This window comes from Heterodontus francisci, chromosome 46 (genome assembly GCF_036365525.1).
Source record: "Heterodontus francisci isolate sHetFra1 chromosome 46, sHetFra1.hap1, whole genome shotgun sequence".
NCBI lineage: Eukaryota > Metazoa > Chordata > Chondrichthyes > Heterodontiformes > Heterodontidae > Heterodontus > Heterodontus francisci.
The window spans coordinates 14,195,107-14,316,072 of NC_090416.1; the positions used below are offsets into that span (position 1 = coordinate 14,195,107).

Below are 120,966 nucleotides of genomic sequence, written 5' to 3' on the forward strand. Positions count from 1 at the left end.
AGAACACTTCTGAACTGCCTCATTCCACTTGCTGAAGAGCTACTCCCCGAATCTCAATGTGGGTTTAGGCCATCAAGAGGCACTGCTGACATGATTTTCACAGCTACAAGAAAAATGTCGCGAACATCAATCTCTCCACATGGCACTTTTTTGACTTGACAAAGGCCTTCGACTCTAAATCATGAGGCACTTTGGATGATTCTGTTGAAATATGGCTGTCCTCCAAAATTCGGCACCATCCTTCACCTGCTTCATGATATGTGAGTGGTGATCCTTAGCAATAGATCCATTACAGATCCCTTTGAGGTTAAGACAGGAGTTAAACAAGGTTGTGTCATTGCCCAACTTTTTTTTTGATATTTCTAGCAGTCATGCTCTGTCTGACTAGAGATGAGCTCCCTGCTGGAGTGCAGCTTATTTATCGAATGGAAGGTAAACTGTTTAATCTCAGGTGACTTTAATCAAAAACTGAGACCACCTTGGCATCAGTCATTGAGCTCCAATACCCTTATGATGCTGCAGTAAGTACTGTGGCTTCAGAGAATCGTCAAAGTGTTTACTAAAGCATATGAGAAGATGGGACTTGCACGCAACATTCAGAAGACCAATGTCCTCCATCAGCAAGCTCCAAATGCACACACCCCAACCCCATTGATTAGGATTCAAGATGAGTGCCCGGAAAATGTGGAACACTTCCTGTATCTTGGAAGTTATCTTTCAAAGAAGGCTGACATTGAAGAAGAAATCCAGCATCGCCTGAAATCTGCTGGTGCAACCTGAAGAAGCGAGTGTTTCAAGATTGTGACATCAAAACTGAAACCAACTACCATGTAGTTGTGATCCCTACCTTGCAGTAAGGTACTGAAACATGGACAATGTATAGGAGAAACCTCAAAGCACTGGAGTCATTTCATCAATGCTGCCTTGCAGACGATTCTACATATCAAGTGGGAGGGCAGGCACACCAGCATCAGTGTCCTCTCAAGCATGTACTACAAGCATTGAGGCTATGTTTCATTGTTATCAGCTTCGTTGGGTTGGTCATATACTTTAGATGTCAGATATCAGGCTCCCAAAGCAGGTCGTCTTCTCCCAGCTCAGTCAGGGCAGATGCACCCGAGGAGGACAAAAGTGCTGCAAGGATGTGCTGAAAGCCAACATGAAGAATTGCGACATTGACATCAACTCCGAGGAGACCTGGACTGAATCAAATGGAGGCAGAGTCTGTGGGAGGAATCCCAGCATTTTGAGACCCAACGACGACAAAATGAGGAGGAAAAGCGAGTGTGGAGGAAAGAACAAGCCATGACCCAAATTAATCATACAGGACCAGACATCCCACATGACAACAAATGCCCCACGTGCCATAACATCTGTAGATCCTGAATGGGCCTCGTCCCCCATCTTCGGACTCATGGAAGACAATCATCCTTGCCTGCGTGGGCTAGCCAATAATATAGTAGTTCACTGTATTATGTAGAAAGCCATGTTTTTGTTTTTTTGTTAAGAGTTAGGTGGTTGTGTTAGTTCTTGAGTTCAGAAGATAGGCTGACCTTCCAGTGCAGCTGAAGGAGTGCTGCACTATTGGAATGCAATTCTGAGGTCTTAACGAGGGTCCTTCTTACCCCACTGGCCTTTGAGAAGCCCTTGCGTGGAGTTTTCCCAGTGTCCTAACATAAGTTTGCCAACCCTCCTGGATTGTCATGCAGTCTCCAGGAATTTAAGATCAATGTCCAGGGCAAGGCTGCTGGCGATGCAGGAGAAAAAGTATTACGGTATTAATTTTCTTTTCATTTTCTTTGCTTATTAGTAAACATATTGGAGATGATATGTGTGGGGAGGGGACCATTTAGGTGGGGCCAAAAACAACTGCAGCTTAAAGATATTGACAATTGCATTTATATTCTTAATAAATAATACTGAAATAAGATGCAATAGTCTGCAGCCACGCACCTTTGTGACTTACTGGCCTCTTTCTGTGCTGTGATGTCAGCGCAATGGTTTAACATAGATTAGAAACTACACCACCCAGCAGTCCTAGCGCTGCGCAGGCGCACCGTGCTGTTGCTAAGGTCGATGGGTATGGCAGTTACTTCTGAGGATGGACGTTTTCTCAGATGCTTCACTAAAACACAATTCCCAGTTCACTTCTGTGATTTTTTTCCACACGCAAAGAAAGAAAGATAAAGTTTTGTGGCAGATACACACCGTTACATATAATCGCTTTATGAAAAAGTGACTACAGCTCCCGGCATGCCCGATCGGCGAGGTGGGCGGGGCCTGCTGTAACGTCACCGTGCGCCCTCACCTCGCAGTAAACCGGGCGCTGATTGGACGGTTGCAGAGTAGCCAATGGGAGGCGGGTTTACAGGTGGCTGGGGGTAGTTGTGAAGGAAGGCCGTCAAGATGGTGCTCGAGAGTACCATGGTCTGGTGAGTGAGAGAGGCTGACGGAGAGGCCCGGGGAGGTGTCTGGGGAGATGGGGGGAAGACAGTGAGGGTGGGGAAAGGGGCTGACAGAGGCCGAATCTGGGGCGGGGGGAGGGAACAGGAGCAACGGCCGGATCTCCTGAGTCATCCCGGCTCGGGGCCGAGGACCGGGGTCGCGGCCTTCCCCAACCCCCCGCCATCCCGCATCCCTCCATTCTTTCTTTCTCCCTCCCTCCCCATCTCCCTCTGCCCCATCCCCTCCCCATCTCCCACCCTCTGCCCCATCCCCTCCCCATCTCCCACCCTCTGCCCCAACCCCACCCCATCTCCCACCCTTTGCCCCATCCCCTCATCTCCCACCCTCTGCCCCATCCCCTCCCCATCTCCCACCCTCTGCCCCATCCCCTCCTCATCTCCCACCCTCTGCCCCATCCCCTCCTCATCTCCCACCCTCTGCCCCATCCCCTCTTCATCTCCCACCCTCTGCCCCATCCCCTCCTCATCTCCCACCCTCTGCCCCATCCCCTCCTCATCTCCCACCCTCTGCCCCATCCCCTCCTCATCTCCCACCCTCTGCCCCATCCCCTCCTCATCTCCCTCTGCCCCATCCCCTCCTCATCTCCCTCTGCCCCATCCCCTCCTCATCTCCCTCTGCCCCATCTCCCATCCCCTCCCCATCTCCCACCCTCTGCCCCATCCCCCACCCTCTGCCCCATCCCCTCCCCATCTCCCACCCTCTGCCCCATCCCCTCCCCATCTCCCACCCTCTGCCCCATCCCCTCCTCATCTCCCTCTGCCCCATCCCCTCCCCATCTCCCTCTGCCCCATCCCCTCCCCATCTCCCACCCTCTGCCCCATCCCCTCCCCATCTCCCACCCTCTGCCCCATCCCCTCCCCATCTCCCACCCTCTGCCCCATCCCCTCCCCATCTCCCACCCTCTGCCCCATCTCCCACCCTCTGCCCCATCTCCCACCCTCTGCCTCATCTCCCACCCTCTGCCTCATCTGCTCCTCATCTCCCACCCTCTGCCCCATCCCCTCCTCATCTCCCTCTGCCCCATCCCCTCCCCATCTCCCACCCTCTGCCCCATCCCCTCCCCATCTCCCACCCTCTGCCCCATCCCCTCCCCATCTCCCACCCTCTGCCCCATCCCCTCCTCATCTCCCACCCTCTGCCCCATCCCCTCCTCATCTCCCACCCTCTGCCCCATCCCCTCCTCATCTCCCACCCTCTGCCCCATCCCCTCCTCATCTCCCACCCTCTGCCCCATCCCCTCCTCATCTCCCACCCTCTGCCCCATCCCCTCCTCATCTCCCTCTGCCCCATCCCCTCCCCATCTCCCACCCTCTGCCCCATCCCCTCCCCATCTCCCACCCTCTGCCCCATCCCCTCCCCATCTCCCACCCTCTGCCCCATCCCCTCCTCATCTCCCACCCTCTGCCCCATCCCCTCCTCATCTCCCACCCTCTGCCCCATCCCCTCCTCATCTCCCACCCTCTGCCCCATCCCCTCCTCATCTCCCACCCTCTGCCCCATCCCCTCCTCATCTCCCACCCTCTGCCCCATCCCCTCCTCATCTCCCACCCTCTGCCCCATCCCCTCCTCATCTCCCACCCTCTGCCCCATCCCCTCCTCATCTCCCACCCTCTGCCCCATCCCCTCCTCATCTCCCACCCTCTGCCCCATCCCCTCCTCATCTCCCACCCTCTGCCCCATCCCCTCCTCTACCCCATCCCTTCCTCATCTTTCCCCCCCTCTACCCCATCCCCTCCTCATCTTTCCCACTCTCTATCCCATCATATCCTCATCTCCCTTTCCCCCCCCCCTCACCCTGGACACTCTTCCCGCCCCCTACTCTTATCCCAAACTGTTGGATTCCCCACGACCGTCACCAGCCCCCATTTAAAGCTCTAACTCCTGTCTTAATTCGACACCTCTGGTCTCTCTGAAACTCTGGTGTTTTTTCATTAAATTAAGTTCCTGAAACTGAATCTTTTTTTTTGGCTGAAGCATCATCTCTCTCTTACTTTTGCTTTTGGAGTTCACTCAAACCGATCTTTCTCCTGGTCTCTGTTTATGAACGGCTGCAGTGGACTTGTTTTCAGATCATCTCTGTCTACATGTCTGTGTTTCTGTCCTGTGATGGATAGAAATATAAACAGGAGGTGCACAGTGGGTGAGTCAGTGTGTGATACAGAAGTGATAGTTTGTGTACTTCTGTACAAGAATGGTAAGTTAGGCTATTGTTTAAGATTGAAAGGTTCTTCTACACAATCCATTGGACGTCCTCACTCTGGGGAGCACAGTTGCCTGCTACGTATTCTGGGCTTTCCAACAGGTCTCCACAGACTCCCATACACAGCAGTGTGGAACAGTCTCCATCACCCTCGTCACCTCCTCCAGCCCTACAACCCTTTGAGATCTCTGAACTCCTCCAATTCTGGCCTCTTGAGTATCCCCTGATTCCTATCGCTCCAGCGTTGGTGGCTGTGCCTTCAGCTGCCTGGGGCCCTAAGCTCTGGAATTCCCTCCCTAAGCCTCTCCGCCTCTCTCTTTCCTCCTTTAAGGCACTCCTTAAAACCGACCTCTTTGACTGAGCTTTTGATCACGTGGACACAGCCACATAAGGAGATATTAGAGCAGATGGCGATGCCTTCAGTGTGTGGAGGATCGAAACAATTGTCTCCGATATATCAAGTACAGACCTAGCATTGAGGGCAGCAGCTGGTGTACTCCAGCCTATCCGCTCACTCCCAGAGCAGAGGCCAGGATCCACAGTTCTTCTCTTGGTTGGCAGGGAATGGTAGAGGGTGGTGCCTGGCTTGGGCACGGGCCAGAATACACAAGACAGAACAGAAAGGGGAAGGGGGCCAAACAGTTTGCCTTTGTGGCTGCTTGTAGCAGCCCCCTGTGATGAGATGGCATGTGTATTTTAAACAGTGAGCCTGTGTTTGAACGTCAGTGAGTCCTCAGCAGTGAAGGTTAAATGGTACAAGGGGTAACTCAGTCCACTCCTACATAAGAGCGGCTCACTTCCCCAGTGCCCCAACCCCCCCCCTCCCCCTTCTACTCCTCAAGGTACTGACTCTGACTGGGGGACAGTTCCACAGGCAGCTGCTGCACTTTGAAATTGAAATACTAACCGTGTTCCTTGAGCTGTTGCAGTCCTTGCATGGTTAGTCTCAGGCAAGGATTGCTGAGGAACGGAAACCTATTCCCGAAACGGGATGGTATGCAACTCTGGGAGGGAGGCGGCGCTCGGGAGGTGATGGTGTTCCCACCAACATTGGGCTGGCGTGTGATGCCCTACGTGATTCAAGAACTCACTGAGTCATCTTGTTTAGAGTTCCCATTTGAACAGAGGACAGCTGGCACCTACCTTCAGATCATGGAACGACACAACAAAGGAGGAGGCCATTCAGCCCATCATGCCTGTGCTGGCTCTTTGAAAGTAACCAATAAGATTCACTCCGTCCTGCTCTTTCCCCACAGGCCTATAAATTTTTCCTTTTGAACTATTTATCCAATTCCCTTTTGAAAGTTACTATTGAATCTCCTTCCACCGCCCTTTCAGGCAGCAGATTCCAGATCACAACAACTCGCTGCATAAAAAAATTCTTATCCCCCTCTCTGGTTCTTTTACCAATTATTTTAAATCTGTGTCCTCTGGTTCCCACCGCACCATTGGAAACAGTTTCTTTCTGTCTACTCTATCAAAACCCAAATCAATTCGGGGAGAAACTTGCTGCAGCAGGGCTTTCGTTTTTTTTTATTCATTCATGGGAGATGGGCTGTGGGTGTTGGTGGCTAGGCCAGCATTTATTACCCATCTCGAATTGCCCTTGAGAAGGTGGTGGTGAGCTGCCTTCTTGAACCACTGCAGTCCATGTGGGTGTACCTACCCCACAGTGCTGTTAGGAAGGGAGTTCCAGGATTTTGACCCAGCGATAGTGGCAATACAGTTCCAAATTCAGGATGGTGTGTGATTTGGAGTGGAATTTCCAGGTGGTGGTGTTCCCATGCATCTGCTGCCCTTGTCCTTTTAGGTAGTAGAGGTTGTGGGTTTGGAAGTTGCTGTCAAAGGAGTCTTGGTGAGTTGCTGCAGTGCATCTTGTAGATGGTACACACTGCTGCCACTGTGTGTCGGTGGTGGAAGGAGTGAATGTTGAAGGTTTGTGGATGGGGTGCCGATCAAGCAGACTGTTTTATCCTGGATGGTGTTGAGCTTCTTGAGTGTTGGAGTTGCACCCATCCAGGCAAGTGGAGAGTATTCCATCACACTCCTGACTTGTGCCTTGTAGATGGTGGACAGGCTTTGGGAGTCAGGAGGTGAGTTACTCGCCACAGAATTCCCAGCCTCTAACCTCTTGTAGTCACAGTATTTATGTAGCTGGTCCAGTTCAGTTTCTGGTCAATGGTAAAGCCCCAGGATGTTGATAGTGGGGGATTCAACAATGGTAATGCGATTGAACATCAAGAGGAGATGGTTAGATTCTCTCTTGTTTGCGATGGTCTTGAGTGGTGCGAATTTTACTTGCCACTTATCAGCCCAAGCCTGGATGTTGTATGGGTCTTGCTGCATCAGGCTGCTTCGGTATCTGAGGAGTGAACATCCCCACTTCTGATCTTATGACCTTCTGACCTTTCTGTTATGTAATCAAGAGTTGAATGTCTGGCAGAGTCAGCATGCGATGGTAACACTGGCCCGGCCAGAGAATCTGCAAATCAACTGTAAATTCCTAAACATATCTGGGGAATATATGAAAAGGATGAAATCAGGGTCTGACACTGGGGAAAGGGTTCTTGTAGTTAGAGCAACAGGAGGTGACGCTAAAAACTGGAAGGCTGCTCTCCCTGATAAATGATTAAATATATTAGATACAGTGAAACTGTTTCCTCTGGTGGGGGAGCCCAGGAGAAAAGGGCAGAACCTTAAAATTAGAGCCAGGCCGTTTGGGGTGATATTTCTTCACACAAAGGGGAGTGGAAATCTGGAGCGCACTCCCCATCCCCTCCAAAAGGCTGTGGATGCTGAGGTTCCCTTGGAAATTTCAAGGCTGGGATTGATAGATATTTGTTAAGTAAGGGATATAAAGCAAAGGCGGACAAATGCGGTTGAGGTACAGATCAGCCCTGAACAGACTCTGGGCTGAATGGTCTCCTCCTGTTCCTAAGTTATGGGTGGGAAAACCTGATTGCACTGTCTCAATGGGCGCAGTAAGCGTTGACTGAGCCGTGCAGTTTCTGTGGTGTGAACCTGTGCTCCTTTCTAACCATTGTCTCCCCGTTTGTCGTAGTGTCGACAACAGTGAATACATGAGGAATGGGGACTTCCTGCCGACCAGACTACAGGCACAGCAAGATGCCGTCAACATCGTCTGCCATTCCAAAACGCGTAGCAACCCCGAGAACAACGTAGGGCTCATCACACTTGCAAAGTAAGTGACGCTTCCGCGCAACCCCTTTAAGAAGGTTACCCCTCCCTCTTTCTGCGCCTAAAGCTGTCTGCCCTTCTCTCTCCACCTTTTAAGACGCTCCTTAAAACCTACTTCTTGATCACCTGTCTTAATGTCTCCTTACGTGGCTTGGTGTCAAATTTTGTCGTGCCTTGGGACAGTTTACTACGTTTAAAGTTGCTGTATAAATGCAAATTGTTATTGAGATCTGCACTTGCTGCAGGCTTTACTGAATAGTGGAGGAGTCCTGTCTGCCTTTCTCTTGCTATCCCAGAGCCCCGTTTGTAACACTCCTGTAGCATTCTCAGCTAAGATCTGCTATCCTCTCGCCAACTCCTGAGGGAACCTGGGATCTCCATGGTTTCCCCAGGGTCTTGTGGGGGGGGAGGGTGGGGGAAGCTTGGTAGTTTGGATGTTGTGTTTCCCCCTACTTCGTGTTTGGAGGGGTGGTAGGTGCTCCTTTATTCCATGTAAGCAGTAGGGGATAATAAGCAAGATAGAGAGACTTGCATTTCTATAGCACCTTTCGTGACTTCAGGACATTCCAAAGTGCTTCTCAGCCAATGAATTATTTTTTTGGCAGTGTAGCCACTGTTTTAGAAAATGCAGCAGCCAATTTGTAGCAAGCTGCCACAAACAGCAATGTGATAATGACTGGATAATCTGTATTTTCTAGTCATGTTGGCACAGAGATAATTATTGGCTTCAGGACACTGGGGAGAATTCCCCCTGCTCTTCCAGTCGTGGCCATGGGATCTTTCACGTCCACCTGAGAGGGGCAGTTGGGGGCCTCGGTTTAACATCTTATCTGAAATACAGCACCTCTGACAGTGTAGCACTCCCTCAGTACTGGCACTGGGAGTGTCGGCCTGGATTTTGTGCTCTAGGTTCTGGAATAATTCGTTTAATAGTTGCCTTCAAGCCGGGCCCAAGTATCAGGAGCCAGGCTGGGTGGTATGAAATGTAACACTGACTCTGCACACCCCCTGTCATCCCATCAGGGGCCATCTTTCAGGGACTACACCCTGCCTGAGTGTCTACCTCCTCCTGTCTTTTATCTTTTCAGCCTCTTTTCCTCAGCTCAGAGTCGGACGCGTATATAGGCGGAGTTCTGTTTTAATACAGATGGCTTCCTTTCTTCTTCTGGTTGCAGTAACTGCGAGGTACTCACAACTTTGACACCGGACACTGGTCGGATTCTGTCCAAGCTACACGCCGTCCAGCCCACAGGGAAAATCAGCTTCTGCACTGGCATCCGAGTTGCACACGTAAGTGAGACCTCCGCCAGAAACAAACCCGCAATCATATGGAGCCTTGGAAATTCCCAAAGGGCTTCACGGCCGATGGAGTACTTTCTGTTCTGGTGTTGTCACTGTTGCAATGTTGGAAACGCGGCAGCTGGTTTGCACACAGCAAGACCCCACAAACCAAATGGGTGAGAGAAACTATCAAACGCCTCAATATATGGGCTAAAGGCAGGCATGTTGAGTTGCAGATCAGCAATGATCTCCTGGAATGGTGGAACAGGCTCGAGGGGCTCCTCTTGTTCCTAATTAGATCACCCTGAATGTTGAGGACTGAGGGATTAATGTTGGCCGTGCTGTAATTAGACGCTGGTGCCCAAGGAGATTACTGTAGTTCTCTGGAAAGCCAAGGCTCCCCTTCCTGCAGCTTTGAGGAGCCAAGCTTGGTTTGCCCTGATTAAATTTGTCGCCTGTTCTATTGTTATTTTGGTGAACCTGTGAAATTCTCTACTGCAGAAGGCAGTGAAGGCCAAGTCATTGAATATATTCAGGAAGGAGATAGATATATTAATGCCAAAGAGATCAAGGGATATGGAGAGAAAGCAGGAACAGGGTACTGAATTAGACCATCAGCCATGATCTTTTTTGAATGGCGGAGCAGGCCCGAAGGGCCACATGGCCTCTCCTCCTATGTTCTATAAAAGGCACAAGTGAGTGCTGGGACTGAGTGTATGGGATCTGGCTGTGCAAAACTCAGCTGCACCCCAGTGACCCCATGAATTAACTTTGAGATTTTTGTTTTCAGATATTCCGTAGGCTTGCTCTGCAATTGGTCCGTTTCCCCCAAGTCCCTGCTTCTCTACCTGTGCATCCCTGCATGCTCTGAGTGTTCAGTGACTAGGCGCTCTCAATACTGTTGTACCCTCTTCCTTCCCCCCACCCAACTACAGAAGCTCTCCTCGTTGAATTAGCCTTCACTCCACCCCCGTCTAAGTCTCCCACCGTCTGGTGCCTCTGGGACACGGGTGGATTTTTATATCTCTGTTGCCATATCACTGCATTGAAGTGCAGAAGCTGCAAAAAAAAAAAGATTTACAAGAATAACACCAGAACTGAGAGGTTATAATTATCAGGAAAGACTGAACAGGCTGGGGCTCTTTTCTGTCGAAAAGGGAAGGCTGAGGGGTGACCTGACAGAGGTCTTTAAAATGATGAAAGGTTTGATGGGGTAGACGTAGAGAAGATGTTTCCACTTATGAGCGAGACCAGAACTAGGTTTGGGGGTGGGGTGGGGAGAGTGCCATCAATATAAGACAGTCACTATTAAATCAAATCGAGAATTCAGGAGAAACTTCTTTCCCCGGAGAGTGGTGAGAATGTGGAACTCGCTACCACAGGGAGTGGTTGAGGGAAATAGCAGAGATACATTTAAGGGGAAGCTGAATAAACACACGAGGCAGAAAGGAATAGAAGGATATGGGGATAGGGTGAGATGAAGAGGGGGTGGGAGGAGGCTCGTGTGGAGCAGAAACGCTAGCATGGGTCGAGTGGCCTTTTTCTGTGCTGTGGACTCTATGTAATTCTGTGTAAATGTTGCTGTTTTCCAGCTCGCTCTTAAACATCGTCAGGGGAAGAACCACAAAACAAGAATCATCGTGTTTGTTGGAAGCCCAGTGGAGGATAATGAGAAGGATGTGAGTAAGCCCAAGGTCATTCTTGCTTTCCAGCCCTCCCATCGTTGTTTATGCTGCTTTATTAAACCTGCACCTTCCCAAATTTTTCCCCTCTTAAAAACCACATAAACCTGAAGACAAAATATTCTAGAATTGGGCAGACACAATCTGTCACTGCCTCCTGCTGATCCTGGCGGATAGAAATTCTGGAGGCTTGTAATAAGCTGCTAGTTGTCAGCTGTGGCTCAGTGAATAACCCTCTCAACTCGATCAGAAGGTCGCAGACTCAAGTCCCCTCTCAAGCCCACGACCCAGGCCGACACTCCTAGTGTCAGTACTGAGGGAGTGCTGTTGGAGGTGCCATCGTTTGGATGAGACGTTAAGCTGAGGCCCCGTATGCCCGCTCAGGTGGATGTAAAAGGTCCCACGACCACTATTTATTTGTCCTGGGCCATTATTTATCACTCGACCAACATCACTAAAACAGATGATCTGGGTCACTATCACATTGCAGTCCTTGTGCACAAATTGGTTGTCACGTTTCCTACATTACAACAATAACTGCACTTGAAGAAAAAAAAGTGCTTAATTGGCTGTAATGTGCTTTGGGATGTTCTGAGGTCATGAAAGGTGCTTTGGGGTGTTTTTATTTTGCTGTTTTGTTTGTTACACACTCCCTTCTATTATTCTGTCAGAGTTTCTTTTGTGCCTCTTGACTCGCTTAGCGCCGGATCAGTGCTCATACGAACATACGAATTAGGAGCAGGGGTAGGCCATTCGACCCTTCGAGCCTGCTCCACCATTCAGCAAATTCACAGTTGAACTGATTACTCCACATTTCCACCTACCCCCGATAACCTTCCACCCCCTTGCTTATCAAGAATCTATCTACCTCTGCCTTAAAAATATTTAAAGACACTGCTTCCCACCACCTTTTGAGGAAGAGAATTCCAAAGACTCACGACCCTCAGAAAAAATTTCTCCTCTTCTCTGTCTTAAATGCGCAACCGCTTATTTTTAATCAGTGACCTGGTTCTAGATTCTCCCACAAGGTGAAACGTCCTTTCCATATCCACCCTGTCAAGACCCCTCAGGATCTTATATGTTTCAATCAAGTCACCTCTTACTCTTCTAAATTCCAGCAGATACAAGCCTAGCCTGTCGAATCTTTCCTTGTAATGCAGCCCGCCCACTCCAGGTATTAGTCTAGTAAACTTCTCTGTACTGCCTCTAACGCGTTCACATCCTTCCTCAAATAATGAGACCAGTACTGTACACAGTACTCCAGATGTGGTCTCACCAATGCTCTGAATAGCTGAAGCATAACCTCCCTAGTTTTGTATTCAATTCTCCTTGCGATAAACTATAACAGTCTATTAACTTTCCTAATTACGTGCTGGACCTGCATACCAACCTTTTGCGATTCATGCACTAGGACACCCAGATCCCTCTACATCCTCTCACCATTTAGATAATATGCTTTTTTATTCTTCCTGCTAAAGTGGACAATTTCCCACTTTCCCACATTATACTCTATTTGCCAGGTCTTTGCCCACTCACTTAACCTATCTATATCCCTTTGTAGCACCCTTACGTCCTCTTCACAAGTTACTTTCCTACCTATCTTTGTGTCATCAGCAAATTTAGCAACCATACCTTTGGTGCCTTCATCTAAGTCATTTATATAAATTGTAAAACGTTGAGGCCCCCAGCACAGATCCCTGTGGCACACCACTCGTTACATTTTGCCAACCAGAAAATGACCCATTTATGCCTACTGTCTGTTTCCTGTTAGCTAGCCAATCTTCTATTCATGCCAATATGTTACCCCCTACACCATGAGCTTTTATTTTCTGCAATAACCTTTGATGTGGCACCTTATCAAATGCTTTCTGGAAATCTAAGTACAGTACATCCACCGGTTCCCCTTTATCCACAGCACATGTAACTCCCTCAAAGAACTCCAAAAAATTGGTTAAACATGATTTCCCTTTCACAAAACCATGTTGACTCTGCCTGATTACCGTGAATTTTTCTAAATGCCCTCCTATAACGTCTTTAACAATAGCTTCAGTTCCTGACTTGGGGCTTGAATCCCACAACCACCTGACCCAGACACCAGAATTCTTTCAAAATGATACAAAGCCGTTTCGTAAAGATTTACTGGGGTAGCCACCCCCTCCCCCACACCCCTCCATGGTTTTAGTGATGTCCTACACAGTCACATAACCTGCCACATGACAAGTGAATGTCACTGTCGGACACCGGAAGGCAGCTAGTGCCCGTGGACTTGTTACTGCAGCAAAGGGTCACTGTGTACAGGTCGGGAGCGGGTGGGGGCAACATATTAAATGCTTTGGGGCAGCGGCTCTGTGAGCTGCGGGTGCTGAAAGTGTTGTCTGTTATGGCTGGGCATTCTCTGTCCCTTGCAGTTGGTCAAATTAGCCAAGAGACTGAAGAAAGAGAAGGTGAATGTGGATATCGTGAACTTTGGTGAGGAGGTGAGTCATGACGAGGTGACCGTTTGCGGAGAGTGGATGAGGGGAGCCCGTAACAGTGAGGGGCTGAGCCAGTAGTGTGACCCGGGTGGTGGTGGGGACAGGGGGAGGAAACCAGCTCAGGTTATATTTACCATGGAGCAGGCAGACTGCAAAGTCTGTTGAAATGTTATAACAGTTGATTCACACCCCAATCACCATTCAATAACCAAACTCCTGTCCCCACTTGCTGTAAAATGATGCCGCTCAAATGATAAAGGACCCCTCGGATTTGGCACCTGTACCTGAGTGACCGTCAGCATCTCTGGGACAGGAGGGGAGAACACAGACAAGGGAAGGACCTTGGCACCTGTGCTCTGGGGAAGAGAGGTGAATTGCTCACTTTGGCGTGCATATTGGCAACACCTTGATTTTTAAAACTGTCATCCCTGTTTCCAGATCCTTCCATGTCCCTCATACCCTCCCTATCTCTGTAACCTCCTCCAGCTCCACAGCCCTCCGAGATCTCTGCGATCCTCCAGTTCTGGCCTCTTGCGCATCCCCTAATTTCCTATCGCTCCATTGTTGGTGGCTGTGCCTTCAGCTGCCTGGGCCCTTAGCTCTGGAATTCCCTCCCTAAACCCCTGTGCCCCTCTCTCCCACTTTAAACCAACCTCTCTGCGCAAGCTTTTGATCGCCTATCCTAATATTTCCTTATGTGGCTCGGTGTAAATTTGTGCCTGTTTAAACTGTGAAACGCCTTTAGATGTTTTATCATATTGAAGCTACTATATAAATGTAAGTTGTTTGGCTAGTCAGATTTACTCTGCTTATTTATCCTCTGTTCTAACTCACTGCTCCCCTGCCACCTTCAGGAAGCAAACACAGAGAAGTTAACCGCTTTTATTAATGCACTTAACGGGAAGGATGGAACAGGCTCCCACCTGGTGACAGTGCCTCCAGGCCCTAGTCTCGCAGACGCTCTCATCAGCTCTCCCATCCTGGCTGGGGAAGGGGGCACCATGCTGGGGCTCGGGGCGAGCGACTTTGAGTTTGGAGTGGATCCCAGCGCAGACCCCGAATTGGCTCTGGTAAGAAGCAGTAGTGATTTTTCTATTTAAGAGGCAGCTTCCTGCCTCTCTCTCTCTCTCTCTCTCTCTCTCTCTGTCTAACCATGGAGACCAGGCAGCTCCAGTGCTGCAGAAGTGCAGTAGGGGGTATCCACTGCTCCACTGGGTCATATCGAGTGCCGCTACAGAGCACCGTACCACCTCTTCCTATTGAGATGTTAAACTGAGGCTCCTGTCTGCCTCTCCGATGCATGTAGAAGATCCCATGGCCACTACTGGAAGAAGAGCGAGGGTGGGGGGAATTCTCCCTGGTGTCCTGGGGCCAATATTTATCCCTCAACCAACATCACAAAAAAAAAACCAGATGATCTGGTCATTCTGACATTGCTGTTTGTAGGAGCTCACTGTGTGCAAATTAGCTGCCGTGTTTCCTACATTACAACAATGACCCACACTTCAAAAAGTACTTCATTGGGGTAAAGCGCTTTGACACATCCTGAGGTTGTGAAAGGCACTACAGAAATGCATCGGGCAGCAGGGTGATGTCATTGTAATTATTGCCCCCACCCCTGATGGGGAGGCCAGAGTCCTGAGATTTCTTTTTGTCATCAAGTCCCAATGCAGTACTGAGGGAGCGCTGCACTGTCGGAGGGTCAGTACTGTTGGAGCGCTGCACTGTCGGAGGTGCCGTCCTTTGGATAAGATGTTAAACTGTGATTCCGTCTGACCCCTCAGAAGGACATAAAAGATCCCATGGCCACTATTGGAGGAAAAGAGAATTCCCCCTCGGTGGCCTGTTTGTGGGATCTTGCTCTGCGCAGTTAGGCTGCAGAAATGGGATATTTTGGGATCGGATAGGCTGCAATTTATAAATGAAGGTTCCTCACTCTTGGATTCTCCTCAGGCTCTGCGTGTGTCGATGGAGGAACAGCGACAGCGGCAGGAAGAAGAGGCTAGACGAGCAGCAGCCGCATCGGCCGTGGAGGCGGGAATAGTGACTCCGACTAGCGACGGTGTGGCTTTGACCCGCTGCTGCATGGGGCCTCTGTATAATATTGTGGCTCAGAGAGTGGAGAGTCCCTGTTGTACCCTTCGTTTATTGCCAGTCCATTCCCAAAGACGCTCATTCCTATTTCACAAGTGTCAGCAGCAGTTCCTGCAGCTGGCTCCCAGTTGTCCAGAGTAAGCGACTGAGTGTGTTAGTGGGCTATTCAGCTCTGTAAAGCAGCACGGCTACTCCTGTTGTCCCCACAGGCATGGTTGCGATTACAGGATAGTGATCAAAGGCAAGAACCCTTCCCATTTCCCTCCTCTCTAGCCCCAGGATGTTGAGCTCTGCATCACTCTCTGTTACTGTCCTGACTGAATCCAGGGATTAAATTTAGGATTTTCCTAGCCTGAGCAGTATTTACCCAACAAGCCGTCTGGAGGTGCCCTTGCCCTTTTTTTTGTATTTCACAAAATCAAAGCAACCTACAACACAGAAGGTGGCCATTCAGCCCATTGTGCCTGTGATAGCTCCCTGAAAGAGCAGTCATGCATTTTCCCACACCCCTGCTTTTTGTCCTAACCCATTAAGACCCTCATCCTTAACCTGCCCAAATCCCTTTGAAAGTTACTCATGGAATCGGCTTGCAGCAGCTTTTCAGATCGAGTGCTCCAGTTCTCTGAATGCTGTATTTGTGAACAAACTGAGCAGTGGTGTGTTGACTTGCGTTGGTTCAGGTCCTGTCTTCCTGCTGTGCTGGGTGGGAGCTGGGCACCTCCACCAGAGGGGACAAGGATATTTGCACATGAGGGCCTCTGTCCTGATGATTATTTAAGAGTAGGTGTGTCCTGGGAGAGCTCAGCACCTGCGTCAAGCCCAAAGACACTGTAAATACTGAAGTAAAACCTGGCTACCCGACCAAACCCAACAACATGTGTCGGGTCTATAATCGATGTCCAGCATTCGGGCTAGGGTCGGGTTGGGTTCAGGTTGGCTGTGGTCTGGTTTTGTTTTTTATCTACGTTTTGACGCAATTATTTTCTGTGCTAATAACATATTTGATATTTTCGGGTCGGTGTTTGATATCGTCGGGTCGGGCTTGGAAAAAATTGGAAGGAGTTGGGCCTGGGTCAGGTTGGTTTTTAATTTTATATCTGAGCCAGGCTTTATACTGAAGATCGATCAGGTGCAGGTCCGTACTCGCTCTCTGTTTCCAGATGCGCTCTCACCGCTGCGCTGTCCCCCGCCCCATTCTCTGTTGTCCCCTTCCCCTTACTCCCCTGTCTGTTTTCTCTCTCTCTGTATTTTTGCTTCTTGCTGGAAGAATCTGAAGTTTAATGTTTTTTCTCAGATCCGGATGATGCCCTGCTAAAGATGTCAATAAATCAGCAGGAGTCTGCAGGAACTGGGCTGCCTGACTTCAGCAGTATGTCTGAGGAGGAGCAGATAGCCTATGCCATGCAGATGTCCCTCCAGGGAGCAGGTACTGCCCACAGTGCACTTTGTGGAGAGGTAACAGCGGGATGGAAGATGTTTGTGTCTGTTTTTAACTCACTCTCTGTTCTGTCCTCATGTAGAGTTTGGGAGCCCCAGGGATTTATCCAGCATGGAAACTGGCACTGCCATGGACACATCCGAGGCTTCGGGCAAGGTAAGACCGAGTCTTCCGTCTCCGCCACCCCCTTCCCCCATTCCTGTCACAGGACACAGAGACGCCACCGCCCCGCTCCCCTCACTGGATAGACTGAATTCTCTCCCCTGCCCCCACCCCCCCCCCCCCCCCCCACAACCCCCACTCAACGCACAGAGCCCTCTGACCTCAACACACCGTATGTCGGCAGATTGCTCCGTCCTCAGGAGGGCAGGGTCAGTCTCACTTGATAGTTTCTCTTTTTCCTTTTTCTTTTATTTTTGTCACTTGTATTTATTTTCTTCATTCTCCAACTTATTCCCCATAGTATGTTTTCATTCTGTCTTGTATTCATTCCCTCTCTTGCCCTCTTGTCCGCTCGCCCTCTCTCTTGTATTTGTTTTTCTGTTTCTGTTTATCTCTCCCCCCCCCCCCCCCCACAATGCTCACACTGTACAGTCGAGGTCTCTGACCACCCCAGCAGCTGAAGATCACCTTGCCGGAGGCAGCACCAGTAACCGCTGGTCTCGGTGAAATTGTACAGCCCTGGCAGGGAGCAGGAATGAAACTGGGATCTTCCAGCTCCAAACGCTACCACAGTCAGCGGTACATTTACCCACTGGGGCATCGGGTGTAAATTTATTGATTGAGTTTAAGTGTCGGACTCTTTTCTATCCCCTGACTCCCCTTGTTTCTCCCCGCACTGACAGGAGGAAGACAACTATGATGTAATGGAGGACCCCGAGTTCCTGCAAAGTGTGCTGGAGAACCTGCCTGGGGTCGACCCTAACAATGAGGCCATTCGCAACGCAATGGGCTCCCTGCAGTCACAGACCTCAAAGGAGAACAAGAAGGACAAGGAGGAGGAGAAAAAATAAGCAGCTGCTCTGACTGGTGTGGAGAAATTTGTTTACGTGATGATCTGCATGTTGCTGCTCCAGATAAGCTGGCAATACAGATTGGATAACATCGCATTCTTTGGCAGTAATAGCTCGCTGCAAACGATAAAGTTCAGTGTGGATATCTTTATATTTCTTGCCCCTCTTATAATAACGCAGTGTGAAAGTTTCAGCTTCCAAAATGGAATGTTAATAAAATACACAAGAATTCAGTAGAATTTCTAATTTATTTGAGTCTGTGTGTGGGGTGGGGAGGCGTTGGCCTGTGTGTCTATGTGGGGGCACAGGGGTGGGGTGGTGGGTGTGTGACTTTGCAGCGTGATCTGGGGTGTAATAACACGGGCATATTGGATCCAAACACTCCCTGAAGCTGCTGATCTCAGTTGAGCCACCGGGTGGAGGTATGGAGCTGAGGGCAGGGTTTCCCTCCACACACAATAGGTGCGGTGGGGTGGGGGGGACATTGCTGTCCTGGAGTCAGGTGCTGGTACCTCCATTGAGACAGGTTTTGGGAGATAGGAGAGCTTCCCCTGTGGTGTCAGTGAGTAACACTCTTGCTTTCAAGTCCCACTCCAAGCAGACTCTATCAGTACAGAATTGAGGGAGTGCTGAACTGTCATCTTTCAGATGTGATGAACTGAGGCCCTATCTGCCCCTCTCGAGTTGATGTAAAAGATCCCATGGCCACTATTTCAAAGAAGAGCAGTGGGGAGTTCTCCCCGGTGTTCTGGGGACAATATTTATCCCTCAACCAATGTAACTTTTTAAAAAAAACAGATCTCATTCTCATTACTGTTTGTGGGAGCTTGCTGTGTTCAAATTGGTTGCCACGTTTCCTACATTACAACAATGCCTACACTTCAGAAGTACTTCATTGGCTGTGAAGCGCTTTGGGACGTCTTGAGGTTGTGAAAGGCGCTATAGAAATGGAACTCTTTCTCTGGGTTCTAGGCAGGGGGTGAAATTGGTATCCCTGCTTCAGATCTCTCACCAGTGACTGGCTTGTTTGCGGGTATCAGGTGTGTGCAAGAAGTTTGGCGGGGTGGGGGGGTGATTCTATGGTGGGGTAGAGGGTGGGTGTTGGAAAGCTGTGACGCCTCCACAGTCAAATAGCCTGCCAATGCTGTCTAGGTTTGCACTTGAGCAATGGCCACCAGAGGTATCTGTGGAACACGCCTCAGGAGAGGAGGTCAGGGGGGAGATGAGCTGTAATGTGTCGATGGCACTGAGTCACGAATATGGCCCTTCACTGGCTCACGAGACAGGTTTGTTCTGACGCAGGCCACAGGCAGCACTGCAGAAACAGCTGGTGAATAACAGATGGAGCACATACTTAGAAACTTCACATTGGGTATAAAAGAAAGACTTTGCATTTATGTACTGCATTCGAAGGTTCATTGGATTGATTTCTGGGATGAAAGGAATGTCCTATGAAGAGTGCTTGAGTAGAATGGGCCGATATTGTCTGCAGTTTAAAAGAATGAGAGGTGATCTCATTGAAACATAAAATACAGGGCTTGACGGTCGATGCTGAATGGCTGTTTCCTACTGGCTGGTGGATCTAGAACTGGGGGACACCGTCTCAGGTTAAGGGGTTGGCCATTTATAGAATAGAATGGTTACAACATAGGAGGCCATTCAGCCCATCGTGTCTGTGTCAGCTCTCTGCAACAGCAACACAGCTAGTCCCACTCCTTGGCCTTTTCCCTGTAGCCCTGCAAATCTTTTCTCTTCAGATCCAATTCCCTTTTGAAGGCCTCGATTGAACCTGCCTCCACGACACACTCAGGCAGTGCATTCCAGATCCGAACCACTCGCTGTGTGAAAAAGTTTTTCCTTGTCACCATTGCTTGTTTTGCCAATTACCCTCAATGTGTGCCCTCTGGTTCTTGATCCTTTCACCAATGGGTAGTTTCTCCCTACCTACTCTGTCCAGACCCTTCATGATTTTGAACGCGTCTATCAAATCTCCCCTCAATCTTATTTATTTATTAAAGATACAGCACTGAAACAGGCCCTTCGGCCCACCGAGTCTGTGCCGACCATCAACCACCCATTTATACTAATCCTCATCCCATATTCCTACCATATCCCCACCTGTCTCTATATTCCCCTACCGCCTACCTATACTAGGGGCAATTTATAATGGCCAATTTACCTATCAACCTGCAAGTCTTTGGTGGTGGGAGAACAGCCCCAGCTTCTCCAATTTATCCACGTAACTGAAGTTCCTCGTCTTTCTCCAACGCCTTCACATCCTTCCTAAAGTGCGGTGCCCAGAATTGGACACAATAGTCCCCTTGAGGCCAAACCAGTGTTTCAAACAGGTTTATGATAACCTCCTTGCTTTTGTACTCTTTGCCTCTATTTATAAAGCCCAGGATCCTGTCTGCTTTGTTAACCGCTTTCTCAACCTGCCCTGTCACCTTCAATGATTTGTTCACATATACCCCCAGGTCGCTCTGCTCCTGCGCTCCCTTTAGAATTGTACGCTTTGAGCTTGCATTGTCTCTCCTTGTTCTTCCTACCAAAACGTATCGATTCACACTTCTATAGGACTGAAATGAGAAGAAATTTCTTCATTCAGGTGGGTTGTGAATCTTTGGAATTCTCTACCCCAGAGAGCTATGAATGCTCAGTTGTTGAGTATATTCAAGGCTGAGTTTGATAGATTTTTGGGTACCAAGTGAATTGAGAGATATGGAGATCAGGCGAGAGACAGTGGAGTTGAGGTAGAAGATAGAGGAGCAGGCTCAAGGAGCCAAATGGCATCCTCCTATTTCTTATGTTCTGTACGACCTCAGTGAAGTACTTGTTTTGAAGTATGATGTAGGGAAATGTGGCAGCCAGTTTGTGCACAGCAAGCTCCCACAAGTGGCATTGAGATTAATGACCAGATAGTGTGTTTTTAACAATGTTGGGTACCACAGTGGGAGAAGAGAAATGAAAATGTGAGGAATGGGCCAATGGAAAGCTGCTGTACACAAAGCAAGGAAAGCAGAAGGATAAAGGTGAAGGAGGTTTAGACCTGGTAGATGCCACGACCTGTTTCTTGCCCGTGACTGGCTGGGCAGAGATCTGCACCTCAAGCAGTGTGTTGCCGATCACGGTAGATCTGACTGATGATGTGCTTCTGCCGTACTGCCTCGGGAACCTCAAGATCCCTATTATTGAGGTATAGATTGCACACTAAATTAAGCTGTTGCAGAAGAGATTTACTGGAATGGGACCAGGGATGAAGGATTTCAGTTACATGAAGAGACTGGAGAAGCTCAGATGGTTAAGGGGAAGATTTAATAGAGTTGTTCAAAACGATTAAGGAGAAACTGTTTCCACTGGTCATAGGGTTGGTAACTGGGGCCACAGGGAAGATGTGGAGAATTTTTTTTAATGCAGTGAGTTGTCGTGATCTGGAATGTGCTGTCTGAAAAGGTGGTGGAAGCAGATTCAATAGCAAATTTCAAAAAGGAGTTGGATAAATACTTGAAAAGAAAACATTTGCCTGACCCTCTGCTGTGTCTTTGAAAGAGCTATCAAATTAGTCCCACTACCCTGGTCTTCTCCAATAACCCTGCAAACTTTTCCCCTTCAAGTATATTTAACAGTTGTTTGTGGGAGCTTTCTGTGAGCAAGTTGGCTGCCATGTCTTCTACATTACAACACTTCAAAAAGTACTTCATTGTCTGTAAAGCACTTTGGGATGTCCCGAGGTCACGAAAGGCCTGAGAGAAATGCAAGTCTTTCTTTCTTAGACGGGTCCCTTACTTCAGCAAGAAGTACACATCCCTCAGGATAGCGGGAGAAGGGGAAATACCCACAACCACCCAAACAGGAAAAGTAAATCTTCAGGGCTTACGGGAAAGTCAAAATAATTTTTGAGCCAGAATTATACCTCGATTAAATTCCTTCAGCGACCTTTGTGGTTATTGGCACAGCAGTAAAGGGTGGTCTCCAACAAATAAAGAGCCCTCTTGTGTGGAAGGGGAGTGCATTGTTAAGATCTTAGTACCACAGCTCAGTTGGTGTAATGTAAACCTGCAGAGTCACACTCCAGTAAGGAGACCACATAACTGGTTGGGTAAAAGTAACACAGGGCTCTGTTATGCTACCTCCAAAATTATTGCCAGCCTGCTGGTAAGGAGGATTTACACAGAATATACAGCACAAAAACAGGCCATTTGGCCTTGCCAGTGTTTATGCTCCACACGAGCCTTCTCCCACCCCCTCTTCATCTCGCCCTATCCCCATATCCTTCTATTTCTTTCTCCCTCATGTGTTAATCCAGCTTCTCCTTAAATGTATCTCTGCTATTCACCTCAACCACTCCCTGTGGTATCGAGTTCCACATTCTCACCACTCTCTGGGCAGAGAAGTTTCTCCTGAATTCCCCATTGGATTTATTAGTGACCGTCTTATATTGAAGGCCCCCTAGTTCTGGTCTCCCCCACAAGTGAAAACATCTCTACGTTTACCCTATTGAGCCCTTTCATCACTTTAAAGACATCTATCAGGTGACCACTCAGCCTTCTCTTTTCTAAAGAGAGGCAAGGCTTTGTCTTTCAGATACAACATTAAACAAAGGTTCTGTTCTAATAGCCACCTCAAAGATCATCTGGCATTATTCACAGAAGAGCAGGGGGAAGTTCTCCCACTGTCTTGGACAATAATTATTCCTCAACCACCATCACAGTGTTGAACAATGCAACTTGATGACCATTTGCCATGCGAGAACATCACTGCCTCACAAACCATGTCAATCCATCACTTGTGCTTGATGTCGTTCTGGTGTGCCAAAAGGCAACTTGTTTCTCTCCGGCTTGCACCCCCAAATTAAGACTGCACCCCTTTAATCTTTTCACTTTAATATATCCTGCCAGTTTTATACCCTCTTTGCTGAAATTTGCAGATAATTGCCCCTGTAGACAGTTTCCGTCCTCTGATACCCTTGCCCATGCAAGCCCTGACTAAGAGCAGTGGCAACCTATTCCACTGTGTGAGGCATCACAATGGAATCTGATCTTGAAATCAAAGCCTTTGTGCTTTCCAGCAGGAGAGTGATCAGGAACAGGAACCATGACCGATTTTTCCTTGTGAATCCAGGGTTTTGGAGCTTATCTAAAACCACTCAACTAACTGAGACCAGAATGGGACATCACCTGGGACAATCCTGGTTTGTTTGTGGCTCAGCAACACAACAGGTGTATTTAACCACTGACACGCCCACTACTCCAATTGGTCATTTACTTTAATCTGAGCATTTCTATCATTTTCCTTAAACCCAATTTCCTTTTACCTCCAAGAAAACCACTTATAATGTCAATAGGCATGTGTCCTGATTAAAAACAAGAAATGCTGGAACCACTCAGCAGGTCTGGCAGCATCTGTGAAAAGAGAAGCAGAGTTAACGTTTCGGGTCAACGACCCTTCTTCGGAACTGACAAATATTAGAAAAGTCACAGGTTATAAGCAAGTGAGGTGGGGGTGGGGCAAAAGATAACAAAAGGAGGTCTTGATTGGACCAGGCCACATAGCTGACCAAAAGGTCATGGAGCAAAGGCAAACAATATGTTAATGGTGTGTTGAGAGACAAAACATTAGTACAGATTAGGTGTCAATACACTGAATATTGAACAGAAGGGTCACTGACCCGAAACTCTGCTTCTCTTTTCACTGATGCTGCCAGACCTGCTGAGTGGTTGCAGCATTTTTTGTTTTCATTTCAGATTTCCAGCATCCACAGTATTTTGCTTTTATTTTTATGTGTCCTGATTAGTCGGTTTCCGTGTCAATCATGATTATCTCAATGCCCATTGACTAATTTTGCCATCAATCACGCCCTACCTTGGCTTTGCGCGTTCCGATTGGCCTGAGCCACTGTCAATCAGTTTGCCCGCCAATCAGTGGACGCCCCTGCGGTCGGAGAGCAGGACCGGCGTCATGACGCAGCACGTATAGGGGACACAGACGCAGTGCGGCCGGAATGTATCAATGTGTGCCAATGTATCAGTTGTGAGGGAGCAAGTCCTAGGCAGCAGGGAGCAGGGAGAGGGACATGGAGTCTTTCTTGAGGGGCTGCAGAGCCGCTTTAAAGGTGAGTTTGCGTAGGAGCTGGGGGTTTGGGTTGGCTGCAGTGTGTGACCCTGCCTGGGGGGGGAACTAGGCATCTTGGTTTTAACTGCCCAGCTCGGTTGCAGCAGGAGCACCCAGCTTGCCCCTTAACCCTGCTAGGCCACCCCCTTCAGATGTTGCATTGCCCCTTCTCGGCCTCCATAAACTTTAACTCATCCCAAAACTCTGCTGTCCCACCGTATCCTACGGAGTCCCATTCACCTCGCAACCCACACCCCCGCCTGTGCTCACTGACCTACATTGGCTGCTGGTCCGGCAACGCCTCCAATTTAAAATGCTGCAGATGCTGGAAATCTGAAACAAACCCCCCCCCCAAAACGGCTGGAAAAACTCAGCCGGTAGCTCCACAGTTGCTGCCAGACCTTCTGAGTTTTTCCAGCACTTGTTTTTGTTTAAAATTCTTATCCTTGTTATCAAATCCCGTTATGGCTTCTCTCCCCTCCCTATCTGTAACCTCCTCCAGCCTTGCAAGCCTCCAGGATCTCTGCGCTTCTCCAACTCTGGTCTTTTGTGCGTTTCCCCCCCCCCCCCCCCCCGATTCCCTTCCCATGATTGGCGGCCGTGCCTTCAGCTGCCTGGGCCCTAAGCTCTGGAATTCCCTTCCTAAACCGTTCCACCTCTCTCTGCTCCTTTAAAGCTTTTGATCACCTGCCCAAATATCTCGTTATGTGGCTCTCTGTCAAATTTTGTCTGCTTAACCACTCCCTCTTCATCACTGTGAAGTTCCTTGAGATGTTTTGCTATGTTAAAAGTGCTGTGGAAATGTAAGTAGTTGTTGTTAAACACTTCTCAAATGGTAGATGCACTATGTGATGTGGCACTGCTGAAGAATACAGTTCATGTTCTCCTGTGAATTGTACGGTAACTTGAGTGAAACCCCTTGTACTACTGTACAGGAGCTTCTAGTTTTCACTGAAAGATACAGAGTGTAATGAGGGTTCTGTTCTGTCACCTTTGCCTCCTGCTGTTTACAGAGAACCTGCTGATTGTAGTGCTCAATTATATGATCTGATTATGCTCCTGGAGGTGTTTTTACTGAGGTCAAAGCACTGTGTAAATACAAGATTTGTCTGTGACTTTAGGAGATGATAGGAAGGAGCCAGGATCTCCTTGGATAGTGCTAAAGTACAATGTTGATCTGGGATGTTATATGCACAGCAGAATAATGAGCATAGGAGGCTATTCAGCCCATTGTGCTTGTGCTGTCTCTTTGAAAGGGCTATCCAGTTAGTCCCCATACAGGCCCCCATCCCCCATTCTTTCCACATAGCCCTGCCAAATTTTAATTTTCAAGTATTTATTCAGTTCCCTTTTGAAAGTTACTATTGAATCTGCTTCCACCGCCCTTTCAGGCAGCGCGTTCCAGATCACAACAACTCCCCCCTCTAGTTCTTTTGCCAATTATCTTTAATCTGTGTCCTCTGGTTACCGACCCTCCTGCCAGTGGAAACAAAGTAGACAGGAAAAACCCACATAATTTTGAACATCTCTGCTCGAAGGAGAATAATCCCTGCTTCTCTACTATCTCCATGTGATTGAAGCTCCTTCTCCCTGGGGGATTAGCAGTGTGTTGCGCATTGTGTCAGAGGTTGCACAGGTTTATAACAACAGGAATGTTATCAATAGGATGAGGAAAGGGTGACACTTAGAGGAAGTTTTACATGCAAAATTGTTACTATATTGCTAGCTGGCCTCCTGTGGCGTTGCTCAATATGAGACAAAGATCACACATCCCTCCGCTGGCGTATTTCGTTGTCACCTGAAGGTTAAAGAACAGTAAAGGCTTGTACAAGGGTACTGAGGTGCAAACAGGCTGTCAGCTTGTTGAGGCTCTTTAAAAGAGTTAATATTTGAACTCTGCAAACTTGAGCTTTTTATCCATTCACAGGATGTGAGTGTCGCTGGCAAGGCTAGCATTTGTTTCCCATCCCTAATTGCCCTTGAGAAGGTGGTGGTGAGCTGCTTTCTTAAAGCACTGAAGTCCATGTGTGTAGGTACATCCATAGTACTGTTAGGAAGGGAGTTCCAGGATTTTGAAGGAACGGCGATATAGTTCCAAGTCAGGATGGTGTGTGTCTTGGAGGGGAACTTGCAGATATGGTGTTCCCATGCATCTGTTGCCCTTGTCCTTCTAGGTGGTAGAGGTTGTGGGTTTGGAAGGAGCCTTAGCAAGTTGCTGCAGTGCATCTTGTAGATGGTACACACTGCAGTGGTGCAGGGAGTGAATGCTGAAGGTGATGGATGGGGTGGTGATCAAGTGGGCTGCTTTGCAGCTCCAACAAAACACAAGAAGTAGGACAAGCATCCAGGCAAGTGGAGAGTATTCCATCACACTCCCGACATATGCCTTGTAAATGGTGGAAAGGCTTTGGGGAGTCAGGAGGTGAGTTACTTGCTGCAGAATTCCTAGCCTCTGATCTCTTGTAGCCACAGTATTTATGTGGCTGGTCCAGTTAAGTTTCTGGTCAATGGTAACTCCTAGGATGTTGATGATGGGGGAATTCAGCAATGGTAATTCCATTGAATGTCAAGGGGAGATGGTTAGATTCACTTGTTGGAGATGGTTATTGCCCGCCACTTGTGTGGCGTGAATGTTACTTGTCACTTAGCAGCCCGAGCCTGGATGTTATCCAGGTTTTGCTGGATGTGGATATGGAGTACCGTTAGTTTCTGAGGAATCAGTCATGGTACTGAACACTGTGCAAACAACCCCACTTCTGACCTTTTGATGGAGGGAAGTTCATTAATGAAGCAGCTGAACATGGTTGGGCCTAGGACACTATCCTGAGGAACTCTTGCAGTGATAGCCTGGGGCTGAGATGATTGGCCTCCAACAACAACCACAACTATCTTCCTTTGTGCTCAGTATGACTCCAGACAGTGGAGAGGTTTTCCCCTGATTCCCATAGACTTCTTATTTGCCACGCTTGGTCAAATGCTGCCTTGATGTCCAGGGCAGTCACCTTCAGCTCCCCTCTTGAGTTCATCTCTTTTGTCCATGTTTGGATCAAGGCTGTAATAAGGTCTGGAGCCGAGTGGTCCTGGTGGAACTCAAACTGAGCGTCACTGAGCAGGTTGTTGCTGTGTAAGTGCTGCTTGATAGCACTGTCTATGACACCTTCCATTGCTTTGCTGATGATTGAGAGTAGGCTGATGGGTAGCAATTGTCCGGATTGGATTTGTCCTGCATTTTGTGGACAAGACAAACCTGGGCATTTTTCACTTTGCCAGGTAGATGACAGTGTTGTAGCTGTACTAGAACAGCTTGGCGAGAGAGGTGACTAGTTCCACAGCACAGGTCTTCAGCACAGTAGCTGGGATGTGAAGTACTTTGGGACATCCTGAGATCATGAAAGGCGCAATATAATTGAAAGTTCTTTCTTTGACTGAGGGAATGTTGCACTGGCAGCGGATGAGATGTTAAACCAAGTCTCTGCTGCATCATTTGGATGGAACTATTACCAGAAGGCTGGGGGAGTTCTTCCCCTTTTCCTCAACAACAACAACAATAATTTGTATTTATACATTGCTTTTAACATAGTAAAACATCCCATGGTGCTTCACAGGAGCATTATAAAGCAAAATTTGACACTGAGCCGCATAAGGAGATATTAGGACAGGTGACCAAAAGCTTGGTCAAAGCGGTTGGCTTTAAGGAGTGTCTTAAAGGAGCAGAGAGAGGCGGCGATGTTTAGTGGGGAAATTCCAGAGCTTAGGGCCCAGGCAGCTGAAGGCACGGCAGCCAATGGTGGAGTGATGGGAATCGGGGGATGCTCGTGGGAGCAGAATTGAAGGAAGGCAGAGGGCTGGAGTAGGTTGCAGAGAACAACACCTCAACTGGCACACGTTTGTCGGGAAATTGCTGTCAGGTTCCTGATAACCTGTGTAAAAACCACTTCCAAATTAAGTCATTGCGTGAAGGGGTTTGATGTGATGAGGCCCCCACGTCAATTTGTGTATCTCACTAGAATGGGGTCACGTTGATACCCTGCTGACTGAACCTTTAACATGATGTTCCAGCTGGATGGGCTGCCAATCTGCCAGCCACATACCAGAGTGCGAGAGAGAGATCACAGATGTTAGACCCATCTGGAAAGTTCTGCTTGTTTATTTGGTCGTGTGAGGGAGTTCCTTCTTGGCTTGGAGGCCAGTTGAAGTACAAAGTGGTTTGGCAGCACTAAAAGAGCTTGCATTTAGGTAGCGCCTCTCAATCTTGGGATGTCCCAAAGTGCTTCACAGCCAATGAAGTAGTTTTATGAAGTGTTAGAACGTCGGAAATGCAGCAGCTCAATTTGCACACAGCAAGCTCCCACAATCAGCGATGGGATAATGACCAGATTATCTGTTTTAGCGATATTTAGTGATTGTGGGATAAATATTGACCCAGGACGTGAATTGTCACAAGGTACTTAGCCCCCTACTATCCCCTCCCAAGAGTCAGTGAGGTAATAGACTCAGTGCGTTAACAGGAAGAGCACTGATATCACAAAGGCTCGACCAACTAAATTAAACATTTAAATAATGAGTTTGAATCAAAGTAACAGCCACCAGGCCTCACTGGGGCGGGGATCTCCTCCTGTGGATTGTGTGGTGCCTTTGTCTACTGTGCCAGAGATCCTTTCGACTCCTGGTTTTTAAATCCTAGCTTCCCTCTTTTTTTTTTAATTGACTTTCTGCTTCCACATGTTTTGTGCGGTTTTCTTATTTTTAAAAAAAAGCTGCATATTTCCTTTGCCCTGAATGTTGCTGAGATCATTGAGGGCTTGGGCCAACCTCGTGATGCGAAGGAGTGGAATTTGCTCAATTGTGATGTCTAGATCACTCGAGCTCTTCCTTATAGTTAATGGTTTATTGACGATGACTCAGCTCCCTCATAACCTAACTTCTCCAAACTGGTTTCTCTGAAGTCAGCCAGTGGAACCCGAGCTGATTTCTACTTATCCTGTCTGTGTGAAATATTGACCCCCTTGGCAGCCTGTAGCATACCGAATTGCTGTAAAGAGGTGATTCAGACATTGGCAAGTGGGTTAGGAGAGTGAAAACGGGGTCGTGAAGGTAGATTTCAAGGACTTTCTTGAACGTGGGGAAAGAGAGGGAGCTCTGGTGTGAATGGGGGCAAGGCGGGCTGAGGATCAGTCCCCGTTGGAGCTCTCTTGTCTTTGAGTCAGAAAGTCACAGGCTCGAGCCCCATGCCAGAGACTTGAGCGCATAATCCAGGCCAACACCCTCAGTGCCGGTACTGAGGGAGTGCTGCACTGTTGGAGGCCAAGGCCCCATCTGCGCCCCCCCCCCACTCCTCAGGCGGATGTAAAGGATCCCGTGGGCACGATTTTGAAGACCAGGGAGTTCTCCCCTCAACCAACATCACTATAAAAAAAATTTTAAAAATGATCTGGGTCATTATTACATTACTGTTTGTGGGAGCTTGCTGTGCGCAAATTGGCTGCTGCATTTCCTACATTACAACAGTGACTACACTTCGCATGTTCTTGATTGGCTGTTAAGGGGTGTCCTGAGATCATGAAAGGTGCCATAGAAAAAAGGTCTTGGGAGAGAGGAATATTTGGAGCAATGGGATAGAGAAAGATTGGAATTAAGAGCACAGTTAGAGGTAAGAGACTGATGGAAGAGAGATTCTGTCTTTAGTCTGTTCAGATATTGAGGTGTCAAAAAAACTAGAAGCCTTTTTGTGTTGGGGCACAGCCTGAGTATACAGTCAACATGCATTAGAGGTGAGATGAGGTTACTTCAATTAGTTTTGACACCCTGCCTTCTATCACTCCCACCCCCGCAGACCCAGAGGAAGCTCCGTGACCTATATTTCTTTTTAAATAACATAATGGAATTGATCCTTTCTGTGGCAGGAGTGAAGTGGGATTGTTATCCTTTTGTTTTTAGAAAGAAAGACTTGTATTAATACATCAGGTTAAATGACCTTGGGATGTCTCAAAGCACATTACAGCTGATGGAATAATTTTGAAGAGTTGTCACTGTTGTAATGTAGGAAATGCGGCAGCCAATTTGCACACAGCAAGATCCCACGGACATCAATGCGATGATAACCAGATCATCTATTTTTAGTGATGTTGGTCGAGGGATAAATATTGGCACCAGGACACCGGGGAGAACTATTTCTTTTCCTCCACCCCCCCCCCCCCCCCCCCCCCACCCCGCTCCTTTTCCAATAGTGGCCGTGGGATCTTTTACATCCACCTGTGAGGGCAGACGGGGCCTCGGTTTTAATGTTTCATCCGAAAGATGGCACCTCCAACAGTGTAGCTCTCTCTCAGTACTGGCACTGGGTGTGTAGATTTTTGTGCTCAGGTCTCTGGAGTGAGACTTGAACTCTTGTGAAAGGTTCTTAACCTGCTGACGTACAGTTCCAACGGGTACTGGTGCTTCGCCTAAGTTGTGGGCATGTCTGAGGTGATGCGAAGCGCGATTAAAAATGCCAGTTCTTTCCTTCATTCTCCTTTAACTCTTCCCCAGTAGTTATTGGATGAGGTAGAAGTGTCGCTGGAAATGGTTGGCAGCGAGAGGCAGTCTCAGCTCCTGCTCTTCCGGTGGAATGGGAACAATTGGTGGCAAACATATGAACTAGGAGCAGGAGTAGGCTATTCGGCCCGTCGAGCCTACTCTGCCATTCTGTAAGATCATGGCTGATCTGTGTGTGGACCCAACTCCACTTCCCTGCCAACCCCTGATACCCTTTGACTCCCTTGTTTGTCAAGAATCTGTCTACTTCTGCCTTAAAACATTCAACGACCCTGCCTCCACTGCTCTCTGGGGAAGAGAGTTCCACAGACTCGCAACCCTCTGAGAGAAAAAACGTTTCTCCTCGTCTCTGTCTTAAATGTGCTGGAGTGGAAATAATGGGAGCTGGTGGGTGCAGCATTCCTGGTGCGGGCAGTTTAAAGGCCAGCTCCTTGGCAGGGCTGGCATTCCGTGAGCAGAACAAAGATCCCATTTGTCATTAACGTCCAAGGAAGCTGAGCTCAACTCTTGTCCCCGACTCTCGAGCTTAGCGCTTGGTGACAGACTGTCAGATGCAAAGTAAACATAATCCCCTCTGCTGATTTCAGTTGCTTAATACAATGCCCAGTCCAGTATTGAGCCGAGCAGATTGGGAAAGCCCCAGATTTTTATTTCTAGTGTGTACTGGATTAGCTCATCTCCTCTGGTGTGCCTCATTTTAGCTTTAGTTTCCCCTGGGCTTGAGGGAGTTGGGGGTGGGGGGGGGGTGGAAATAATCAGGCGGGGTTCCCACTCCCGATTGTTATCCTGTGACCACTGCTGGAAAGCCTCTGTCGTGTCAGGCGAGGTTTGGGCTCAGTTGTGATACCACGCTCGGTTGAATGGCCTCCAGACACTTGCAGGACCTTTACCTGGGGATGTGGGTGGTTCTGGGGGGAAGGGGGGGGGGGGGGGTACAAAACAAACTCCCAGAAGGTGCCCAGCATCCATGGATCTGCAGGTGCTGACGAGGGCAGGGGAGGGAGACAGACCTGCGTTTTATATGGCGCCTTATTTTCTCTCTGTCTCTCTCAAAACATCCTGAAATGCAGTGACTTTTATTAAGGATAGGAAAGTCCCACAAAGAGATGAATGACCAGACTTGACTATTCCAATGCATTCCCGGCTGGTCTCCCACATTCTACCCTCTGTAAACGTGAGATCATCCAAAACTCTGCTGCCCGTGTCTTAACCCGCACCGAGTCCTGTTCATCCATCACCCACCCCCTGTGACCTACATTGGCTCCCAGTTGAACTATGCCTCGATTTTAAAAATTCCCATGCTTGTTTTCAAATACCTCCATCACCTCGCCCCTCCCTATCTCTGTAATTTCCTTCGAGATCTCTGCGCTCCTCTAATTCTGGCTTCTTGCACATCCCCCAATTTTCATCGCTCCACCATTGGCGGCCGTGCCTTCAGCTACTTGCACCCTAAGCTCCGGAATTCCCTCCCTAAACCCCTCCACCTCTCTCTCTCCTCCTTTAGTGCTCCTTAAAACTGACATCATTGACTGAGCGTTTGGCCATCTGCCTTAATGTCTCCTTATGTGGCTCAGTGTCACATTTTGCTTTATAATGCTCCTATGAAAGGTACTATATAAATAGCTGCTGTTGTAATAAGAGTCAGGGCAGTATAGGGGCAGTGATAATGAGATTGAGTGGCAGTCATGCTTATATTTTTCCATCTTTGGTTTTCCTTGTTAAGACATAGCCTTTCAGAGTGAGATTTTGCCCATGCAAATGTCTGAAAAACACTCACAGCCTCAGGAAATCATGACCAGTACAAATGACTTTTTTTTTTCCATTCTGTCCATTCCTGTTCAAACATCATGTGCTGATGTCTTGAAGGGGACTGGGAACCCAGTCCAGAGAGCATAGGATCAGAATGAGTGGAAATAGTTAACCCAGGATGATTCAATGCCAGCTGTGTGTATGTTAATCCAGCTCCCTCAAGCTGCTGGGCTCAGTAACCCTTTCAAGTCAGAGTTCATAATAAGTGTCTGATTAAACAAAGGTACTTGCATTTTAATTTGCTCCGTCCAGTTTAATTGATTTTTTTTTAAATTGTCTTTTTCTTTTTTGGGTCCAATTCACCCAAATTCCTGTGATTTGTGTGAATCGGGAACATAGGAACATTCAGCCTGAGCCTGTCAATTTGATTTTGGATCTCGACTTCGTTTACCCGCCTTGGTTTCATATAAACCGGTTTAAAAACACAACAAAAGTCCATCAACCTCAGTTTTGTAATCTTCAGTTGACCTGGAGGGTGAGTGCTTGTCAGGCTGTTCATTGGGCAAGCTCTCCTTCTCCCCCATCTCGGTTAGATCCTAGATCTGTCTGCTGATCTCAGCCGGGTGGTGTTGGGCAGCGCTAACACTGGGCCTGAGCACTTCGCGAAAGGGGAGGAATCAGCCGCAGTTTCTCGCTCCCAAACGTGCTCCAGCGCAGTGAAATGTGAATGTGGATGCAGCTGCATTTCTGCAGTGCCTTTCTGTGACCTCGGGGCATCCCAAAGCGCTTTGTCGGAATGAATAGGAAATGCGGCAGCCAATTTGCTCACAGAAAGCTCCAACAAACAGCAATGACCAGATCATCTGTTTTTAGTGATGTTGGTTGGGGGACAAATATTGGCCCCAGGAGAGCTCCTCCACCCCCTCTCCCCCCCACCGATCCTCCAATAGTCGCCGTGGGATCCTCTACGTCCACCCGAGGACAGATGGGCCCTCGGTTTAATGTCTCATCTGAAAGATGGTGCCTCCAACAGCACTCTCTCAGTGCTGCACTGAAAGTGTCCAGCATGAAGCCTCTGAGGTGGGACTCGAAAGCATGACGTCAGAAGCAAGAGTGCTACCTACCAAGCCATGGCTGACACTTTGAATGGGATGGGGGGGGGGGGGGGGGGGTGCGATCAGGCCCAGTAGTTTTTGGAAAGCATGCGGCAGCACTCTGGCTGGAGGTTGAATACACGCAGTTGAATAGCAGCGGGCGTGTACGCGATGACAATCTGTCTGAAAGGGTTGACAAGTTGTTGACAAGTCTTTCCTCATCTGTCAGGTTGATGGTGGTGGGGAGGGGGGGGGGGATCATTTGTTTCTCCCTGCGCAAGGGCATTCATCTGCTTAATGTAGGTCAGTGTGCTGTGACCAGCTGTTCTCTGTCTCTACAAAGCACTGAAGAGGCAGAAATGAAACTGAGCTTTTCTGTGATTAGATAGTAGATGCAAAGTGATTATTGTTTTAGGATTGACTTTGTCCGGGGACGACAGTTCTGATGTGGCAAGAGTGGAGACTGATCCGTGCCCTAGACTTTTTTCTTTTATTCATTCACAGTGTGTGGCAAGACCAGCAGATGTTGCCTATCCCTAATTGCCCTTGAGAAGGTGGTGGTGAGCTGCCTTCTTGAACTCCAGCGCAGTACTGAACGTGTGCTGCACTGCCTGAGGTGCTGTCTTTTGAATGAGACATTAATCCGAGGACCTTGGGTGGATGTAAAAGATCCCATGGCACTATTTCAAAGAAAAGCAGGGGGTCCTGGTCAACAAGTCTCCCTCAGGCAACATCACTAAAACTGATTATCTGGTCATTTATCACTTTTCTGTTTGTGGGAGCCTGCTTTGTGCAAATTGGCTGCCACGTCTCCTGCGTTGCAACAGTGACTACAATTCAATAAAGTGCTTCATTGGCAGCAAAGTGCTGTGAAAGAAGCGAATAATAGGGAGAATTCTCCTGCTCCTCTTCAAAATATTAGCCATGGGATCATTTACATCCATTTGAAAGGTCAGACAGGGTTTAATATCTCCTCTGAAAGACCGCTACCTCCGACAGTGTGGCAGTACCAACACTGGGAATGTCGGCCTGGAATGTTGGCTGAAGTCTCTGGAGTGGGACTTGAACCCGTGACCTTCTGACCCAGAGATGAGAGTGCTACGCACTGAGCTACGGCCAATAGCTAATACTCCCCTGAGATCCACGCGCGAGCTTTGAAGTGGGATGCCTGGGTTGTTCCCCTGCCACCCGCTCTTCCCTTCTTGGTTCACAGGCCAGTTATAGTATCCGTGGCAATACCAGTGATCAGCAAGCACGTGGACGAGACTTGGGCCCTTTCTGATTGTATTGCTCAGAGAAGGAGAACGCAATTTTAGTGTGTTCCTTATCGTGCTTTTCTCTTTCAGCTGTGTGAGAGGGGAGCCCCGGGAATACATGTTGTGCTGGGAAACGAGGCTTGTGATCTGGACTCCATGGTTTCTGCCATCTCATTTGCTTACTTCCGAAGCAAGGTCAGTGAGCAACATAGACACACATGCACATTTTCATCCTTGTTTTTCAAATCCCTCCGTACCCCATGCAACCCCCACTCTCTTTTTCTCTCTTTCTGCCCCCCCCTCCCCCCCCACAACAACTCCTCCCTATCTCTGTAACCTCCTCCAGCCTCTACAACCCTCCGAGATCTCTGCGCTCGTCCGACTCTGGACTCTTGACGATCACTGATTTTCCAACGCCCCGCCATTGGCGGCCGTGCCTTGAACTGCCTGAGCCCTAAGCTCTGGAATTCCTTCCTTAAGCCTCTCTGTCTGTCTCTCTCTCCTCCTCCTCCTTTTAAGATGCTCCTTAAAACCTACCTCCTTGACCAAGCCTTTTTGTTACCTGTCCTATTATCTCCTTATGTGGCTTGCTGTCAAATTTTGACTGATTTAACGCTCATTATGAAGTGCCTTGGGACATTTTACCACGTTCAAGGTGCTATACAAATGCATGTTGAATAAGCCACCACCTGCTTAGAGGATGTTGTTACAGTTGCAGTATCCCTCAATCAACATTGCTTTAAAATAATAAACTGATGATCGAAGTCATTATCACATTGCTGTGTGTAGGATCTTGCTGTATGCAGATTAGCTGCCACACTTCCTACATTACAACAGCGACTCTGCTTCCAAGGCTGTAAATGTGCTTTGGGACAACTTGAGGTTGTGAAAAGCGCTGGATAAATGTTCTCCAATTTGAATTAGTCTTGTTGGCGTCCAGCGCAGTGGGTCTTGGGCCATCACATAGGTTTCTCAATAATTAAAAGAAAAAAGAATAACTTGTTTCGGCTTGAATTCCTTCTTTTATAGACATCACTGGACAAGAAGGCTGTGTTTGTGCCCATCTTGAATATTCCACGCTCGGAGTTTCCTTTGCGCACTGAGTGCACTTTCCTCCTCCGGGAGAACCACCTTTCCGAGGACCTCCTCATATTCCGAAACGAGATCGATCTTCACGGGCTGCACAGGGTTGGCCGACTGACCCTGACATTGGTCGATCACAACGTCTTACCCAGGTACTCGAAATCGCGGTTCTGTTCCGAGGAGGGGGCGGGGGAATCTGAACGAGGAGGAGTTGTGACTGAGTAAATTAGGAGGAACTGTTTCCATTGGCCGGAGAACACTGATGTAAGATAATTGGCACAAGAACCAGAAGGGGAAATGAGGGGGGAAAAAGGTTTACGCAGCAAGTTATTATCCAATTCAGACCCCTTGTGCATCCACCGTTGGTGGCTGTGCATTCAGGTGCCTGGGCCCTAAGCTCTGGAATTCCCTCCCTAAACCCCTCCACCTCGCTTCCTCCTCCTTTAAGATGCTGCTTAAGACCGACCTCTTTGACCAAACTTTTGGTCACCCGTCCTAATATCTCCTTATGTGGCTTGATTTCAAATTTTGTTTGATAATGCTCCTGTGAAACACTCTGGGATGTTTTGCATTGTTTAAGGTGCTATATAAGTGCAAGTTGTTCTGGAATGCACTGCCTGAAAGGGCGGTAGAAGCAGATTCAATGGTAGCTTCCAAAAGGGAACTTGAAAAGAGAATATTTGCAGGGCTATGGGGATCGAGAGTGGGACTAATCGGATAGCTGTTTCCAAGAGCCGGCTCAGGCACAGTGGGCCAAATGGTCTCCTCCAGTGCTGTGTGATTTCCTTATGAAGGACGGAAAATTCCTCTGTCGGAAGACGACAGACTGATGATGTCCCTCGGTGATTAACGGCCTCCGAGCAAAACCACTCTAATCTGAAGGTCTGTGTGATTTTGTTAGCTGCTTGTTGGGGTGTGATGTTGTCCCACTTTTAAAAAAAAAAAAAAATTCTTCTGAGAGGTCGTCAATGCATTTAGGACTGCTAGAAAGTTTCACTACTAACAGAAGTGATAAATATGGGATGGGGTTCTGTTTGAGCGTAGTAGAGACAATACTGGGGTGGGTGTTTTATGGGACAGATGCAGGAAGATGGGCTGAATGGCTTTCTGGTGTCAGCCTTGTTTCAGTGGGTAGTGCACACTCTGGCCCCTGAGTCAGAAGGTCGTGGGTTTAAGTCCCACCCCAGAGACTTGAGCACATAATCCAGGCTGATGCTCCCAATGCCATTACTGAGGGAGAGCCGTATTGTCGGAGGTGCTGTCTTCCGGATGAGATGTTAACCTGAGGCCCTGTCTGCCCCCTCTGGTGGAAGAGGGGGGAGTTCTCCCTGGTGCCTTAGTCGTCAACACCTAAAACGGTGATTTATTGCATTGCTGTATATGGCAGCTTGCTGTGTGCACAAATTGGCTGCTGCATTTCTTGCCTTACAATGGTGACTCCACTTCAAAGCGTACTTGATTGCCTGTAAAGCACTTTGGGACAGCCTGAGGCAGTGAAAGGTGCTGTATAAATGCAAGTTCTTTCGTTCTGATCTATCTCCTATCTTGTGACCTCACGATCAGGAACTAGTCCTGCAGGAACTAAGGGTTTGTTTGCGAGCTGTTAGTGTACTAATGCTTGGGGTTTGCTCTTTTCGATGCGCATTTACAGTATTTCTCTTTCCTTTGCCCTAGAGGTGACGCAGCCCTGGAGGAAGTGGTGATGGAGGTGATCGATCACCGACCCGTGGAGCGTCCTTTCGCCCCTGGCTGTGTAGTAACTGCTGAGCCCGTGGGGTCCTGCACAACGCTGGTGACTGAACGGATTGTCCAAAGAGCACCTGATATTCTGGACAGGCAACTCGCTTACATACTGCGCAGTAAGAATTCCATTGGGATCTCTGATTTGTGGATGGGGGTTTGGGTTTAATTTCGAGGGATGGGAAAAAGAGAGAAATCAAAGAGAATTGGTGAAGAGGAATCTACATATGGGTTCAATATGTTTTCATTTCTTGTTGGGAGGCCATAAATATAAGATAGTCATTAATAAATCCAATGGGGAATTCAGGAGAAACCTCTTTCCCCGGAGAGTGGTGAGAATGTGGAACTCGCTACCACAGGGAGTGGTTGAGGGGAATAGCAGAGATACATTTAAGGGAAAGCTGGATAAACTTGAGGGAGAAAGGAATAGGATAAAGGATATGCTGATGAAGAGGGGGTAGGAGAATGTCGAGGAGCATCAAGGGTAGGATGAGGCTAAAAAAGGAAGCTCGTGTGAGATACCGAGAGCTCAATACTGCAGAAAGCTGAGAAGATTGTAGAGAATTAAAAAGGAAATTAGGAAAGCAAAGAGAAGGCATGAAAAAATATTGGCAAGGAAAATGCAAAGTTGCTTTGTAAGTACATAAATAGCAAAAGGATACCTAAGAAAAGAAGAAGGCTTAATTAGAGACCAAAAATGTAACCTGTGTTTGGAGGCAGAAGATGTGGGCATAGTTTGTAATGAGGCGCACTTTCTGTAGGGGTGACCAGGTAGTGATCGGGAGTGGAAGCTCTGGCTGATTTGCTTCTGTCCCCTTCCCCCGCAGCCCAGGGTACAGAGACTATAGAATGGAATCATGCAGCACAGAAGGAGGCCATCTGGCTCATTGTGCCTGTCCATGGCAGGGTGGAATTATATTTTTTTTCTTTTGGGGACTGGGATCTTTTCTCTCGTACTAGGGGAGACCTAATAGAGGTCGTTAATATTCTCATATTCGTGTCATCACAAAGACCGTCTATTTCCACCTCCATAACGTCATGCAACTTCGCCCCCATCTCAGCTCATCAGCTGCTGAAACCCTCGTTCGTGCCTTCATTACCTTTAGACTTGACTACTCCAATGCACTCCTGGCTGGTCTCCCACATTCTACCCTCTGTAAACTTAAGCTGGATAAACACATGAGGGAGAAAGGAAGAGAAAGATATGCTGACGGGGTGAGATGAAGAGGGGGGTGGCGAAGAGGCTTGGTGTGGAGTGGCATGGATGTGTTGGGCCGAATGGCCTGTTTCTGTGCTGCAAATACTTTTGCAGCAATTGTTTGGCATTGAAAAGGGAAGCAGACTCCTACATTGTTTGTCTGCTCCAGGTACCATTGTGCTGGACTGCATCAACATGGCTCCAGAGGCTGGGAAAGTCACGCCAAAAGACGTTGAGTATGTTGCCGCTTTGGAATCCAGATTTAGTGATCTCCCGCCCAGAGCTGCTGCGTTTGACTCGCTGCAGAAAGCCAAGTTTGACGTCAGCGGTAAATATCTCTTGTTGCTGCCCCGATTACTTGGGACTGATTGCAGTGGGGGGGGGGAGAAACAGAAAAATGTTGGGGAATGCAGGAGGTCCCATCCGAAGCATCGGTTTATTTTCCTCTTTCGGCCCTGGCTCAGTGGGTAGCTCTCTCCTGCCTCTGCATCAGAAGCTTGTGGGTTCGAGTCCCACTCCAGAGACTTGAGCACAGAATTCAGGCCGACACGCCCAGTGTAGTACTGAGAGCACGCTGTTATGATGTAGAAAAGGCAGCCAACCTGTGCACAGCAGGGTCCCACAAACCGAATAATGACCAGATCATGTCTTTCCATGAGTTCTGATGAAGGGTCACTGACCTGAAACGTTAACTTTGCTGCTTTTTCCACAGATGCTGCCAGACCTGCTGAGTATTTCCAGCATTTCATGTTTTTATTTCAGATTTCCAGCATCTGCAGTAATTTGCTTTTGTTTTTCCATGATGTTGTTGAGGGATAAATATTGGCCCCAGGACAGAATTTCACCCGCTTCTCCTCTTCGAAATTGTGGCCGTGGGATCTTTAACATCCACCTTTGAGGGAAGACGGTGCCTTGGTTTAAATTCTGTACCAAAAGACGGCACTTCCGACAGTGCAGCACTCCCTTAGTACTGCCACTAGGAGGGTTGGCCTGGATTTTGTGCTCAAGCCTCTGTAGTGGGACTCGTTCCCACAAGCTTCCGACTGGTGAGAGTTCTAACCACTCAACCACGGGTGACACATATTTGAGCATAAATAGAAATTGTTGAGGGGGAGATGCAGTGAGGGAAATTCTCACCCATTGATAAAAATCGCTTTGTTCTGTCTAGAGTTGACCACCGAGCAGATGCTGAGGAAGGACCTGAAGGTTCTGTCTGGCGGGGATCTTCATTTGGCCATCAGTGCCGTCTACGTGAAGCTTGAGGTAGGAAAGTTTAGCGGATCGGTCTCACTGCTCTCTTCAAACGCAGTGGAGTTTGAAGTAAGTTCTCTCGTTCTGAACTCCATCTCAAGCTGGCAATGTGTGCAAACCTCAGGATGGGTGTATTGGCCTTGGAGGGGGTGCAGTGCAGATTCACCAGAATGCTAAAAGGGTTAAATTATGAGAGCAACTTGCATTCTCTACATTACAACAGTGACCACACTTATCGCTACAGCGCTTGGGACAACCTGAGCTTGTGAAAGGTGCTGCATAAATGCAAGTCTTTCTTTTAGAGACCAGGCTTGTATTCCCTCGAGTATAGAAGATTAAGGGGTGATCTAATCGAGGTGTTTCACATGATTAAAGGAGTTGCTAGGGTAGATAGAAACTATTTCCTCTGGTGGGGGGGGGGGGGGTGAGTGGGCAGAACCTTAAAATTGGAGCCAGGCTGGACAGGGGTGATGTCAGGAAGCACTTCTTCACACAAAGGGGAGTGGAAATCTGGAATTCTCTCTCCCAGAAAGGTGTTGAGGCTGGAGTGGGGCAATTGGAAAATTGCAAAACTCAGATATTTGTTGGGTAAGGGGATTAAGGGTTAAGGAACCAAGGAGGGGAGGTGGAATTAAGATATAGATCAGCCATGATCTAATTGAATGGCGGAACTGACTCGAGGGGCTGAATGGCCTCCTCTGTTCATCGCCTTCTCAAGATGCAACTGAGGATGGGCAATAAATGCTGGTCTCTCTAGCAATGCTCACATCCTGAGAATGGATTGTTAAAAATGTAAGTGAATTTTGGGGGAGGAGGGGTTCAGGCTGTTTGTGGTGCACTACATAGTCGAATAGGCATGCCACTCTGTAGTGGGAGCGCACAGGCTTCACTGTGTCCCACCACCATTGGTGTCACGATACGTAGTTTGACTTGATCAGCTTTGACAAATCGAGTTGACTTCCCTTCTGAACTTTCACCCTTTCTCATAGGATTTACTGGCACGCCCTTGCTTGAAGACGGGGTTTGAAGAATTCTGTCGGGAGGGTGGCTACAACGTTCTCGTTGTCATGACGATCTCCTTCAGCGAGAAGAACGAGCCTTTCAGGCAGTTGGCAGTCTACAGTCCTCGCAGCGACTTGAGAGAGTTGGTACGTTTTGAGAGAATGCGTGGGGGCTGGAAGGCCAAGTGGCCTATCTCAGCCTGCGGAAGGATTTGGAGAGCCACTCCCCACCTGATCCAGGGTCAGCTTTGCAGCTCAGAATTGGGTGTGGTGGGGAGGAGGAACCTTCTGGGGTTCCTGCTCCTCATTACCACCCAGTGGCGTCTGTTGGGCAGTGTGTGTGTGGGTGGCTGGATCAAGCTGGGTTTGTGCTGCTCCCCCTAGTTAAATAGCTTGCATCAACAGGCTCAGGAGAGAATAGTGGCCATTTGGGAGATAAGGGAGTGATAGCTGGTCCTGACTGGACTTGATACCTTTAATTGGGAGGGAGTATGGCTGTGACTCAATGGGGACGAGAGGGTTTGATTATTATACTGGAATATGGAAGTTCACATACACATCTATAAAGGTGGTAGTAAAAGCAAGAAATTCTGGAAATACTCAGCAACCCTGGCAGCATCTGTGGAGAGAGAAGCAGAGTTAACGTTTTAGGTCAGTGACCTTTCTTCAGAACTGACCTGAAACGTTAACTCTGCTTCTCTCTCCACAGATGTTGCCAGGCCTGCTGAGTATTTCCAACATTTCTTGTTTTTATTTCAGATTTCCAGCACCCGCAGTATTTTGCTTTTATTATAAAGGTGGTAGGATTGTCAATAAGGCTGTTTTTAAAAATTTTTTTTAAAAAGCTGCGGGATCCTAGGTTTTATAAATGGAGGCATAGGGTACAAACGCAAGGAAATTATGTTAAGCCTTTATAAATCACTGGTTAGATCTTAGCTGGAGTATTGTCTCCAATTCTGGGCCCTGCACTTTCGGAAGGATGTCAAGGCCTTGTAGAGGGTGTGGAGGGAGATTTACCAGAATGGGACCAGGGATGAGGGACTTCAGTTAATGTGGAGAGACTGGAGAAGTTGAGATTGAATTGTTCTCCTCAGAGCAGAGAAGGTTAAGGGGAGATTTAATAGAGATGTTCAAAATTTTGCAAGGTTCTGATCGAGTAAATAAAGAGAAACCGTTTCCACTGCAGGAGGGTCGGTAACCAGAGGAGAGTGATTTAAAGTAATTGGCAAAAGAACTAGAGCGGAGACAAGTTTTCTTTTACACAGCGAGTTGTGATCTGCAATGCGCTGCCTGAAATTCAATAGCGGATTCAATAGTCCCTTTCAAAAGGGAATTGGATATAGAGAAGATTAATCTAAAACTAGGGGCCACCAATATAAGATAGTCACCAATAAATCCAGTAGGAATTCAGGAGAAATGTTTTTACTCGGGGAGTGGTGAGAACTTGCAACATAAACGTACCATAGGGAGTGGTTGAGACAAATAGCGTAGATGCATTTCAGGGGAAGCCGGAGAAAGGAATAGAAGGGTATGTTGATTGGGTGAGATGACGATGGGGTGGGAGGAGGCTCGAGTGGAGTATGAACACCAGCGGGTTATTTGACCTTGGGAGGCGTCACCAGAACTGAGGCTGATCCTCATCTGAGGTCCATAACTTTCAAAAGGGTATTGGCTATGTACGTAAAAAGGAAAAACTTTTCAAGGTGATGGGAGAAAGAGCTGGGAGGGGGGATTGGGGCAAATTGGCAGATTTTGTAGGAGGGAAATTAAAGCCACAGAGAGCATAGATTCACCAGATTGAAGGGCAGCTATTGTTTATGGAGAGATGGGGACTAATTCCACTGGAGGTTGAGAAGGCTGAGAGGAGATTTAATAAAGATTTTTTTTCAAACCAGGAAGGGTTTTTGATGGGGCGAAGACGGATTGACTAAAATCCTGTGGTTGGGGAGTCAATGACAAGGGAGCGTCATCAATTTGAAACGGTCTCTGAGTGTGAGGAGAAGGAGTAGAGAAATGACTTTACACAGAGGGTAGTCAGAGTATGGAATGCTTTGTCACAGTGAGTGGTTGAGGCAGAGACCACTGCACCTTTCAAGGGAAATGTGGTTATGTATTAGAACAGAGGGATTTTCAAGGCTATTGGAGGAACTGCTGCCCTCTGTGTTGTCAGTCTCTCTGATTCTGTGATTACAGGTGAGCTGCGTGTTGGAGGAATACGAGGCCCCGTCTCTTCAGTTGGCGCCGATGGAGAGCCCCTGCTCGGAGATTAGTGCCTATCACCAGGGAAACAGGCTGGCGTCTCGCAAGAAGATCCTGCCGATCATCAAGGACTTCCTGAAGACCCGGGAGGCAGAGAGGGCAGCCCCCGAGCACACCTGCCGAGCGTGGGATGAGCACAGCGCCTCGCTGGACGGCCGGTGTGCTGGGTGCACGGAGGATGTCCGCCATGAAGAGGAGGCCTATCTGCCTCCCACCCCCATGAACAGCCTGGTGGAGGGCTGCCCACTGGATGGCGGCCTGCCGAATCTGACGCCGGAGGCCATTTTGGAGAGGTTCAGTAAAATGGCTGCCGAGGGCCTATCGGATCGGGCCTCATCCGGATGTCACTAACCTGGGACTGGATTGGACGAGCTGATAGCTTTTCTTTGTTATTGTTGACGGAGGTGGGGCAGTGGGGAAGAGGCCATTTCAACTAGTTAGTGTCCCCAACCCTTGTGCCAGGATCCAGTGGCCCAGGCAGTGATTCATTCACTTCAGCTCTGTTGAGGCCTCTTTTTTTTTTTTTAATCTGTCACCTGGGTCAGGAAGCTCTAAGGTTCTGTCCTAGGTATCCCCGCCCCATCCCCTCTTGCTATTGAGCATCAGCCATCCGTCCATGCTTCCTGACACCAGGAGCTGGGATCAATTTCTGCTCTTCCATGCAATCCAACAAAACACGGAGCCTGAGCAGGCCATTCAGCCCCTTGAGCTTGTCCCAGCATTCATTGAGATCATGGCTGATCTGTGACCTAACTCCATATACCTGACTTTGCCCCCATATCCCTTAATACCTTTGGTTAACACAAATCTGTCAATCTCAGATTTAAAATTAATGATTGATCTAGCATCAACTGTCATTTGCGGAAGAGAATTCCAAACTTCTGCCGCCCTTTTGTGTGTGCAAGTATTTCCTAAGTCTCCCCTAGTGCTAGACTCTCCAACCAGTGGAAATACTTTCTCTCTAGCCTATCAGTTTCCCTTAATATCTTGAAAACTTTAATCAAATTTTCCTTTTAATGTTCTAAATTCCAGGGAATCCACCCCAAGCTTGTGTAATCTCTCCTTGCAATTCACCTCTTAAAGTCTAGGTATCATTCTGATAAATCTACGCTGTGCTTCAAGGCCAATGTATCTTTTACAGACACATAGGGGGCTCCTTCTTGGGACAAGAAGCTCTATGTTGATATTGGGTACTCTTGGAGGGGTGGGGGGTGGGGGGAAAGAGTCCTTAATCTTTTGCCTATCCACCTGAATCTTCTAGGGTTAGGGCAAAAGGGTGCATCCCCTAAGAGGAGAGAATGTGCCCCTCACATCAGGCAAACATGGGGATGGGCTGCTGCCTATATTAGGCTTCCAGGTTGGTCTAGATAAGCAGCTCCCAATTTCACTGACCACTCTGGGCATTTACTGAATGAGAGGTCAGGCACTTATTGACATGAAGGGTGGGATTGGTTTTGGGGGACACTTTTTTTTTTGCTTCCTCTGTAGATGCTGCAAGAGACCCACCTAGAAAGAGTCCATTTGGCCCATGGTGCCTGTGCCAGCTCTTTGAAAGAGCTGTGTGATTGGACCCTCTTGCCAGCCGCTCATTTCCCCCGTAGCCCTGCAGGAAATGTTCCCCTTTTGTTTTATCTTATTGGACTGTGAGGCAGGGCAAGGGGAAATCCGAATCACCTGGTACCAAACCCACCCACCCCCCCAACCCCCTTCCCTCCAACCACTTCCCAAAATTGCACAGGCTTCACTGTCGAGGTAAGGGAGAGAGAGGCCATAGGCTCTGAGTGAGTACTGTTGGTTTAAGCTACTTTAGGCATTTTCTTTGTAACTTCCAGAGCTACCAGATGCCAAGCTCTCGGAGATCGAGAAATTCCACTTGTCCAAACTCCAGGACCTGTGCTCAGTGTTGCGTTTAGGGGGGATTGGGGGGGGGGGGGGGGCGGTGTGGGGCAGGGGGATGGGTAGAGGGTCAAGAATCTGTACCTTTAGAATCTGACACCATATAATTTAAGCAATAAGATGACTCCAGTGTAGGCTAGGAGGTGTGGTATACAGCAATACAGAGCAGGACGAAGGCACGGCTTGATCCCTGGTCAGTGCTCAGTTAGCAGCCTGGCTTCAGCTCCTCTTGATCAGGACGGGGATGGGGGGATGGTAATCGCGATGCAGTGACTTCCCCCAGATGGATAGTGAAACTTCGGTGAGACCAGGGACCTTGGCCCTGATACACCCAGAGTCTAGTTTGATGTAAGAAAGGAGCGTCACTGGGGTGTGATCCGATGGAGCACCAGTGGAAATGTATCCCAGCGAAGCTTGGTATTTTTCGGGAGAATGGGAGGATCAAACGGTCAGCCGAAAGATAAACTTCTCCGTTTGCACGAGGGGCACATTGAAACCTATCAAAAGTCTTCCACTTGGGGAGGTCGCCTGGTTCTCCCATGATATTTCAGGATTTGAAACAAAAGTTTTTTTTTGTGTGTGTGTTTTTTGTGTAAATCGGTGAAACTATGCAACATTTTTTAAATTCTGAAGTTAAATTTTGAGTGTGAAAATCTGATTGTGTGGGATGGGTTTGCTTGTAAAATGCAAGCCTTTTTCAGGATTGAGTTTGAATCCACATGGAAGGTGTGTGACCCTGTCGCAGAGGGCCTCCATGTATTTTATTTGCCCCTCATGCCACCTCTTCTAGAGACACATTGACTCTTGTTCATTGAGACCCTCTTCACTGCCCCCTTCCCATCACATAGGAGCACAAGTGAATTGGGGAGCTCAGTGGAGTGTGGTATAGTCTCTTTTTTCCCCCCCAAACCACCACACCATGGTGCTATATGACTGAATTTTAAAAAAATACTTCCATGAAATGAGTATTGCTGGCAAGGCCAGCATTTTTTGCCCATCCCTAGTTGCCCTCGAAGGTGGTGGTGAGCTGCCTTCTTGAACCGCTGCAGTCCATCTGGTGTAGGTACACCCATGGTGTTGTTCGGGAGGGAATTACAAAGGTTTTACAGCACAGAAACAGGCCATTCGGCCCATCTGCTCTGTGCTGATGTTTACGCTCCATACGATCTTCCTCCCACCCCCTCTTCATCTCGCCCTATCAGCATATCCTTTGTTCCTTTCTCCCTCGTGTGTTTATTCAACTTTCCCTTAAATACGTCCATGCTATTTGTCTCAACCACTCGTTCCGCATTCACACCACTCAAGATGTTATTGCTCAATTCCAAATTGGATTTATTAGTGACGATCTCACAGCAAGGAAAGGAATCCCATTGCCTAATTTTACGTTCGATGCCCCATAGGGGTGGTTCAGACAAACTCGGAGGTCCATCTACGCCGACTTCAACATCAGTTATCAGGAAACAGTCACTGCCAGGCATGGAAGGTTGCTGTTGTATTAGCAGAGTGCACTCTGTCTTTTCGATTAGTACTCTCGCTTCCCAGGCAACAAAGAAACACAAACTATTCCTATGGCTCATGTGCAAGTCTGCGTCTAAACAACATTCATGTGTACGAGCCAATGATAAAAGGATTGCTGACCCAGTGATTATTAATTCAGCCATGGCACAGTCAATAACTGCAGCTCTTGCTCTCTCGCCCCTGAGTTAAACGGTGTGGGTTCAAGTCCCACTCCAGAGACTCCAGCACAATATCTAGGCTGATGCTAACAGTGCCAGGACTGAGGGAGGTGCTGCACTGTCAGAGGTGCCATTTTTTGGGTGAGACGTTAAACCGAAGAACCATCTGCCCCCTCAAGTGAACGTAAAAGATCCCACGGCAGCTGTTTCAAAGAACAGCCACAGGGGTGTTCTCCCAGTGTCCTGAGCCAATATTTATTCCTCAAACACTTTTTTTCAAAAATAAAAATCTGCTCGTGATCATATTTCTGCTTGGAGGAATCCTGCTGTGCATAAATTGGCTGCATTACATTACAACAGTGACTATACTTTAGAAGGTACTTCATTGACTCTAAAGCTTTGGGAAGCCCTAAGGTTGTGAAAGGCGCTATAGAAATTTAAGTTCTTGTCAAGGTACTGAGCCCCATCAAACTGGCGAAACAAAAGAGATTTACCAGAAGAAAACAATCCTTGATCAGATATTGATGTTTTAACTGTTCTATGAAGGACAGTGCTGGCAGATTTCATTATTAATTATTAATGACTAGAAGTTTGAGAAACTCTGTTAACTTTCTAGTTGTGTTTTTAAAAAAATATATAATGTTACAATGGCAGCAAAAATGTCGCTGGAGGTAATTGATTTTCCTAATGTGTTAGCAGATGGCGTTTGAGGACGCTGGTGCGTGGTATTACCACATGGTGAGATGGGCATGATTGCCCTGACGCGGGGCTCCGATCGCAGGTGCAGGTTGCTGTGTTTGAGGTGGGGGTAAAGGGGGTGTGGGTTGGTGGGATAGGGGGTTGGGGGGGTGGAGTCTGGGAGAGACAGTCATATCTGGGCCCTGCTTATACATCTTCAGGCAGAAGGCTTGAGAGCATGCCACAGAGGCAAAAGGGATAACTTGGAGGAAAATGAAAGGATTGGTGTCATAGAGCAAAATGCAGTTAATTTTTAAAAATGAATTAAAACCAATTAACTATACAAAATATTCTGTCAAGTGTCGCTTTCTTTACAGCTCTGTTAGTAGCTATGTTTAACTCTGGTTTAATTAGATCTATGACTTGTGAGTTATCATGGTATCTGCTGTGTTGAGTGGGAAAAGGTCACAGACCTGAAACGTTAACTCTGCTTTTCTCAACACAGATGTTGCCTGACCCGCTGAGCATTTCCAGCATTTTCTATTTTTGTTTCAGACCCCATCAACAGTAGTATTTTGCTTTTGTGACAGTTACAGGATGGTTTTGGTTTAGGAAGCTCAAGGAACAACACCTCAAGGCACTTTACAGCCTTCCAGCCTCAAAATCAAGTTAGAACAAAGAACAAAGAAAATTACAGCACAGGAACAGGCCCTTCGGCCCTCCAAGTCTGCGCCGATCCAGATCCTCTATCTGTTGAACAATTTCTGATCCCATTTTTTTCACAAGCAGCTGTTGGTAATGATTCTACTACCATTCACAACTAGAGTCAGAGGAGTGCAACCTCCTCTAGACCCATCTTTTGTTTCTCTACTTGTCCCATTACCACCCCCTTTTTACCTTTAACCATCGTTATTTTTATTGTCATTTAATCTCTCCTGCCTTCCGCCCAATCATGCACCTTCCCTTCTGTTCTTTCCTCTCTTCCCCCACGTTCACCAGTGCCCCTTTAGGGAAACAAATCTGTCGTCCTTACCTACTCTGGGCCTATATGTGACTCTAGTCCCACACCGACGTGGTTAAGATTAGATTAGAGATACAGCACTGAAACAGGCCCTTCAGCCCACCGAGTCTGTGCCGACCATAAACCACCCATTTATACTAATCCTACACTAATCCCATATTCCTACCAAACATCCCCACCTGTCCCTATATTTCCCTACCACCTACCTATACTAGTGACAATTTATAAGAGCCAATTTACCTATCAACCTGCAAGTCTTTTGGCTTGTGGGAGGAAACCGGAGCACCCGGAGAAAACCCACGCAGACACAGGGAGAACTTGCAAACTCCACACAGGCAGTACCCGGAATCTATGCTCCTCCAATTCAACGATTGTTGGTGGAGCGATTAAAGTCGGGGATGTGCAGCACAGTTAAAAGGCTAGTGAAGAGTCAAGCATGCCTTTAGCTGCCAAGGACCTAAGTTCTTGAATTCCCTCCCTAAACCCCTCTGCCTCGCTCTCTCTGCTCCTTTAAGATGCTCCTTAAAACCTGCCGCATTGACCAAGCTTTTGGTCACCTATCCCTAATATCTCCTTAGGGGGTTCGCTGTCAAATTTTTGTCTAATTACGCTCCTGTGAAGTGGCTTGGGACATTTTACCATGTTAAAGGCTCTATAGAAATGCAAATTGTTCTTCTTTGTTGAAATGGCCTAGCAAATCAGTTGGTTGTATCAAACTTGCTTCAACGAAAATGAGAGTAAATCTGGATGGAGCACTGGGCTGTGACATAGGCAGCAGATCTGGACAGGACCAAGGCAAGGCACAGCCCAGCCCAACAGACCCTGCAAAGTCATCTCCACTTAAACCCCCTGCCTAAAAGCTCTGTGGGAGCATCTGCACTACGTGGACTGCAGTGGTCCAGGAAGAAGGTCCACCTGCAGTTTCTCAATGGTGACTAGCGAGGGACAATAAATAGCAGCCTTGCCAGTGACGCCCACATCCACGGGGTTGAATGTTTGAAAATCCACTGTCCTATCCATAATTGGCTTGCCTCCAAGTCTTGACGCCGACTCTCAAGACCAGATGTGGGGCCTCTTCAGGCACTGATTAGAGTCAGCCAGCAGAGGGAAGCATCTTCTGCATTACAAGTGAGGCTGCATGGCTGGGGGTGCTTCCCTGCAGCAAGTGAGCTGGAGGTTGGCTGAAGGCTTACTCAAAAGTGCCAAACAGGAAGAGTGGGAACAGCTAAAGAGTTGGTTTCAGGAAACTGCTGCTTGTGTCACGATAAGACAGTACATGAAGTTAATGGCTGTGCAGAGAAGTACATTTTTCCTCTTCCACCCACCATCACGCAATGGGCCAAAGGTGGCGAATCATGCTAGAGGCAGGGTCCAATCAGAGATAGGTTCCCCCCACCCCTCCCCCTCCCCCACCTCCAAATATCTCCAGCCGAAATAGCCATTCTTCACATGAGCCAGGATGGTCAATTCAATTATTGCCTTATCCTACACAAGAGGCCATCAAAATCTGCCCCCGTGCTTTTAACTCTTTGCCACTAGGGCTGCCAACCCTCCAGGATTGTGTGGCGTCTCAAGAACCTGTAGATTAATAGAACTTAATTTCTATAGCGGCTTTCACAACCTCAGGACGTCCCAAAGCGCTTACAACTGATGCACTTTTTAATGAAGTGTAGTCACTGTTGTGATGTAGAAAATGCAACAGCCCATTTGCACGCAGCAAGCTCCCACAAACACCAACCAGATCATCTGTTTTTAGTGATGCTTGGTTGAGGGTTAAATGTTGGGGAAGAACTCACCTCGCTCGTCAAAATAGTGCTATGGGATCTTTCACGTCCACATGAGAGAGGGCAGACGGGGCCTCAGTTTAACATCTCATCTGAAAGGCAGCACCTCCCACGCTGCAGCGCTCCCTCAGTACTGACGCTGGGAATGTCAGCCTGGGATTTTGTGCTCGAGTCTCTGTAGTGGGAATCAAATGCACAACCTTCTAACTTAGATGCAAGAGTGCTACCCACTGAGCCATGGCCTGATCCAGTTGTAAAACTGAAAGTATGTAAGATCAAAATGGGATACTGTAGCAGTTGGCAGTAATAAACATTAGGCCAAAATTCCTTTTGTTTAAAAACACTAAGGGAAAGTTATTAGAAAGGAGAGAACTTAGAATCAACTGGGAGTCACAAAAAGGATGACTTGCGTTACCATGCTTGCTGCAGGTGAAATTTCACTGGAAAGCTCTCTTTTCAGATGTCGTTGCACTCTCACCAGGAGGTCGTGGGTTCAAGTCCCACTCCAGAGACTTGAGTGCAAAAGCCAGACCGACATTCCCAGTGCCTGTATTGAGGGAATGCTTCACTCTCAGAGTTGTCGCTTTTCATATGAAATGTTAAACTGAGGCCCCGTCTGCCCTCTCAGGTGGATGTAAAAGATCCCATGGCCTCTATTCAAAGAAAGGCAAGGGAGTTCTCCCTCCCTGGGGCCAAGATTTATCCCTGTATCAACGTTACTAAAACAGACTTCTGGTCATATCACATTGCTGTTTATGGGACCATGCTTTGTGCAAATTGACTGCCGTGTTTCCAACATTACAACAGTGACTGCACTTCCAAAAAAAGTGCATCATTAGCTGCAAAGTGCTTTGGGCTGTCCTGAGGTCACGCGAGGCGCTATAGAAATGCAAGTCTTTCTTCTTTCCTAGGCCAGTTTATAAAAGTACCTGATGTTTGACATCTGGTCAGTGCTGGATTAGCTGATCTGAGTTAGGATGTTGCCCCCTTTTTGGAGGAGAAAAACTAATTATGAAACCATGGAATAATACGGCACAGTAGGAGGCCCATCGTGCCTGTGTTGACCCTGAGAGAGCTATCCGATTAGTCCCTCACTATAACCCTGTGAATTTTTTCCCTTCAAGTGTTTATCCATTTCCCTTTTGAAAATTACTATTGAATCTGCTTCCACTGCCCTTTCAGCCAGTACATTCCATATTGTAACAACTTGCTGCATAAAAAAAAGTTCCTGAATTTCCCCCTCTGGTTCTTTTGCCAATTATCTTAAATCTGTGTCCTTTGGTTACTGACCCTCCTGCCAATGGAAACAGTTTCTCCTTATTTACACTATCAAAACCCTCAATACTTTTGAACACCTCTATACCTGCGGGCACCATGTGCTCCTGTTCCGGGGACAAGACACGGATGACAGGCAGGCAGGCAGTCAGCACCTTCCCATGGTCCGCGTCTTAACTTGGAATTGCGGATGGCTAACAAGGGTTGCATCAGGAGTAGGAATCCTGTTGTGCTTTTTTTCCTCCCCCTGCTGTCAATTCTGATCCCGGGTGTGCTGGTGGTGAGGAGGAAGAGGGAGGATGCACTGGGACTGAGTGATGATGGTGCTGGAAGTGAAGAGTGGAGGGGAGTATTCCATTCACAGAGTTGCTGTCATTGAGCACAGAGGGCGGGGGTGGGAAGGGAATCACTGCAATATAAAACAAAACCAAAAACACATTTCATGGATTTTTTCTGAGTTACATCACTGCACACACCCTGTACCACAGATAGAAACCGGAACATAAACATAACTGTGCCAGTGTCTAGTTACAGCTTTACAGAGATGCCACTAGAATGATACAGGGGATGAGGCACTTCAGTTATGTGGAGAGACTGGAGAAGCTGGGGTTGTTCCCCTCAAGGCAAAGTGGAGATTTAATAGTGCCGTTGAAAATTATGAAGAGTAAGAGTATAAGAGTAAATAAGGAGAAACTGTTTCGGCGGCAGAAGGGTTGGTAACCAGAGGACACAGAGTTAAGATAATTGGTAAAAGAACCAGAGGGGGAGATGAGGAGACTTTTTTTATACAGTCAGTTGTTGTGATCTGGAATGCACTGCTTGAAAGGGTGGTGGAAGCAGATTCAATAGTAACTTTCAAAAGGAGAATTGGATATATAATGGAAAATGAAAATTCTGTTGCGCTATGGCGAAAGAAGAGTGGGCCTAATTGGATAGCTCTTTCAAGAGCTGGCACAGGCATTATGGGCCAAATGGCCGCCTCCTGTGCTGTATAATTCTATGATCACATTATTGTTGACACAAAGTACAGTTTGTTTCTTTTAAACTTATTTCTTCATTGGTTTGGTGCTGGTAGGGATGTGCTGACAGGCTAACTGAACTGCTGCCTACGCCTTTAAGTGGTTTAAAATACTTGGGTGGGGGAAAATTAGCTTTAGTCAGTTTCTGCTCCTACTTGCTGTACAGCAACCACTATTGGAAGGTATGTCAGAGGGTGTGGATGCCAAGTGGGGAAAGATTCAAACTCAGGTGTGAAGCTCACTGTGGTCAAACAGCCAACCCACACATGAAAACAGATCACTGGTGTGAGATACCAGAGGTTGTGATTGGGTTCCATGGAAAAGTAGCAAGCAGTCTGTGCCCTCAAGAAGGGGGCAGATAGAATTATAAAGCACTTGTACTTTGATCGCTAGTCTTAAATAGTGGATCTTGACTGGGGCTACCACTGGCGTCAGTGGGCTAGGAAGGAAAAATATTAGCCCGCTAGCTATTCAGTGGCCCCTGCTGGTTAGTCTGTGAGAATGTGGAACCAAGGGAGAAATAATCTGATAATTCTAGTGATGTCGGTTGAGAGATAAATATTGGCTCAGGACACCAGGGAGAACCATGTTCTTCCTCAAAACAGTGTACGCGGGATCGTGAGAGGGCAGACGGGTCCTCGGTTTATCTCATCTGAAAGACAGCACCTCCGACTGTGCAGCACTCCCTCAGTACTGGTCCTGGGAGTGCTGGCCTGAGTTACGGCGCTCAAGTCTTCCCACCGAGCTGCAGCTGCCGCCTAATGTACATTAATAATGTTATGCTATTACAGCACCTTTTCCCTTCAATCACACGGCAGAGTAATTAGGGCGGGGTGTCCCTGAGAATGTATCAATATTTGCAGGGAGGAGGGGCTCTGTGTAGCAGGCACCCCTTGTCTGGATGAACCTCGGCGGCGCTAGGACCCAGACACAGCTGCTGTGATAAACGCGCAGTTGGTCAATAAAGTGACGGAGAAAAAAGGGGATATGCTGACAATCTGGTTTCTCATTCTGATCTCTCGTCACTGGGGGAGGGCAAGGGGAAGAGGAAGAGGTGGGAGAGGATAGAGAGAGAGAGAAGAAACATAGGAGCAGGGAAAGGGAATCAAACAAACGAGGCTGGGCCGAAGTGGGAACAGTTCTAACTTTGTTTGAGAAACAAAAGTTTGTAACAAATGACATGAATTCGCAACTGATGGGAAGCAACTCTGAGGAGCGACTGGACAAGGTCCACAAAGGCAAGGGTGACACGGCGGAACAGAATGGGAGGTGAGTGCGGAGAGAGACAGAGAGGCGGAGAAATCTCAACTTTTCTCTGCTTAAATGGGAAAGTTTGGAGCTGAACTGGACACGTCAGGTGGACAGCAGGAGGAGTTTGTTATTCAGTTCAGTCCCCTTCCCCGTTTTATTGGCTCTGCTGGTCGTCTCATCATATTAATCATTTAGCTGTTTGTTTTATGCCTTATCGTTGCGAATTGAGACTTTCATTATTTGTGTTTCTCAAACTTTTTTTTGGAAAACAACTTTTTTGCATTTAGTTCTCTTGCCCCCCCCCCCTCCCCATATTTTATAAAGTTATTGGTGATTCCTTACAATGTACAGGATTATTATTTAACAGTTTGTCCGCTGACCGGGCCTCCCCAAAGCTCCTTAAAGGGCTCCTTGCTCACTGTTGCTCCTCACTGATGAACTTACTGGTCCGGTCAGCTGGATCACTCGGGTACCCCTGGTGTGGTCGAGGATGAAACCACTTGCGTTTCTGTAGCGCCTTTCACGACCTCCGGACGTCCCAAAGTGATTTACAGCCAATGAAACACCGTTTTGAAGTGTGGTCACTGTTGTAATGTAGACAACGCGGCAGCCAGTTTGCGCACAGCAAGATCCCGCAAACAGCAATGTGATAACGACCAGGTCATCTATTTTAGTGACCTTAGTTGAAGGATAAATATTGGCCCCAGGGCACCGGGGAGAACTGCCCTGTTCTTATTTGGCCATGGGATCTTTTACGTCTACCAGACGGGGCCTCAGTTTAATGTCTCGGCCAAAAGAAGGCACTTCCATCAGAGCAGCACTCCTGAAGTACTGGAACCAAGAGCATCAGTCTAGGTAAGACGGAGATGAGGAAGAATTTCTTCTGGGAGTCTGAGTCTTTGGATTTCTCGATTCCAGCGAGCTGTGCAGACTGGGCCATTGTCAATCACGGCTTCGAATATATTCAAATTCTTCAGCTATAGGGGAGTCGAGGGTTATGGAGAACAGGCAGAAAAGTGGAATTGAGGTCAAGATCAGATTCGCCATGATCTTATTGAATGGTGGAGCAGGCTCGAGAGGGCATATGACCCACTCCTGCTCCTATTTCATGAGGTGGTGTCTGTGGTGATTATGTACTTGAATGTTGGATAAGGATAGGGGTACGTTTCAGAGAATGAATCATATCATAGAACGGTCGCAGCACATAAGGAGGCCCTTCAGCCCTTTGTGTCCATGCCAGCTGTCTGCAGGAGCAACTCGGCTAGTGCCACACCCCTTCTCTTTCCCCATAGCCCTGCAAATTTTTTCTCTTCAGATAATTGTCCAATTCCCTTTTGGAAAAAAACCCACGATTGAATCTGCCTCTCAAGCAGTGCATTCCAGATCCTAACCACTTGCTGCGTTTAGAAGAAGGTTTTTCCTCCTGTTGTCTTTGGTTCTTTTGCCATTCACCTCAAACAGTTTCGAATGCCTGCTATTTATCAATGTCTCAACGACCTCCTCGTTCACTGACCCTTCTGCCAGTGGGAACAGTTTTTCCCTATCTAGACCCCTCATGATCTTGAACACCTTTATCAAATCCCCTCTTAATCTTCTCTTCTCCAAGGAGAGCAGCCCCAGCTTCTCCAATTTATCCACGTATGTGAAGTCCCTCATCCCTGGAAACATTCACGTAAATCTTTTCTGCACCCTCTCTAAAGCCTTCACATCCTTCCAGAATTGGACACAATACTCCAGGTGAGGCTGAACCAGTGTTTTATAAAGGTTCACCATAACTTCTTTGCTTTTGTACTCTTTGCCTCTGTTTATAAAGCGCAGGATCCCGTGTGCCTTTTTAACCACTTTCTCAACCTGTCCTGCCACCTTCAACAATATGTGCACATATATCCCCAGGTCCCTCTGCTCCTGTACCCCTTTTAGAATTGTAACCTTTATTGCCTCTCCTTGTTCTTCCTACCAAAATGTATCACTTCATACTTCCCTGCATTAAAATTCATTCGCCACTGGCCTATATCCTCTTGAAGTCCATCACTATCCCCCTCTCAATTCAAAATAATTCAAAATTTTGTGTCATCTGCAAATTTTGAAATCGTGCCCTGCACACCCAGGTCTAGGGCATTAATATAGAATAATAAAAGCAGGGGTCCTAGTACCGACCCCTGGGGGGAACCTCATTATATTCCGTCCTTAGTCCGAAAAACAACTGTTCGCCACTACTGTCTGTTTCCTGTAACTCAGCCAATTTTGTGTCCATGCTGCCACTGTTCCTGTTATTCCATGAGGGCTGACTTTGCCGACAAGCCTGTTGTGTGGCACTTTATCAAATGGCTTTTGGAAGCCCATATACACCACATCCAACTACATTACCCTCATCCACCCTCTCTGTTACCTCAACAGAAAACTTAAGCAAGTTAGTCGAGCACGATTTGCCTTCAACAGATCTGTGCAGGCGTTCCTTAATTAATCCACATTTGTCCAAGTGACTCTTCATTTTGTCCCAAATTATCATTTCTAGGAGCTTCCTCACTACCGAGATTAAACTGACTGGCTTGTAGTTGCTGGGCTTATCCTTGCACCCTTTTTGAACAAAGGTGTATCATTTACAATTCTCCAGTCCTCTGGCACCACCCCTGCATCTAAGAAGGATTGGAAGATTATGCAATTTCCTCTGCAATTTCCACCCTTACTTCTCAGTATCCTTGGATGCATCTCATGTGGTCCTGGTGACTTTCAGCTTTATAATCATCTTGAAAAGAATAAGTTCATTATCGATAGTCAGCACGATTTTGTGAAGGGTAGGTCGTGCCTCACAAACCTTATTGAGTTTTTCGAGAAGGTGACCAAACAGGTGGATGAGGGTAAAGCAGTGGATGTGGTGTATATGGATTTCAGTAAGGCGTTTGATAAGGTTCCCCACGGTAGGCTATTGCAGAAAATACGGAAGTATGAGGTTGAAGGTGATTTAGAGCTTTGGATCAGAAATTGGCTAGCTGAAAGAAGACAGAGGGTGGTGGTTGATGGCAAATGTTCATCCTGGAGTTTAGTTACTAGTGGTGTACCGCAAGGATCTGTTTTGGGGCCACTGCTGTTTGTCATTTTTATAAATGACCTGGAAGAGGGTGTAGAAGGGTGGGTTAGTAAATTTGCGGATGACACGAAGGTCGGTGGAGTTGTGGATAGTGCCGAAGGATGTTGTAGGGTACAGAGGGACATAGATAGGCTGCAGAGCTGGGCTGAGAGATGGCAAATGGAGTTTAATGCGGAAAAGTGCGAGGTGATTCACTTTGGAAGGAGTAACAGGAATGCAGAGTACTGGGCTAATGGGAAAATTCTTGGTAGTGTAGATAAACAGAGAGATCTTGGTGTCCAGGTGCATAAATCCCTGAAGGTTGCTACCCAGGTTAATAGGGCTGTTAAGAAGGCATATGGTGTGTTAGCTTTTATTAGTAGGGGGATCGAGTTTCGGAGCCACGAGGTCATGCTGCAGCTGTACAAAACTCTGGTGAGACCGCACCTGGAGTATTGCGTGCAGTTCTGGTCACCGCATTATAGGAAGGATGTGGAAGCTATGGAAAGGGTGCAGAGGAGATTTACTCGGATGTTGCCTGGTATGGAGGGAAGGTCTTACGAGGAAAGACTGAGGGACTTGAGGTTGTTTTCGTTGGAGAGAAGGAGGAGGAGAGGTGACTTAATAGAGACATATAAGATAATCAGAGGGTTGGATAGGGTGGATAGTGAGAGTCTTTTTCCTCGGATGGTGATGGAAAACACATAGCTTTAAGTTGAGCGGTGATAGATATAGGACAGATGTCAGAGGTAGTTTCTCTACTCAGAGTAGTAGGGGCGTGGAGCGCCCTGCCTGCACACTAGTAGACTTGCCAACTTTAAGGGCATTTAAGTGGTCATTGGATAGACATATGGATGAAAATGGAATAGTGTAGGTCAGATGGTTTCACAGGTCGGCGCAACATCGAGGGCCGAAGGGCCTGTACTGCGCTGTAATGTTCTAATTCTAAAAAAGTATAGCCACCCTTTCTAATACCTCCTATTTATCAATTTTTAGCCGAGCCAATGTCTCAAGTACCATCTCTTTATTATGATTTTGGCAGCATCTTTGATAAAGATAGATGCAAAGTACTTATTTAGTATCTCAGCCATGCTCTCTGCCTTCATGCGTACATCCCCTTTTGGTTCCCTAAACATCCCATCCCTCCTTTTATTACCCTTTTACTATTTATATGCCTATTGAAGACGTTTGGATTCCCTTTTATGTTAGCTCCAGTCTCTTCTCATACTCTCTCTGCTTCTCTTACCATTTTTTTTTCCACTACCCCTCTGAACTTTCTAATTATTTTTAACCCTGGATTGCACCTTCTCCTTTTCCATATCCTAAACCTTTTGATAATATGATCACTGTCCCCAAAATGTTCCCCTACTGACACTTGATCCACCTCATTCCTCAGAACCAGCAATGCCTCTTTCCTCGTTGAACTAGAAATATACTGATCTAGAGAATTCTCCTGAACGCACTCCAGAAGGTCTTCACCACCCACCCCACTGCCACCGTTTACACGATTGCTATCCCAGACTACATTAGGGTAATTAAAGTCCCCCATTATAACTACTCTATAGTTTTTGCACCTCTCTGTAATTTCCGTGCAAATTTGTTCCTTTATATCTTTCCCACTAGTTGATGACCTAAAGAATACACCCAGCAATGCAATGGCATCTCTACTGTTTCTTAGCTCTATGCGAGTAGATTCTGTCCTTGACCCCTCTAGGACATCCTCTCTCTCCAGCACTGTAATATTCTTCTTAGTCAATACTGCCACCCCTCCTCCTTTCTTTCCTTCCCTATCCTTCATGAATACCTTATATCCAGAAATACTTAGTACCTAATCCTGCCCTTTTTTGTGTCAGGTCTCCATTCTCACCACTACACCATATTCCCTGGTGTCTATCTGCCCTGCAGCACGCCAACCTTATTTGCCACATTCCGTGTGTTCACATACATGCACTGTGAGTCTAATTTAGACCTTAATGCATTCCCTCCTACTTTGACTCCACCTAATGCCTTACTATTTTTTACTCTAGTGGTATCTGTCTCTTCAAAAACTTTGTGCATCTTGTTTCTCTTTTCTAATGTACCATTCCCATCCCCCTGCCAGGTTAGGTTAAACTGTTCCCAATAGCACTAGCAAAACATCCTGCAAGGACTTTGGTCTCAGCCCTGTTGAGGCGAAACCCGTCTGGCCTGTGCAGGTCCCACCTCCCCCAGACCCGGTCCCAATGTCTCAAGAAGCTATTGCCGTCCCTCCTGCATCATCTCTCCAGCCACATGTTCATCTGTTCTATCCTCCTGTGGTATGGCATGGCACTGGGAGCTATCTGGAGATTACGACATTTGAGGTTCGGTTATGATGCCCTCCGCATTCGAACAGGTGAGGGGCCAGAGCTCATGCAGTACCTGTGAACCCCAGCAAAGATTAGCACCTTCGGGAGAAAAGGCAGAGAAGTTGGAAGAGTCCAGTCCATTAATTTCTTTTGAGGCCAGTTTATTTACTGGTACAGAAAGAGTTTACTTTCTGATGGTGAAAAGGTGGATTAAATTACTTAATTCGCCATTATTAGTCCATGTCCTCAGCACAAGTTTCTTTCTCTCAATTTCGGGCTAAGATGCACGTAAGCAGTTCTTAGATTAAAATGTTATAGTGTTTACCTCTGGCCCCTCCTCAGGCCCATTACAGCATGATTAATAACAGCACAGAAAGAGGCCAACCGGCACATCATGCCTGTGCCAACTCTTTGAAAGCTGTCCAATTAGTCCCCACTCTTCTGTTTCCCCATGGCTTGAGAATTTTTCCTTTTCAAGTATTTATCCAATTTTCCTTTTGAAAGTTACTTTTGAATCTGCTTCCACTGCCCTTTCAGGCAGTGCATTCCAGATCACCACAACTTACTGTGTAAAACTATTTTTTTTTATCCCTATCTGTTTTATTTTTTTGCTAATTATCTTGAATCACTGTCCTTCCACCACTGGAAACAGTTTCTGATCTTCCATGTACTGCTTCACAGCCATATCTGATCCTTATCCACATATTCCACTGATCGTAATCAAGTTTCAATCTCTGGCTAATTTCATCACCTTGCTGTGGTCCATTAACACAAACTGTTACCTCAGTGTGGAGCACAGGCTGAACTTGACACCTAGTAGCCTGTATAAAGCAGTTCCTCACTAGGCAGTGCAATTAAGAACAGATGAAATTGACAGTATAAGACCAGCAGTCCATTGAGCTTGGCTCGATAATCATGCAGCATCATTACAAACAAAGCATCAGCGTAGACTCAATGGGCCGAATGGCCTCCTTCTGGTGCTGTACTATTCCATGATTCTAACTGAAGCATCGGAGGAAGCGTGCGAACTGAGCTTCAATAAATGTTAACTCTGGGCAGACAGGATGGCACAGTAGGCTAGACGCAGATTTAGAAAGTACAACATGAGTGGTTCCAGCGTGGACTGGTGAGGTGAAAAGCGTAGATGCATTTGAGGGGAAGCCTGATAAACACATGCAGGAGAAAGAAATAGGAGGTTATGTTGATGGGATTATATCGATATAATCTATATTGATGATGCAACACATGCAAGAATTACCAAAGCAAGTGTGGCCTTTGACAGGCTTCGAACATCAGTCTGGGAATAAAGAGTAAGTCTGCTTGCCAAACTGAAAGTCAATAGAGCAATAGTCCTGCCCGCTCCTTACACTTGCGAGACTTGGACTATGTACCAGCGTCATGCCAAGAAGCTCAACCACTTTCACTTGAGCTGCTTTTGGAAGCTTCTGATGATCAGATGGCAGGACGAAATACCAGACACTGAGATGCTCACCCGAGCTGGTATGTCAAGCATCCACGCCATATTGAGACTGTTTGGCTGGTCATGTAGCCAGGATGCCTGATACTGACTTACCAAGGCAAATCTTCTATGGAGAGCTTGAGTCTGGGGTGTACTACAAGGACACTCTGAAGGTTTCGCTTAGGAGTTGTGATATCAACCCCAAGTCCTGGGAGAAGCTCACCCAGGATGGCTGCACCTGGTGCAACCAAATAAAAAAAAAAAAGTGTAGCCTCCTTCAAAGGCAAGCGCATATCAGAGGCGGAGAGGAAATCCCAAGCCAGCAGCTCATCTAAAACGTAATTGTCTGCTGTATCGTGCCCTATTTGCAGCAGAACCTTCTGGGCACAGATCAGCCTTAGCAGCCACCTACGTACTCACCGGATCCTTAACAAATACCCCAGATGACGAGCATGGTCATCTTCGCCTCAAAGGATGAACAACAACTAGATGAGGTGGGGTCAGAGGAGGCTTGCGTGGAGCGTAAACCAACAGGGATCTCGGGGACCTGCTGGACTGAATGGCCTGTTTCTGTGCTGTAAATTCTATGCAACAACAAAGAAACAGGCCATTTGGCCCGACCAGTCCATGTTGGCAATTATTCTGCACATGAGCAGTAGTCCTAATCCCAGTTCCCATATCCCTTTATTTCCCTTGCCTCCCTTTTATCTTTGATACCCATTCAAATCCAGCCCATGGTGAAGGATTGAAAACCTCTGACTAATTTTATATAGTAATGGTGGAGTAAGAATGAATGGAAGAAATGGGAGCAGGCCATTCAGCCCCTTGAGCCTGCTGTGCCATTCAAAAAGATCATGGCTGATCTTCTACCTCAACTCCAATTTCCCACCCTATCCCCATATCCTTAATTTCCTTATCCTGAGAATGCTGTAAATAAAGTGCCTATGGGCCAAAGTGCCCCGAGTATAATACAGTACAGTACTAAATCTCTAACGAGGCTAAGTAAGGGTTGCTCCAGGTTTCTCCTAGAGTCTCCAGGAATTGAAGTATAAATCTCCTGAACACTAGTGCGAGCAGCAGAAAAATCATAGAGGGATTTTAATAATTATTTAATTTAATTTAAACACTTGTTCATTAGTTATAAAAATATTGGAGATGGAGGTTAAAATGGGTAGGGGCCTTTGGAGGCAGGAGGTCATGCAATAAAACCTCCAGCAATATATGAAGCCAGAGCTGGCAACCCTGATGGTCTGTGTGTGAAATCGTAGACCGTCACAAGGGTATACTAGAGTGACGCTGTTTTGGGGTTGGATCTGATGGTGTGTTGTTTGTGAAGGGGGAGGGAGGAGAGGGGGTTCTAATCAGCCTTTTAACCCATGCGATACTGCCCTGGGAGTGCTCGATTCTAAGATTGGGTTTTGAAATAGGAAAGTGTTTCGTTCCCCTGCACGCTCATTCCTCACATCAGCAAATAGACAATTATAGGAGGGAGGGGGGAAAATGGTTATGTATAAAATATGTCTCTGTAATATCTACCGTCTCTGCCCTTCCCTCAGCCAATCTGCTGCTGAAACCAGACTCGACTATTCCAATGCTCTCCTTTGCTAGCCTCCCATCTTGCACCTTCTGTAAACTTGAGCTCATTCAAAACCTCCCTGTGCATATCCTAGCTCGCACCAAGGACTGTTCACCCTTTACCCCTGTGCTTGCTGATCTTCACTGACTCTGGTCATGTTCAAATCCAAGTTGGCAGACTGTGACTAGTGGAGTGCTGCAATGGTACCTCAGCTATTTACAGTCTATATTAATGACATAGATGAAGAGACAGAGTGTAATGTATCTAAGTTTGCTAATGATACAAAGCTAGATGGAAATGCAAGTTTTGAGGACACCGAGGCTTAGACAGGTTAAGTCAGTGGGCAACAAGGTGTCAAATGGAATATAATATAGGGAAGTGTGAAGTTATTCACATTGGTAGTAACAATAGAAAAGCAGATTTTTTTTTTTAAAAAGACATGAAACTTGTAAATATTGTTTAGAGGAACTTGGGTGTACTCATAGAAGGAACACAAAGTTAGTGTGTGTGGATAGCCAGCAATTAGGAAGGCAATTGGTATGTCAGCCTTTATTGTAAGGGGATTTGAGTATGAGAATAGAGGTCTTGCTACAATTGTACAGGGCTTTGGAGAAGCCACACCTGGAGTACTGTGCGCAGTTTTTCATCTCAATATTTAAGGAGGGGATATACTTGCATTGGATGCAGTACACTGAATGTTCACTGGATTGGTTCCTAGATTGGATGAGAAGGTTGTCCTATGATGAGAGGCTGAGTAAATTGGGTCTATGCTGTCTGAAGTTTAGAAGAATGAGAGGTGATCTCATTGAAACATACAAGATTCTGAAGGGGCTTGATGGGATAGACACTGCAAGGTTGTTTCCCCTAGCTTGGGAATCTAGAAGATTGGGGCACAGTCTCAGGATAAGGGGCCGATCATTTGGGCTTGAGGTGCGGAGAAAATTTCTTCACTCAAGGGGTTGTGAATCTTTGGAATTCCCTACCCCAGAGGGTTGTGGATGTTCCTTCATTGAATATGTTTAGGGCTGAGATAGACAGACTTTTGGTGTCTCAGGGTATCGAGGGATATATGGGGAGCATGCAGGAAAGTGTTGAAGCCCAAGGTTAGCCATGATCATACTGAATGGCAGAGCAGACTCAATGGGCCAAATGGTCTACTTCTCCTATTTCTATTCTTATCCCTTTATAGCCTCCTGCCACCCCACCACCTATTAATAACCTCCTTTCGCCCTACAATCCTTTGAGAACTCTGCACTCCTCCAATTGTGCATCCTTGACTTCCTTCGCACCACAACTGGCTGCCGTGCCTTCAGCTGCCTGGGCACTAAACTCTGAAATTCCCTCCCTAAATCTCTCTGCCTCCCTCTCTCCTCCTTTAAGATGCTTCTAGAAACCTAACTCTTTGACTAAGCTTTTGGTCACCTCTTTTATGTGGCTTAGTGTCAAAACTTTGTCTGATTTACGCTCCTGTGAAGCACCTGGGACGTTTTACTACATTTAAAGGCGCTATATAAATGCAAGCTGTTGTTGACATGCGGGCAACCCAAAATGGTGCAGCAGTGGGGTCCTGCTCTGCAACAGTGATGGAGTCTTGGACTTTGCTGTCCTGGCTCAGTCACTTTCAGCGAAGTGTTGTAAACTGGCAGACATGGTGGACAAGAGGATGTGGCGGGAAGAGGGAATTCTGTTCCTGCAACTCTGAGCATATCTCTTGGCAAGTCGACTTAAGGAGTGCCATTAAGAATGCTTTCATGTTCTAAAAATTATTATTTATGTTTCCTGTCCCATTGTCTATGCGAGCTCTTGGCTAAATGGGATCCACCCTTTTCTTAAAAAAAAACAAATTCCAAGGAGGATTCCTGTGTGCACAGGGAGGAGTGGGAAAAATATTTGAAACTTGTGTGGTGCTTAAACAGTTCCCAGCTGCCTTTTTTAGCAGATGCAAGCGCAGTAACTCGGGAGCGCAGGTTGGCAGGGGCAGTGTGTGTCGGTGATTGTGGCCTGTATGGAACAGTTATTTGGTCTTATAATAGCACCACGATCGTAGTGGTCACTGGCTTCTTCTGTGCGGATGTTTGATGAGGGTAGAATTCAGACAGTGACAACTCACACTGTAGAATAGAAAGAAAATCACTGGTTCGGCCTCAACTGGAGTATTGTGTCCAATTCTGGGTGCCGCACTTTAGGAAGGACATGAAGGCATCGGAGAGGGTGCAGAAAAGATTTACGAGAATGGCTCCGGGGATGAGGGACTTCAGTTATGAGGATAGAGTCATTGAGTGATACTGCACTGAAACAGGCCCTTCGGCCCACCAAGTCTGTGCCGACCATCAACCACCCATTTATACTAATCCTACATTAATCCCATATTCCCTACCACATCCCCACCTTCCCTCAATTCTCCTACCACCAACCTACACTAGGGGCAATTTACAATGGCCAATTTACCTATCAACCATCAAGTCTTTGGCTGTGGGAGGAAACCGGAGCACCCGGTGGAAACCCACGCAGTCACAGGGAGAACTTGCAAACTCCGCGCAGGCAGTACCCAGAACCGAACCTGGGTTGCTGGAGCTGAGGCTGCAGTGCTAACCACTGTGCTGCCTCTCAAGGATAGATTGGAGAAGCTGGGAATGTTCTCCTTAGAGAAAAGAAGGTTGAGAGGAGATTTGATAGAGGTGTTCAAAATCTTGACACAGTCTAGATAGAGTAGATAGGGAGAAACTGTTCCCATTGGCGGAAGGGTCGAGAACCAGAGGATACCAATTTCAAGTGATTAGACAAAGAACTAAAGGCCACATGGGGGGATAAGCTATTTTTACACAGCATGTAGTTCGGATCTGGAATACACTGCCCGAGAGTGTGGTGGAGGCAGATTCAATTGTGGTTTTTTTCAAAAGGGAATTGGATAATTACCTGAAGAGAAAAGATTTTCAGGGCTAGGGAGCAAAAGGCAGGGGAGTGGGACTAGATGGGACAAATGGTCTCCTGTGTGGTAACCATTCTATGATTTTATGATAAACTTACATTTCCATGGCGCCTTTTTTGACCACAGAATGTCCCAAGGTGCTTTACAGCCAATGAAATACTATTGAAGTATAGTCTGTCATGCAGGCCCCCACCTGCCAAGAAGGAGGCACACATTATTTCGCCACATGAACATTAAAACTTAAAATTGGTGCTGGGAAGAAAAGAGGGCCGATCACAAGGAATTGCCAGGCCCCTCGTCGGAAAGACCTTTTTTGCATGCTAGCAGACAGTGTTGGAACTAAGGACCCAGTCCTTGCTTCCCCAACACACACAAGAAGTGGTCAGACCAGTTAAGTCACATGACTAACTGCCTGTTGCAGAATTTGAACTTGCCACAGAGAATTTGAACTTAGAAAGCTGTTTGCTCCTGGACTGAGAACACCTCTCTCCTGTCTGCTCCCACCTCTTTCTCACGGAACTGAAGACCCATTGAAGACCCAAGAGAGAAACGTCTGCTACAGTGAACAAGGTTTAAGAAGAATACTGGGCCCCAACGAAAAGCAAGACTACTTACAAAACGACTACAGTGAGCTCGAAGCACAGTAAACAAGAAACTCTCCAGATATTGCCTCAAACCTCTCTACTTTTATTTTTCTTCTCTTTTCTGTCTCTATTTGCATGTGCGTATCGCGTATGCATGCTAGCATGGGGTGCGGCGTGTATCCGTAGGCGTTAACCGAATTAGAGTTTAAGTTTTAATAAACTTCACTTTCCTTCTTTAAACCTAAGGAAGCCTGTTTGTGCTCATTTTTTTGCCTTATAATTGGAAAGCGGTGAACAAAGATTCACCAAGGGGGGAGCTCAAAACAGTGTGTTTAAAAATTAAACCCTGTTACAATAAGACCAGGTGGAGACTAAAAGGGACCCCTAGACACCTTTCTCACCTAGTCGTAACAAGTCACAGTTGTAATGTACGAAACATGGCAGCCAAAGTATACATAGCAAGTTCCCACAGACGGCAATGTGATAAATGGCCAGATAATCTGTTTTTGTGATGTTGGTTGAGGGATAAATATTGGCCAGGACAGAACTCTCCCTGCACTTCTTCAAAATAGTGTCAGAAGATCTTTAACATCTACCCGAGATGGCAGGCAGGCTGGAGTGTCCGCTTCGATTTTTGCGCTGAAGTCCTGGTATAGGATTTGAACCCATGACCTTCTGACTCAGAGGCAAGAGTGCTATCCATTGCACCACAGCTGACTCCTCAAATAGCCCACCAATACTGACTGTTCAGGGTCATGCATCAGAAATAAAGGGATGCCATTATTCCCTTCAGGACAGGAGTAGAGAAGGGTGGAGGAAAGCAAGATGAGTATGATCCTGTTTATACAAAGAAATTATGCATGAACACAACTGCTAATGACTATGTTACTAACTACTGACGATGTTTCCCTTATTAGTTAAGTTGTGCTGTGTGATTCGATCTTGGGGGATAGTTTATTCATTGTTCAGCTAGCTAGATCAAGACAGGCAATAAATGAAACCTTCAGATTTAACCTTTATATATATTTTTTTTTTTTGTTTAAGCACTTTTTAAGATGGAAATAAAAGAATGCACATTTATATAGCATTTTTCAGCACCTCAGGACTTCCCAACATTTTCATTACCTGATTTTAATGCCCCTGATTTTTCTTACAGCAGGATCCTGGAGATTAATCTTTAATTCTTGGAAGCTCCAGGGCAATCCTGAAGGGTGCAAGATAGCACTGCACTGTGGGCAGCTTTGTGCTCTAGACTTGTGCCTGCTACCAAGTGGATCGACACTGGCTTGCATCCACTTCACGTAAGACACGTATCCAGAAGAGGGAAGGAGGAAAAGATGGATGGAGGGGGTCAAGGATGACAATTTTAAAATTGAGACATTGCTGGACTGGGAGCCAATGTAAGTCAGCAAGCACGGGGTTGGTGTTGCCTAAATGGGACTCCGGGCAAGTTAGGATATGTCAGTAGAGTTTTGGATGGGCTGCAGTTTACAGAGGGTACATGATGGGAGGATGGCCAGAAGAACTTTGAAATAGTCAAATCTGGAGGAATCATAGAATAATACAGCACAGAAGGAGGCCATTTGGCTCATCAAGTCTGTGCAGGTTCCTCTGACAATCTAGTTAGTCCCACTCCCCTGCTCTTTTCCCAAATCCCTGTATTTTTTTTCTCCTTCAAGTATTTATTCCCTTTCGAAATTTTCTGTTGAATCCATATCCACCACTGCATTCCAAATCCTAACCACTCGCTGTGTAAACAGGTCTTTCCTCATTGTTGCCTCTGGTTCTTTTGCCAATCACTTTAAATCTGTGCCCTCTGGCTATCGACCCTTTTGCCAATGGAAACAGTTCCTTTTTATCATATAAACCCTTCATGATTCTAAACACCTCTTTTCAAATTTCCTGTTGGCCTTCTCTGCTCCAAGGGAGAACAACCTTAGCTTCTTGTGTTGACATTTCTTCCCTTTCGATGGTTTTTTTCATCGTGTTACCAAATCAGATTTGGCTTGTGTAAGATGTTAGTCATTGGGTTTTGCGTTTCCTGTAGACGGGAGACGTCAGGAAATTCCACTGTGAGGTTTTTTTTCTAGATTTGCTGACCAATGCTGAGAAAAAACATGGTTTTTTTTTCAAAAAGACCTCTGCCAGGTGTAAATAAGCAAGAATATTCACATTGATTTCTTCTGCCTTCCTTTTGGCTATCAGTTTTCTTCTGTCAACCACCCCTCCCTTCCAAAGCTGTTAACCCCTGACTTTGATACTAGTTCCGTGCAGCTATTTCCTTTCTGGAGCCAAGCCCAAGTATCCATTCTTCCAGTTTGAGATAAAAGCAAAATACTGCGGCCGCTGGAGGCTCTTTCAGCACACCATTAGCACACACTCTTTGCCTTTGCTCCATGACCTCCTTGTCAGCTAATCTCTCCTCGCCCTCTGTCCTATCACACACATCCCCTTTTGTTCTCTTCCCCCTCACCCCCGCTTTACTTGCTTAAAACCTATTACGTTTCTAACCTTTGCCAGGTCACAGACCTGAAACGTTAACTCTGCTTCCCTCTCCACAGATGCTGCCTGACCCGTTGAGTGTTTCCAGCATTTTCTGTTTTTCCTTCGCCCAGTATGACCTTAGCCTGTGAGTGTTGGCAGGCAGATTGACTCTGCTAGGACTGACTTTTGATATTAAATGAGTTCCTAGCCAGGTGAGTGGCATATAACACGGATATATAGAAAGGTGAGGCCCCTGAGTACCCCCACGATGGAAAAGTTTCCCAGACATTGGAAAGCAGACGTGTAAAGTATTGAAGTTGTTAGTTTGTATTGGTCATGGCTCAGTGGGTAGCACTCTCACCCCGCAGTCAGGAGGTCGTGCGTTCAAGTCCCACTCGACTTGAACACATACTCTAGACTGACATTCCCAGTGCAGGGAGCGCTATCAGAGATATTGATCTCGGATGAGACATTAAACAGTGTCTACCTTCTGAAAGAAGAGCAGTTCTCCCTGGTGTCCTGAGCTGCTAATTATCTCTCAACCAACTTGACTAGAACTGATTATCAGTTAATTCCTCCCATCATTCAATCTCCAGACTTTCCAGCAGGGGCCACTGGATAGCTATCAGGCTCAAACTTTTCCTTCCTAGCCCCTGATGCCAGAGGTAGCCCCAGTCGAGATCTGCTATTTCAGATCGGGGATCAAAGTTCTATCCCCTCCCCTCTTGAAGGCGCTAACTGCTTGCTACTTTTCCATGGACACCAATCACATCCTCTGGTGCGTCACACCAGTGAGTTATTTTCATGTGTGAGTTGGCTGTTTGATCACAACTGAGCTTGAATCTTTCTTCACTCAGCATCCACACCCTCTGACATAACTTCCAGTAGTGGTTGCTGTACAGCAAGTAGGGGCAGGAATTCTTCCTTCTCTCCGCCAAATACTTCGAATTATTTTTCCTGAAACCGACATCACTAATAACAAATGATTATCTGGTCATTATCTCATTGGGACCTTTCTGTGTGCAAATTGGCTGCTGCATTTTCTACATTACAACAGTGACTACAATTCAAAAGTATTTAATTGGCTGTAAAATGTCCTGACATCTTGAAAGCAAGTTCATTTCCAGAGGGATAGAATTGAAAAGCAGAGAAGTTTAATGCTAAAATTGTATCGAGCCTCAGTTAGACCACACTCGGAGTTACTGTGAACAATTCTGGTCTCCATATTATTAAAAGGAAATAGAGGCACTGGAGAAGATGCAAAAACAAGGCTTACTGGAATGATACCAGAACTGAGAGGTAAGGCCTATCGGGAAAGATTGAACAGGCTGAGGATCTTTCTTCTAGAAAAGGGAAGGTGGGGGGGGTGACCTAATAGAGGCCTTTAAGATTATGAAAGGGTTTGCTAGGGTAGACATACAGAAGATGTTTCCTCTGAGGGGTCATCAATATAAGACAGTCACTAATAAATCCAATGGGGAATTCAGGAGAAACTTCTTTACCCAGAGAGTGGTGAGAATGTGGAACTCGCTACCACAAGGAGTGTTGAGGGGAATAACAGAGATACATTTAAGGGGAAGCTGGATAAACATGTAAGGGAGAAAGGAATAGAAGGATATGTTAATGGGGTTGGAGGAGGCTCGTGTGGAGTATGGACCTGTTGGGCCAAATGGCCTGTTTCTATACTGTAAACACTACATCAGTTCTGTCTGTCTTTTATTGCAAGATAAAGCTGACTCGGCCAGCAGGGTGCTCCATCACAGCTCACTGACCTGCCATTATATGTAGTGTTGCTCAGTGCTGAGCTGCATAATGTGCAATGGCAGCTCACTTTCTTGCTCAGACTGATCCCAAGGGTGGAGTCATGGCTCGGAGGTGAACCTACATTCCCTGTTGGTTACAGTCTGACCAGAGCACACCCAATTTCAGGCTTACCCAGATGAAAGGAATGCAAGCATGTTGTACCTTGTCAAACCAGATGCTCACCAGATCAGAGAATGTTTTTCTGATGTGATCATCTCCAGTTTGACGAGAGGCGTTGCTCTTGGCTGAGTTTTGTATCTTTCATTTTTTTTTCATTTGTCTGAAAAAGGTGGATTTAGAAAGCACCACAGCTTTTCACAAGATGCTTTGTCAAACATTAAAGGATTAAATATTATTCTGGTTTGTACAATTTTAACTGGAAACTTTGAAGCTTGTAAAGCATCACATGCAGATAATGAAGAAAAAAAGACTTGCACCTTTCACAACCTCAGGATGTCCCAAAGCACTTGGCAGCCAATGAAGTACTTTGGTAGTTGCTGTTGTAATGTAGGAAATGTGACAGCCAATTTGCATACAGCAAGCTCCCACAAACAGCAATGTTTACGAGGACCAGATCAGATTTTAGTGATGTTGGTTGAGGGATAAATGTTGACCAGAACCCCCTCCCACCCCCACCATTCTTCCTTCCCACCCCACCCCACCCCTTACACCCGCTCATCTTTGAATATTGACATAGAATCTTTATATCCACCTGAGAAGGCAGACAGGGCCTTGGTTTAACGTCTCATCTGAATGACAGCACCTCCGACAGCGCAGCACACCCTCAGTACACCACTGGGAGTGTCGGCCTGGATTTTGTGCTCAAGTCACTGGACTGGGACTTGAACCCACATCCATCTAACTTGGGGGGTGACCTAGCCATGGTTGAGATAACATGCAGCAAAAGGAATGTCTCCTCTATTGAAGAGAAAGCCATAAAGGAGGCGTATTACATCAGAGGTCACAGGTACAGTATAGATCTTGGAGAGTGATGGATGTTGCAAACAACCCTTTCGGGTCTTATTCTGTACAGTCTGCTAAATAATGTGAAGCGCCTATATGATAAATAAAATGTCTTAAGAGTAAAGTGACTGTGAGAAAACAGGTCTGGTACATGTGATGGTGCACCTGTTTCACTATAAATTTAGAGCGCACAGTCAATTGGGTTTATTGTTATAAAATGGCTTCACTTCATAAATTAACATAGCATCTCCCCTCCAGTTTTCAAATGGTTAAAACTCCAAAGCAACACCCTATTGTGGGAACTGGGCAGAGTTCATGAGGTAGCCTTGTTTACAGTCTCCAGTTCTCCAATTGAGAGAAGTGATTCTATTTTAAGATTCCAGGATGTGTTTCTTTTATGCAAAAAAACTTTCCATTTAACCTTTTAACATTATTCCGTGTGCTCCTGTATATTTCCTGTTGCTATCACGTACTCTGTTGCACTCTCTCGTAGGTTTCTATTTATTATTGCACTATCCTCTTGCTTCTCCTAACCTCTCTCCTCTGCTCTTATCCCTCTCTCATCAGCCACAATCTTAATGACAGAGCAGGCTCCTGCTCCTATTTCTTATGTTCCTCTTTTCTAAAACTCTTCCTCCTCCTTCCTGCAGGTGATCTTATTCCTCGTTGCAACACTTCTCTTTGTCCTCTTCCCCCTCTCAACCTATAGCACTCCCCTCCTCCTCCTCCAACACGTTGCCTACTTCCATGTAATCATCCTTCTTTCCTCATGAATCTTTCCATGTGGGTCCCTTCCTCCTCCTTCCCCTCGATCTTTCTTCATCCCTCCCTCTTTCACATGCATTCCTTTCTCCCTACTTCTGTAGCTCCTTCCTCCACTTTCCTTCATTGTCGTCAAGCCCCATGTTAGCTGATATTCTTAATGGTTCTGTCTCCTCAGACTGGGGATTCTGCGGCAAGAAACCCACCTCCTGACTTCTCAAAGCCTGTCCACCATCTACAAGGCACAAGTCAGGAGTGTGATGGAATACTCTCCACTTGCCTGGATGAGTGCTGCTCCAACAACGCTCAGGAAGTTCAACACTATCTGGGACAAAGCAGCCCGCTTGATCGGCACCCCATTCACCACCTTCAACATTGACTCCCTGCACCACTGACGCACAGTGGCAGCAGTGTGTACCATCTACAAGATGCGCTGCAGCAACTCGCCAAGGCTCCTTCGACAGTACCTTTCAAACCCGCGACCTCTACCACCTAGAATGACGAGCAGCAGATGCATGGGAACACCACCAGCTACAAGTTTCCCCCCCCCCCCCCCCTCCCCCCCCAATCCACACACCATCCTGACTTGGAACTATATTGCCATTCCTTCACTGTCGCGGGATCAAAATTCTGGAACTCCCTCCTTAACAGCACTGTGGGAGTACCCGTACCAGATTGACTGCAGCAGTTCTGGAAGGCGGCTCACCACCACATTCTTGCCAGCAATGCCCATATCCCATGAAACAAATAAAAAAAAGGTATTGTCCCCCTCCCTTTCAAATCTCCTGTTATCACCGTTCTCCTCCTTTGACCCCTTTGTCCTTTTCAAACTACTTCCCCATCTCCAACCTTCTTTACTGTTCCAAAGTCCTTGAACATGCTGTCACTTCCAAATCTGTGCCCATTTTTCTAGGAATTCCATGTTTGAATCCCTCCAATCAGTTTTCTGGTCCACATTACCACAACGGCTCTTGTCAAAGTCACAAATGAACCCGATGTGACTGTGGTAAACTATCCCTCCTTGTCCTTCTCGATCTGCCTGCAGCCTTTGACATGGCTGAAAACACTATCCTCCTCCACCGCCTCTCCTCTGCCATCCAGCTGGGTCGGACTGCACTCGCCTGGTCCCATTACCTATCCAGTCCTAGCCAGAGAATTACCTGCACTGTCTTGTCACACTCCCACACCGTTACTTCTAAAGCGCCCCAGGATCTATCCTTGGCCCCCTCCTATTTCTCATCTGCATATCACCCCTCAGCGACATCATCTGAAAACACGACAGGCTCCACATGTACACTGACAGCCTCACTTCACCACCTCTCGATCCTTCCACTGTCCCTAAACTGTCAGACTGCTTGTCCAACATCCAGTACTGAATGAGCAGAAATTTCCTCCAACTAAATATTCAGAAGACTGATGCCATTGTCTTTCGTCTCCACCACATACATTTTACGAACGTATGAACTAGGAGCAAAAGTAGGCAATTCTAGCCTGCTCCACCATTCCATAAGATCATGGATGATCTGTTTGTGTTTCGAATTCCACACTTTCATCTACCCCGATAACTTTTGATTCCCTTGCCTAACCAGAATCTATCTACTTCTGCCTTAAAAATATTCAATGACCCTGCCTCCCCACCTTCTGAGGCAAAGAGTTCCAAAGTTGCACAACCCTCAGAGAAAAATTTCTCCTCATATCTGTCCTAAAAGGGCGACCCCTAATTTTAGAACAGTGGCCCCTAGTTCTGGACTCACCCACAAGAGGAAACATCCTTTCCACATCCACCTTGTCAAGACCGTTTAGGATCTTATAAACTTCAATCAAGTCTCCCCTAAACTCCAGTGAAAACAAGCCCAGTCTGTCCAACCTTTCCTCATAAGACAACCCACTCATTCCAGGTATCAATCTAGTAACCAGAACTAGGGGCCACTGTTCTAAAAGCCACCATGCAAACAATGGCATAACACTTGGTAAAAATTAGGAGACAAGGCAGCAGAGTTTGGTTGAGCTCGTGGTTGGTTTAGCCTGCTTAGATTTTCAGTCAAATGCTCTTGGAGCTGTATCTTGGATTGCCTTTGATAGTTGGGAAACTCACGGGGAACAATATGCCAAAACCTTTTCCTCTCTACCCTTACCTTCAAGAGATCCCTTGGTGGGGTATATATTCTGCACTAATCGTGTTTGTCTTATTATCATCCATCAGCCACTCTTTAATCAAGCTATCTTATTGGTCTGTCTCATTGAATGCCTGGAGCCATTTGTGTCATAGAATGGTTACAGCACAGAAGGAGGCCAATCAGCCCCTCTGCAAGAACAACTCGGCTAATCCCACACCCCTGCCTCTTTCCCATAGCCCTGCAAATTATTTTCCCTTCACGTAATTATCCAATTCTCTTTTGAAAGCCCCGATTGAATCTGTCTCCACCACGCTTTCAAGCAGCGCATTCCAGATCCTAATCACTCACTGCGTTTTTTTTTAAAAAAGCTTTTCCTCATGTTGCATCAACAAATTGTATTTTACAAGAAGTAGTGAGCTGCTGACGGCTGTTCAAATGCAGCTCTTGCTCCTGCTTGTGTCCTCGATAACTGGAAATAAAGACTCATTCATGGTCTCTTATGCTAATTCAAATTTTCCCAGGATCTCAAAACTGCAAGACTCGTTAACATTCATCTTACAATCTGCAGGCTTTTAAAATCCAGACTTAAAGAAAAGGAATTTATTTTGCACCTCTCTCAGCCGTGGGACATCCCGAAGTGTTTTACAGCCAATTATGTACTTTTTGAAGTCATGGTTTTGATGTAGGGTAAAAGGGCAGCCATTTTGTGCAAAGCAAGATCCTACAAACAAATGTGATAATGATTAGATATTCTGTTTTTAGTGACGTTGGTTGAGGAATAAATATTGGTCAGGACACTGACCAGAAAGAACTCCCCTACTCTTCAAATAATACCGTGGGATCTTTTACGTCTGCCCACCCGCTTTAGCATCTCAGCCAGAAGACAGCACCTCCGACAGTGCATCATTCCCTCAGTACAGCACTGGGAGTGTCGGCCTGGATTTTGTCCTCCAAAGTCTCTGGATTGGGGCTCAAACCCACGACCTCTGACTCGCAGGCAGATGGCCGCAGCTCTAATGACTACTCCCTGATTTAACATGTCCCCTCTTGCCAACTTTCACGATGTCCTCCATGATGGAACCTGGTCATTTACCTAGGGTTCTCAAATGAACAAAAAGAAAAAGCATTTTCTAAGTAGTGGAAAGAACAGGAGACCCAGAATAATACTCACTTATGTAAATTTATCAAATTTCTTGTGAAAATTGAAGTAACTTTTGGCTAGCTTGGTGACCTCTCCAAAGAATTCCAGGAGACTAGTGAACAAGACCTGTTGCTTCTAAATCCATGTTGGGTTTTGCTTGTGACATTTGTCGGATGAACAAAGGTCCATCTTCAACCCTATTAAAAGTCACCACTTAAACTTGGCAACACTAAGCTAATCATTATATTACAACTAATCTTTAACCGTTTGCTTGCTCCCTGTAAACTGACAGTTCACGGTAAACACTGTTGCAATGAATTCACACCCGTTGGTCATTGTATCGAGGGTTCTCTTGAATCTCACCTTTTGAGGTTGGTCTTGGTGTCTGTGGAGACAGCAGGGCAAGCTCGCTTGTGTCGGAATTGTGCATCTAAATGCAGGGCCACCTCCGCTGGCAACATAAACGCAGCATTTAAGGCATTCCTGATGTGCATTGCTCACCTGGTTGCGACTGAATCGCGAGCTGTTCGGAGGAGGAAGATGTCAGGTTTGACTGCTCGGTCAAGTGGCTGAGGCAGCTGGTGATAAAAGGGGCTCTGCAACTTGCCTCAAAACCTCCAAGTAGGAAGGGAAGATCAGAATGATTCTTATGAAAAAATGATCATGTAGATATTACAGCACAGAAGGAGGCCATTCGTCCCCTCTTTAAAAAAGCTATCCAATTAGTCCCCCCTCCCCCCATGTCTTTCTCCATAGCCCTGCAGATTTCTCCGTGTTCAGTATATATCCAGTTCCCTTTGGCAATTACTATCGAGTCTGCCTCCACTGCCATTTCAGGCCATGCATTACTCATCATTATATCAGTAAAAGAAAAATTCTCCTTATCTCCCTTCTGTTTCATTTGCAAATTATCTTAGATCTGTGTTCTTTGGTTACTGATCCTGCTGCCAATGAAAACAGTTTCTTCCTATCTACTCTGTCGAAACCATGTGCAATTTTGGACGTCTCTGTTAAAGCTCACCTTAACCTTCTCTGCTCTAAGAAGAACAATTCCAGTTTCTTTGGTCTCCTTCCCCACCCCCCCACCCCAATAACTGAAGTGTCCCTTTTCCGGTACCATTCTGGTAAATCTCCTGTGCGCCTTGTCATGAGGACAGGATTGGGTCCAGCTCTATTGGCTACTTGGATGAAGCAGCAAATGGCACCTGGTAGCTGTGGAACTCAGTGAGGGGACGACACCTGCAACAGGATATTGAATAGGAGTTAGGGAGAGGGGAGCAGGAAGCTTCAGTTTCTTTGCCTGTAGCATGGGAACAGGCGGAGGCCATTCAGCCCCTCCAGTCTATCTGTCATTCAATTAGATCATGGCTGATCTGTATCTTGACTCTATTTGCCTGCATTGGTTCTGTAACCCTTAACACCCTTGTCTAAAGAAAAGCTATCGCTCTCCGTTTTGAGGTTTTCAATTTGACCCCCCAGTCTCGACAGCTTTTTGTGCGAGTGAGTTCCAGATTTTCCCAACCCTTTTGTGTGACGAAGTGCTTCCTAACATCACCCCTGAACGGGCTGGCTCTAATTTTCAGGTTATGCCCCGGCCCCTACCACCCCAACCTTGTTCTGAACTTCCCCCACCAGAGGAAATAATTTGTCTCTACCCTATGAACACTATCGGTGTTGAGGACAGGGAGGGGCTTGCTCTCTCGGCCTTCTATTCGGTGTTGTCAGTAGCAAATAAAGCAGGATTGCGTGTCGGGTTGCCGGGGTAACTGAACTGATGGGTGTGGCTGTGCAGTACATGCCCAGGCTCCAGGTGAGCTGCGATGATGTAAACAGCCTGCAGTCTGTTCTGTAACATATAGCAAGGCTGCCTTTATGTTTGAGAGGAGAAAGTTTGAACCCTGTGCATTTTGTCCTCCGCCAAACTTGCTGATCAAACAGTAAGTTAATTGAAACCAAGCTCGGTAAGTGCCATTTTAAAAACTATGCTCAGTAGAGTGTTTGGGTGTATGGCAACTTTACACCTACGTTTTTGATGGACCAGTTTTTGGAGTATTTAGGGCGTTGTATTCAAGGCTTCAAGTTACTTGCTTTTTTAAAGGAATGTATTGTGAACTTAGAATTTAACTACAGTTGTAGTTTTTCTTGGTTTCTGTCTGCTGTTTCCCTCCCCATTCAGTAATATTTCCACCCTCCAGATAATGCCCCCCCACACCAGCCCACCGCCACACACCCCCCCCCGCCTCGATCGCTGCAGATGTTGATCGGACAAACCCAATGACTGTTTCATTGCAGACATTTGCTGAGTTCCTCAGCCACTGCTGCAATAACATACCAACGTCCAGTAACATGCAAAGGCATGTTTTGTAGTGGGAAAGAGACTTCCTGTCTTCTGCAGAGAATCCCCATTATAGGAATAACACACAAAATCAAAATCGGAGTTCACCTCTCCTCAGCCATTTACATATGAGGTGTTTTTTTTTAAACCACATTTTATCAGCCGTGGCTCCGTGGGTAGCACTGTTCCCTCTCTGTCAAGGTTGTGGGATGGAGTCCCACTCTAGAGACTTGAGCATCTAATCCAGGTTGACACTCTAATACTGCACTGACAGAGGTGCCGTCTTTCGGATGAGATGTTAAACCGAGGCCCTGTCTGCCCCCTTGGGTGGGCGTAAAAGATCCCACAGCACTATTTTGAAGAAGAGCAGGTGACTTCTCCCTGATGTCCTGGGGCCAATAGTTATCCTCAACCAGCCTCTAAAACAGCTGACCTGCTCATTATCACATTGCTGTTTATGGGAGCTTGCTGTGTGTAAGTTGTCTGCTGTGTTTCCTTCATAACACCAGTAATTACGCTTCAAAAAAATACTACAATGTAATGTAAAGTGCTTTGGGACATCCCAAGGTCATGAAAGGTGCAAGTTCTTTCTTTATAATTAACCAAGAGAATTGCACTGAACAGACCTTGGTCTATAAACACCATGCTATTCAATTTGAACGTGCTATTGGGATGTGGGCCTGTGGGGGAGGCTATGAAAATTCAAGTGCGAGATGCCATAGGAAATGGAGTTCATCTTTCATATTATTTCATGCCTGTTGGTGGAAATAGCATGCGACACCACTCAGGAGTCAAGTCTGCTGTTGGTGCTGATTTGTTACTGACTTAAAATCAAATTGCAGATATTAAAAAGAACATGGGTGCTTTTTTCTGTTGGAATTAGCTGCAGGTTTAGAGAAATGTCCCTTTTATGGTTACTGTAGTGGGCCCATTCGGGAGAGTTTACAGGATTTGGAAATTTTGACCTTCACTCTAGCTGGTTCTGTAGTTACAGACTAATGAGGTGTTAAACTGACCTGTTTTATTTAAACAGTGAAAGGATAAGTACTAGTCACGCTCTTTTAATATCTCTTATCGTGTTTCAGGTAGACGTCAGATTTCAATGTCAGCCTTGGCTCTGTTGGTAGCACTCTCATCATCCTCATTCAGTCCCCACTCCAGAGACATGAGCACATAATCTAGGCTGACACTTCAGGGGAGTTCTTCCAGGTGTCCTGGGGGACATTTATCCCTCAACCAGCATCACCTAAACCAGCTCAACTGATTATTTATCTGGTTTGCTGTGGGATCTTGCTGTACGCACAATGGCTCCCATGTTCACCTTCATAACAAGGAGTGACTGCACTTCAAAAGTAGCTCATTTGGCGCCGAAGGACTTCCAGACATGCTGAGGATATGAAAGGCGTTATATAAATGCAATTGTGTACATTCCTTCTTGCCATTTTTGTGATGATAACATAGGAAATAGGAGCGGGAGTAGGCCATAATGCCACTTGAGCCTGCTCTGCCATTCAGTAAGATCATGGCTGTCCTCCTACCTGAACTCCACTTTCGCCCCCTATTCCCATGTCCCTTGATTCCCTTAGTGCCCAAAAGTCTGTCTATGTTCATGATTAGATTAGATTAGATTAGAGATACAGCACTGAAACAGGCCCTTCGGCCCACTGAGTCTGTGCCGAACATCAACCACCCATTTATACTAATCCTACACTAATCCCATATTCCTACCAAACATCCCCACCTGTCCCTATATTTCCCTACCACCTACCTATACTAGTGACAATTTATAATGGCCAATTTACCTACCAACCTGCAAGTCTTTTGGCTTGTGGGAGGAAACCGGAGCACCCGGAGAAAACCCACGCAGACACAGGGAGAACTTGCAAACTCCACACAGGCAGGACCCAGAATCGAACCCGGGTCCCTGGAGCTGTGAGGCTGCAGTGCTAGCCACTGTGCCGCCCTATCTTGAATATATTCAATGACTGAGCCTCTGAGGTAGAAAATTTCAAAGATTCATGACCCCCGAGTGAAGAAACGTCTCCTCATTTCAGTCCTAAATGGCCAACCCCATGTCCTGAGACTGTGCATACTGGTTCTAGACTCTCCAGTCAGGGGAAACAGCCTCTTAGCATCTACCCTGTCGAGATATTTTACCAGCAGATGGGGTGGAAGGTACACAGGGGCCTATAAACTCAAATTGCTTCACTTGGAGTAGTTGGGAGCCCCTATTAAGTGGGCATGCATTTTTTAATTCCCTTGTGATTCCTGATAGCTGGCAGTAATAGTGGGGAAATTAATTTAATTTCAGAAGACTTCAGGACAAACCTGGAGGGTTGGTGACCCTGATGCTGGCAGCAAGCTAAACTAACTAGACAAGGACAAGATTGCACATGTGCGCCAGTGTAGCTGTTTCCAAGTTTCATTCATAATTCTCAAAGGTCTGCCGTATGTACTGTCTAATATGAATGGCGTGATATGGTGTCAACTGTGGCTCGGTGGTTTGCATTCTCACCTCTGAGTCAGAAAGTGTCTGGAATGGACCTTGAACCAATCTATAATCCAGGCTGATACTCTCAGTGCAGTACCGATGAAGTGCAATTGGAGGTGCTATCTTTCGGATGAGACATTAAACTTGAGGGCCCTGTCTGCCATTTCAAGTAGATGTAAAAGATCCCATGGCACTATTCAAAGAAGGTCAGAGGACTTATCCCCAGTGTACAGCCAATATTTACCCCTCAAACAATGAAGGAGGTCGAAATGACCACCTTCTGTGCTATAAAAAAGTCTGTGTTTCATAAAAGGATGGACAGAATGGATTTGCCAGGAATAACAATAGGCCACAATGATCGTTTTCATGCCTTTAATGACCACAGCTGTAAAGCCCAACTCACTCCTAGGCTCCAGCATTTATTGTTCTTAACCTCCCTGCCTTACTGCACATCTGAAAAGCAATTTCTAAATAATTAATGTACTCTATTAACATGGAAGCAGTGACTGGAAAATCTTTCTTCCTCTCTTGCTTAAAGTTTGCTTTTAGTTTAATTGTTCCACACTGTAAGCAAGCTTGGGCCTGTGTGTGTTTAAGAGCACAAGATAATTTTTTAAACTCCGTGCCAGTATTATACTCAAGGAGTCAAAAGCTGTCTTTATGCACAGGTCTAGCTGTGTTGTCAGGAGCCTGGTATTGTCTACTGGTGCTGACGCTCAATAGGAAAAATTGTAATACGTAATTGTAAGAAGTTCGACACCATCCAGAACAAAGCAGCCCGCTTGATCGGCACCCTATCCACCACATTCAACATTCACTCCCTTCATCATCGATGCACAGTGACAGCGGTGTGTACCATCTGCAAGATGCACTGCAGCAACTCGCCAAGGCTCCTTCAACAGCACCTTCCAAACCCGTGACCTCTACCATCTAGAAGGACAAGTGCAGCAGATGCATGGGAACACCACCACCTACAAGTTTCCCTCCAAGTCACACACCATCCTGACTTGGAAATATATTGCCGTTCCTTCACTGTCGCTGGGTCAAAATCCTGGAACTCTGTTCGTAACAGCTCTGTAGGTGTACCTACCCCAAGGACTGCAGAGGTTCAAGAAGGCAGCTCACCACCACCTTCTCGAGGGCAATTAGGGATAGGAAATAAATGCTGGCCTAGCCAGCGAATGAATGAATTAAAAAAAACACATGGAATTGCATAAAATTTACACCATAGAAACAGGCCATTCAGCCCCATGGGTCTATGCTTCCCACCCTACTTCATCCTATCCCCATCAGCATAACCTTCTATTCCACGTGTTTATCTGGCTTCCTCTTAAATGCTTCTATCCGATCCACTCCATGTGTTAGCGAGCTCCACATTCTCACCACTCTCTGGGTAAAGTAGTTTCTCCTGAATTCACGATTGGATTCATTAGTGACTATCTTATATTGGTGGTTCCTAGTTTTTGGTCTCCCACGCAAGTAGAGATATGTCTTCTCTACATTGCCCCTATTGAACACCTTTGTGATTTTAAGACTTCTATTAGGTCACAGCTCAGCCTTCTCTTTTCCAGAGATAATAGCCTCAGCCTGTTCATTCTTTCCTGATAGTTATAACTTGTACTTAAGCAAATATATGTCTTAAGTGGCTCTTAATCTGTTATCTGAAGTTGCTGCTACTACCACCAGTACTCAAACCTAGCATTATACAGCTCACAATGTCCTCTAGATACAACACTGGTTTTAGAAGGACAGAATCTGCTGCCTGGATAAATATTAGCCAGGACACCAGGAAGGCAGAACTCCCTTGTTGTGTGCTGTAGGATCTTTTACGTCAACTGAAAGGGCAGTCGGGGCCTGCATTTAACGTTTCATCTGAAAAGCGGCACCTCTGACAGTACAGGACTCCCTCAGAACTGCTCTGAGAGGGTCAGCAAGCCTCTGGAGTGCGACTCAAACTCATGACCTTCTGGGATTAGAATAGGTAGGTGCTTGATGGCCGGCACAGACACGAAGGGCATGTTTCTGTGCTGTATGACTCTATGATTCAGAGGCGAGAGTGTTACCCACTGAGCCACGGCTGACACACATATTCTATTCAAACATGTTTGTTTCCAACCCTGGCACTAGTTGAGGCACTTTGTGAATTCACAGCTGATGGAGCAAGGGGAAGCGGTGGTGCAATAATGGAAAAGAACTTCAGCCTTTCAGTAATGAATTGCAATGAGAAGTTGCATGCACAAGTATGAAAATCATGGAAGTACAGCATATCCTCCTAGGAAATGCTGTTGGTATCTGGAGTCATTTACATGTCTTGCCATTAGAGATGTAACTCAATGTTGTGCTCCTCTCTTCCCAACCTCACCCCCAATTTGATCTGTATGTGACCCATCCCCCCCCCACCACACACAGTTGGTGAACCACAGCCTCACTGTAATCTTTACTATTCTAGCCTGCAGAAGGAACGGTTGGAGTCCCTGAACTCCCCAGGAGTACGGATCGAGGATATGGAACTCCGAGAAGAGTGGCAGGACGAAGAGTTTCCAAAGTAAGATGACATCTTCTATGCAGTTACATGTTGCGGTAGACTTAAAAGAGGGCATTTTATTTCCCTGCATTTGCCACATATTTTAAGTTCAGTGCAATGCAGACCCCTTTAATGTGGTTGTTCTATAAAGTAAAAATCTCTTGCAAGTAAAACTAAAAGGGCTAAATTAGGAAGAAAGGCTGTTTAGACTAGGATTGTATCCCTTTGAGAATAGAAAAAAGGAATGAAACCAGACGGACCACCCGGCATTGACCTAGGCACCGGAAACGACAACGGCAAACCCAGCCCCGTCGACCCTGCAAAGTCCTCCTTACTAACATCTGGGGGCTTGTGTCAAAATTGGGAGAGCTGTCCCACAGACTAGTCAAGCAACAGCCTGACATAGTCATACTCACGGAATCATACCTTACAGACAATGTCCCAGACACTGCAATCACTATCCCTGGGTATGTCCTGTCCCACCAGTAGGACAGACCCAGCAGAGGTGGCGGGACAGTGGTCTACAGTAGGGAGGGAGTTGCCCTGGGAGTCCTCAACATTGACTCTGGACCCCATGAGGTCTCATGGCATCAGGTCAAACATAGGCAAGGTAACCTCCCTCAGCTGATGAGTCAGTACTCCTCCGTGTTGAACACCACTTGGAGAAAGCACTGAGGGTGGCAAGGGCACAAAATGTACTCTGGGTGGGGGACTTCAATGTCCATCACCAAGAGTGGCTCGGTAGCACGACTACTGATCGAGCTGGCCGAGTCCTAAAAGACATAGCTGCTAGACTGGGTGGTGAGAGAAACAACAAGAGGGAAAAACATACTTGACCTTGTTTTCACCAATCTGCCTGCCGCAGATGCTTCTGTCCATGACTGTATTGGTAGGAGTGACCACCGCACAGTCCTTGTGGAGACGAAGTCCCGCATTCACATTGAGGACACCATCCATCATGTTGCACTATCACCGTGCTAAATGGGATAGATTTCGAACAGATCTAGCAATGCAAAACTGGGCATCTATGAGGCGTGGTGGGCCATCAGCAGCAGAATTGTACTCAACCACAATCTGTAACCTCATGGCCTGGCATATCCCCCACTCTACCATTACCATCAAGCCAGGAGACCAACCCTGGTTCAATGAAGAGTGCAGGAGGGCATGCCAGGAGCAGCACTAGGCATACCTCAAAATGAGGTGTCAACCTGGTGAAGCTACAACACAGGACTATCTGCAAGTCAAACTGCATAAGCAGCATGCAATAGACAGAGCTAAGCGATCCCATAACCAACGGATCAGATCTAAGCTCTGCAGGCCTGCCACATCCAGCCGTGAATGGTCGTGGACAATGAAACAACAAACTGAAGGAGGTGACTCCACAAATATCCCCATCCTCAATGGGGGAGCCCAGCACATCAGTGCGAAAGATAAGGCAGAAGCATTTGCAACAATCTTCAGCCAGAAGTGCCGAAGTGATGATCCATCTTGGCCCCCTCCTGAAGTCCCCAGCATTACAGATGCCAGACTTCAGCCCATTCAATTCACTCCGCGTGATATCAAGAAACGACTGAAGGCACCGGATACTACAAAGGCTATGGGTCCTGACAATATTCCGGCAATAGTGCTCCAGAACTTGCCGCACCCCTAGCCAAGCTGTTCCAGTATAGCTACAACACTGGCATCTACCCTGCAATGTGGAAAATTGCCCAGGGATGTCCTGTACACAAAAAGCAGGACAAGTCCAACCCGGCCAATTACCGCCCATCAGTCTATTCTCAATCATCAGCAAAGTGATGGAAGGTGTCATCAACAGTGCCATCAAGCAGCACTTGCTTAGCAATAACCTGCTCAGTGATGCTCAGTTTGGGTTCCGCCAGGGACACTCAGCTCCTGACCTCATTACAGCCTTGGTTCAAACTTAGACAAAAGAGCTGAATTCAAGAGGTGAGGTGAGAGTGACTGCCCTTGACATCAAGACAGCATTTGACCGAGTATGGCATCAAGGAGCCCGAGCAAAACTGAAATCAATGGGAATCGGGGAAAACTCTCTGCCGGTTAGAGTCATACCTAGCGCAAAGGAAGATGACTGTGGTTGTTGGAGGTCAAACATCTGAGCTCCAGGACATCACTGCAGGAGTTTCTTAGGGTAGTGTCCTAGGCCCAACCATCTTCAGCTGCTTCATCAATGACCTTCCTTCAATAATGTCAGAAGTGGGAATGTTTGCTGATGGTTGCACAATGTTCAGCATCATTCACGACTCCTCAAATACTGAAGCAGTCCGTGTGGAAATGCAGCAAGACCTGGACAATATCCAGGCTTGGGCTGATAAGTGACAAGTAACATTTGCACCACACAAGTGCCAGGCAATGACCATCTCCAACAAGACAGAATCTAACCATCTCCCCTTGACATTCAATAGCATTACCATTGCTGAATCCCCCACTATCAACATCCTAGGGGCTACCATTGACCAGAAACTGAACTGGAGTAGCCATATAAATACTGTGGCTACAAGAGCAGGTCAGAGGCTAGGAATCCTGCAGCGAGTAACTCACTTCCTGACTCCCCAAAGCCTGTCCACCATCTACAAGGCACAAGTCAGGAGTGTGATGGAATACTCTCCACTTGCCTGGATGGGTGCAGCTCCAACAACACTCAAGAAGCCCAACACCATCCAGGACAAAGCAGCCCGCTTGATTGGCACCCCATCCACAAACATTCACACTCTCCACCACCGACGCACAGTGGCAGAGTGTGTACCATCTACAAGATGCACTGCAGCAACGCACCAAGGCTCATTAGACAGCACCTTCCAAACCCACGACCTCTACCACCTCGAAGGACAAGAGCAGCAGATGCATGGGAACACCACCACCTGCAGGTTCCCTTCCAAGTTACACACCATCCTGACTTGGAACTATATCGCCGTTCCATCACTGTCACTGGGTCAAAATCCTGGAACTCCCTTCCTAATAGCACTGTGGGTGTACCTACCTCACATGGACTGCAGCGGTTCAAGAAGGCAGCTCACCACCACCTTCTCAAGGGCAATTAAGGATGGGCAATAAATGCTGGCATAGCCAGTGAGGCCCACATCCCGTGAATTAATAAAAAAAAGATTGAGGAGTAATCTTATTGAGTTGTTTAAAATGAGTAAAGGACTAGATAGTGTAGATAGAGAGAAACTATTTCCTCTTTTGGGAGGAGTCCAAAGCAAGGGGGCACGCTCTTAGAATTAGAGTCAGGCTATTCAGAGACCTCTTCACACAAAGGGGAGTGGAAATCTAGAACTCGCCCCAAAAAAGTTGTTGAGGCTGCGGGAGGTCAATTAGAAATGTTAAAACTGAGATTTAGATTTTTGTTAAGTAAAGATATTGAGGGATATGGAACTAAGACAGGTCGATGGAGTCACGATACAGGTCAACCATGATATAACTGAATAGGGGAACCGGCTTGAGGGGCTGAATGGCCTCCTTCTGTTCCTATGTCGCTAAGTATGTGCTTCCAAGAGTGAAATTTAAAACTGGGGAGTGGGAGATGGTAGAGACCTAATTAAGCAATAGTTATAAAAAAACACTCTTTTTCAGTTTTAGATGGGCATCCTCAGATCTGACAAACTGTGGTGCCTAGTAAACTGTAGTCATGTGCCAATATATCCTTGTTCCCCTACAAATGCCTATATAGTGAGTTACAAAATCCTGACCATGCCACATTCAAAGGGGAAACTAAGAAGCAGAAATCTGATGCTTCTTCCTTTCCGTACACGCAAGGAAAGTCTTGCATTTATATAGCACCTTTCATAGCGTCAGGACTTCTTTTTTTGATCTGCAGACCTCTCCCAGAAGATAATGATGCCATGATAGAGGATGATCTGAATGCCAATACAGATGTCAACAGACCTGGTAATCATGCTGGATATGAAATTCCTAAACTGTGAATATCAGTATAAATGGTTTACTCCTACTGTTCTTTCAGACTGGTAGTACATGGCCTTGTAGTCCTGATCTCATTCCCTCTCTCCCAGCCCCCCTCATGTAAAGTAAATTCCCTTACAAAGCCTAGAGACCCTGGGTCTCCCCCTGAATTGGATACAATCATAGAAATGTTCATGCGTGTGGGGGAAAAAAAGGCTGCAGAAAGGCAAGCAAGCCCATTGATGAGTCTGACAGAAACTACAGCAAAGTCTCCCGATTTAAAAGCATGGTTATTTATTCGGCAAAATGCAGAGAGTGGAGGGTAGTTACAGAATGCAAATTGTTTGCGTAAATCAATCCCGGTCATTTCTAGCAGTGCAGTCTCCGGGCATGACTGTCAGGCGGAATTGCCCCATCATCTCCAATCTGTCCAGGACTAGTAGCATCAGTCTATGCAGCCTACCAGTAATGCTAAGTCCTGTGGACAATTTCAGGAAAACTCTCCTGAATACCTTAAATTACGAGGCTCCTTTATTATTGTAACTAGTCTTGAGGGAGCTGTGGTCGGCATCAACATTCCCCCCTACCCCCAAATGTGGTAAGTGACCTGAGAATGCTTGATGTTGTAAAGCTTGCGCAAGGATGTTTCACTTCTCAATCTAGACATCCCTTAGAAGTGTAGAATAGTACAGCACAGAAGGAGGCCACTCAGCCCACTGACTTTCAAAGAGCAATCCAGGCAGTCCCACTCCGCCACTGTTACCCCATATCCCTGCAATTCTTTCTCCTTCAAGTATTTATCCAATTCCTTTTTTGAAGGCTATTAATGAATCTGTATCCACCACCCTGCCAGGCACTCCAAATCCTAACCACTTGTTACGTAAACAGGTTTTTCCTCATGTCACCTCCGGTTCTTTTGGCAATCACCTTAAATCTGTGCCCTCTGGTTAGCGCCTCTTTAGCCATTGTAAACAGTTTCACTTTATTGACTCTATGTAAACCCTTTATGATCTTAAGCCCCTCTAACAATCTCCTCTTGGCCTCTCTGCTCCAAGGAGAACAACCCCAGCATTTCTGGAGACAAGTTTTTCTCTTTCCTCTTCCTTCATGAGAATAGTAATTTTTTTTTTTTTAAATTTGGTCATCAATGTTATCTCTCTTTATTTTCTCTTCAGTGCCACCAAACTCTCTACAACTTTGTGGAAACAAACACAAGAAACGCCTCCTTGCACCGGCAATCAGTTTGACCCTGGAAGGTAATGAGGAGACGGCACGCTCCGAAGAGAGGACACCGGACGAACTGGAAGGGGATTCCTACGATATAAATGTAGATGACTTAGAAACTCCTTCAGATAGTGAATCTTTTGAGGTGCCGGAGAATGGTAATGAGTTTGAGTGGGAAGGTAAACAAACGAATCAATGTCTGATCAATTCTTTTAATCATGTACTCCGAATGACTTTCTACTTTCATCTATCTCTTCCTTCGTGCAGGGATAAAGTACCGATGTTCGCAAGACTTGTTTTGTCACATTAGTAGGCATGACGGCCCAAGTTCTCCAGTGGACAGTAGGCGATTTCCACTTTCACTCCTAAAACTGGCTGACGTTCAAAGATGGTGGATGGTCCCCAACATGCACAAGCTAGGGACAGATTTGGGTTGTCATGTTCCATCGGAAAGACGCCTGACAAAAGTACTTCCTCTGGTGCTTCCCTTAAACTCTCATGAAATTAGATTGATGGTGAGCATGGGTTTCCCTACTCTGCCTCTCTCTGTCCCTATTGGAGGAGGGAGCAAGGATTTGGAGCATTTGGGGGAATGCAAACGTAAAATAAAGTGGGAGGAAAGGACGGATGTTGCCAATTTTTCTCAATACAACAACAATAATCCTAATCCCTCAAGGATCACCTTTTTTGTGATCTTGGTGCTTCATGCAAAACATGCAGTTGTGTGAGCGAACCTAGGACTGGGAGGAGGACATTTAGCCCCTTCAGACTGTTCCACCATACAATTATATCAAGGTCAATCTGTAACTTAATTGCATGCAAAAGGAGAGAGACAGTCCTTTTCTCTCTTTCACATGCTGCATCGTTGCATAATCCCATAGGGAATGTTAGGCAGATACCCTGCCCCATACTTCAACCGTTGCAGCTGGGGATTAGAGATGTACATTTTATAAGAACAGTCACTGCGATACTATGTGACGATGCCATAGGTTCCCTGTACTTTCTCCCCAGTCTTTTAGCTATGCACCAACTGTTATAAATCTGTGGCAGTGCAGCTTCCAAAATGGAAATTGGTGCTGATATGTATGGGCAAGAATTTGAACACTGTGTATGCATGAATGGTCAATGCACAAGGGATGTAATCGCAGTGATGCAGCCCTGCCTGGGGGCTTGAGTCGCAATGCTACTTTGTGACTGGATGTAAATTGAATAAAATGTCCAATGGGCTCAGCGACTTTGCTAAGCAGACCAAGAGGCTCCGAGAGGCAGCAAATTGGGAGACCCAGGACGCCTATTTCCTCTGCTGGCGGATTTATATGGCCAGTCAATTTGGAGACATCAACTGAATGGAGCTGGTATATTGGGCACCTATTACGCACCAGTCCTGAAGAAAACCGTTACCAGTCCTTTATAAATATTCCAGACACACAAACAACCCAAGGGCTATTTGGCCTCCACTTCGCTCCCTTCTCGCTCTCTGTGGCCCGTCCCAGCTGTATGTCTCCTTTTCCCCACTCCACCCCAATGCTCCAAAGTATCAGCCTTGGCTCCGAGTAGCACTCTCTCTCTTGCCTTGTCAGAAAGTTGGTGCCCATATCTAGGCTAATTCTTCCAGGTGCCAGTACCCAGGTGCCATCTTTAAGATGAAATGTTAAACCAAGGCGCTGTCTGCTCTGTCAGGTGAACATAAAAGATCCGATGGCCACTATTGGAAGAAGACCAGGGGAAGTTCTCCCCGGTATCCTGGACCGTTCTCTATTCTCACCAGCATCATTAAAAAAGTAGATGATCTGAGTTGTGGTTGTTAGAGGCCAATCATCTCAGTCTCAGACACTGCTGCAGGAGTTCCTCAGGGCGGTGTCCTAGACCCAACCATCTACAGCTGCTTCATCAATGACCTTCCTTCCATGATAAAGTCAGAAGTGGGGATGTTCAGTGCCATTCGAACTCCTCAGATACTGAAGCAGTCTGTGCCAATATGCAGCAAGACCTGGACAACATTCAGGCTTGGGCTGATAAGTGGCAAGTAACATTTGTGCCACACAAGTGCCAGGTAATGACCATCTCAAACAAGAGAGAATCTAACCATCTCCCCTTGACATTCAATGGCATTACCATTACTGAATCGCCCACTATCTGTTCCCTGGGGGTTACCACTGACCAGAAACTGAACTGGACAAGCTATATAAATACTGTGGCTACAAGAGCAGGTCAGAGGCTGGGAATTCTGAGGCAAGTAACTCACCTCCTGACTCCCCAAAGCCTGTCCACCATCTACAAGGCACAAGTCAGGAGTGTGATGGAATACTCTCCACTTGCCTGGATGGTTGCAGCTCCAACAACACTCAAGAAGCTCAACACCATCCAGGACAAAGCAGCCCACTTGATTGGCACCCCATTCACCACCTTCAACATTCACTCCCTCCACCATCGATGTACAGTGGCAGCAGTGTGTACCATCTACAAGATGCACTGCAGCAACTCACCAAGGTTCCTTCGACAGCACTTTCCAAACCCGCGACCTCTGCCAGCTAGAAGGACAAGAGTAGCAGATGCATGGGAACACCACCACCTGCAAGTTACCCTCCAAGCCACGCACCATCCTGATTTGGAACTACATCGCTGTTCCTTTGCTGTCACAGGATCAAAATCCTGGAACTCACTCCCCTACAACAGTATAGGGGTACCTGCATCAGATGGACGACAGCAGTTCAAGAAGGTGGCTCACCACCACCTTCTCAAGGGCAATTAGGGATGGGCAACTAATGCCAGCCTTGCCAGCGACGCCCACATCCCATGAAAGAATTTTTAAAAATTTATCACGTTGCTGTTTGTCGGAGCTTGCTATGTGCAAATTGGCTACTGCATTTCTTACAACACAACAGTGACTACACTTCAAAAATTACTTCATTGGCTGTGTAACTTGTCACTAACCAAGCAGTAAAATGAAAGGTGAGCGGACAGTAATTGCAGCTTTCTATTTCGCATTCTGTCACAAAATTGTCCTCGTGATTCAAACTTCACTGAAAGAGGCCACATCCAAAGAACTTAGTTTTGACTTGAGCTTGACCAACATCACTAGAACAGATTAGATTTTTTTCCTGCTTCTGGGAGCTTGTTGGGCATAAATTCCATTACCGCATTTCCTGCATTACAAAACTGAATAAATTTCACAAAAGTACTTTATTGGCTGTAAAGAGCTTTGGGACGTCCTGAGGACATGAAAGACAATGTATGAATGCAAATCTCTCTTTCTTGGTCGATAGCAAATGTAGAGACCGGTCTTTGGTGCTGACTGGTCACCGGCCGGCACTGCACAATTGAAGCTTGGTACTTGAAGCAATATAGGGCACAAAGCAGAGATGGTAGAGGAGTGGCGATTGTGGGAAACAAGAACGGTGAGATGGACGCATGTTGATTTGCACATCCCAGGTTAAACGATCTGATGCATTCTGCCCCACCATTTTGAGCCATGGGTAAGCCTACGACTGTATCAGCTTCATGCGGATTTGTTGATTATGAACCGATTTGTTATTTTCAACAGCAGTGATTTCTTGCATGCACTGCCAATCAAAAGTGTTTTTGCATGTACAGCTGTGCACTGACCAATCAAAAGCATTCTTGCACACATCGGTGACTTAGAAGCAACATCCTCTGCGACATCTGATTATTTCCTGTCGTGTCTGATTGATGTTTGTTAAACTTGAAATTAACTTTGATTCTTCCCATTGAGATTTATTTGAATAGTTCATTATTCTATGAATTGGGAAATAATGCTGTATTTTTCTTAAATTCACTTGGGGGTGGGGCGGGGGGTGAAATACAATTCAACTTCTTTTCCTTCAAGTGGAGTTGTCTTGTAACAGCTGTGTTTCCACTCCCCATTACCACCATTTAAAAAAAAATGCCGTTTAGCTCATTATCTGCAAGACCAATGGGAGTTGGGGGTGAGTTTTGGAGACCAGTGGAAATAGAGGCCAGACTTCGCTCAGACTGGGTGCTCAAACTTAGAGAACCAGTCCTGCCCAACGAGAGAGATTTCTCTGGCTGTGTCAGTGTTAAAATGGTTGTAGTGGAGGAGTAACATACGAGAAGGAGAAAAAGAGATTTTATTTTGTTCAAATTATCATTTGGAACTGTAACATTTCATACTGAGGACCAGAATAGTATGTTTTCTCATGTGGTATTCATGCATTGGACCATAAGTGAGCTGAGTAAAGATTACTCGTATCCATATCCTGCTTCCTCTCAGGCTAAATGCTGCCTTTTCTTCCCCGCCACCCCCCCCCCCCCCCCACCCCATTCTGGCCAGATGATCTGCCACGGGTGTATCGTTCATTATCGGATACGGAGAGCTTCCAAGGGCATGTGACGGATGAAGAGACAGAAGATGGCAAGTTGTGGAGGGTCTTCCACATCGGGGAGCAGGAATATCGGGTGGACATGGCTGTTGTGGATCCGTACAAGGCGGTTATTTCTCATGGAGGTGAGGCTCCTGGTTTGAGTATGGGTTCATTTTATTTTCTTTCATTTGGGGGGGGGGGGAAACTTCTAGACCAATTAAACTGATCATCAATTGGGTGGGGTAGCATAGTAGTTATGTCACTGGTCTAGTAATCCAGAGGCCTCGACTGGTGATCTGGAGAGGTGAGTTCAAATCCCACCATGGCAACTGCACGATTTAAATTCAGTTTAATTGAATAAATCAGGAATTTAAAAAACTAGTACCAGTCATGGTGACCATGTAACAACTATCATTAAAAAAAAAATCAAATGTCCTTCAAGGAAGGAAATCTGCCATCCTTATATGGTCTGGCCTATATGTGACTCCAGACCCACAGCATTGTGGTTGACTCTTAACTGCCCTCTGAAATGGCCAACATCATCATCTCAAGGGCAATTAGGGATGGGCAATAATGTTGGCCTGGGCAGCAACACCCACAATCGTGGAATGAATTTAGAAAAAAACCTATAAGTTGAAGACTGTTGTCTCAAGGGGTGATTTGCAGGAGATACAACAGTTTACAGAAAATAAACTGCTGTGTATTTTTTGAGGTTTTTTTTTCCAATCCACTCTTTCCCAGTCCAAGAATATGGGGGTAGGGTGGGAAAATGGAGTTGAGATATAGAAAATCGGCCATATGGCTTAAACCTGCTCCTATTTCTTTTGTTCTCTCTCTCCTGTTCTGCTCCTAAATCATTTTTCTATGGTTATGAGCCATTCACCATGCATGAGCCAATACAGTCAAGTGTTGACAGGCTATTTGACTGTTGAAGGTATCGCAGCCAAGCCTGATCTTGTTCTCAATGTCCACACACTTGTGTTCTATCAGGATTTCGTGATTAACAGGATATTTTACCAATCTGTGACCTCTGGTTATTGACCCACTCGCCAGAGGGAATAGTTTGTCTCTATCTACTCTACCAAAACCTCTTGTCATCTTGAAAACCTATTTTTCCAACCTCTCCTCATCCCTGGTAACACCTTTGTAAACCTCCTCTGTGCCCTTTCCAAGGCCTTTCACCTTTCCTGAAGTGTTGTGCCCAAAAATGCTCTCAACCCTCCAACTCATGCCCAACCAGTGATTTATGAAGTTCTATCAAAAGTGGAGGGGTGGGGAAAGGTGAGAGATTTGACCAGATGAATAATCTTTCTCTTTCTATCAGGTTGCTTTGGCGAGAATTTAACTGCAATCATTGTGTTTTCCTCGTGCTACTTGCCTGAAAGCAGTCAACCTGACTATGAGAATGTAATGGAAAATCTCTTTAGGTAATGACCAGAATCTTATACCCTGATCTTTATCATCTTTAATTTCTCCTCTGCAGTTTTAATTAACTTGTCTTTGATGTGATATTAAACAGACTAACCACATAGTTTCAGCACGTTGGGGAATTCTACTCGCATGCCTAGAAGATCATCACTTGTGCTGGGTTAGGTTTTCATGGGTGCTGGTTGCCTTCCATTATATTTCCCAAATCACCGGCATGTTATTCAACAACAGAAAGATTGAAAGACTTGCATTTATGTATAGCACCTTTCACGGCCTCAGGACATCCCAAAACATTTTTGAAGTGCAGTCACTGCTCTAATGTAGGAAACGTGGCCCAGTTTGTGGCACAGCAAGCTCCCACAAACAATAATGAGATGATGACCAAATAACACTTCTTTTAATTAGTTATGTTCAGTTGAAAGATAAATATTGGCCATGGATACCGGAGATAATTCCCCTGTTCTTCCTCCATAATAGTGGCCATGGGATCTTTTATGTCCACCCAAGAGGGCAGACGGAGCTTTGGTTTAATATCTCATCCGAAAGATGGCACCTCCAACAGTGCAGTTCTCAGTTAGTTCTGCACTGTAAGTATTGGCCTAGATTTTGTGCTGAAATCCCTGGAGTGGGACTTGAACCCACACCCTTCTGATTCTGAGGCGAGAGTGCTACCCACTGAGCCACAGCTAACACCCTATATAATGAAAATTATTACACGCAGATCTTGTCCTCACCTAAAATCCCTGCATAACCTATTGTGATGATTGAGGCCAAGTAGCTTCGTACAGGACCTGGGAATTTCCTGGTGTGCCAATGCTTCCTTATGGGGCAGTGGCTTTGCTAACTGTGTCACCAGGGAAGCCCTGATCATCATGATTTTAAAAAAATGTTTCAATTCAGCACTCATCACCACAAAATTGTCCATGTGGACAGTGTGGAAATGTATAAGTGGTATACCGATTCAATCAAGGGCATGTTGAAATAGTTTCAGTCCCCTTCCTTGTGAGCATAAGTCAACAACACAAGTTTCATTTGGTGATGAGGGAAATAGAACAGGGGGAGGCTATTTAGCCCCTCGAGCTTGTTCCGACAATCAAATAGATCATGGTTGATCTGGATCTTAACTCCAGCGACTCGCTTTCTTTCCGTAGCCTTTAATACTCTTTCCCAATTAAAAAAAACCTAATGATCTCAGTCTTGAAATTTTCAATTGACCCCAAGCCTCCACAACTTTCTTTTGGAGGGGCGGGGGGGAAACGGTCTTTTCCAGAATTCCACTCCCCTTTCTGGGAAGTCTTTCCTGACATCACCCCTAGCTCTAATTTTAAAGTTATGCCCCCTTGTTCTGGACCATTTCCCCCCCACCCCCCACCACTAGAAGAAATAGTTGCTCTCTATCTGTTCCTATCAACTCCTTTAATTGTCTTAAACACCTTGATAAGATCACCCTTTAATTCTCTATACTCGAGGCTAGTGTGTGCAACCTGTAATTTAGCCTTTTTAGTTTTACTTTATGGAGGAAACTCATTAAAGGGTTCTGCATCACAAACTTAAATATGTGGCGAATCCAGATAAATAAAATGCCCTCTTTTTTTTTAAGTCTACCACAACGTAGAAATGCATAGAAAGCATCATCTTACTTTGGAAACTCTTCATCCTGTCACTCTTCTCAGAGTTCTACATCCTGGATGGTACTGTGCAGAGTTCAGGGACTCGGACTATTCCCTCTGCAGGCTGGAAGAGTAAAGATTATAGTGAGGCAGTGGCTCACCAATTGTGGGAGGTCACAAGCAGACCAAAGGTGGGGGAAGAGTTGCTTCTCTTATGGTAGGACATGTAAATGACCCCAGTTACCAACAGCAGATCCTAAAAGGATTTGCTGTACTTCCGTGATTTCCATACCTGTGACCCCTTGTTCTGGATGCCCCAATGTAAAATAGTTTCTTTCTATCTACACTATCAAGTCTTCTAATCATCTTAAACACCTCAATTAGATCACTCTAGGGATATCATACTGCTACTGTATGGGTTAAAGAAACTGCTGGAGTAGAGGGACCTTTAACCTGAGTGACCTGAAAGCATTAAATGCTCGGTGACAAAAATGGGGGAAAATTAATAATTTCCAGCAGTGATATCCCTTACCTTGATAAGTATAAAGATTCAATAGAAAGATGACAGTAGTGTTCTGTCCCCACAGGTATGTTATTGGAACTCTGGAATTGTTGGTGGCTGAAAATTATATTATTGTGTATTTAAACGGTGCCACGACACGCAACAGGGTGCCATCAATCAGCTGGTTGAAACAGTGTTACCAGACCATTGATCGGAGGTAAGCTACTCGTGCTGGAATGAGTTAAGAACAGAAAACCAATGTGAGCTTAAAGGAATGCCTAGGAAAGGTAATTCATGGTAAGGAATCTGGTCAGAGGCTTTGGAAGTGTCAGCATTAGTCATCTGCCGGAATCGTTGCTGTATTGGAAGGTAGAAAGATGGGTTGTGTAGTTCTCCTTTTATTGATTGTTTTGGGGAAACGGTGTTGACTTTATTCATTTAACAACATAAGAAACGGGAGCAGGAATAGGCCATTTAGCCCTTCAATCCTGCCCCGCCATTCGATACTGTCACGCTGATCGTGGCTATTTACTTCAACTCCATCTTCCCACACTATCCCCATATCCCTTCACTCCTTTAGCACCCAATAATCTATCAATCTCTGTCTTGAATATGCTCAGTGACTGAGCATCCATAGCTCTCTGGGGTAGAGAATTCCAAAGATTCACGATCCTTTGAGTGAAGAAATTTCTCCTCATCTCAGTCCTAAATGGCCGAGCCCTTATTTTGAGACTGTGACCCCTATAGTTCTAGACTCCCAGCCATGGGAAACCTCTTCCCAGCATCTACCCTGTCAAGCCCCTAAAGAATTTTATATCTTTCAATCAGACCATCTCTCATTCTTCCAAATTCTAGGGATTATAGGCCCAGTCTACTCAATTTCTCCACATAGGATAATCCTCTCATCCCAGGCATCAGTCTAGAGGAAACAAAGGCATGAATGAAGGTTTCAGCAGCAGTTGAGCTGAGGCAAGGGTAGAGACGGGCAATGTTATGGAGGTGGAAATAGGCAGTATTAGTGATGGCACGGACATGTGTTCCGAAGCTCATCTCTGAGTCAAATGTGACCCCAAGGCTGTGAACAGTCTGGTTCAGCCTCGGACAGTTGCCAGGAGAGCGATGGAGTCGGTGGCTCGAGAACAGGATTTGTAGCAGGGATCAAAGATAATCGCTTCTTGTTTGAGAAATCGGGGTCAAGAGCCTGGGCCTGTAAATTGGCAAGTAGTGGCTAGTTGATACCAAGGTTGGTTTTAAAAGATTGCAGATGGAATGTTAAACAGAGGGAAATGAGGAGCTGCAATTTGTTTTGGCAATCAATGAAAAGATATGACGAGTCTTTTAGATAAGTCTTAAGAATATGCATTGGATAGTTTCATCCATTGAGTATGATTGGCAGATTTGTTCCTTAAACTAATTATTCCTTTTAAAAGATTTTTTTCCCCCAATAGGTTACGGAAAAACTTGAAATCTCTCATTGTGGTCCATCCATCGTGGTTCATTAAGGTGATATTAGCTATTACCCGGCCTTTTATAAGGTATGACATTCCTTTTACCTCATCCTTTCTTTCTTAATGGTCTCCCACCTTTCACATAGGAACAGGATGGGGCTATTCAGCCTCTCAAACCTATTCCACCATTTAATGAGATCATGGCTGATCTGTGACCAAACTCCATATACCTACCTTCACTCATATCCCTTAATACTTTTGGATAGCAAAAATCGCTCAATCTCAGATTCAAAATTAACAATTCATCTAGCAACATTTGTCATTTGAGGAAGAGAGTTCCGAATTTCTACCACCCTTTGTGTGTAGAAGTGTTTTCTACTATTATCAGTGTATGGGAATTCATTGTGACTCTTGGGGTAATTGATGGCAAAGGAACGTAGGCCTGTGGGGAAAACCCTGCCCTGTATTTCAAAAGTACTTCATTGCTTCATTATTTCTCCCTCTCCTACTCACTCTCTGCAGCTCTCCTTCTTTCCCTCTCCCTTCCCTACACTCACTCTCACCGCCTCTCTCTCCCTCCCTCAGTGTCCCCCCTCCTTCTGTGTCCCTCAAACACTCTCTCCCTCTGTGTCCCCCCACTCTCTCTCTCTCTGTGTCCCCCCACTCTCTCTCTCTCTCTCTCTGTGTCCCCCCACTCTCTCTCTCTCTCCCTCTGTGTCCCCCCCACTCTCTCTCTCTCTCCCTCTGTGTCCCCCCCACTCTCTCTCTCTCCCCCTCTGTGTCCCCCCACTCTCTCTCCCTCTGTGTCCCCCCACTCTCTCTCTCTCTGTGTCCCCCCACACTCTCTCTCTCTCCCTCTGTGTCCCCCCCACTCTCTCTCTCTCTCCCTCTGTGTCCCCCTCACTCTCTCTCCCTCTGTGTCCCCCCCACTCTCTCTCTCCCTCCCTCTGTGTCCCCCCCACTCTCTCTCTCCCTCCCTCTGTGTCCCCCCCACTCTCTCTCTCTCTGTGTCCCCCCCCACTCTCTCTCCCTCTGTGTCCCCCCCACTCTCTCCCTCTGTCCCCCCCCACTCTCACTCTCTCTGTGTCCCCCCACTCTCTCTCTCTCTGTGTCCCCCCCCACTCTCTCTCTCTCTCTGTGTCCCCCCCACTCTCTCTCTCTGTGTCCCCCCCCACTCTCTCTCTCTCCCTCTGTGTCCCCCCCCACTCTCTCTCTCTCCCTCTGTGTCCCCCCCACTCTCTCTCTCTCCCCCTCTGTGTCCCCCCACTCTCTCTCCCTCTGTGTCCCCCCACTCTCTCTCTCTCTGTGTCCCCCCCACTCTCTCTCTCTCCCTCTGTGTCCCCCCCACTCTCTCTCTCTCTCCCTCTGTGTCCCCCTCACTCTCTCTCCCTCTATGTCCCCCCCACTCTCTCTCTCCCTCCCTCTGTGTCCCCCCCACTCTCTCTCTCTCTCCCTCTGTGTCCCCCCCCCACTCTCTCTCCCTCTGTGTCCCCCCCCACTCTCTCCCTCTGTCCCCCCCCACTCTCACTCTCTCTCTCTCTGTGTCCCCCCCACTCTCTCTCTCTCTGTGTCCCCCCCCACTCTCTCTCTCTCTCTGTGTCCCCCCCCACTCTCTCTCTCTCTGTCCCCCCCCACTCTCTCTCTCTCTCTGTGTCCCCCCCACTCTCTCTCTCTGTGTCCCCCCCACTCTCTCTCTCTGTGTCCCCCCCACTCTCTCTCTGTGTCCCCCCCACTCTCTCTCTCTCTGTGTCCCCCCCACTCTCTCTCTCTCTCTGTGTCCCCCCCACTCTCTCTCTCTCTGTGTCCCCCCCACTCTCTCTCTCTCCCTCCCTCTGTGTCCCCCCCACTCTCTCCCTCTGTGTCCCCCCCACTCTCTCTCTCTCTCTCTCTCTCCCTTTGTGTCCCCCCACTCTCTCTCTCTCTCCCTCTGTGTCCCCCCCACTCTCTCTCTCTCTCTCCCTCTGTGTCCCCCCCACTCTCTCTCTCTCTCCCTGTGTCCCCCCCACTCTCTCTCTCTCTCTCCCTCTGTGTCCCCCCCACTCTCTCTCTCTCTCCCTCTGTGTCCCCCCCCCACTCTCTCTTTCTCTCTCCCTCTGTGTCCCCCCCACTCTCTCTCTCTTTCCCTCTGTGTCCCCCCCACTCTCTCTCTCTCTCCCTCTGTGTCCCCCCCACTCTCTCTCTCTCTCCCTCTGTGTCCCCCCCACTCTCTCTCTCTCTCCCTCTGTGTCCCCCCCACTCTCTCTCTCCCTCTGTGTCCCCCCCACTCTCTCTCTCTCCCTGTGTCCCCCCCACTCTCTCTCTCTCTCTCCCTCTGTGTCCCCCCACTCTCTCTCCCTCTGTGTCCCCCCCACTCTCTCTCCCTCTGTGTCCCCCCCACTCTCTCTCTCTCTCCCTCTGTGTCCCCCCCACTCTCTCTCTCTCTCCCTCTGTGTCCCCCCCACTCTCTCTCTCTCTCCCTCTGTGTCCCCCCCACTCTCTCTCCCTCTGTGTCCCCCCCACTCTCTCTCACTCTCCCTCTGTGTCCCCCCCCCACTCTCTCTCACTCTCCCTCTGTGTCCCCCCCACTCTCTCTCTCTCTCTCTGTGTCCCCCCCACTCTCTCTCTCTCTCTCTCCCTCTGTGTCCCCCCCACTCTCTCTCTCTCCCTCTGTGTCCCCCCCACTCTCTCTCTCTCTGTGTCCCCCCCACTCTCTCTCTCTCTCTGTCCCCCCCACTCTCTCTCTCTCTGTGTCCCCCCACTCTCTCTCTCTCTGTGTCCCCCCCACTCTCTCTCTCTCTGTGTCCCCCCCACTCTCTCTCTCTCTGTGTCCCCCCCACTCTCTCTCTCTCTGTGTCCCCCCCACTCTCTCTCTCTCTGTGTCCCCCCCACTCTCTCTCCCTCTGTGTCCCCCCTACTCTCTCTCTCTCTCCCTCTGTGTCCCCCCTACTCTCTCTCCCTTTGTGTCCCCCCTACTCTCTCTCCCTCTGTGTCCCCCCCCACTCTCTCTCTCTCCCTCTGTGTCCCCCCCTACTCTCTCTCCCTCTCTCTCTCTGTGTCCCCCCTACTCTCTCTCTCTCTCTGTGTGTCCCCCCTACTCTCTCTCTCCCTGTGTCTCCCCCCTACTCTCTCTCTCTCTCCCTCTGTGTCTCCCCCTACTCTCTCTCTCTCTCCCTCTGTGTCCCCCCCTACTCTCTCTCCCTCTGTGTCCCCCCACTCTCTCTCTCTCTCTCCCTCTGTGTCCCCCCTACTCTCTCTCTCTCTCTCCCTGTGTCCCCCCTACTCTCTCTCTCTCTCTCTCTCTCCCTCTGTGTCCCCCCTACTCTCTCTCTCTCTCTCCCTCTGTGTCCCCCCTACTCTCTCTCTCTCTCTCCCTCTGTGTCCCCCCTACTCTCTCTCTCTCTCTCCGTGTCCCCCCTACTCTCTCTCTCTCTCTCCCTGTGTCCCCCCTACTCTCTCTCTCTCTCTCTCTCCCCCTCTGTGTCCCCCCTACTCTCTCTCTCTCTCTCTTCTCCCCCCACCCCCCCCACTCTTCCCCTCCCAGCCCGCCCCCTCTATCTCTTGTTTTTCCTTTCACCACAAAATGATTTCAGGACTATAGTTTTAGATTGTGAGGGACCCTATTATGTCCACCCATGTTTAGTTATTTACCTGACTGCTGGGTGCTAAGTTGCTGCTCTTTCTTTCCCTGTGCAGCTCAAAATTCAGTAGGAAAGTCCGGTTTGTAAGTAGTCTTCAGGAGCTTTCACAGTTGATTCCCATGCAACATGTACATATTCCAGAATGCATTAAAGAGTAAGTATGGCTGAAATTGCCACTGTTCAATTTTTACAATTATGTTCCTTATTTATTTTAATATTTACTCTTAAAGCATTGGGCACCATTAGGATTAATGGCATGTCTGCTTAGCTCTGACTGCACAAAACAAATGCAGAAATTTTCAAACAGTGAAACTGTTGTTTAAATGCCAGTTTGTGGGAGGACAGTGTGAGAGAGTGGATTGGTATGAGCTCCTTGCACCCAAAATTCTCAAAAGATAATTTTTGTTTGGATCGTGTTAAGATCCATGCAACAGTCTGCTCCGCACAGAAAGCTACCCAAGAAGTCCTGGGTTGTACTGCACCATACAGACTGTGGAGGTCCCAGGTTCAATTCTGTCGATGCTGAGGTAACTGAGCTTGTCAAGGCATTTGGTCTTGACACCAGTTCACTGGAAAGATGTAATATCAGTCGGCGTATCCGCTCCTGATTACTTTCCATCAATCCTTGTGTGCGAATGGGATTGGACTCAACTGCGGTGTCACTCATGGAAGAATAGCCTGGCGCCCTCTTGTCTCTGCTCACACAGGAACAGCGGGCACCTGAATGAAGTAGTAGATGGAGGCTGATAGAACTGTACTTCTGCATGAGCTTTTTTTATTTGCTGTTGGAGTGTGGGCAGTAGTAGGAACGGGCCCATCCTCAAGTACTCTTGACGGCACTGAGTTAACCATATAATGTGGAACTGCAGTCCCGTGGAGGCCAAACTGGGTAGGGCTGTGAGATTCCCTTCCCTGAAGGACATCAATGAACCTGTTGGGTGTTTATATCAATCTGGTAGGTTTTCTGGTGCTATTGCCTGTGTTGCCCGATTTTTAAAAAAAATCGTTTTCAGGATGTGTCACAGTACCACAACTACCATAGCTAGAGTCTTCTGGGGGAAAGGACCAGATGAGAAATCCTACAAAGGTTGATAAATACTGTGCTGTGGTAGTGACTTGTACAGAAGATTGCAGGTACAATTGTGGGTCCACACAGTGTGGGGCGGCACAGTGGTTAGCACCGCAGCTTCACAGCTCCAGCGACCCGGGTTCGGTTCTGGGTACTGCCTATGCAGAGTTTGCAAGTTCTCCCTGTGACCGCGTGGGTTCCCGCCGGGTGCTCCGGTTTCCTCCCACAGCCAAAGACTTGCAGGTTGATATGTAAATTGGCAATTGTAAATTGCCCCTAGTGTAGGTAGGTGGTAGGAGAATGGTGGGGATGTGGTAGGGAATATGGGATTCATGTAGGATTAGTATAAATGGGTGTTTGTTGGTCGGCACAGACTCGGTGGGCCGAAGGGCCTGTTTCAGTGCTGTATCAGTCTGAGTTGGCTCTTCAGTCAGGACAGTGATGCAGCCACTACATTCGGCTTCAACATCCATGAGTTACTGAGGAGAAAAAATGAAGGTTTCTCGCTCTTGACTATGATCGGTGACCTTGCAAAGTGTGAGGACGGCACTGAACTTGGCGGTGATGTCCTCCACACGTGTATGGCCTGCCACCAATTGCTATTGCGGCTCATATGGTGACTCAGACGACATACCAGAGAGTAACCGCTGTTTGGCAAATTTGAACACAAATTAACATTACAAAAACCATGGTTGGACTGGTCGAAGTCAGAATCTCTCAAGTAAAAGGATCACGGGCAGGAGGACAAACAGCCTTCCATGCAAAATGGCTGTGTAGTTTTCAAGAAAAAAGCAGTTTTCATTTATATTCTCCACAACTAGTTGGGCCACAGCTAGAGTACTGTGTACAGTTCTGGTCACTGCATTATAGGAAGGATGCGATCACAGTAGTGAGGGTACAGAGAGGATTTACGAGGATGCTGCCAGGACTGGAGAATTTTAGCTAGGAGGAAAGATTAAGTAGGCTGAGTATTTTTTCTTTGCAACAGAGGAGGCTGAGGGGAGATTTAATTGCGGTGTATAAAATTATGAGGAGCCTCGAGCAGGGCACTGAAATAGGCAGGACCTATTTCCCTTAGCAGAAAGGTCAATAACCAGGAGGCAGAGATTTAAAGTAATTGGTGGAAAGATTAGAGGGGAATTAAGAAATGTTTTCACAGAGGGTGGGGAGGTCTGAAATTCATTCCCTGAAAGGGTGGAGGAGACAGTGGCGTAGTGGATAATGTCACTGAGCTTTTAATCCAGAGGCCCAGGCTAATGTCCTGGGGACACAGGTTCCAATCCTACCATAGCAGCTGGAGAAGTTTTAAAATTCAATAAATTAATAAAAAATCTGGAATTGAAAGCATCTGTCAGTAATGGTGCCACGAAACATACTTGGATATGCACTTGGAAGTGCTGTAACCTTCAAGGCTATGGACCAAGAGTTAGAAAGTGGGATCAAGCTAGATAGCTCTTTTTCAGGCTATACAGAGACAATGGGCCAAATGGCCTCCTTCTGTATGGTAACTTTCTATGATTCTATGTGCACTGGAGAGTGTGAAAGTCAGAGCAATAAGACCGATACCAAGTATAAAGGACAATGAGGTGCTCCTTAAAACTGACCTCTTTGACCAAGCTTTTGGTCACCTGTCCCTATTATCTCTTATGTGGCTCAGTGTCAAATTTTGTCCGATAATACTCCTGTGAAACATCTTGGGGAAGTTTTACTACATTAAAGGTTATGTATAAATGCAAGTTGTTGTATAAAGTAGATTCAGCTCAGATCTTGGACATAAAAACTCGACTGAACAGGTGATAAATGTTTGGAATAATCTGTAAATTAAAAAACGGTTTATTGGTCAAGTCAAAGACATTTGGGGAATTTAACGTGTAGTTGGAGTGAGTCAGAGCACTAGCGATCCAAGCTACAGTGACCTTGAATTTTCCTTATCATTTACAACCCTTTTTTTTTCCTTAACAGGCTGGATAAAGAGTTAAATGGAAATTCAGAAATCTCCTAGAAGTCTGTTATTTTTGTGTGTGTGTGTATGTATGTATTTTTGTGTGTGTGTGGAATTCTGCTGGATTGCTTTCTTATCTAATGTGGAAGAGACATTTTCTGAGTGACAAATGCAAGCAAACTGCGGTGCACATGATGTAAAAAAAAAAGCGATTTTCAAGACCAGTATTTCAGAATCTGTTCTACTTTAAAGAAAATTTCCCTCCACCACACTCTGATCAGCATACTGTTTTAAACAAAACTGAGTGAACGCTTGATAGCTTAATGACGGAATTATACATACAAACATACATACAACAGTGCTTGCTGTGTTAGTTGACCCATTGCAGTTAGAGAAGGGATAAATTGGCCCAGAGTTCTACTCCTGATCATCATCTCATGATTGCTGCTGGAAGGTGCTCATTTGTGGATGGTGGGAGAGGATAGGATAGGGCTCTTGCAATGGTGCCCATCTTAAGAATCACTATGTAAAGAATGGCAGCTTGGGTGAAGGCAGTGCCAATGGGAGTGTATATAGCAGGGAGTCAATGCCTCCAGGAGGGAAAGATTTACCAAACTTTGATGCCCTCTTCCCACTTGGGATTCCCACTGCATAATGTGAATTGAGCAGGCAGTGTAAGCTTTTGGGGATTGGGGTGGGTAGGCACTGACAACTCCATGATGTGGTCGGTGAACATTAATTATATTCAAGAGTAAATCTACAAATGACATCATGGTCAATACATGGAATGTGCTTCAGGGGTAAGATAGTGGGGATGCTGTGATTGGAGTAACGTGGATTGTTCTTTACTGTATTATCTTGCATAGATTGAATGTCCTTCCTCTGTGCCTGTCTCACAGTCTTGTGAATAGTTTATTGACTGACTGGCAAGGAGAAACAATCTAATACTGACTAAAATCAGAAGGTTATGTATTCAAGAATTGTGATCTGTTCACTCTGACAACATAAAACGCTTTGCTGTTTCAGTGGGTTTCCTGCTCCCAAGTCAAGGGACTGGTTTCACACAATGTGGGTTTCTTTCGTATTAAAAAAGTTACATTGAGATCCAGAATAATATATGCTTTACATTATTGCCAAAATTTATGTCTCCCTTTCTTTAGGGGTTTAAACCACTAATCATTGTAATTTTAATGAGAAACTCCAATTCTGAGAATCTGAGACTTGGGGTGGCCTGGTAGCCTAATTTTTAACAGTTCTGCTTCCCAATCAACCTGGACCAGGAATTTGAGTGCAAGCTACCTGTTAGCTTAGGGCAGAGGGATGCACCTGGCCAGTAGGAGGAAAGTATTCTGTCTCTGGATAGACGCAGGGAGAGAAAACTTGACATTGTCTTGTTATCTCATCCCAGAGGTGCTCCATTCATCATTGGCTGATCACGGCAGTAGAATTGGCAGCAACTGCAGAGAATTTGGAGTCCTGTAACATTCCCCCAACCTATACTGAAAGAACTCATATTAAGATAATAGGCCTCAGGAAAAAGGAGAAAGCCATTTATATTTTTTATATATGTATATATAATATATTTTTGGAAAGTCTAAGGGGAGTGCTTTTATTCAGTGTAATCCTCCATTGTTTTTTTTTAATACAAACATTTTGTTAGAAAAAGATTGACGTTTTTATGAAAAAGTCAAACTTCTCACCTGAACAACGACCTCTCAAACATACTAAAAATGACAGGTGGGGAAACACCTACTGATCCATCTAGCCTGTCCCACACAGTTGTGAATTCCTGTACATCACAAGACATCCACTCCCCTACCCATCTGCTCCCCTCTCATGTCCTTGAAGGGGTGGTGGGGGAAACTGGAAGATTCCTCTTCGACCCTGATAGGAAATTGACACTATTTTCAGGAGATTCCCCCGGCACTGAGTTGGCTCTTCTTGCCTCCTGGCCACTCTGGTGATCTCCGTGAGCAGGTACCCCTAAATATCCAGTGCCCAGAGCTGCCAAAACCCAGGAAAAGATGACAGGCAGGCAAAAATGAAAGTGTCTCTCTTTTTAAGCAGGCAATAGGAGAATGTTCTGAACAAGAAATTCTCTCCCTTTTTACCATTTGTTAAATACTCAATTGTGGAGACATGTATACATTTCCTGAGTTACCATTTGTACAGTTCTTCCTTCGCTACCAGCAAGTATATTTAAAGAAATTAAAGTAAGTTGTGTTTTTGTTTTTAAAGAAGCATTATTTTGTTGTGTTTTTCACTGAGTGCAGAGTCAGAAAGAGCTTGTGGCAATATTAAACTGCTCTATTACTGTCTTAGCGCTTAGAAATTCTCAATATATCAACAGAATTAAGGATTCTTGATAAACTTGGAGTAATAAACATACAATTGTTAATCCTGCAGTGCGAATGTTGTCACAGATAAACTGTACTTAAGCCAATATGCTGTAATGTTTTGAGATACTTTCTCTGCATGTGCATGCTCTGAATTCAGTATATTTCTCCTACAAGTATTTCAAATTGTACAGCTCAAAACGCACTCTCCGTACACAACCAGACATTGAGGATGTGAGCTGTTGGATTTGGCCTGAGTAAGCAGGCTGATGCACAAAGGTTTCCGGCAGGGGCAGAAATAGTTTTCGCGATATTGAAAATTGCCAACTTGTTTGAAGACGCTACCATTGTAGTGCATGATAGATTAAGTCTATTTTGTGATGTGGGGTGGTGAGCAAATTCAGGATTTGTTTTACCATGATAAATCTGTTGCTCTGCACCTCTGCCCATTTTTAAGAGTCCTGCTATCACTGTGCTTATTTACTGTATTGAAGCCAAAAGAGTTGATGCTGAGGAATTCATCACTTAAAATGGGAAACCACAACCATTTCACCCTAGTGTTGTGCAGCTCAAAATGGCCTCTCCAGACACAATCCACATTTGGAAGGGCAAAATCTGTACATATGGGCTTTTACATCAAGTGTGAGCTCACTTAGAAACCCAACAGTTAAATGTTTTTTCATCTTCCCTTGAGCCCATAATCCATGCCAACAATTCCAGTACTGAGGCAGTGCTGCATTGTCAGAGGTGCCATCTTTCAGATGCGATGTTAAACTGAGGCCCTGTCTGCTTTCTAAGGTGGACGTAAAATAAATCCCAAGGCCACTATTTCGAAGAAGAGCAGGGGAGTTCTCCCCGTTGGCCTGGGCCAATATTTAACCCTCAATCAACATTACTTTTTTTAAAAAAAAATCATCTTTTTTTTTAAATCATCTGGGTCATTAACACATTGCTGTTTGTGGGAGCTTGCTGTGTGCAAATTGGCTGCCGTGTTTCCTACATTACAACAGTGATTACGCTTCAAAAGTACCTCATTGGCTGTAAAACGCTTGGGACGTCCTGAGGTTGTGAAAGGTGCTGTAAAAATGCAAGTCTTTTCTCCTGGCAACTTGCCATCAATTTTTGCTCTAATTTGCAAACTTGGTCAGATGAAGAATCCTGGTGTTCCAATGTGTATTTTGGTAGGATGTTGTTCCTTGCATACACTTGTCCTCACAGTTTGCATTACCAATCTCAACCATGCCATTTGGTGTAAATGGAGATTTTTGTATCTTCCCCTTCAGGAAGGAAGGCTTTCTTTATTAATACATCCCAATTTGGAAGAATTATGGATTCCAGCTACACTTCTGGACCATCATGAACTAGAGTCTTAGTTCTATTTTCTCCTAGTCATGGGAGATTTATACTACACCTGGCACCATAACCCACAGTCTTCTCAATCATGTTTATACCACATATTGGTTAAATATTAAAAATAAAGCATGTAAATTTTAACCTGAAGTCCAAACTACATGATGTATCAGCTGCTGAATTATTTTGCCAATGCCTTGATTTCTTACATGCCTATCTATTCTCTATGATTAATGGAAAATTACCATGAAATACTATTCACAGATAAAGGTCATACTTTAGAATTTTGTCATTGCTCGCTCCCTCCCTCTCCCCACTCTGCACTTTCACTGCCACTGTGAGACAGGATATTGCAAGTGGGAGAAGCTGTCGGACCTTTAAAAGAGATTGAGGACAGGACTTGGTCTACTGTAAGAAATGGCTATATTAAAAAAAAAAGAGGGCTGTTATGCTGCAAGGATGTGAAAATCATCCAAACCCATCTTGTGCTCTTTGGACTGTTAATATAACCCCCCTCCCTCCCCACCATAAAACCATACAGCACAGGAGGCCATTCAGCCCATTCTGCCTGTGCTGGCTCTTTGAAAGAGCTATCAAATCAGTTCTGTCCCCATCGCCCGTGGCAATTTATTTGTCCAATTCCACTTTTGAAAGTTACTATTGAATCTTCTTCCACTGGCCTGTTAGGCGGCACATTCTAGATCACATGAATTCAGGAAAAGTGCGGCACAGAAGGAGGCCATTCAGCCCGCTGTCTGTGCCGTTGCATAAAAGAAATGTCTCCTTGTTGTCACCCTCGCTGGCTCTTTTGCCGATGATCGTAAATCTGTGTCCTCTGCTTACCAACCCTCCTGCCAGTGGCAACAGTTTCTCCTCATTTACTCTGTCTCCCCCCACCCACCCCCCGTGATTTTGAACACCTCAATTGAATTTCCCTCTTAACATTCACTGCTCTAACAGTCATCCCATTCTTCCTCCTCTTGGTCCATGATGTGTCTGGCTTGGGGAATGGGCTCCATTCTTGAGGTGGTCTAATTGCACCAAAAGCAAATGCATTTTGCCTTGTTTTTTTTTTAAACAGGTGCACAATCTAACACAAATAAATCTTAAAAACGTTCAAACGAGTATTTTACCTTGGTAACCTGCCAGCCATGTTTTTGCTTGTAGCTGGGGGCCAAGGTGAGAAGCAATTCTTGCAACCTGAATATGGAACACAAATGTCATTTTTTTTCTTCATTAAAATGCTAATCGCGATTATATTGATGTTGGGTTTATTAAGAATAACTGATTATAAAAATTACAAACAGGTACAAGGAGGCAAAGAAGACAAGGCGTGGTGGTGGGGGGTGGAATCATATACCTCAACACTTAATAGTCGAATCGACGAACAGCCGCGTTTTGAGGGATGTACGTTATTAGAAAATGTCCAAAGGCGCGTTGTAGTTCCCAAATGAAGTTATTATTTTAATTAAATTTAGACCCGCCCTTCCCAACCGTTGTCCAAGCAGAATGACCCCAGCGGACGAAAACCGGCCGCTCGCTAAGCCCCGCCCACCGTGGTTTTTGGAGGGAAACTCTGTGATTGGTCAGGACGCACCGTGCGTGACGTCACAATAGGGTTTCCCTTGGATACGCGCACGCGCAACCCCTCCCAGGTTTTTGAACGCCCGCTCCCACGCGCGCTTTTTAACGGTTTTTTCCCTCTCCCTCGGCCGCAGCTAATGGCGGCCACGATGGTTGGTGGAAGCCAAGAGTCCTGGGTCTCACTTTGCAGGGAGAGAAGCGGCGGCGATGCACTTTGCGACACTCACCTTCCTGCTTGCCCACCTGAGGGCGCCGGCCGTGGCGGGAGAGCCGGTCTCGGCCGCGGTGGAAGCGGCTGAGGGGCGGCGGGCCGTCGCCGCGGGCAGCGGCAAGCCGGAGCTCGGCGGCGGGGCCCGCGCCGCGGCCCCCCTCACCCCGACCCCCCTCACCCCGACCGCCACCGCCGGGCTGCCAACCTCCTCCCCCATCGTCCTGATGGGCTCCACGCAGATCGCCGTCAGCGGCCCGGGGCACCCCGGGGAGGAGGCGGCGGCGGCGGCCCCGGTTTCCGTCGGCAGCGGGGCTGAACTCATCGTTGTCAACTCGAACGGCACGGAGGCCGACAGCTCGGTGCCCATTGTGCTGAGACCCGGAGACGAGATCATAATTGCGGGCTCGGACACTGTCCGGAGCGACGGCGGCCACCCCGCCGTGCCGGGCGGCCGGGCTGAAATCATCATCACCGACGCGGGCAATGCCACTTTCGCCCCCATCGTCCTGGAAGAGGGCGATGAAATCGTCGTCGCTGATTCCAGCGGCGTCGAGGCCGTGGCCGCCGCCTCCGCCTCCATCGTGCTGGGCAACCGAACTGAAATCAAAGTTGCCGGCTCGGGGGCCGGCAAATTCCCCATCTTCTTGAGCGACGGCACCGAACTCGTCGCCGAGCACTACTCCGAAGGGGACGAGGTGGACGGGCCCATCGCCACCCTGGCCGAGAGCCCGGCCTCGGCGAGCGTCACCCGGGGCGAAGCCCCCGCCGCGGCCGGCAGCCAGAGCGCCGAGGCGGCGAAGGGCCTGACTCTGCCGCCCAGCCCCATGGCCGTGGTCATCTCGCTGGACAATTCCTCCTACACGTGGGCGATGTGGAGCCCCTGGTACTGCAACTGCCTCAACAGCAGCATGTCGCGCATAAGGGGCATCATGGACAAGGACACGGGCATCGTCCTCCACTACAAGGACTACCAGCCCAGTTATTTCCAAAGGCAGCCCTGCAGTTATGAAATGTGCGAATGCAGCAGAGAGGACAAGCAGTGCCACTTGGCCAATGTTACCTGCTTAGAGCCTAACCCGTACAACTGCGTGTTGAACGATATTGCCTACCAAGAGATTATGGACTCCAAGGATTATTGGAAGAAATTGAAAAAGGGGGTCCAGGCCCTTTACTACAAAATTAAAACATTCTTAAAGAAAAATGCAAACGAGGAGACGTAGCCAACGAGGTAAGAGACTTGGCAGAGTTCACCAACCCCTTCCAGGAGACTTGGCAGAGTTCACCAACCCTCCTTCCCGTCAAAGATAACAAGTCGCACTTTGAAGGTTGAGTTCAGTTTTGTACACTAACAAAGTGTGGTTACCCTCTTGGAAGTTTTCATCCTCTAATTTTTTTTAAATTCATTCGCGGGGATGTGGGCATCATTGGCCCATTCCCCAGTTGCCTTTTGAGAAGGTGGTGGTGAGTCACCTTAATGAATCCAACTGAGTGGCTTGCTGGGCCATTTCAGAGGGCAGTTAAGAATTAACGACATTGCTGTGGGTCTGGAGTCACGTGTAGGCCAGACTGGGCAAAGATTTCCTTCCCTAACGGGCATTAGTGAACCGGATAGGATCTTATGACAGTGTGGCAGTTTCATGGTCACCATCACTGAGGCTAGCTTTTTTTTCCAGATTTATTTAACTAATTGATTATAAATTTAGTGGGAATTTAAACTCATGTCTCTGGATCATTAATCCGGGCCACTGGATTACTGGCCTAGTAACAATCATGATGCTATAATTTTACTGAGGGAAGGGCACTTCTTACACACCCTGGCCTTTTCTTCAAATGGTCAGTCCTGTGGCCAATCATTTATATTTTTTTTAAAAATCCAGAAGTTGCAGCACAGATGCTCGATCTGCTTTGATAGTGGGAGCTCTAGGAAGCTCCATGATCTGATGCCTCAAGAGAGGCACATTTTAAACACTCCATTGGTAAGTTTCTTCATGCGTAAAGGTTGTTTTTTGAAAAATTATTTTTGTTTAAAACATTCCAGGAGTGAACCCTCATTTTAGTGGAGAGAACAAGATGGTGATTTCAAAAAACTATTTCACCGGTTTTCCTTCTTCTGTTGCTTGCTGTTAGTGTTTTGACAGTTTTCATTCCAGTGTGCAACAGGCACATTCTACACATCAACACAAAACTTCAGCCAATTTAAACATCCATGTTATATTCAACCTGATCGAATCTCAGTCAGACAACACTTGGAGTTACTGTGCACTGTTCCGGTTGCCATATTATGGACAGGATATCGAGGCACTGGAGAAGGCAGTAAAGATTTGCTGGAATGATAATCAGAACCAAGAGGTCACAGCTTTCAGGAAAGATTGAACAGGCTGGGGTACTTTTCTCTGGGAAAGAGAAGGCTGAGGGGCGATCTGATAGAGGTCTTTAAAATTATGAAAGGGTTTCGATAGGGTAGACATAGAGAAGATGTTTTCACTTGTGGAGGGAATCTAAAACCGGGAGCTGTAATTATAAGATGGTCACTGATCAATCCAGTAGTGAATTCAGAAGAAACTTCTTTCCCCAGAGAGTGGTGAGAATGTGGAACTCGCTACCACAAGGAGTTGTTGAGGGGAATAGCAGAGATACATTTAAGAGGGAAGCTGGATAAACACATGAGGGAGAAAGGAATAGAAGAATGTGGTGATCGGGTGAGATAAAGAGGCTTGTGTGGAGCATAAACACTCGCACGGACCTGTTGGGCCAAATGGCCTGTTTCTGTACTGTTAATTCTATATAATTCTATGAGGTGACACAGGAAGTGTGATGATAAAATCATGTACAGATACAAATCTTTTTATACATACTCATCAATCTCCTGTGGGGTTTCAAGACCAAGTGTCGTCCTCAAATGACACCAAGGCATCATTGAACCAGCGTACATAGATGTAATTCCAGCCCCATTTTATTTTGAAATCATTCTTCATTTCATATAATTTATAGCTAAGTAACAAAACTTATGGCCATTTGGGAAGCAGAGAAGTAGAGTTGGTCTGAGCATAGGAACAGGAATTGGCCATTTGGCCCCTCAAGCCTGTTCCACCTTGAGTTTCTTCATACTACGGGACTGGCAGATGTGAAACAGGTGCTACAGTGCCACCATGGTGGGAGGATGGAATTATTGTATAACACAGGTTCCAGTCTAAATGTGGGAGCAGGCGTTTTGAATGGTAAAAGTAACACAAAATTATGACAGAAGAACGAACTAGTATGATAATGCATTTTTCATAACCTCTGAACATCCCAAAGTACTTTACAAGCCAATGAAGTACTTTTGAAGTATAGTCACTGTTGTAGTGTAGGAAATGCAGCAGCCAATTTCTACACAGCAAGCTCCCTTAAACAGAAGTTAAATAATAACAGATAATCTGTTTGAGTGATAATGGTTGAGGGATGAATGTTGGCTTAGGACACTCCTCTCAAATACTGCCATCCACCTGAAAGGGCAAACGGAGCCTCGGTTTAACATTTCTACCAAATAATGGCACCTTCGACCGTGCAGCACTTTGCGTTTAAGATGGTCTGTCACTTTAAGGGCAGAAAATCAAACTGCTTTTAGTAAATATAGCCCAAGGATACACCGGGTTTAATTGTTGTTTGGTGAGGAAATGTTGCTGGTTATGCTTAACAGTATTGAGCTGCTGTTCCAAAGCACGTATCATTTGTTTTGTATCCGCATCAAAGTGATACCACTGGATTGTGATGAGTCTGCTTCTGCTGAAATGATGTCTTTAATATATTATTGTTGATGACTCAGAGAATATACTGTTTTATAACAATAGGTTTATTATTCCATGTACCACACAATTTGTGATCTAGTCTGCTTTCCAATGACTGATTATGTTGGTTGTGTTTCTATTTCCTACATTCTGGAATATTTATCAGTGTCTCGAAGATCAAATTGTATGACAGTCATTTTTCTGTGGGAACTGAATGAACCATAGAAGGAGAATATAATAATCTCCCAGATTAGGTTAATATGTTCCTTTACACATGAATTCAGTTTTTTCTTTTTTTTTTAAAAAGTCCAGATGGCAAATGACATTCAGTAAACTGGAGAGAGGTATCAGGCAGTGAGCAGCTGTGGGTAGGAGAAAGGGCTGAGCAGCATGGGATGTCCTGAGCTTTTGGATGGGGTCTAAGGATTTGGCACATCTAAGCTTAGGACCCTGGGGTTTGGTAGCACTGAGGCAGGGGTCCAATAATGGGTTTCATCTAAAACATATACACTCAAGAAAAAGGTTCCAGAGTTCCCTTTCCTTGTTTTCCATTACAACTCTGAATTAGAAATTAAAACTGAAAATGCTGGAAGTACTCAGGAGGTCAGACAGCATCTGTGGAGAGAGAGAGAGAAAGACAGGTCATATTTCAGCACAATGACTTTTCATCAGAACTGGAAGATATTAGAGATGAACAGACAGGTACAAAGCAGGGAAAGAACTAAAGGGAACAGTTTTTGATAGAGTGGAGGGCAGGAGCAGTTAAATGCCAAAAGTGATGATGGTGCAAGGCAAAATGAGATGATAATGTAAAGGAATGAGATGGGTCCAGAAGAGGTGTAAATAGTTACAGTGGAATAATAGAGGGGATGAAAGTATGGGAAATCTGACTATGGCAGACCCCACGAATACAGACCACCCTACTGTCCATGCACTGACAGAAGATCCCCACCCCAAGCAGCAGCTCACACCTCCTTAACTCCTAGTGGCTCTGGTGCAGCCATCCTCCAGGACAGAAAGAGAGCCAATTTAATATACTGTATTTGCTGCTCACAATGCAGTCAACACTGCAAAGACAAAATGCAGAATGGGTGAGCACATACGCTTTCCATCCAGTGGGATAGCAGTCAGAAGCAAGAATTCTGGTAGGCTCTTCCCCTGTCTTCTACCTGGTGACTTATTGTACTATTCCATTAACCTCTGGGTGAAGCATTCTACCTGATTTTCCTTCTTACTGTGAATTTCAACATTTGTAATTTTTCTTCCTGGTGTCTAAGTCTTCACCATGGTGACTCATATTTCCTGGATCAACTTCTGTGGTAACTGAAAATTCCAGTTTGGATGACCTTCAAGTCTCCTCCTTTCGCAAAGGATAGGTTGCAATATTGTTCGAGGAGAACTTTTTAAAAAAAAATGTAGTATTTTATTTGTGTTATACTGCATGGATATCCTGCCGTGTTGTCAGGTTGTGCGTTCAATTCCCATCCTAGACTTGAGCATAAATTCTAGGCTGACACTCCCAGTGCCAGTACTGAGGGTGTGCTGCACTGTCGGTGGTGCCATCTTTCAGATAAGACATTAAACCAAGGTCCCATCTGCCCTCTCCGGTGGAAGTAAAAGATCCAAAGGTTACTACTTCGAAGACGAGCAGGGGAGTTCTTGCCAGTTATATTCTTGCCAGATAAATATTCCTGCCTAATATTTATCTTTCAATCAACTTCACTAAAAACAGATGATCTGGTCACTTATCTCATTACTGTTTGTGGGAGCTTGCTGTGTTGCCCGTTTTCTACATTTACAACACTGGCTATGAAGGGCTTTGGGGCATCCTGAGGTTCTTTCTTATTTCATTGCTCATCCAGCTTTATTATAGAACTGTATCTAGGATGAGATGGAGAAGTAGGAGAAGGCTTGAGTGAAGCTTATATACCAGCATAGATCTGTTGGGCCAAATGGGCTGTAAATTTCTATGTAATTCAATGGGTCATTTTCATAATAAATGAGAAGAAGGCCTCCTCTTCCCAGTTAAACATTGTCAAATTCTGATCCTGATGACATATTCTTGAAGGGTTTTTAATGCTGAAATTACATTATTGCAGTGTCATCCATTGTTAACATTGCTTGGTTACTAAAACCATTGAGCCATTGCTGCACCACATTACAGAGATTAACTGGGAGGAATTTTTTTTTTTAAAAAGAATGCAAAATAAGGACTTGTAACACATTACTTACTGGGAAGACATGCAGCAGAGAAAAATGAGGATACAGATGTGAGATAGGTAACAGGCAACAGCAGGCAGTGATGCCCTCTACTGTCAAATAACCTACTAACACTTGCTGTTGAGGCTTACACCTGAAAAATGGCACATGGGTGAGTTACCTCCAACAAGAGGGAAGTAAACGAGGTGAATATTGGAGGAATAAAAGGATGCTAATTGTTGTTCTAATAATAGAGGGGAGGATTCTCAAGCCATTTATAAAATGTATGAATTGTGCACTGGTCTTCCAGTCATTCTGGTTAATCTGATGCTGTGTGAACTGCCTCTATTCTCCCTGATTGCAATGCTAAATGAACTACTGCTTGATTTTCCTTTATCTCGATTTTCCCAACAGGATCAGTAGGCCACTAACCTCAGCGTCACTAATGGGAGAATGTGTTGGGCTACTACAATTATCCTGCAGACTTTTACTGCTGTGTATCACAGAGCAATTCCCTGCACTATACTTTATCAATTAAACAGGATATCAATTAACATTGTGCTTGTGAGTTTTTTTTTGCCACCATTTTGAAAATCAAACCTGTGTGGAATGGAAGTGCTGGTTTACCAGCAAATAAAGCCCTTCAGTCTCTCTACTCTCTTTCACTTCACTGTTCCTCCACATAGATGCAAGATGTTATCTAGGTAAGTGAACCACTGGACAGTAATCAGGAGCAGGTACTCTTGGCTGATTTGTTGAGTCACTGAAGCCAATCATAGTTGCTATCAGCCAGACCAGAATCAAACCAAATGATCTCTATGGCTTAGAAGCACACTGTGGTTGTGGATTTACTTAATGAGTTACTGTTTACCAATATATCTGAACAATAACTCAGGTTATGCTAGCAAGGTACTTGAAAATATCAGCTTAAAAATGGTGTTGCTGTAAATAATTTTAAAACCATCGCCCTGTACTGGCTCTCAGAGCACTATACATATGTACAGTGATCCTCATACATTGGATTTCTACTGGAATGTCATTAGGGATGCCCGCGCCACCTAGAAGGAATCACACTCAAACACCTCATAACTATGTACGCAGATTGCATTTAAACCACATTACTACAGAAAATTGCACTTAAATTACGTATGCAACCATGGTAGTTATTTTGCACTCAGTAAGGCCCACCAATAGATTAACTGACTTTTCATCCCATAGATACATTTTGGCACAGCTCTATCTAAAAAAAGTGCTGTAAGATCTTTAACATCTATCAGAACCGACAATTTAACACCATCCCCTAAATAGAGCAGCTTCTGTTTTGGTTGTGTCGGCATCACAGACTAACATCCGTATTTCACCAACATGATGATCCAGTAAGGTAGCACCTTCCTCAGTTCTGCCCAGATTACACTGAGTGGGGTTACAGTTTCTCAGAGAAAATTCTCAATCTCAGCCATGACTTTTGGGATATGATACAGAACAGAGAAGGGAACCAACCAGTGGGGCGTCACAGTGGTTAGCACCGCAGCCTCACAGCTCCAGCAACCCGGGTTTGATTCTGGGTACTGCCTGTGTAGAGTGTGGGTTTTCACCGGGTGCTCCACAGCCAAAGACTTGCAGGTTGATAGGTAAATTAGCCATTATAAACTGCCCCTAGTGTAGGTGGTAGGGGAATTGAGGGAAGGTGGGGATGTGGTCGGAATATGGGATCAATGTAGGATTAGTATAAATGGGTGGTTGATGGTCGGCACAGACTCGGTGGGCCAAAGGACCTGTTTCAGTGCTGTATCTCTAAATAAATAAATTAAAAACATCTCTGAGTGAAGCCAAATCAAGCTCAAGACTGGCAGGTGTCTTGGTTCAGGGCACTAGTGGTACGTCTGCCCCGAAACTCAAAGCCATTTGCTTTACCTTACTGTTCACATCAGGTTGCTTATCCTTCCAGACACAGGTGGACTCAGCACTCCTGGGCTGCTTGAGGAGGTGAAATAAATGAGTCACTGTTCCAAAGCTTGTTTTCTATCCAGTGAACCAAACTGGAAAACGTGTGTTTGAACATCAGAGGAGGACAAGATTGAGCTGAGCTGTGCTTTCCTCCCACAGATGGCTTGCCAACATTTGATGTCTTAGCTCAAATAGTGACTTGGGTGTACTGTGTACATGGAACTGCATCTTCAGGACAGAAAGGTGGGAATATAAAGTATTTTAAAATCAACCCACATCTAATTTGATAGACCATTAAGAGCTGGTATTTCCTGATAATGTGTATTATTGTGGAGTGCTGACATGTGGTTTGTGCTGGTAGAATAAAGAGACAACACTTAGGAAAGCAATTCCGTCAAAGCTCATTCATTACAACAGACAAGAGAGCATGAAGCCCCTCAGCATAAACAGAAAATTATGATACTGCAATATGTACAGCACAGAATCCACTTACAACTTGTACTTCAGGTGTCAGAACATGTACTGGAATTTTCCTATACTCTCAAGTCTAAGATCAGTTAATCAATCCATTGGATCACAAATCAGTCGTAAACTAGCTGGTCTGTTTATCACAGCATAATATCAACTCAATTTTTATTAAAGGTAGCAGACAAATTTGATTGAAACACTATAGATCCTTAGCAATAATGTGCAGAGTTCTTCCCTGTTGCCAATCCAGTCTAAAACCATGAGACCTTTGAAATCAAGCCAAACATTACCATATACATGCTTGCATTATTAAAGATGATTTGGGCCAGGAAATACACATACTACACAGTCACGGACAAGGAATAGACCAGCTATCCGTCAGTGGACATTCTTTAAAAAAGGGTTTTGCTGTGTTTTGTTTCAATTTGGACAGCCCAGCTGTCAGACACACACGCACAAATAATTGTTTTTGTTAGTCACTGAAACTATTAGAAGCACCTCCAATGCAACATCCCAACAAATAGAAGCAATACAGTCAAACTGTTCGGTGGCCACAACTTTCAACTCTTTTACCCCATTGTTTGAGAATGAGAACAAAATGGCCTGCACTAGTACCGCCGGAAGTTTCCGCACAGTGATTCACTCAGTGAATACAGCATGTAACTGAGCCACAAGTCCCCAAATCTGTGTAAGGGAAGTTACTTTTGGCCTCAGCACATCTGGAGATATAAAACAATAATGAAAAAAAAAACAGGTTGTTCTTGGTCCTGATCCAGTGACTTCTGCTAAGTGCATGATCTGCGGGTGGGGGACGGGGAGGGGCAGCTCAAAGCTATCCACTTCCTGTGGGCATTTGTTTCAACTTCCATCCCAGCTGGCATAAAAATGGGCAAATTTGCCATGTGGCCTGGAGGTTGGGGTTTATGATAATGCACGTCTGAACTTATAGCATTGTAGATAGACAAAAAGGATTTTTCTGGTGGCTGAAGTTGTGATAAGGCATCATCATTAGTGATCCAACATGCTATGCTTTAAGTGCACAGAATGGACTTTTGCATTAGCAGGAGGTGACTGTCCTGGAATAATGCAAGAAATTACTGGGTGCTGTGATGGTCAGACTGTAAGGTCAGCCTGGATAGATGAACCAAGATGGGTTGAATGGCCTCCCCAATCCTTATCTAAATTGCGATCCTGTGAAGTGTCACTAGGGATTTGGCCACAATTCTCTCGCGTGGTGGATTCTCACTATGAACTGCACTCATATGGGGAAATGTTGAACGCAGATCTGGTATCACGCTCGCTCACACACAGGCATGCTTGTGTGCATTATCACAACTTGAGTGGGATAGACAGGAGTCTTGATACGACGACCGCCATAGCTAGGGAGACCTAGGCAGGAGATGGAGGGTTAAACTAAAATGGTGGCTGTCAATATTCCTCAAGAGCAAGCAGCAATCTGCTTTAAAAATGTGCACTAAAAAATATATATATTTTTTTTAAAATCACAAGTTACTTGAAAGGCTACCGACCTATTTGGATAGTTGGATCACGAGCGTCTCGGAGTGACATTCTGTCTGGAGCCCTAAAACTGTCCTTGGTGACAAAAGAGAAGCTAACAATACAGTATTGGCAGGCCAGCAGGATCAGCAACAGCTGTCTGTCCAACAATAGTACTGAAGCTATTTACATGATGGGAATAGGGACAATGGGTTAGTGGCCATCACACATAGGCCCCATGACCTAGATGTTGTACAGATTGTGATCAATCCCTTTAGGTTGTGATAGTCAGTCATTTAGGTTCCCATGTAGCTCTAGGAAGGAGCCAGCACAGGCACAATGAGCCAAATCACCACCTTCTGCACTGTGTCATACATGGCATGGACTCGATGGGCTGAATGGTGTCCTTCTGTGCCGTAAATAACTATGATTCTATGATTTGACACTACGTTTGAGGACCATTGAAAATTCAGGCCCCAATGCCCTCGAGGCTTAATAGTAAAGCCAATAGTTCCTCAGTCACATTCCTAACATTACAATACTTCAACCCCCTTTAGCGAGGGGAGGAGAGAGAAAATTAATCAGAGCACACTTCAGACTCACTCAGCGGGCCATCGCCCAGTCTTCCTGCGCTGGGGTTAAAGTAGCTCCTCCAGGCTGGTTCTCCAATGGCGGGACAAGTTTAGCTGGTGGGAATCTCAGGTGCACAGGTCACTACCCAATTTGTGCTGAGTTAACTGAGCCAGTGGTAGAGCACTAAACTAGACTCAAGCCCAGAGATAGCGAGGCAATATTTGGCCAGGGCTTCCCCCACACACACACAGACCCCACCCCCACCTTCCTGACCCAGTGACCACTGAAGTCAAGGTTGTGCTTCACGACGATGTGCAGCTTGCCGAGACTCACTGTTGGAAGGACACAACGGTGAATAAAGGTTACTCCAGAAAGGTACTGAAGGGCAATCACTCCCCAGCAGGAGTCAGCACCTTAATAAAAATCCGCACTTCCTTAAAGTGAAAGCACTGGCTTCCAATATGGCAGTTAGTTTTGGGCAGTAATTGTGCAGTGACCTCACATAAATACCAAAGGTTATTTTCGTATGCAAGGAAACTTCACTTCAAGGTGTGATTTTCCTTTCCAAACTACCTACAACAGACTTAATTTTTAAAAATTTATAAAATTCTAATAAAGTTAGAGAAATGTGGAAATTCAAGGGTTAGGGCACCGTCTGTGGAATAGAGGCATACAGAGCCCACTGCCCTAGGTTCAGTCCATGGGTCTGTGTTGGGCCACCTTAGCTGGAGATGCCACATTCACTCGATCACAACGGCAGGTGGGAACAGTTAGCGGGTTCAGGTATGATGGCCTTCAAGGTTGAAAAGGCTAGCTGACGGGGGATGAATTCGTAGACGAGCAACAGTCAGCGTCTTCCAGAGAGGCAGCATGAGTTTGAAATCTGGGGCAGTACCAACCCAGCACCTAATGGCAATAACTAGCACAGATCTTATAATCTTATTTGGAAAGATGGTATTGGAAAGTGAAAATGTCACAATGGTGCAGGAGAAGGGGCTACGCTTCTAAAACTTACAGTTGCAGGGAACAGTGAGCTTTACTCTGCAGCTTGCCTGTACAATTTACTCTGACGGACACAAATCAGCAATGGCATTGAAGGGCATGCAAAGCGGGTTGGAGGAATAGGGTGAAAGGAGGGTCGTGTGGAGCATAAGCACGAGGACAGGCCAGTTGGATCAAATGAATGTACAACACAAACGGGCCATTGTAATCAGTCTCCCTTTCCCGGTTTGTGTACCCCCCCCACCCCCCAAGACCATTGGGCTGCATGGCACAGACAATGGACTTCCTTGACTGCCCTCTAAACAGAAGAACAACTCAGGACTCAAAACAAAAGCAAATGTCGGGGTTTTTGAAGATTTATTACAAATTAAAATAAGCGCTGAAAAAATTTTACTTGTTAACAACAGCCCCCCTCCCAGCTAAAAAGTTATACTAACTCCAGAACATCAGTGGGAAGGTGCCAAAGAGTAATCAAACTACACCAATGGATTGCAGGGACCCCTGTGCCTTGCCTGAAAATATGATTTAGTTAACCATGTCAACACAGCTGTGGTTGAGGGCAGTGGGGTATGAAGATCCTTTCAGAAAGTTGCCAGAGTTTGAGTGATCCAGTAGACTTTGGCACAAGCAACCCAAGCACTGTGGGC

At 46.4% G+C, this 120,966-nt stretch overlaps 4 protein-coding genes across 7 annotated transcripts; all 4 read left to right on the plus strand.

The window, feature by feature from the left end:
* The first annotated feature begins 2,324 nt into the window (after positions 1-2,324).
* psmd4a (proteasome 26S subunit ubiquitin receptor, non-ATPase 4a) lies at positions 2,325-18,079 on the plus strand. Its single transcript, XM_068022498.1, has 10 exons — positions 2,325-2,432; positions 7,728-7,868; positions 9,040-9,154; positions 10,738-10,824; positions 13,236-13,304; positions 14,156-14,371; positions 15,255-15,363; positions 16,690-16,821; positions 16,916-16,989; positions 17,679-18,079. Exons 1-10 carry the CDS (start codon positions 2,407-2,409, stop codon positions 17,844-17,846), a joined length of 1,137 nt encoding a protein of 378 aa, XP_067878599.1. The 5' UTR covers positions 2,325-2,406; the 3' UTR covers positions 17,847-18,079.
* A 5,734-nt stretch (positions 18,080-23,813) lies between these two features.
* Positions 23,814-47,720, plus strand: prune (prune exopolyphosphatase). Of its 2 annotated transcripts, none has more exons than XM_068022821.1 (8): positions 23,814-23,958; positions 34,681-34,785; positions 35,620-35,825; positions 37,348-37,532; positions 38,781-38,939; positions 39,780-39,874; positions 40,852-41,010; positions 43,057-47,720. In XM_068022821.1, exons 1-8 carry the CDS (start codon positions 23,920-23,922, stop codon positions 43,471-43,473), a joined length of 1,365 nt encoding a protein of 454 aa, XP_067878922.1. In that variant the 5' UTR covers positions 23,814-23,919; the 3' UTR covers positions 43,474-47,720. The 2 variants fall into 2 exon arrangements, with proteins under 2 accessions (XP_067878922.1, XP_067878924.1); XM_068022823.1 differs by lacking the exon at positions 23,814-23,958 and adding an exon at positions 24,319-24,760.
* Positions 47,721-53,488: 5,768 nt separating this feature from the next.
* bnipl (BCL2 interacting protein like) lies at positions 53,489-105,828 on the plus strand. 3 transcript variants are annotated; one of them, XM_068022648.1, is made up of 10 exons: positions 53,489-53,740; positions 82,210-82,305; positions 86,120-86,190; positions 87,378-87,605; positions 91,739-91,912; positions 93,094-93,196; positions 95,395-95,526; positions 96,758-96,844; positions 100,430-100,528; positions 103,406-105,828. In XM_068022648.1, exons 1-10 carry the CDS (start codon positions 53,652-53,654, stop codon positions 103,443-103,445), a joined length of 1,119 nt encoding a protein of 372 aa, XP_067878749.1. In that variant the 5' UTR covers positions 53,489-53,651; the 3' UTR covers positions 103,446-105,828. The 3 variants fall into 3 exon arrangements, with proteins under 3 accessions (XP_067878749.1, XP_067878747.1, XP_067878748.1); XM_068022646.1 differs by lacking the exon at positions 53,489-53,740 and adding an exon at positions 54,137-54,577; XM_068022647.1 differs by lacking the exon at positions 53,489-53,740 and adding an exon at positions 54,137-54,577 and having other exon boundaries at positions 87,378-87,584.
* Positions 105,829-108,729: 2,901 nt separating this feature from the next.
* LOC137356712 (uncharacterized) lies at positions 108,730-115,388 on the plus strand. The gene is made up of 2 exons (XM_068022418.1): positions 108,730-110,094; positions 115,247-115,388. The coding sequence occupies exon 1, from the start codon at positions 108,863-108,865 to the stop codon at positions 110,084-110,086; it is 1,224 nt and encodes a 407-aa protein (XP_067878519.1). The 5' UTR covers positions 108,730-108,862; the 3' UTR covers positions 110,087-110,094; positions 115,247-115,388.
* Positions 115,389-120,966: the final 5,578 nt, after the last annotated feature.

Coding starts and splice junctions, on each gene's coding strand:
- psmd4a (XM_068022498.1), top strand. CDS start 2,407: ATGGTGCTCGAGAGTACCATGGTCTG. Junction 13,305..14,155: donor TCGTGAACTTTGGTGAGGAG/GTGAGTCATGAC, acceptor TGCCACCTTCAG/GAAGCAAACACAGAGAAGTT. Junction 16,990..17,678: donor CATCCGAGGCTTCGGGCAAG/GTAAGACCGAGT, acceptor CCGCACTGACAG/GAGGAAGACAACTATGATGT.
- prune (XM_068022821.1), top strand. CDS start 23,920: ATGGAGTCTTTCTTGAGGGGCTGCAGAGCCGCTTTAAAG. Junction 38,940..39,779: donor AGCCAAGTTTGACGTCAGCG/GTAAATATCTCT, acceptor TGTTCTGTCTAG/AGTTGACCACCGAGCAGATG. Junction 41,011..43,056: donor GCAGCGACTTGAGAGAGTTG/GTACGTTTTGAG, acceptor CTGTGATTACAG/GTGAGCTGCGTGTTGGAGGA.
- bnipl (XM_068022646.1), top strand. CDS start 54,465: ATGGGATCTTTTACGTCTACCAGACGGGGCCTCAGTTTAATGTCTCGG. Junction 95,527..96,757: donor TACCAGACCATTGATCGGAG/GTAAGCTACTCG, acceptor TTCCCCCAATAG/GTTACGGAAAAACTTGAAAT. Junction 100,529..103,405: donor ATTCCAGAATGCATTAAAGA/GTAAGTATGGCT, acceptor TTTCCTTAACAG/GCTGGATAAAGAGTTAAATG.
- LOC137356712 (XM_068022418.1), top strand. CDS start 108,863: ATGCACTTTGCGACACTCACCTTCCTGCTTGCCCACCTGAGGGCGCCG.